This window comes from Melospiza melodia, chromosome 22, assembly GCF_035770615.1.
Source record: "Melospiza melodia melodia isolate bMelMel2 chromosome 22, bMelMel2.pri, whole genome shotgun sequence".
Lineage (NCBI taxonomy): Eukaryota > Metazoa > Chordata > Aves > Passeriformes > Passerellidae > Melospiza > Melospiza melodia.
Genome location: NC_086215.1, coordinates 13213584 through 13349590, shown reverse-complemented (window position 1 = coordinate 13349590; position 136007 = coordinate 13213584). Strand labels below are relative to the sequence as shown.

The 136007-nt window shown below is 49.1% G+C and overlaps 1 protein-coding gene and 2 long non-coding RNA genes across 3 annotated transcripts; 1 reads left to right on the top strand and 2 right to left on the bottom strand.

The window, feature by feature from the left end:
• Window positions 1-14424: 14424 nt before the first annotated feature.
• LMX1B (LIM homeobox transcription factor 1 beta) lies at window positions 14425-97162 on the bottom strand. The gene is made up of 8 exons (XM_063174608.1): window positions 96984-97162; window positions 96479-96665; window positions 21650-21882; window positions 18901-19079; window positions 18449-18526; window positions 17992-18058; window positions 17067-17228; window positions 14425-15377 (listed from the first exon to the last, which is right to left on the bottom strand). Exons 1-8 carry the CDS (start codon window positions 97120-97122, stop codon window positions 15220-15222), a joined length of 1203 nt encoding a protein of 400 aa, XP_063030678.1. The 5' UTR covers window positions 97123-97162; the 3' UTR covers window positions 14425-15219.
• Window positions 94219-95734, bottom strand: LOC134428166 (uncharacterized). The gene is made up of 2 exons (XR_010030332.1): window positions 94639-95734; window positions 94219-94548 (listed from the first exon to the last, which is right to left on the bottom strand). It is a non-coding gene; the product is annotated as an uncharacterized LOC134428166 (long non-coding RNA).
• A 1099-nt stretch (window positions 97163-98261) lies between the features above and the next one.
• LOC134428203 (uncharacterized) lies at window positions 98262-99202 on the top strand. Its single transcript, XR_010030339.1, has 2 exons — window positions 98262-98369; window positions 98930-99202. It is a non-coding gene; the product is annotated as an uncharacterized LOC134428203 (long non-coding RNA).
• The last annotated feature ends 36805 nt before the right edge of the window (window positions 99203-136007 follow it).

The window sequence follows — 136007 nt, the reverse complement described above, 5'->3', positions numbered from 1 at the left end:
AGTGCAAGCTGGGGGACCAAGGTCCGGTGCAAAATCAACGTGTTGTTAATGACAAAAAACTTAAACACTCCCACAGTAGGAATTATGACACCTGTGAACCCCTGTTCCAGATCAGACTGGGGATCTAGGAGTTGCCATGTCCTTCACTTGCCACCACAGGTGACAACATGAGTATTTTTAACAGAGACAAGAAGCATCAGTTGGTTTCTGACAGAGCATCACCAAGATGGGTTGTGAGCTGGGACTTGTTGAGCTCTGGCTGCTGGTTCCTTAGAGAAGGACAAGATCTCTGGTACAGGTTTTCTTCCTGAGAGTGTGTGTAGGGACAAAGTGCTGAGAGACCCTGGCCCTCAGGAACGTAGTCCTGCTCTCCATCAGCACCCATGGAACTGCCACAGGAGCACTGAAGGCATTTTGCATGACTCAAGGGCAGGATTTTCCCTTTGCTGGCCACAGTGTTTGTACAAGAAAGACCTGCATGACTGATTGGAAGAAAAGAATATTTGTACCTTATATATTGGAGAAATTGTTCAGGAACAACTAATCCTTGTGAAAGTCCTGCTCTGAAATGCTGCCAAGAGCGGTGGCTGTGTTGGTATTTGCCATGTCAAAGCCAGTCTGTGAGGAGCGCCTCCTCGCCATGCAGTGTGTGGCTCTGGCAAATAGAATGGGGCATTTTTCTCCCAGCAGGACACAGGTTCTGTCCTTAGTGCTGCCTGGGCTCCAGGAGTGCCAGCTTTTCCTCCCCGTGGGCATCTCCTGGTACTGGCTGGTGGCAGTGGCCAGGCCATTGTGCTACAGGTGGAGCACGTAGGGCACCTTGTCCAGGCCATTGTGCTACAGGTGGAGCACGTAGGGCACCTTGTCCAGGCCAAGCCATTGTGCTACAGGTGGAGCACGTGGGGCACCTTGTCCAGGCATGCCTCACCTGGAGAGCCTCTTCACACTTCATGGACACAAGTGTGAAAATTCTGAGCAGCTGTTTTATCTCGCTGGTTTTTGTTGACAGTAGCATGTATCCTCGACTCACAATGCTCTGCACTCTGTGCCATTCAAAATCAGGTTCTCCTCGGCCTGCTGCTGTCACACAGGATATATCTGTGAGATCTGCCCACCTCAGGGATGGTGCTCATCATTTAACATAATCTCGTGCTTTCCTTCATGCTTCATTTTTCATGCTCTTAGCAGCTATAACAAGTCTGAAAGGTAAATGGTGGGAAGCCTGAAGTATGCAAGGAATGACTATTTGATTCTCATGCAACACTGGGGAAAAAAAGCCACAAACACCTTTGAATTTTCACATATAAGATCTTGTTCATGCCACACCCATTCTGGGTTCAGAAACATAAAACATGCCAACCTATATTTATAGGAAAATCAGAACAGGTACCTGGAACATAATGAAGTTTTGCAAGAGCACTTTGGAGGAAAAAGAGGTCTTACTCAGATATTCTTAATTCTAATTCAGAAATATAAAATAATATTTGCATAGAAATGCCATGTCAAGTAAACTTTTTATTTGCTTTTCAGTTGTATTGAAACAGTAATGTTACCGTTGTATTTTCATTTATAAAAGCTTTAATCACTTATATATGTATTTGGTTCAAAACCAATAATTTCAGACTTTTTTTTTCCCAGTGGTCAGAAAGTTAGCTTTCCACTCCAGTCTGTTAGATTTTTCACTACAATAAAAAAGTCCTTTTTTCTCCAATTTTATCAATTTTGACAAAGCAAAATGATGAGGATTACTAAAATACTACCTTTGCTTTTACTAAACCTGCTTATTGCCTTATTCTGTAGAGGTTTGTTTTTCTTCTTGTGGTATAATTGTTACTTTTGGTACAGAAACAAAAATATTCCAGGCTTGCAGATACCACCTCCAGTTCTTCAAGACTGACTCTCCTCCGACAGCTGATTGAGGCATTGCTCCACTAGCAGTGTGAGCAGGAGCTGCACTGCCCTCCTTGCCCCGAGGCCTGGCTCCCTTGGGAGTGGGTGAGGAGAATAATGCTGGGACAGAGCAAGGACTAGCAAGGCTGGGTGGGTTTGTCACGGGGCAGGGCAGCTCTGAGCTGTGGAGCCCTGGCCACCTGGAGCGAGGTTGTGGTGTCTTGGCCCTTCAGGGTACTCCTTCTAACAGCTGAATGCTGCTACGTGTTTTCAGAAGATTAGAAAAGAAAGGTACAGTGTTCTTTACTAGAAGCTGAAAATTACTAAGTGCAGTAATAGATCTGGTGTGGAAGTTTGAATAACAGTTTGAACATGTGAATTAAGGTTCAGAAATTTACTGTGATGCCCTCAGGGGCATGTCTTTGCAGTACCTCTATGTAGAGATAAGCAAGGTACCATGAGAATCAATTCCTGCTTTTTGTAGCTACGGTAATTTGGGCTAATTAGGGCAGGCTGAGCACCACCCTGGTGCTGAACAGAGAGCTGTATATAAATTCAAAATAACTAAGCTGTCAGCTTCAGTGAGTTCCTCATCCAAAAGACCTCACTTGCAATCACCTGTGGAGAAAAGCTACTTGCATAGACAGGCCATCCTGAGAGCATCCCAAGCCACGAAAAAGCGTTTCAGTTCTGAAGAAGATGCAATGCTTAGAGCTCCCTGCCAAGGTTCCCTGGTGCTGTCTGCAGGGTGCCAGGCTGCCAAGCCTTTGGGAGACTCAGTGCCCGGGCACAGCTGTGTGCTTTGCCAGCTCCCGTGCCTGACCTGGCTCGAAGGGGCACAGAGAAACCGAGTGCACTTCCCATCTGCTCTGCCCAGCACCAGGGCGGTGCAGCCTGGCCACGCTCCCAGCAGTGCCCACAGGTGGGAGGCCGAGGTCTGCCAGTGGTGCCACCTTACTGCTCCAGCCCAAGCTCAGAGTGCCCACGGCTCCGAATCATCGCGGCACTTTGCTGTGCCAGGCATCAGCTCCTGAACGCCTGCCTCTGCCCCAGCTCCTGCTCGGCTGAAACGATGAAACCTGCACAATATCAGTCTGACACAGCTGCTTACTCCTGGGGAGGATTCCTTTGCTGCATTGACAAAGCTGCCAGGTATGTGGAAGGGGAAGGGCTAGGCTCACATGTTCCAAAAGCAGTTAAGAAACCTGAAAACACAGCACAATCTGATGTAAACAAACAAGTTCTGCATATTCTCCCTTCCCAAATATTCAGAAGTCTTAAAAGAATTGGGTGTGTAATTGAAAGTAGCCGAAGGCAGCTCTATCCTGTGCTACCAGCGCTTACGCAGCCGATCACCCCAAGTTTCACTTGGCAGCTTGACAGGGTTACGTGTTTTCACATGGATGAACACTTCTCTGACAAAGCACTGCAGCTTGAACAACACTGAAAACCACATTGTCTTGTTACATGGACTCTGATTTCAACAGGCTGGAAGAGAAGTTTTCCTTTCTTTGCTCCAGCCTTGCCACTGAGTCCCTTGCCTGAAGAAGCAGCCTTCCAGCACCAGGAATATATTTCCTTTGACCTCTCAAATCTCATTTGCATTTTCACTAAGAGATAGCATCCCTTGTGTTCTGCCCCGTGTCCTCACTAAGCTCCTCTAGAGACACAGTTCCTAATGTCAAGGGATCCTGCTGTCTGGAAAAGATCTGCACCTGCTGCATTTTGGATTTTGGAAGACCATTGATCACAAAATTTGACACTTGCAAGGGATGCAATTGTTCTGAGAAATGAGAAGCATTTAGCTGCAAACCCAAGCAGGCCAGAGGAAGGAGCTACAGGGAACAGCGCTGGCTCCAGAATGCCAGGTTGGCTTCCTTGCACGCCAGGACCTGCCCTTTTTTCTCTTATGGACCAGAGAGGAAAATCATTACAGGGAAAGAAAATTCAGTATGTAAACAAGTTGATGAACAAACCGTGAAGTGTGGGGCAAGATGAGCCTCTTACAGTTCTGCACTAAAAAACAACGAAGCTTGTCCTTTCTACCGTGGCAGCTCAATAGCACTCTAAAAAATATTGGATTTCCCATCTTCTGAGAAGTCCCACTTTTGATGACTTTGTTCTATGCTAAAATAACTTTTTTTTCCTATTGAAATATGACAAGATAAACAGAAGACTCCACAACATGGGCAGACACTACACGATACTAAAATCTGACATGTTTTTCTAGTATCACTGTTTTCATTCATGTATACGCTATTTCCTTCCTACATGCATAACTTAAAAATATGTGAAAGCCTTAGAGTGCTCCTGAGAGCTCCATCCTAGGGAAAAAGTTTGAGGTGCTGAGCTGAGCCAGCAAGAGCAATTCTCTTGACTAAATCAATAAGTAGCCATCGTAAAAAAAAAAAAAGAAAAAAGAAAAAAAAGGAGAGTAGCAGTCCCTTCACATAGATTTTTGTTGATTCTAGGGGATAAAAGTTGCTTTTTTCACTCACCACTCTTGTGAGGCACATAAAAGTGCATCTACAATACAAATCGCATTGTTTATCAAAAACACAACCAAGAGCATTTCTGGTTCCTTCTGCAGCAAGCTTTGATGCCAAAAAGCTTTTGACATCATCTCCATGCATTCCCAACATGGAGACAAATTTATTTATTCATTAATTTAATATATTCAATAAGCCAACCAGCACACAGACTTATTCTTTACAAGTAATTAGAATGTATTACAAGCATACAAATGTGCCTAAGATTGAGAACTTGGGTTATAATCTAATGAAAATATTGTCACTGAATTAATTTCCTATGTGGTGCCAGACTCACAGAATAAAACCTATATTGAAAGTCTTCAGAGACCTACTGTCAACAGCCCAGCACTACCTCTATTTTAAGCAGGAGAAGATTAGATTTCAAAAGCCTGTTCTTTTTCATGCATGTTCTAGTTGTCTTAGAGGAATCTTCTGTATTTGAAAGTCCTCATGAAAGTTTCAGAAATAAAGTGAAGAAACTGGCATTTTTTGCTACAACTGTAATTAAAATTAGTACTTAATTATTCATAACTTATGTATTAATTGAAAACTAATGATTTATCAGTTTTTTACGGCGCTGTTGGTTTATCCTTAGCCATTAGAACGGCGTTAGTGTCGCGGCGGAGCTGGGCTGTGCGCTTACCGGGCTGGGGCGGCCGCTCCGCTCCCCGCGGTGCGAGCGCGGTCCCGGGGCCGGGGCGGTCCCGGCAGAGTCAGAGCTCCGCGGGCAGACCCGCGCGGGCGCTCGGTCCTCGTCGGAACCGTCCGTTCCACGCTCGCCTGAGATCTGAATGCGCCAGAGCTTTGCAAACTGGCCGTTAGCGCGGCAGTGAGGAGAGCGATCGCGTTGAGAAGGGAGCGCGATCTCGGTAACGCTCCGAGCCCTGCGCGGCAAGCCGGGACAGACGCGGGCGCTGGGCTGGCGCTGCCGGAGCCGCTGCAAGGCAGGCAGGTGAACCAAACCGGGATATCGCTTCCAACTTTTGTGCTGATCAGCTGATACAGAAACCAGGCAGAAGCAGCCGCGTCTGGGTGCAGAGCTTCAGACACAGGCTGCAGCCCCGAGTGAAGCTGCACCCCTGGAGCATCCCAGGAGCTGCCGGCCTGATAGCAATCTGCCTTCCAACACACTTTTGTTTCTTTCTGCCTAGTGCACAGCCTGGGGGCTTCTCCCTCTTTATACAAGTGAAAAAAAAGAGTTTAAGTTAGCCAGGACCACGTAATTAATTGTTTTTAGTCAGATGTGTTTTGCCTGCCTCGGTATGCAGCAGGCTTCCACTGCTGTGTCCTGCACGAAAGATGGTTGCCGCTGGGAGTATAATTACATGTTTTCTCTTCTCAGTCCTAAAACAAAAGGTTTCCGCATAGTGCTGAAGTGTAAAGAAAGATCAAGGAATGCTGAGGGTTCCCGGAGAGCCCTTCAGTGCAAGGCTTATCAGAGGCTCCTTATCGCCACTAATCTGACAACACAGGTGTGAGGGGATGCCCCAGATGGGACGGATCTCTGGTAAAATGATCAGGAGTAACTCATTGTGTGCTGCTGGACACCGGTTTACTCGTTAGCCGTTGAACAAAGGAACAAGTTAAGCCTACCTGAGAGGCGCTGGTACCTTGGCTGTGTGCGGGTGTGCAGCTCCCAACCATTGCCCACCACCCCTGACTGCTCCCTGGGGACGGGGAGAGGAGCAGGAAATTACAGAAGGGGTGTTCAGAAGGAAAAGGCATTTCACATCCCATGTTCCTCATTTCAATTATACAGATGACTCACTGTGAAGCATCTTCCCAAAAAAAAAAAAAACCCCAACCCAAAACTCTGTGACACACATGGCTGCAGAAGTGGCAGAGCCAGAGCAGCAGCCTGTGCCCTCCCACTGCTCTGCGGAGAGATGGACAGGACTGGTCCCCACAGCTGGGTCAGAGCAGTTCATGGCTGAAAGGGTCGGTGTCTGGTCACAGCCAGGGTCACGAAGCACAGAGATGCTCTCCCCAGACTCAGCCCAGAATGTCGTGAGCAGGGGTGGCCATCGGTGCACGATCAGTTCTACTCCTCTGTGGACCACATCTCCCTCACCTTCATTTCCAACTCCCTGCTTGTGCTCCCTGGGCCCCATCAACTGAGGGGAGGAGGCAGTAAGCCAAAGCATTGTCTTGAACACTGAACTGAAGGAGCAAAAGAGCTACAAATAATTTGGAGAAGAACTGTGTTGAGCTCCAAATGAGGTTGATTGTTTATTCAGGAAGTAGTATTTCAGGTAGAAAGCCATAAGGAACCCTTCAGTGCTCCACTCTTTTCCACAGTAATTTGAATGGGAAAATGGCTCAACTCTGACAAAACCAGGTGAATTCTACCTAAGCTTGTTTAAAAGTTAAATATCACAGCATATGGAAAGATTTGTTTGGAAGGGGAGGAGCACACAAGCACATGACAATGACAAAAATTTCTGTCACAGATGGATGACATGAGAGATTTGAGCCAGGCTCCTGTGCTTTATGTATAGCTCCAGCCTGTCCCTCCTGTCAGCTGCCAAAGGTTTGCCACAAAACATTGCTCCTATCTGCCTGTCTTACAGACTCTTTTTTGCTTTGGACATCGTCTGACTCAGCCAGGGTCTGATCAAACCCTCATTACCTGCTGCTTCTAGGAACTGGATCTGCCCTCTGCCAGTCAATCAGTACCAGGGATGGCAAGACGATTTTGGGGTGAGCAGATGTTGTGTTAGACCCCTGCACGATTCCCTGTGGATGCACCATCCCAAAGGCACACAAAAATATCACTTCACTTCCACATTTTGGCTAAAGATGAGAGAATGTGATGCCCTCTTGCTTACTAAAGGTCAAGACAGTGTAAGTCCACATGGCAGAGCAAAGACTCTATCATCATTCACTGCAGTGAAACGTGCATTGCTCTTGTTCATATCATGCTTTATGTAATTCTCCACTTTTATTTTCTTTGTAGTTTGGGGCGCAGCTTTGGCCATGTCCGATACCGAGCCTGGCTCACCAGGTGATCCTGCAAAAGCCATGCTGAGCTTTCTGTGATAAAAGCATCCAGCCCTGGCCATGGCTGGTGGGAACCATCAGACCTGTGCAAGGAGCTGCAGGCCAAGGAGATGGATGTGCAGATCAGTTCTGAATTTAAGGTCTTCACACATACAACTGACGCCATGCCATCAGTTTATCCAAGCAATTCATATTTAGTTCCTGAAGTATGAGAAAAACCAGCTGAAGACTGCAAATGGCGGCTGTGGCTTTGGCAAATACTGCAGGCCAAATTCATTAGTAAGCTTTCAGAGAGAATTGTTTCATTTTCCCATCAAAAGTAAACAAAGAAATAGCATTTCTATCACCTAATTTCAGAATGTACCTGCTAGTTCTGGGGCTAATTATCATGTTCTTTCTGTGATGGAAAATAGCCCTACAGCATCTTAACAGCAAAATTTGGTTTTCAGGAAAGAACGGTTTTCTGAGGACATAAAAATGTGTTTCATTCTTACTGAATAATTGGTTTATATTTGAATATATATAAATGAGAAGCACGTATGCCATCTATTTCATAGCATTTGATGTACAATCATTTATACAGCGGGGCCATATTCATAATAGTTCTTTTATGTTATTAAAATTACTAATAAAACACTAGACATTCATTTGTTACACCACTTCCAAGTGCACGGGAGGATGAACAAATGTGTTTTCTTTATAAGAGGTAATAATAATTAAGAGTGACAGAACCTTATCCTCAGGATCTGCCTCCCAGCAGCATTTTGGCTGATAAAAAACCAGAAGTTAAGATAAGGCAGCAATTATTAAGACAAATCTTTTGAAGGGCTGTTTGAACTCTGGTGTCCAGCAGATAATCTGATTTTACAAGGTGCTGCGAGGCGGGGGAGGCTGCATGGGGAGCAGTACCCAGGTGCAGGCCTTCAGCCCCTTGCACCGGCATTTTTACCTCTAGCCATTTCCCTGGTTTCTTCTTCTTTTGTTTGCTACAGCTGTGGCACATAAATCAGTCTCCATTCTGTCTCACTGACACCAAAGAGAAACAGAACACAAACAATGCACAACACCAAGCCCCAAATGTATTAATCTTTTTTTTTCCTCCCTTTTTTTGTGATCCCTTTCACCTATTTTTGGGGGGAGATTCAAAAATGGCTACAGGCAACTCTAATTCTTCCTTCATGAATATTAGATACGCACAGAGCATGAATATTTGAGTAGCTAATTCTGGCTTAGGTGAATCCGATTGCTAATGGCAATTCATTTTTCCTCAGTGACATTCCACCAATAACCAGCGTGAGTGGGACAGGATGAGCTGGAAAGCAAGAGGGAATGAAACTGGGAGCAGAAATGCTTTATTGATCCAGTCCTCGGGTGGGACTCAGGGCTTGCCTCCTCCCTTACCCTGGGGAGAGCTCGAGCAGGGAGATCTGTGCTCAGCAGTTACATTGTGGTGCTTTAAGAACAGAACGGGGGGAAAACCCTTTAAACTGACTTTTATTATGTCGCTGAGATAGCACGTCCTGACGCGCTGCGCCCTGTGTGATGTCACCTGTGTGATGTCACCTGTGTGATGTGCAAGCTGCAGCGGGACAGAGCCGGTGCCAGCAGCCCAGCCCTGGATGCCCCGCTGGGCAGGGCCTGCTGGGGCTGGGCAATAGCCTGCTCCTCCAGGGGAACCCACCTTGCTGCACCAGGGCCACAGGGATGTGCTGAAGGGGCGTGGGAGGGTGGAAATGGGGCTGTCCCATTTAGTGATACTAGGTTATCTGTAAAACTGCATGCTTTGATTTTTTATTAAACAATAGAAATTGTGATTTGATGTCCAAGACATAGAAAAGAAATGGCATGTTTCTGGACCTAAGGAATAGCAGTGAGTAACCAGACATGACCAGATCAAACCTCAGCTGAGGTTCCATGTTTATGTTTACATGGTCCAAGAGACACCAGCAAGTATCTATAATTTTGAAAAATTTGTCATTACTAGATGGATTCTTTATAACCCACGGCTAATGCTTACACACTTTGTCTGCTTTAGCATGAGGCTGCCCTTGCATGTGCTGGGTCTCTGAAATCACACGGAGCTGCTCCTCTGCCGGGGCTGGGGCTGGGCTGGCTCCCATAGCCGGAGGAGCCAGGATGTGTGAAAGTCTGTCCCCATCCCTGCAGAACGGCTCTCAGCCTTCAGAGGCCAAAAACCAGGGCAAAAGGGGCTCTGCCATCACCCTTGTGTGCCCCTCCACCAGGCAGCCTGGGCTCCAGCTGCACCACACTAAAGCCAGCGAGGAGTACCCAGCTGTCCTGGGTTCCCCACAACACTGGGGCAGCCCCGGGACACAGGGAGCACACAGTCTGCAAAAGCAAAGAAAGAACTGCACGCTGAGAGAAAGTCCTGCTTAGTTTACAGGTTGCTTTTATTTACAAATATACTGAAGTGTAATCTCTCTCTTATTTTTCTTTTTCTGTTTTTGTTTATACTCTGTGTGTGTGTGTGTGTGTGTGTGTGTACGTGCACATGCACGTGGGAAGGAATGTGATGCATGAGAAACATGGATCTTGGCTGCCAGCAATGGTGGCAGGAAAAAAATTGAAGTGAAATGAAAATTAAAAACACTAATAAATAATTTAATAATGACAAATAATTAAATAAAGAAAAAATTCCAATCTACATACATTATGGTGGTTTGTTTCCGACACGGAGGGAAAGCAGCAGCGAATCTACAGTGAAAGGAGCTGGTTAAGTATGAGAGAGCACAGTCATATTTTTTACAAGTTAAACAAATTGTAACAGACAGCTACAAAATACTACATTTCGATAACATAAATACAGAATATATAAATATACAAGTAATACAGCCATACACAGCTAAAAAATAGGGTGTTCACCTAAAAACAGAGTTCCCAATGCAAAGTATCTGGCAGCCCCTTCACAGCTGCTGCTGAACAGAACCAGAGTGCACCAAGCCAAGGGGATCCAGGCTGCAGCCAGCAGGAGGGGAGCAGCCGTCAGCGCAGTCAGATCGGCCTCAGAGAGGCAAGACCGTGTTGAAGGCCCACCAAAGCCAAAAGACTTCAGGCAAGGAAATGCCCGAGCGTGTCCCTAAGCAAGGAGCAGCGGTGCCTGCAGCGCTGGCCCTGGGGCTGCCCTGTGCCCCCAGGCCGTGGCAGGGCTCTGGAGGGTCCTGCGTGCCGGGGAGCAGCGCTGGTCACGCACTGGTGGGGCTGTGTGAAGCACCATCCGAAGCACTTAGACTCTGTGCTCCACTCCCACAGCCGTGCTGGCTGCAGCTGCCTCTGTCCTTTCACTGCTGTGACCCAGCTCCAGCTTGTAAGAATCCTTCCCCTCCTCGTGATTCTGCTGCTCATTTCTAGTGACTTTCAGAGAGAACCAGAGTTCTTATGACATGGTTCATAGAGGTGCTCTTGTAAAGCCCAGCTTGCAACGTCCCAGCAGCATCCCAGAGCTGGGTTCACTGGAGTGCCTGGGGCAGTGGCTTGGGATATACCTCTGGCCCTTAAGGAAAACTGGAAGGGAGTCCTGAGCACAGTAGGAAGAGGGAAGTGGGTTCACATCATCTCTGGAAGGTTTGCTGGCAACAACCCTTCAAAGGACCTGGCAATGATCATCCAAGTTCTGCAGGGTGGATTTGAAAAATCCACCCAGCAGCTACTGTACGACTAACATGAGCCACATCTCAGGCGTGGTTAGCTGCGACTGAGCCAAGTGATTGGATGTTTTTGATGACAGAGTTTAAAGAAGAAAAGGAGATCAAAATACCCAGGATGATGTTTCAATATAAGTGAGTGTAACCACCACCATTTATTTACAGCAACACAATTATCTTCAGTGCTGTGAGTGTGAAATGTCTCCGGCAGCCCCAGGGCTGCTGCTCAGGGCAGTGATGAGCAGGGTCTGGAACAGCAGCACAGCCCGAGCCGTGCCCTTGGCAGCCAGCCCCCAAGGGAAGGGGCTGCTGCACCCAGCGCCCAGCTGGCACACACACCAGCAGCTCAGTCACTGCTCAGGGCGCTGGAACCCTCTGCCACCCTCACAGACCTGCAGCTGCACGAGAAGGACCTCTGAGCTCATAGCCAGCATATTCATTCTGATCTCACAATCATCTTTTTTACACATTATTAAGCACACTGAAACCTAATCAATCATCTTTTACTTAATGGCATCTTGTCACCACTTTAGCTGCACACTTATTCCTTGATTAGCCAAAACAATATGATGGAAATACAGTGAAGAGCTCACTTGATGCGTTTCTGTTAGAGAGGGGTTAATTTCCTAGGGAAAATGATCACTGTAAGGTGCATGTAATAAACTGCTGTCATGACCTCTGGCCTTTGAGCTCCCATATGTGCAATCATTGTTTGTGGTTTCCGTGGAAGTGCCAGATGCTAAGAATTTTTGGCAAGAGTTTATCAATTTGACTCAATGAAAGGTATTACTGTGATATGGCCCATTACACATTTTACTTTCACCTGATCAGGGACATTCCCTTGACAACAGAAGAGTAAAGCAGAAATCAAAGAGGTCAGAGGTTGCTGTATAATCTTTTACTGCAAGGTCCCAGGTTAAAACCACAATGATCACACTCCAGTAGGATAATTTATTCCACAAAAAGAAAGTGACATTTATTTTGCTTTAATGAACTTTGGCCTTTGCCAGCTATTGCAGGCCCACTGGAAATCCTTGCCTATGCATTCCTTCCCTGGACCAGCAGCGGCCACCATGGCATGGAAAATGTTACACGTGCCAAGGGCCTGGATGTGTGCGTGTGTGTGGCTCCAAGGGTGGCAGAACGTGGGGCAACAAACAGCTAAGGCATCATCATACGACACACCAAGGGAGAGGAGAGAGTATGTACAAGCACAAAAAAAAAGGTGGCAAACAGTCATTCAAAAAATCAGCAAAGAATTATATATACTTCAGCTATAAAATGGGATGTCTGATTTTTTTCCTTGGAGATGGATTATTTTTCAACATCCATCCCAGATGCAGAGGTAGAGTTGGGACAAGGCAGTTTCCAAACTGTAGGTCATGTTATAGTTCTCATTTAAGTCCCTGTAAACACCAAAAATGCCATTTTGATCCTGCCAGTAATGAGATGTGAAGCAAGGCTGTGCTTGTGTGAGGAGTCTACAAACTGGTGCATCTGAGAGGCTTTTCTATGACTGTAAAGTAGCACAGCAGAGGGGAGAAGAGGGAAACGATGACTCCATTGAGGTTGGTGGTGACAAATGACATGTTTACATGTGCCATATGAAACCTGCTTGCTTCTGCCCTGCAAGCAGTGAGGATCACCTGAGTTCTTTATAGATGTTTGCTATCATGCAGAGAGAAAGGAAATTTTTATTTTGATACACAAAGAAAGGGTAAAATACTTGAACAGGATGGGTAAGGAAAGAAAATCCTTTCCATTTCAAAATATATCCAGGGGCTCACAATGCTCAGTTGAAACCACATCCTTGCCAGAAAGCAGGGAACGGTCACTAGGCAAAGCATCTGGACACAACAAACCCACCTTCCTGGGGATGGCAGCAATCAGGGACAGGGACAGGGACAGGGACGGGGACAGGGACAGGGACGTCCCCTGGAACCCTTGCAGAGCCACCAGCCCCTTTCCCGACCGAGGCTGTGTGTGGGACACAGGGGCTCTGCACCTCAAGCAGTGGGAGGACGGTCCTTGGACTGAGCTCTGCCCCCTGCATGACATGCACACACTCAGGGGCACACACACAGACACACAGACACAGACACATGGACACAGACACAGACACACACAGACACACGAACACACAGACATACACATGTACACACACGGACACACGCACGCACACACAGACACGTGCACAGACACACACACACAGAGCCTCATCCACGGTGCTCTCATCCTCTCCAGAGTAAGAACCTGTGCACTTACACTGCAGATAAAACCTGGCTTTCTCAAGAAACGTCCAACGTGCTCAGTGCACCCTTCCATGCTGGGGGAATGGTATTTTTTCCCTTGGCCCATCCTGCTGCCCCTCCCAGGCGTGCCCCGGAGCACCAGGAGGGTCTGTCTCCATCAGCTGCTCCCAGTGGGGCTCCCACAGCACTCCCCGAGGCTGCCGGCCCCACAGCAGTGGGGCTGCTCCCTCCCTGCCTGCTGAGGCTGCCGGGGTCCTGCTCTGGCCCCCCTCCATGGGAGACCCACAGAAGATGCCAACCCCACAGGGACGCTGCGATGCTGGCCTGGTACCAGTCCTCAGCCTGGAGGAGTTAGATTAACGAAAGCTTTGGACTTGTTTTTCAGCTATTATGGTCAATATATTAAAGGTATTTATTTAAGAAAGTGCCTATCCTGCCAATCTTTCCCCATGAGCTCTATTTTGAACACACCCTATAATTACTGATATTACCCTGGCAAATATTCCCCATGAAGTTTTCTCTACTGAGAGCCATGACTGTACTTGTCTGCTTCTCCACATTATAATTATCACCAGGCAATATTTATAGCTATACTATTATTATTTATGATATTTTATGCCCTACAAAAATCTATATGACAAATGCTCAAACTTCAGCATCAGAGACAGACGTCAGCTGGCCCACCCCTTTGTCCTTGTGGAGCTCACACTGCTCACTCAGCTGGCACCACAGCCAGGGGTCCTGGCAGGCCCTGCCAAAATTTCAGCTCAACCTACCTGAACTTCCCATTGTCATTTCTTTCACAGTTTGCTGTTCCCGGCTGGTGCACATTTCAGGACTTCTGGTGTTTCAGGCTAGAACTGTGTATCCTTGATTCTTGCTGAGGCAAGGTAACTAAAGCAGTGCTTAATTATTCCAGATGAACAATAAAGAACAGCACATTTATGCCTCATGCAAAACAAATAAACAGAACAGAATGAAAAACACTTCTTTGCCAGTCATGGTCTAGTCTTGAAATTTGGCACTGCAATACTTACAAACAAATGTAAATATTTTAATCTCACACTTCAGAAAAAAATTAAATAGATCTGTCTTGTAAGCACCTTTAGTTTTAATTATTTAAGATCAATACTAACCTAAATGCCTCTGCCCCTAACATGCATCTCCTCTCCAGGGTCATAGACCTTTCTTACTCTGAAATCACTGGCTTTTTCCACAAATACTGCTAACCAGTTTCCTCAGTATCATACGCATAAGGGCTATAAACTAATGAGCAGATCTAGGTTATGTAGAAAAAGTGTAGAAAGGAAACAAATGTTGAACGTCACATTTACATTAACTTCTCACAGTTCAAATGGAAATTTATCCACAACATAGTATGAATCATGCAGTAAGAAAAGGAGGAATCTCCAGTTTCTTTGATTTATTTGTCATATGGTTGACTGATGTCAGTATCAGTGGCTAAAAAAAAAGTTTAGACATCCAAAAGAAAGGAGAAGAGAGAGGAGGAAAAGGTCTAGCTTTCCACAAAATCCATTTCTTTTAAGATGATGAGCTCAAACCAAACCAGATCAAAGGCTGAGGACGAGCAGGTTCTTCTGTTCCTTCCGTGCTTGTCTCGTGGTCTGGCGCCAGCTGGGAATCAAGGGTATGGGACGGGTGGATGTGTTTTGTCTCTCTATATATGTATGTATGTAGGTATTAAAATATATGTACATACATACACATATATGCAAACAGAGACAGTCTTCCTAAAAAAACGCTCTTTGCAGTCCAGAGGCAGCAGAGTCACTGTGAAGGAAGAGCTGGGCAACATATGGCTGTAGAGTCTGCACTGGAAAAGTCACTGGCTACACGCACGCCGGCTGTTAGTTCTCTTTACTTTCATGAGGCGAAATAGGAGCTCTGCATAGAGTACAGCCTGTCAATGGGGTTTCCTACTCTAGCCTGCATGGAGTTAACTTCGGAAGAGGCAAGAAAACAGTCGCTCAAGCTAGTTAAAGAGGTATCACTGTCGATATCATGAAAAATGGAGTCGTTCCCTGCAAATGAAACGCACACGTTAGGCGGGACGCTGCGCAGCCGGGAGGACACAGCACACAGGGATGCTGGCGTGCTGCAGCGAGCGGAACACTCCTGCTCCTGTGCTCGCATGCTAACACGCTCTGGCCACGAGGGTCTGACCCACAAGGAGGAGGGCTTGGAATCAACCCGCGGGGGTCAGCCGGCAGCAGGGCGCCCAAACCTGCCAGGGTTTAATTTCAATCTCAGTCAGCTGCACAAAACAGAGCCTTGGCTGACAGCAGGAGCAGACGGTGCTGGGGAGGAGCAGGTCCCCAGCTTCTCCACGGGCTCCAGCACTCATGGGAGCACCAGGACTGTCAAGAAAGGTGGAACCAGGGTGCCCATGACAGGGAGGCATGGTCTAAGAGCCATAATCATACTGGTCTTCATATACACACAAGGCAAAAGTTCTACCAGTGTGACAGGACCCAGGAAGAAACCTAGTTTCCCTGGCCTCAAGTGAGCTACAGCTGTAAAAATGCTCTCCTTCAGAAAATTCCACTCTTTTAGGGCTGGTCTGGAACAGCACCTTGTACTTCCCTTAGCAACTAAGTTTTGAGCTTACTTCAACACTGAAGGTACCAGAAAAAGCTCTAGCTCAAGTCCTAGGGGCTCTGCAAAAGTGTTAGTCTGGTTCTTTTTCCTCTCATTGGAAAGAGCTTTCTGCAATCCCCTGCACCCCTTTTGGAGCACAGAACCTACTTCCCAAGGAGTTTCACTCAGAAAGCCAAGCAAACCAACAAAATCACAAGCCATCTAATGCTCGAGGGCACTTCATATGTCCTCAGCTCCTCACAGGACCTCCCCAACTTCCTGGTGTGCACCATGGACTTGTCTCAGTGGCCAAAGTAATGACACAGACCCCAAGCAGATTCCTGTTGGCCTGTGCACGCTGTGCTGGGGGCAGTGATGCGCATTGAGCCTCTAAGTGAAGTGCTCCTGGTCAGCAGAAGGGAGTCTGAAACAGGCCCTTGTGGGCTACCGCAAGGCCGAGAATCACAGTCTGGAAAATCCTCTGGCATTCTCTTTAAATGCCACACTGCAATTGTCCAGAGCAAATAATTGAGCTTTTAGTGCTTGTAATGCGTTTGATGTGGGGTCAAGCAATCGTGAAAGCAAACCGTCATCTTGATTTGGGACAGAGAATAAAACTATGCAGGAGAAATGTCCTGTGGTAACCCATCTCTTAGTAGCTCAAGAACTGTTCTTTAACAAATCCACGCATCCAATCTGAGTGGTCTTACAGGGCTGCTTATTCATTTTGTAATGAATAGATTACTTCTCTTTATTGAAGGCACTTTTTCCTCAAAGCTTCTAAGAAAAAAGGAAAAATTTGTGAGGGAGCTAGAATTTGGTACTGTTTATTTTTCAGTGTCTTGGACAGTGGTTTGAAAAAGTGGAGCTTGGAGAGGTGATGTTACTTGCTTATTGTTTATCAAAATTATACTATGAAATAGTTCTGAAAGGCGTTCAGAGCTTGAGATGAGCTCTGTTCTACCCCTTTATGTGTACAAGAAAATACACACATAAAACTGACTGGTACAAATTCCCTGGTACAAATCCCAGAAAAAATATTCTAAAAGCCAGTAAAGCTGCTGCCCCTATGGAGTGTGATCCAGCACACGGACCCAGCTACTTGGGATGTGGCAGAATGAGGCATGCCTTACCATAGGGGTTCATGTGGTCGCCTGGCATTTGTGGAGGGGTAAGACCCTGCTGAAATGGGTCTGTGCCATAACTGCTTTGCTCCATTGCTACAATCTGCTGCTGTGGTGGTGCAAGTGGTGTGTAAGATGTCATCATCCCTTCCATTCGGTTGGACATTACTTCTGCAAAGCAAAGAGGAGGAACAGTTACTGCTGGGGAACAGGGCAGAATCAGTGGCAGCAATGAACCCTAGCAAATGCAGTCAGGGGTATCCTGTCAGTCAGAGAAACTTTCCAGATTTTGTCTGAGCGTAGAGCCCTGAGCAATGAGCTGAAAGACTTGTAATTTCTACATGATTTCTGGAGCTCCTAGGTCCTGGATCTTATCCTCCCAAAGCCCATATACTCCGTCTGACAGAGCTCAGTTATTATCTAACTCCTGCTGGTCCCAGTTTTTCTGCTCTGGGTAAAGTCGAGGATTGGAGGCTGCAGGGTCTTGGGAGCTGGAGATGCTCAAGGGTACCCCGAGAGCAGCAGAGCAAGTTCCAGTTCCTGGGTGCAGTGCCTGCCCCAGGATGGGCTCTCTGTGCCTTGGCTGGGGCAGTAACGCCGATGCCTGTGCAGGTTGCCAGCTGAGCACTGTGTCCCCTTCTGCAGAAGAAAACAAACTGAGGGATCTGTCTGGAGCAAGCCTCCTGGAGATTTCCCCCAGTGCAGACACCTGCATGTGGCACATTCCTACTAGAAACGAGGTTACAGCTTCTGCATGAGCACCTCTGGGGTCTGATCCCACCAGGAGAACTCGGAGTAACCTGTCATGGGCACTCGGGCACACCTTTGTGTCCTTCCCCTGCTGATGGCTGTACTAAACTGTCATGTGGCAATGGCACTGCCAGACAGCTGCAGATTCTTTCTCTCTCACTTTGCTTTCCCACAAATCCCCTACCTTGCCCTAGTCGCTGCGAGTTCTGCTGCTCCTGCTGCTGTTGGTGCCTTCGTGCTAGCTTTTTCATCTGAAAACAAGCAGAAGAACAGAACATTCTTGTAGCTCCAAATGCAACAATTTTGTTTCCTTACAAAACTCTCTGCAAACATCAGTTAACACAGACCATTTATGCTTATGCACACACTGTTGTGGGTTCGGTTTCAATTCTAAGCTTAAACACTTCAGTTTCCAGTTCAGATTTGCATGCAAAATTTACTCCCAACCCTGAATTGCTTTGAGCATATTAATTTAATGTCTGTGTTTGGAAGTTGCCTTTCCAGTGGATGTAGAGAGCAGAGCAGGCAGAACACGCAGAGCTCAGCTGTGGGATTTGTGCAGCGTGAGCAGCAGCCAGGGCAAGAGCCCATGCTGAGGCACAGCCTGCATTTGACTTTTGAGGATGGGACAAACAGCCTACCTTTGCTCTTTGGTTTTGAAACCAGACTTGGACGACTCGCACACTGAGCCCTGTTTCAGCTGCCAATGTTTCTCTGACCTGCAGGAGGAAATGTTTAATGATGCAATTTTTCATAAGTTAAAAAAAAAAGCAACCTAAAAACCACTAATCAGTTTTGTTAAGAGGAATGTTTGTACTTAGAACAAAAATTGCATGTATGGAATTACTTTTAAAAATTCATCATATTTTTGCATGGTGTTGTCAAGTTCTGCCCCAATGGCGCTACCGGCTCTGTAACTACGGAGCAAAGAGTGTGAGCTGAGGAAAATAAACCAAATTTACCCATAAAAGACTTGTGTGCAAAAAGAGTGCTCTGCTTTGCCCCGGAGAGCTGCTATGGCCCCGGGAAGGGGCAGGGCTGTCTGCAGCATGGCCTGGTGTCAGGGCTGGCCTGGCCCTGCTGGAGCTCCTACCTTTCTGCAGGGCTTAGAAGACACTTCAAAGGATGCTTTGAAGGCTCGTCTCTGCTGTGTGGTAAGTATTGTCCTTGGTCGTTTAGGTCTTCTTGGGTCCTTCCCATCATCACTTCCTTTTCCTTGGGTTACTTGGCCTTTGGTGGGCTTAACATCTCCATCTTCATCATCACTTTTGACTGGTGAAAAAAGGATATATAATTGCACTTGTTCCACCAAGAAAACAGGATGTTTGAGAACTGCTCTTCAGTCAACAGGTTCAACTATTGTCCCATGGTTATTTGAATGCCTAAAGCAGCTGTGGGCAGGAAGAGACTCTCTCAGATCTGTGTGCTCTGCCTAAATCAAATGCCACAAAAGCATAAAAATGTTTTCAATTTTTAATTGAGGTCCTGATCAGGGGATGGAGACTCGGAAAATGCTTCAGTATTTCCAGGAATTGGGCACAGAGACACTTTGTGCCTTTCCAGCACCTCTTGGTCCCATGTGCTCACCTGCCCCAATCTCAGCACCAGATAAACACCTTCACCTTCACAGCTGAACTTCAGCTTCTCCTGCAGCATTATCTGCCTGCACTGCTACAGCAGCAAAACAGCATAAAGCAAGTATCACACAAGTATCTCAAAGCCCATCTAACTCAATATAGCACAGATTCCAGTTACTGAACACTGTTTTGAATGTTTTGAAGCTCCAGCAATAATATTAAATATAATCTTTGCCATCTCATTTCTACTTTCCACAGAAAACATCAGTAATCTTCTTCTGTGCATTAAAATGTGTCTGTATGTACAAGCACAAACTTCTCTTTTTCAGTAAATGCATACAAGTATCTATGCGCTTGTGTAGACCAAAGAGATTATTTGTATTTTCTATAATTAAATTCTGAATACTCATACAATCTGGTGATATTACGTGTGTTAGTATATTGTCCTGGGAAATCTCAAGCACAGTGGCAAAGGCTGATGGGTAAATACACATTTTGTTGAGAAAATCAACCTTTCAAGTCAGCATATTTTATTTGACCAGACTACTGATTTTTCTTCCAGAAAACACTATCACATTATTATAGGGACTTCAACATGAAGAAACACATGGAATTTTTTATATACTGAAAGACTGCATTTGGGGAATCAACAAATTAGACTTTAATTCATTTTAGGGTCTGATTATTATGCACCTAGCAGTCTAATTACCTTTTACTTTAATAAGCATCTTTGGCCTAATGATTAAAGGGAAGTTCAGTCATTTTAATAACCATGACATTATTAACTTTCCAGCATGCCATTTCTAAGGAAAGGTTTTTGAGGATTAATACTGCTCATTGGAGAGTTACTCTTGTGTCCAGTGGATAAATATTTGATTGAAGCAGGACACATTCTGAGCCAGGGCTTTGCAGATTGTGTGCTCTCACGCAGACCCCTGGGAGATCAGTGTTTTCACTGTGTTAGACAATGGGAGACAAACAACTTGTTTAATTTGTCAGCTTGTTTTTCAGGTTTGGGTTGGACTAACAGAGAATAATGAGGAAAAAAAAGCATCTCCAGGACTAAGAAACTCCCCTTTGTGCCGAAGGGAAATGAAATTGAAACCAAGACTGGTTTGTGCTACCGTGGTGGCAGATCATGAGTCAGTCTGGTCTGGAAGAGGAGCCCACCCTGCTCCAGGCTGGTGCCAAATGCAGCTGCCAGCAGCCGCAGTGTGAGCAAGGACAGCAGTGGGGAAGGTGCTGTGCCAGCCCAGCGTGGGGACACCCTGGCAGGAGCTGGTCAGGGGCGAGGTGGGCACAGGCAGGGGCACAGGGGGTGAGGTGGGCACAGGCAGGGGCACAGAGGGTCACTGCAGCTGCTGGGGCAGGCTATGCTGATGGTCAGGGAGCTGTCAGCACGTGCCCCACATGCCTCAGGCCCTCTGACTTGCGATTTACTGAGCAGAGCACTCAAGGTCCTGCAAATGCAGCATGACAATAACTAAAGCACTGCTCCCAGAGTGGCCCTGGTCCCATGCAGACACCTTTGTCTTGGGGTGTTCCTGGTGTGGAAATACAAATTTTAGCAATGTGGAGAATATGACTTTCAAATTAGAGATCAAGGATAATTTCTGATACCAGTTAAAATAGAGTAACACATTTTCCCATAAACCAGAGGCAAATATATCATTCGTACATGTAATGGAATGGTAACTGTTGATTTTCTTGGAAAACAACAGTGTGATTATGATGGCACAAACCCACATCTCAGTTACTTTCAGGTTCTCTTCAGTAATTCTGTGTTGCACTTGCAATCTTTTTTAAAGGTACTATTTGTAATTGGCAGAGAGATTCCTCTTGAAAATCATATTACTGCTCTGCCCATTTTCCTAGTTTAGTGCCAAAATTGTATGTAAAGAAGATCCCGTGAAAATTTTGTTAAGTGGATGGAAGAATGCCTACAGAGAACAGTGTACTGATACCTTACTTGAGTGAGACCTTGGGTAGCTAGAGTCAGTCTGATTCATGCTTTATGATCTTACAGAAAAACACATTGATGAAAGCAGAAAGATTTTGTCTTTTAGTAAGCAGGAGGTTAAGGAAGAGAGTCAGGTTAGGGAAAGCAGACTGCCAGTAGGAATGTTTTCAGCTGTGCCTGCAAATTTGCATAGGTGGCACATGCATATAGATGAAGTGGATGTGAAAATGGATGCACTTTTCTATACAAAAGCTCTACAGACCCATGCAGCTTTTCCAGTCAGAGCAGGTGTGGGAAAAGCTCACCTGAGTCTGAGTCGTCTGGGCTGACCGAGCTCAACAAGTCTTTCTCTTTCTCATAGTCACTTTTGCAGAGCAGCTGCCCTTCCTTGAGGACAAACTCGTCCCCTTTCCTCAGCTGGCGCTCGCAGACGCAGCAGCAGAAGCAGCTCAGGTGGTACACGCACTCCAGCGCGCGCATCACGAACTCCGTCGGCGCGATCTTCTCCATGCAGCCGCTGCACTTGGCAGCAAACAGCCTGCAAGGAGAGCAGCACGGTCAGGGGCAGCCTCAGATCACACCATGCGTGGGTCTACACCCAGCAATGTCCGCACACATCAGCCTGGCTCACCCTTCTGCACACGGCAAGACTCACATCCTTAGGCTTGGAAATAGCATAGACACGCAATTTTTCCAAATCTCAATTCCTTTGGTCTTGAGATTCCCTACATCACCTTTCCTGGACAAAGCCCTCCAAGATCTGTCCTTATCTCAGTGGGTTTTTCCTTTTCAAAATGAGAAACAAAAGGGAGCTCCCAAAGTCAGATAATTGCTTAAACACAAATGTATTTCAATTCACCTTTTAGAGGAAGGACCAGCTCATGCTTTGTTTTATGCAGGGCCTCTTGTTTCAGCACTTAAGCCCTATTCTGAACAGACTTTCCATTTTTGGTATTCCCTGTCTCTGAGGAAGCTGATAAACACAGAAATGAGCATGAAAACTTTGTGCTTTTGCTGAGGCAAAGTCAGCACGTGTGCATACACACATGATTGTACACATGCAATCAATAAAGAGAGGAGTGAAATAACACAGCTTTCCTTTGGATGTTGAGTTATTCCAGAACAACCTGTCTCTGAAGGAAGTACTGTGCATTTTAAATGGTGTGAAACATCCTTTGGCAGAGATAGGCAGTGATACAATCTGTCAAATTACCAGTATAATCACAGACCCTAGAACACACACCGCATCCAGACTAGTTCTTATTAATGCTCTGTAAACCCTGTCTTTCATCCATCATTAATTTTCTAGGTTTAAGTTAGAATTATTTAGATTAATTTTATTTTGCTTTCCTAATGGCAACTGGGAATCTTTCAGAAAAGGGCTGCCTCAAATAAAGACGGATTGCTGTTACATCCCTGTGTCACATGGTGTGCTGGTGATTTGAAATTCAGTGTCTTTTATGGCAATACATCACAGTGCAAGGTGCATGAACATTTACATTTCAGCAAGGAAATGAACACCACTGCACCAGCGTGCTCACAGAAAAAAAAAAAAAATTAGATTCTGCCTTTTAGCGTGGGGTATGCTGACTTTTTCCTTTCATCAAAATTATAATTTTTCACAAAAAAAGGCAATTCTCTCTGATTTTAGAAGGCTAAGGCTGTGGTAGTTATTCATTCCTGCAGAGCCTCCATTTTGTCTGAGCTGGGAAGTGCAGGAAAATGGCAGTACAAGCCCTCGGCAAAGGGCTGGAGCCAGAGTGGGCAGGAGGGAAAAGCAAATGTCAGTATGGCTGCACACAGCATCCAGAAAATGGCCCAGAGACGGGAACTGGGGCGCTCCTGGCTGTACCTGGAGTGACCACACCGGGAGCCTGGCCAGCTCAGCGCACACCTTTGCACCACCACAGCCCCAAGGTAACAGCGGTGCACGGTGGGCTGAGCAGCTCTTCTTCAGGTGTGTAATGAATTAAACTGATCCAAAGGAAACCGATGCCACCCAGGACCCTGGGCACTGCCATCAACAGGATGGCTTATTCCATACCCTCCGTTTGCTTTGTCTCCAAGGTTTTCCTTACAACGCTTTAGCCAGCAAATTCCTAAGCAGAAAATATTTTTATCTCTGCACAATTTTATATCTGAAAGGATTAACACACAAAGAGGGGAGAAAAAAAAAAAAGAAAAAGGTGCACTACAATAGTTGTTTCTGTTCGACTGCTTAAACCCATTTGACTCATTTAACCAAGCCTGGCCTCTCTGTCCGGGGGGATGCCCTCAGGACGGGCACACCTGGGAGAGACCTCAGGAGCGGCAGAGCTGGTGCGAAGGCTCTGTCCCTGTATATGTACTTGCACTCTGCAGGTACCGTCCCCGTTCCCTCCGGCCGCGGGGAGGGACGGGCTGGCCCCGGGGTGCCGATGCCCGGCAGCACCGGGAGGGACGGGCTGGTGCCGCTCCCCGCAGCACCGGGAGCCCGGCCGGCCCGGGGAGCGCTCGCACACGGGCCCGGGGAGCCCGGCCGGCCCGGGGAATGCTCGCACACGGGCCCGGGGAGCCCGGCCGGCCCGGGGAGCGCTCGCACACGGGCCCGGGGAGCCCGGCCGGCCCGGGGAATGCTCGCACACGGGCCCGGGGAGCCCGGCCGGCCCGGGGAATGCTCGCACACGGGCCCGGGGAGCCCGGCCGGCCCGGGGAATGCTCGCACACGGGCCCGGGGAGCCCGGCCTGATGAACGCTCGCACACGGGCCCGGGGAGCCCGGCCGGCCCGGGGAGCGCTCGCACACGGGCCCGGGGAGCCCGGCCGGCCTGATGAACGCTCGCACACGGGCCCGGGGAGCCCGGTCGGCCTGGGGAGCCCGGCTGCCGTGGGCAGGTGTCCGCTCCCCTCTCCGGCCGGGCAGAACGCGGAGCCTCCCCCGGGGGCCCGGGCAGGGCTGGCCCCGCTCCGGGACGGGCTGCCGCTGCCTCCGGCTGTCCCCAAGCAAACCGCACAATGCGCCACCGTCCAGCCGCAGTGAAAACACAAATGCAACACAGCTTACAGACAATTTCAAGAAGAAAAGCTGAGGAAAGCATAAATCCTCTGCGCCTCCCCTCTAACGGGGACACAAAGATAACCTCCTCGTCCCGTGGAGCCCGTTGTTTCCCTGACCCGCACCTTTGCTGTCACACTGCCTTAGTGTTTGTGTTTTTTTCTTTTTCTTCAAAATAAATAATGTGAATAGAAAATACTTTGTGCTATTTACTGGCAACCGACTATTCCCGTAAAGATGGTGCTTTTGCAACAGCGCTTCCCAAGGCAGCCTTTTAGCTCTAACGAATTACACTGTCATCAATGTAGATTAACTCATTCAAATGAACATTAAATTGCCCTGACAATACTGCACGGACTTCATATCCTGAATTTAAATCTTGTCAAGAAAATTCCCCTCCCATGTACACCGAAACTCTGTATTATAACATGCATTCACACAAATACACTCACACACACAGAGAGCAGCATGTTGGGTTGAATTCTGAGATTATAAAATTTTCATTAAACCTATCTTATAGGGTGTTTATAGGTATTTTTTCAGCTTCCCAAGAGGAACACAAGGTTATGCACTCTTTTTGCACAAGGCAATCTCACAACAGGAAACTAATCTTGACAAATGACCAGACTTTGATAGCTGTGATCTAAACCACTGCTCGTTAGACTGTTCATTTTATAAACGAATGGTAATAAACCTGTTGGGAAGTGTAGGATAGCAGGAATACTTTACAGATCACCCCTTTACAGGTTTCAATCACAGCCATAAATTTGAAGGGGAGCACACAGATATTCTGTGCTGAGACAAAGACTCTGTGCCATACCAACCACATTTAAAGGATTTTTTTTTTTTTGCTTTCTATACCTTTTAGAAATAATTTGCGTAACTCTGGCTTTTTACTCCCATGGCTGATTATCTCCAGCTCTCTTAAGCTAATGTCAAACCTCAAAATCCTTGGATGTGTTAAAGTATGTGGAGAGTGGAAATCAAATGCCTTTATTAGAAGCCGCAGGAAATCTCCGACTCCTAAGCACAACGAAAACATTCCAGAGAAAATCGTTCAAAGAGGACAAAGAAGAAAAGCAGAACAAGAAAACCTTGTTTTGAATCAATGATTGCGGAGTTTTATAAATAAATTCTGTTGCCTGGACAATTTTGAAAGACAACTCAATAGGTTTAGGAGTTTTTAAGTGTGTTTGCCTGTATGCCTGGAACACTTGGGGGACTCAGCCAAGCTAAAGCTCAGAACAATGGCCTGTCTGTCCATCAGAGTATTTAAATGCTCTGAAGCAACTTTACAGTACTAGATAATCAAAAAGTCTTTGCCAGCCAAAACTGTGTGGACTTACATTAATTTTGCATATGTATCGGGGCAATGCAAATGCTAAGACATGTCCTGACTTTAACCAGTAGATGAAAATGTTCACCAGCGGAAGAGGCCATAAAGATTTTATTTGTTAGGATATCCCTGTGAAGGCAGGCCGAATCAGTAATCCTCAGAAACAACCACAGTTACATGATGCACTGTGCCTTCCTACATGGCACAGCCATTTGGAGTGCAATATTTATTATATTGCCCTGATTTATTATATCCCACGCGGTTATCTCACAGTAAGTTTGACCCTGCTTTGCTCCTGAGAATCTCGGCTCCGCTGTTTACCCTCCTGGTGCCCTGACAACCCACCCTTTACCTTTCTGTGCCTCAGCCAGGTCCTTCATTTCCTCCTGTCTGTGGGCAAATAGATTTTAATTGTTTTATTATAACTAATTTAATCTGTGCTGAGAGATGTCCGTGTGCAGTGTGAAATTTGCCGTTCACATTAAGCGTGGTTCAAGAGGTTTGTTATACAGGACAAAGGTAGAAAAATCGACTAATTCAGTCAGGTTGTTTATTTACTGGGCCTCTGCCATGAAGCAGTAAATAGGAAGTTATTAAGCTGTGTTTGATGTATGCAAGAGGACAGATGCTGCTTCCTACCTATCAGAGACCTTCAGTCATTTCCCTTTCCGTGTTATTCTGACATTATGTGTTGCAGCAACCACAGCAGATATCTGGCTTTTCTTTATTTAATAAATATGCAAAGGTAGGGGTCACGGCTTTTGTAAGTACTCTTGGTGCAGTCTCTGCGAGTGACATTTTTCCTCTGCTGGGACATCCCTGCTGGCCTGCTCTGGTGCTGGAAGTTTGCTCCACACTCCTGTGCTATGAAACAGGGTACAGCCAGAGTAAAATACAGCATGTTTTTCACACAAGGGTGTCTTATTAAGAGAAGAAATTAAATTACTAATGAAAGATAGCTGTTCCTTGCTCTTTGGGATAAATTTTGATATTCATTCTTTAGATGACATAGGATTGGAAAAACAGTATGCATGGGGTTTTTCTAGCACAGGACTTGAATATTTTTTGTAGTGTCTTACAGTTCACGGGTGCTTATAAAGTGGAAAAACTGTTGTTTGGTTGCACTCAGTTCAGAATACACAAAACATCCTGAGTGCAGTAAAGTAGAACAGGAATATTATAAATTTATTATTCTAAATCCCCCACCCCTGAAAAATGAAATAATCCATTTAACATATTTTCCCTGCAGATGAAATAATTACATAGTTTATTAAAGCCAATTTCATAGCTGAAACTTCAGTATAAGAAAGATAATTCCCTTTCATCAAGTAGTAATAAAATGTGCAAAATTTTTAAGTTTCTAGAAAAAAATCTGTAATATCTAGAGAGAAACTAAAACAAAGAAACCTTTTTATTCTTCAGTGAGAACTGAAGAAAATATTTATTAACCCTCTATCCACAGGTGCTGTAGTGTGAACACCAGCCACTGGCAAAAGCTTGTGTTAAATCTGCATTTCACAATGTGGATTTAGACTCACAAATTACATATTGCCTATCTTGGTATTGAATAACTTTTTCTTCATGTAAATATTTTACCTGCATTTCTGTGAGGAGTGCTGTACTCCCCTGCCAAGACAAGCTGACGGCTAAAACAACTGTAAGGGACCACATATTATGGTGTGCCAAAATCTTGCTGTGAAGATTTGGGACTTTGACCACGGACAAGGTGAGAGCCACCAGCACCCACGGCCACTGTGCCCACCAGCAGCTCTGGGGTGGAACTGGGGGGCTTAGACAAAAGCACAAAGACACACAGAATTTAAAGCTCACAGCCTAATGCAACTTGCTCACGTGGGACCAGAATGACCTAAATAGTTACGTCTCCCCTAACTATAAAGTACAGCATAAAATGCAAAGTGCAGAGCAGTTTCTAGCTTTGAGCAGAATGTGACACGATGAATTCTTCTCTTTGCTTAATTTTCATCCCCTAATTGACCACTTTGTTCAACTGTCTTCCATCACTGCCATGCTGTTCTATTTTATAGCATTTTTCCATACAACACTTTGATGGAAAAATTTATGAAGAATAGAATTATTGCTGTTAGAAGGGAATTAAAACAATTTTTCATTTACAAAGTCACTGATATTGCTCTACTGTGCTCCACCTTTGGGAATCCAATTGCTCTTCTCAGCTACTCCCATTCCTCTTTATAGCACAGCAATTGCACTGTACAGATTATGGCTGCAATTTTCTCCTAATCTTTTCTGTAGAACAGAAACTGTTGTAAAAGTTAAGGGCACCAATTGAGTTGATAAAGCTAGGGCTGCAATTAAGAAGACTTAATGAATTAACAAAATATGTGATTTTGTTAGAGTTATATTTCTAGGGAGTGCAAACATTTGTGAGATAACATTATTTTTGTCCGTAAGTTTCAAAGAGGCTAAATGGGCTTCTGCTGCTGTGCTTTTTGCATTCACCAAATCACGCTGATGGGCTGTAAAAACATCGTATTTCTCAGGGCATTTGTGCTTCTGCCACAGCTCTACCTAGCTGGGGGTGGTGGTCGCCAAAACAAAATGGGCGGTCCTTTTTTTCCCCTTTGGATTCTTATTCAGATATTTACACAAATTAAATTAAATCCACCTCGATGTCCCTTTGTGCCCTCGCCAGGATCCAGTGGGTGAAGTGGCCTCTGGAGGGGCCCTGAGGAACAGGCTGGGATGCTGCTCTAGTCTCTGCTCTGACAGACATCTCATCCTGCTTGTTCACTAAATGGCACACTGAATTTACATCACCAACAACACAGGGAAGATCTTCTAATGCAATTTTTATATGAGATTTCACCCTAAAGGCCCCATAAGCAGGGAAATTGTGCTGTTGTGATTCACTGGCCTGGTCTTCACTTTTACAGAAAAAAATAATCATGTCAAAGCAATTCAAATGTAATTTCTAAGTTATTTCTTGGCTGGCAAGAATGACTTAGAGAAAGAATTTACTCAAGGCTTTCCTCACAACTAAGAGCTTTGAAAGGAAGAAACGTTATTTGCCTGTATAAAACAAAATCACTTCCTGTGCCTGCTGCAGTGACGCTGGTGGAGAGCTTGTGCCCAAACTCATCAGCACAGCCAATTTAGCAACTGATTTGCAAGGGAAAGATACCTTAGTCCTGTGGTGTTAATGTCTTTACAGTGGGGGGTCTATTGCCAGCTTCTCCAAACTCATCAACACAATCTATTATTAATACCCAGAAAGGCTTTATAGTATCTTTATAGCACAAGGCAATGAAAGCTCTGTGGTGTAATCTGTTATCTATATTGCAAAAACATGTGAAATAAAACAAAACATAGACACTTCATAAACAAAATGTTTCATCTATTATATCTCTCTGCCTCCCCTGTATATAAAGCAGTGGGGTGCAGGAAAGGCATTCAGAGAGATTTGCTGTTAGACGTAGCACAGGCTCCTTTTAAAATTCTATTTGTATTGTGACAAATTTTACACTGAATGAAAATTTCTGCTTCTTTCACTGAGACAGAAATATTCGAACATTTGGAAAATGGCTGTGTTCTGTCAGTAGAGCAAAGGGGGTGAGGTGTAAAATACAGCTCCCACACTCGTACAGGAAAACTCTTTGAGAGAGGGATGGGCTGGCGGGGCCGCAGTGAGCATCCAGGTGCGGCAGGGCCAGGTGGAGGTGTGGGGGCATTGCCATGGCACCAGCTCAGGAATTGCTCTCCGGTAAGCAGCAGCAAAACCAAGTGCCCGCTGGAGGCAGTTATTTCTCTGGAAAGCACTCAAGAACAGAATTTGAGCAAAGTTGGATCTTTTCTTCTACTATTGATATGCATGACAAGGTTTCATATGAAAAGCCCAGAATTACCCCACATTTAGACCCTAGGAACAGACACAGTTAGAGAGATCGTTTAGCAGCAAATAAATAAACACAGTTTAAATCTCAAGAAGGTTTTGTTTCAAATAAACAGATTGTGGCAAAGGTGGAACTGAGAGGGAAGCATGAAGCAGTTTTGTGTACTTGGTGCCTGTATGTTTGCAATACAGTAAGAACAAAAAAAAGTCCTCAACATAGGGCTGTGTCTTATTTCCCAGATGCCTTTTTATGTTCTTTGCCGGTTGAAAATAAATTGTTCTTTTGTAGTGTTTGTCTTTTCAGTCCAACTGTCAGCTATTATTTTTCTATTTCCTCTTTTTGTCACTTTGCATTATTTTTGGTGCTGTAATTCCCATTTGTTCCCACTCCTATCTTCCTGTCTCCCATTGTTCCATTTTTTAATCCCCAGTTTTACTCTTCTCTGGCTCTTTTTTGGCCCATTCTCAGTAGGGTTTGAGAGAATACCCAGGCGTGACTCCCTGCTATAGCAACCACACCTCCCCAGGAAAGCCACAACAATCTCTTCGGGAGGAGGAAAGTCTTTCACAAGCTGGCAGCAAAAGTAAATCCTTCTTCAAGGAACAAGAAGGATTAGCAGGGAGCAGTGGGCTGCAGACTTAACCCTACCCTTCATTTCTTTAAAGCACCAGTCACTCAGAACCCTGCTGTGATGTACAATTAAACAGAACCCAAAAAAATCCTGAATGACACAAGAGCAGGATTGTGTAAAGGTTTAATTCCACTTTAATACCTTTCCAAGTTCAGAACTCAAAGATAGCAATTTAACCCAAGAATCCCCATCCGAGCATGAAAAGTTGTTGCTTGTCTTACAAAAGTTCCAGCTATATTCTCCTTTAAATCGTGCTCTTTTAGGCTGACCCTTAATGGATGAAATTTTTCCCCCCCAATCATCTCACATGAATCTTTTTATAGTCCTCCTTTCACAAATTTTGCTCTTCTGATAAAAACAAGGGACTCTTACCAGAAGCTCTAAAAAGGACCACTGAAAAAGGAAAAGGAACACTATAAAACCCCAACACAAACCCCCAAAACTCAGGTAACTAAAGGTGTCTGCTGCCATGCTAAGAATGGTAATTTATTCTTGTAACATGAAGTGACTCTTATTAAGCTTATGTCAATTACTTACTATTAATATTAGCATGGAAAATAAATACTCCTCTTAATACAGTGTTTTTTGAAGACTTGAAACATCTCAATCATCTTTTTTAAATTAAAGAACAGACAAGCTTTGTTGTTCTAGTATGGATGACTACCAAAGTTGCTCTATAAACTGAATTTTTAAGATTAGACACAGAACTATGAAGACCTCCTGGCTTCTGTAAGGCCAAATATGGTTGACAGACTAAGTCAGACTGAGTCCTAAGACTCAGCTGTCAGCATCTGTGTTTGTATTTAGGCTTTAGTAAACTAGATGCTCTAAAGCCATACAAAGAGATTTATCAGTAAGCAGGGCCCTACAGCACGCCCAGGTCCTCCTCCTGCCTTGAACGTCCGCACAGGTTTTAAGTTATTCCAGCAGTCAAACATTTATAACACAGGACACTTCCACATGTGTGAAAATGAAATCCCATTAGACACCAACAACATTATTAGGCATGCAAAGAGGATTATTCCTTTAAGCTCACAAGACTGAAAGGTTTGTCTAAACATTTTATTAACTTTTTCAGATTTTTTTTAATTAAATGAAAAGTTGTAAGTAGGTCAAAGCTGAAATACTTAAATACTACTTAACTTTTGGTTAAGTATATGTATATATGCTATACACACACACACACAGAAAAAATAAAGATGCCTGCTAGAGAAAAAGTGTACAAAATCCTCTCATATCTTATCAGCACATTCCTTTCTTTCAGCAAGAAAATTTGTATGGCTTGGAATTGTTCTAGAAAAGCACCAAAATGTTACATGGCGTCGCTTGGGGTTCCATATGCATTTTCAAAGATGAGATACCTTGTTGAATAACTGGTTGAAAAGAAATCCTGCTCTGATTGCACTGTCCTTTTTACAGATCTGACAAAGCCCTTTTTCTCAAAACATGGTATTTGCCGAAATGCATTGAACTTTGCTCATCAAGAGCTCTGATGTTCTTAAGATCATCTGTTAAAGAAGAACAAGGGAGTAGAAGCCGTGTCAGCTTTTTCTTCAAGTGAGTGAGATGCAAAACTCCTTGGGGAGCATCAGGAGCAGGACTGGGTCCCATTCACGGGGAAGATGACTTTAGAACCGACCGGCTCCATGGGCAGTTTGGTGCCACGTTTCGGCATGTGCGGGTTGTTGACAGTGTCTCGGTTTGTCGCTGGGAGGAAGGCGGTTCTCTCTCTGGTCTCACACTCGTCCCCAGGCCAGAGCAGAGGGCAGCGCTCGCCCGTCCGTGCTGGGCACAGCCCGGGGTGGCGCTCACCGCCAGGGCTGACCCGCGCCTTGCTCTTGTCACTTCACTGACAATAGGCGTTAAAATATTTAAGATTTGCTTCTAGCACTGCATGGAGCAGGCAGGAAATGTAGAAGCTTGGGTGTACAAGTTAATGAAATATGGTTGGGTGAGCATAAGCTCTTAATTTAGACAATAACAGTTACCGCCACAGCGTCTTTGTGTCCGCTTTATGAAAGTCATAAACTCTGCAAAGAAAAGCAGGAGCTATTTCACCCTGATGGTCTTTGACTCCCTCTCACTACCTGCTGGCGCAGTTAGAAAGTATCAACTGTCTTTGAACAGATTAGGACCAAGTTAAAGTGTGACAACATCTTAAGCTTTCTCCGCATGTTGCCAATGATTTCCAACTAAAGATGTTACCCTCATCACTTCTGCCACAATGATAAGAATCTATAGCCGGCTCGCTTGAGGAGATAAAGGCAGTTTAGCAGGAAGTATAAAGTACTCCAACTTGCTACGCTAAGTGGCTGGCTGTCCCAAGCTAGCTGAATTTTTCCTCTACAAAGCGCAAAATCCTTATCATTAGGGACTTAAGCTGCTTTTTATTTTGAGACAAAAAGAATACTGTTTATTGGCATCCAACTCAAACCAGCTGTAAACAGTTGCTTTGATGAAGAAGCAGCTACAACTTCGGCGTGCCCGAAGGCACAAACCCACCGAATGCCAATCATTAAAGGAAGAATGTAAGGTGTATATAGGGTCACAAGAAGGCCAAGGGACGTTTGCAACCTCAGGGATCTCGAATAGCTCGCTTTGCCTTTAGAACCAGTGGAGGAATTGAAGCTGTTCTGCCGTGTGACCTCTATCTATCTCCAGAGGCAGCTCTGGGCTCTCGGAGCAGCAGCAGACCCGCAATGCGAGGCTTTTGTCCCCAGCACGGCCGGGGGAGCCACACCGTGAGCTTTGGTTTGGCAGAGCTGAGCGGCTCCAGGATGCTGCACCTCATGGCACCCATGCAGGAGCCCCGCAGAAGGCTCTGGCACCTGGACTCCTGCCAGGGTCCATAGAATCACTGATGTGCAGGTAATTTTAATTCTTCTTGTGACTTCTTTCATCTAGAAACACTTTACTGGTTGCAACATCTATTTAAATTAATATGGCCCACCAACAATTTTGGTCACAGCCAAACCAATGTGGACCCTTACAAAGTTAAGTGCCAGCTGCTCCAGGCAGCCCAGGGGATGGGCTGGCATCTGCTGCTGGCCCTCCTGCCATTCTTCTTCCTCCTCGCCGCTCTGCCTAGTAGACACTGAAGCCTCTCAGTTGTTCCAGGCTCCCTCCCACTCCCCATCCCTAGCGCAGCATCAAATCTTCCCCAGAAAGAGCAGCAGCACAAAGGGTTTCAGCATGGAAGGGCGGTGCTGGCTGGTGGGACATGGGGTTCCTGGTCCTCAGCAAGATCAGAGTGGCTTTTCAGTGGGAATTCAAATGCCGAGGGAACTCAGCTACCAGGCTGCGCATGGGAACCAGCTCTCACTTGTGCCACGTGAGCTGGGATGTTTTATAGGAGCATGTTGCTTCTGTACAAGGCTCTGGTGCCACCAGAGATGGGGCTCCTCCAGGCATGGGCTCAGCAGCTCCTCCTCCCCCCGATGCGGAGACGATTCACACCAGCATTACCAGTTCCTCTGGCAGAAACAGGGTGCATCTCCCGACCCACATCCTCACCCACACCACAAACAGATACCTTGGGATCCTGACGACTTGGATGCCAGGCTCCTGACGGCTTGGCAGCCTCTCCCTGGCCAAATCTGTACCCAGCACCGTGCACTCCTGCTGCCCCCTGGCACAGCCAGGCTGTCCCTGCTGCCCCCTGGCACAGCCAGGCTGTCCCTGTGCTCCCCTGGCACCTCCTCACCCACCACATCTGGGTGACATCTCCAGCCCTGCTGGTCCCTGCCTGGCATCAGCTCCCAACATCCATGCAATGCAGCAGCTCCTCCGGAGAGCTCCAACATAACTGGAACTGCAGGTATTATTTTGGGCTCACATGACAGGAAAAAGGCAGTAGAAGGCTTGCAGTGCTGTTAGATTATTCTTTTCATATTACATATGTAATGTTGTATAACTCTTTCTAATTTATTCTGCTAAGAAATTTTCCTATATAAAACCTCAGATTTTTTTTTTTTTTAAAGAGACAGTTGTTCATCTTTATTGTCACATTGATATCTTTATAAACTTACTCTAGTGATCTACAGGAAAAGCAAACCAGACAGTTCTGTATTTATGGGCATATTTTAAAAGCCTCTTATACTTAACAACTGCATTTAGCTGTGTTAACTGTGAGTTGCAGTAATAAAGGCTCTGCACACTTCGATGCTAAATTAAAAAAAGTTCTGCTGTTCAATAATACATAGATGCTGTTTTTTTCATTACTCTTTAATATCATTTCCATTTAGTTTATAAATAATTGTAGCTAGCTAATGAAACGAAATAAAACCTGCCTCCAACCCATTCCCTAGAGCAAACTAAACTCCTCTTTTTAAAGCTTCTTAATCACCGCCCAGTTCTTACAAAATTAGCATAGTAATGGGCTTTAAATTGAGCCTCTTTGTTTTTTAATTAAGCTCCCAGCAGGTAAAAATAAAACAGATTATTGAAGAATATGCCAACCCTAATAGCCTGCAACTCTTTTGACAATTAAAAAGATCCCATGTTAACCCTTTTGAGGAACCCTGCATGCTAATTAGTCACTCTGAGGCCCAAATCCATCAACATTCCATCCAGACACCTTGTAAAGTTGGGATGGCTGGTCCGTGTCCATCCCTGCCCCATTCCCACAGAGGTGAGGAGCCCTCGGTGGTGCCAGAGCCCACGGGCAGCCATGTGCCAGGGCAGGCTGGCATCTGAGCTGCCACCCCTCGATGCTGGAGCCCTTTGAGATGCCACATCCCATGGGCAGCCGTGTGCCAGGGCAGGCTGGCATCTGAGCTGCCACCCCTCGCTGCTGGGCAGTGCCACTGAGCCCCCAGCCCCGGGCAGGGCTCCCAGCTGCCCACAGCTCACCCTGTGCCCACCCTGTCAGCCCCAGCAGGGTTGGCAATGCCCCCTTGGAGCCTCTGCCCCATTTTGTGCAGCACAAGGCATGGGGTGCCAGCAGAGCAGCCCCCAGCCCAGCCTGGGGCTGGTTTGGAGTGTGCTCAGCAGCACCAGGGCCCCAAACATGCCAGACACACAACGACAGAGTTTTGCTTAGCAACGTGGAGCTGCCTCAGAGGCAAAGGTAAATCCTGAGCCGAACAAGGGGGTTAAGAAAGTGCAGTGTTGGAGCCATGGACAGCAGAGAGTCTCTGGGAAAATTTACTAGACCATGCTGGCAGCCTAGAAATAGGAATAGCACTGCTCTTCCCTGGCAGTTCTGTGTCAAATATTTGGAAAGCTCTGTCAGAGTCCCATGTTTTATCTTCAATGTCTGCTCTGAGCATCAGTGCAAAGCGCTGGCTGCCCTCCACTTGCATCCAGCCAGGATGATGAATCACCACGGTTGGAAGTGTTGTGTCCATCCAGAAATGAAATCATCAGCATGAAAAGCCCATTCATTTCCACAGACACTGATCACTCTGCATCCTTCAGAGACTTCCAGCAAATGGGGCTGAATGCCCTTGTGTACCCAGTAAGGCCCTGCCTCGTCCCAGCAGCTGCAGGAACTACTGTCAGCTCCTGCTTTATATTGTACCTTACAGTGCAAGGGTCACCGTGATGGAGTTAGGGGCCCACAGAGAATCAGATTTAAGGGCAGACTCCAGCCATGAATATATGCTGCCTTCCTTCACTGAAGCATTTGGGAGCCTCTACATTGTGTTTTCAAATATAAATGACATTTCATGTGTCTCTCAACTGATATCAGAAAAATCAGAGAAAGAAGGATGCACCTCGCTTACAATGAATACAAATTCATTAGGCAAAGACTTTCATTTACCCTCTGCACAGGGACAGGACTGACTTACTTTAGAGGGCACCTCTGGACCATGTCCTGATACAAATAAAAATTGCCAGCAGAGTCATTCAACGCAATGTAGATCCATCACAAAGAATTCCCTTTCCCTGAGCTGTGCTGGAGATCACAGACGATGCACATCAGAACTGCAGAGGCCACTGTGAGATGGTGGTGATAACCTGAATTTCCAGGTGGGATCCTCAGTCCCCGCCACTCACAGCTCCCTCTGGGCCTGGCAGACAGACAGCTGATATGTACAAAAATGCTAATTCCTCCCGAGACCATTTCAATTACCGGAACCTCTCCCGGAATATATTTAGTTCAAAGCAAAAAGCTACAACGTTCGGAATAACCTTGCTATATTCCCATCACAACTTGCTGAGAGCAGCTGGAGAGGCAGTATTGGGTACAAGCTTCTCCATTCCTGAGGTTTGTCAGCTGTTGGTGGGGCTGCAAAGTCACTGCAGAAGAGCAACAACTTGTGAGGGATGCATTTCCTGAATTCTGGAAAACTGACTTTAGAGAATGCAGTATCCCCTGCACCAAACAATTGCACTCCCACCATTTCGTGCTGAAAGCTTCCCAGCCAACTGAGGACAAAAATTCCTTATGCATACAAGATTTATAAGACAGATTTCAAGTTGAAAAGTGTGTTTTTACATTGCACATTACACACCTTGTACCATGTCACATGAAACAATATTCTATGAAACTCTGCTGCCAAAACCACTTTGGAAACATGCATTCATTCCAATGCACCTTGAGAATACAGAATGGTGCATTTAAAAATCCTTAAATCCCTCTGCCATTTTTTAGGATTTTTACCAAGCCCAAAGACATCCCTTACTGCATGAGGAACTCCTCTCCCGCAGCATCAGTCAAAATGGAAGAAACTTTTTTCCATGTCTGATCCTGACTGGTTTTCAGCTGTGACTGTAGATGGAGCTAAAATGAGCCCACCACATTCTGCTCTGTGTGCACAGGCTGTTATCTCCACCAGCTCTGACCTTTTGCAAATGTGATCCAAAGTGACCTTTTAGTATTATTGCAGCACTAAACGCAGTTTTTCAAGTAATCCTCACTGGAGCATGTTCTACATCAGTAGCTGTTGTGCATTGGAGAATCCAGCCTTTCTGCTGTCTCGGGTTTATTGTCATGGCCATGTCTATGGGGCTGCACAATTTTATATGAACCTTATATGAACCTGGCATTCCTACTGCAAAGCCATTGGCCAGCAACACCTTTAAATAGGCAGTGCAGCTGTCCAAACAGTGCCTGGTGTACCTGGACAGCATAGAGGTGCTTGTTTACTCTCCTCCAGAATACACAGAAGTAATTATTCTGGATTTCATCACTGTCCATTGTTTTATGCTTTATATTCAACCTCTCAGGAAATCAGAGGAAGATATTATTTCCTAACAAAAATATCTGTCATCTGATTCCAGCTGGCAGCCTCAGCCTCCCTCTGCACCCCAAATGTGGGCTTTGGTTTAATGTCTCCTTGTCAGGCGTGTGTTTTATACTGGCACCGGGCGATACGATTTCTTTTGCATAAAGGAAGCGCCAGTGACAAAACTGCTCTCACCCACCCTTGTGGGTGAGGACAATCACACTTCCAGGAGCCTGGGGGGCTTTGAGAAGCAGTTTCCAGTTATGTGCCTGCTGCAGCCATTAGCACTATTCAGATGAGAGCAATTCTGCACCATTAGCAGCTCCACTTCATGTTTTCTTACCAAAACTTAAATGCAACTTGACAGCAGCAAGGAAAGTTACAGGTCAGGAGTCAATTCTTTTGGTCAGGAAGGCACCATCTCACAGCTGTATGCTATGAAAACCTGTGTTTGCTAATGTTAATGTGATTAAATTTACCATTGACTAAATTTATAAGCCTAATTGAAATCTGATGCTTTCACGTGAGTAAATCAATACAAACAAAATCATTTGGCACAAAAATGCTAAGAACAAATGCAATCAGGTCCTCTTGCACACTCTTTAAGACACACATCTAAGCGTGATGACCGGTGGGTTGAACCACTGGAGTTGCAATCTCATTTGGAAAATATATACTAATTTTTATTTCCAAATTCTGTCAGAACTCTGAGAAAGACTCTGCAGGTTTGGTAGTTAATAGCAATGCAGAAATCAGCATTTTCCAAACACAAGGCTCTAGATAGATGCTGTGATATCAAGACTGTGTGAAATAGCCAGCAGTAAGAAACTCGCAGGCTGGCCAAGGAGAGTTGGGGTTTGTGTGTGCAGGAGGAGCTGCCCCGTGGCCGTGCCCCATCCCAGGGCTCGGGGGCACCCGCGGCCCCCGGCTCTGCCCGGCTCGGTGCGAGCTGCCTTGGGCATCACAGAGCGCAGGAACGCCCGAGGCTGCGCACCAAGCCCAGAGCTGCGTTTGCTCCGGTGCTTTCTCCTGCTCTGACACCACACAATGCACTGGCCACCACTCTCAGGGAGTTCCATGATCCCCTGGATAAAGGAGAACTCTGGCTCTGGTCATTTCAAATGAACCCAGCTCTGAGAAAACCAACTACCCCTCAATCTGACACCACACAATGCACTGGCCACGACTCTCAGGGAGTTCCATGATCCCCTGGATAAAGGAGAACTCTGGCTCTGGTCATTTCAAATGAACCCAGCTCTGAGAAAACCAACTACCCCTCAATCTGACACCACACAATGCACTGGCCACCACTCTCAGGGAGTTCCATGATCCCCTGGATAAGGGGGAGCTCTGGCTCAGGTCATTTCAAATGAACCCAGCTCTGAGAAAACCAACTACCCCTCAAGCTGTCATTTCTCATAGTGTGACCACTTGTGCCAGCCCATGGAGCACACACGCCACATCCTCCATCTTCCGCCTGACCCTGGAATCCCAGCAGTTTTTGTGATTCCCATTAAAAAGATCAAACTCTGCACAGTTCTGTGCATAAGGCAGAATTCTATCTGGTAATAACTCTGCAAACAATTCTGTAACTCTGAAAAATATAATTAAATTAAAAGCAGGAAAATATTTGAAGACACTGTCTTCAAATTTTTTCTCCTATTTTTAAGCAGTATTTTCCAACTTAATTTTTGCCTATCTTAAATTGCCTGAAAGTGAGAGAAGCTACCATGAATATTTTATTAGGCTTGGTATTACGCAAATTAGAGAATTTTGGACTTAACCGTAAATTACCTCTCAGCCCCTAGAGGACTGTTTCCATGATTTCCCACCTATTAAACACTGACCCTCTGCATTCTTCTGCTCTGGAGAAGCTCAGTGCAATTCCTGATTTGACCCTCCCTGTATGGATAGAGAGAGTGAGGTATGCTGGGGCTTTAGGAGCCCGCCTGGAGAGCAGAGCTCCTGTGGCTGCTAATAGAAGTGCAATTGTTTTTAAAAACCTTCCAAAGTAAGTGACAAACAGCAAAGAGGTAGAAACACTCTTTGTACAAATCCCTCACTCTGAAGCAGTGCTTTTAATTGGGTTCATAGCACTGCAGTGGTTACTTCAGCAATTCTCACCACTCATCTCACAAATAGCAGCGAAACCCATAATCAATTGAAACTGAAATGCTGAATTCCAAGTTTTCTGACTTGCCTGTTCCTCCCTGCAATGTAGGAACGTGAATGCAGCAGCACCTATGTGCAAGCACAGCCCCACAGTAATCATCAGCCTCCTGATGCAAAAAGGGGAAGGAAACAGAGAGGAATTTCTTAGGAAAATGATCATTACATATAATACACAGTTTATCTGCGACTACCAAACACTGCAGGCTGGATGAATCTCCAAGCTCTTCTTTTTGTAACCCCCCCAGAACCAGAAGTATGATATGCTTAATTTAAACCATATTTCTGCAACCTCTAAGTGCTTTAACAGAGCTGGAAAGTTCATCTTCCTGTAGAAAACAATTTTATGTTGTTTTTCCATCAAAAATTCACAAGCACTAATAAGTAAACTGAAAAACTAGGTTACAAATACATTTGTACCAATGCATATATTCTTCCTTTCACCCACATTTTCCTGAGCTCATAGCAGACTTTCTAACAGCACATTGCAGCATAGCAAGATGCATTTGCTACAGGTATGTAACTTAAAACTGTTTGTAAGAAACATCCTAAACATGTCCCTTGCTGTAAATGTGACATCTTTACAGCATATGCTTAGTAAATGAAAGCCCTGGGAAAAGGAGGAAAGTCAGGATACCTCCCATATAACTGATTGTAAATTCTTGGGCACCAGGTTTATATTCTTAATAACCTACTAGTTAGACTTAGTGTGTCTGTTCCATCTAAGTCAATTTAAATGAGGTGTACCAGATACAGTACATAAAGTGTTTCATACTTGTGGAGATATGTTTAAGTATTGTTTCTTTAGCAAAATCTAATAGCTAGCTCCAGTTAATCACTGTCAGATGTTCTACATGCTGCAAGTGGTAACTTCCTTGACACAAACTGCTTTTAATCAGGAATCTCCAGCATATCTTGCACACATCTCAGACTGACTTTTGCGATACATTAAAAAGTCTTTAGAGCGTTTAGTTTTTGTTCGTGTTACCCTCGTCCACTCTTTGCTTTACTGTGTAGGAAAAGCCCTACATGTAACTTCTTCTTTCCCTGGAAAAGGAGAATTCCGCAGGGTTCCATAAAAACGGGGCCACAAAGGCAGCCCCCGTGCCTCCCCCTCGCAGGGTTGTACAACCAGCTCAGAGAAAGCAGTGCCAAGCCCAGCCATGTTCCTGCTCCCACCCCTTCCCAAGCCTTGTTTGTAAACAGGGCCTGGCCGAGAGCACGCGGGTGCAGCGCCGATAACAGCAGCCCCCAAACTCTGTTCTTTAACTTCTCTGACTCTGAAAAGGCAATCAAAGCCACCCCATAATGTGTGATTAAATATACGCAGGGGATAATCTCTCCTCCGAAAAGCTGGAGAAAAGGTGGTGTTGAGACTGGTTTGAAGTGGTCTCCTTAATAGAAAAGGACGGTCCCTTTCTGTGTACATCATGATTTGCTTTGGGATTTCTGTTGTGCCCCGTAAGCCTACAGGATATTACAGCAGCTTTTGTGTCGCTGGTGACCCAGCTGTTCATTATTGAAAAATTCCACTGCTTGATGCTAAGGGCAGGAAGGCTGACCCCTCATCTTATGGACGTTACTATCTTTCAAAAGATACAGGATTAAAGGGCCGAGCAAAATCTGGAGGAAAGCTATGTCTGGTTTTCTGTGTTTTCATTGTCTTTTGCTATATTGGCCCGGAGAGGGATGTTTGTACAGGATTTAATTAGTTGGAATCAGGCTGAGATTATTGTTGAGACTATTTACTCAGCAAATCTCCAGTCTGAGCTGGAGCTTGAAATGAGTCTGAATAAGAAAATCGAGGAGTGCTCAGCCTTACTGCTCATATTCTGTAAGGAGCAGCAAGACAGACGTGAAGGGTCTGCTTATGTGAGGTGCTGAATGCCCTTCATTCCCACTGGGATCAATAAACTGTGGGGGGAGCTATCATTATATCACATGATTGAGCCCTAATCAGCTATAAATAGCAAGTGAGAAGATCACAGAAGCCACCAGGGTTGAAGAACTTTTCCTACATTCTCTTGGGGAGCTACAGCACCAGTGCATGATGCAGCACAGGAAGCAAAAGAAGGCATGTTGCTATCACTACTGCAGTTGTGGGGTTTCATAATTTCATACAGATCAAATTTTGTAATTAATTTTAGAAATAGATTTCTTTTTTTTAACATACTTTTTTTAAAAATTAAATCATCAAGGTTTGGACATAAGACTTGACCCATCAGCTTCAGTGGAAAAGAAGACATCACATCTGATAGATACAAGTAAGGTAGCTAGAAGAGCCGTAAATAAGGGACAAAGCAAGGAATGCTGTTCTGTGGCAGGATGTGACATCTCTAGGAACACAACACATTCACTGCCTCGCCTTGATCAGGGGAAAAAAAAATCTGGCAGGAGCTTCCCTGGGATTCCTATCCCGAGCTCCTCAGCAATTCCAAGCCCTTTACTCTCTGCATTTCAGGGCGTAGGTGTTAATTCTTGGGGAAGATCTGTACAGGTGAGTAAGCTGCTGTTCATGCTTTGCACAATCAGCGCTGGTGCTTCAGGCCCCTGTGCAACAGCAGCAATACTGACCAGGCTGCTGCCGGAGCTCCAGAGGGAGCAGAGCTGGCTTGTCCATCTACTCCTCCAGCAGTGCCCTTCTGTGCAGTGCTCAGGTGGGAGCCACGGTGACACAAAGCCTCCTGTCTCCATTCCCTTTGGAAGAACTCTACCAAAATCGAGAATAGCTGCATGCAGACACAAGCAGTCACTGTGCAGTGATTAGAGGAGGCACTAAGGTTGCTGAGAGAAGAAAAATGTGTGGGGTCAGCTCCCCTTAGGCACAATACTCATCAAAAAACTGCCCCCTCTGGTTTGTTATGCTCGGAAATTTCATGAAGAAATTTTCCCCCAGAGCTGGTCACCAGGAGCTGGTCCTAAACACTAAAGCAGCCCAACAGCACTGCTGCAGCAGCGTGCCAAGCTGGCTGGGAGGGCGCAGGCAGCAGAGGGCTCGGGCTGGGGAGGTTTCAGGTGGGCTGGTGGCTGGGCTGCTCTGGTTGCTGTGGCTCGGGGCTGGTGCTGCAGGCAGGGCTGGGGCTCTGCAGGCAGGGCTGGGGCTCTGCAGCCTGCTGGCTGCAGATGTTGCCGTTCACAAAGCTGCCCTCTGCAGAGGAGAGAAGCCCTTCCTGCAGCCTGAAGGTCCCTTGTTGCCTGGCTGCACGATTTCAGCCCAAATAATCTTGCTTTAAACTTTCTAAATTGAAGAGTAAGTGATACAGAGAGAGCAAACATAGAACCACGGTGGATTCTCACCACATCAGACACCACTGATCGCCTGCTCCAAGGGACAAAAGCAGGTTCTTACCCGGCCCCAGAGCAGGAGACATACTGAACACCTCCTCAGCCCCAGAAAATTAAGATCAAGCAAGGAAGTAGAATTCAGTGCTGCTCTTAGGTCCCAGCTGTGACTTTTTACCAGGTTTGAGCAAATTCTTGGCACTGGCTCAAAAGGCTTTTTGTGAGCAAGCATGTTGTCAGCATTTTTCCTTTAAAGACATAACCTAAGGTAAAAGAATAAAGCTAGACTGAGATTTATGCTGCAGCTTTCTTCCCCCCTGCCCCCCACTTTGGTAAATTACTGATGTTGCTGCATCAGTCAGCTCTGGAGCTGTGGGTATATGACTTCAAAGGCAGAGGTTTTCCCTTCCAGGAAAGAGGATGGGATGAACCTTTCCAGCGCCAGGGCTGTGGATCCTGCAGCTGACCAAGGCAGACAGGCATCCTATCCATAGCTGCTGTGCAGCAGTGGGAACCTCCCAGACCCTTGCCAACTGCTCTTAACATGCCTGATGGATCACAGGGCCTAAGGAAATCATTGCCATGTTTATATTACATGGTTATATTATCTGCTTGCAGAAACCACAGCCCCTTTGTGCACTCAGACTCTTCCCCCTAAAGAAAGGAAGAAAATTTGAATAGAATAGAGCCTGAATAGCAGGGAGATGCAGCAGACAATGAACACGAAACCCTCTTTCAAATATTTTGCTGTACAAAACAGCAAGTTTGCATTCCTCCTTGAAATACACTGTGAGCTTTCATAAAGAAGGATTTTTCTGAAAGTTCAGATTTTATAAAATTCAGAGTAAGGAAGAAGAGCTCCCAACCAGCGCTTGGGGAAACTGATGCAGCTCTGCAGATGTGGGCATCAGGCTGCAGGAAAGAGATGGCAGGGCTGAGCTTTGCAAGTGTTAAACAGGGATCCCATCTTGTACAAGTGGGAAAACTTCATCTTCTCCAAGAGGCAAATTATATCCACCCACAGAATTATTGAGAAATTAACTAGGAAAGTCTCTTTGGTTTTTTAAGTAGTGGAAAAAAAGATCATTTTAAACAAGCAGAGGCCCTGCAAGGACCGACTCTTTTAAAGCAGCCATGCCCCAGAGGCTTGCCTAGGTGTGAGCTGCAGGGAAACTCAAACCCTTTTGTTTTAAACCTCCGAAGCACAGAGGGGGCAGGAACTCATGGCCTCTGAGCTTGTCTGCAGTCTGTGGCATGCACTGCTAGCACAGGCCCTGGCTGGACACAGCACCACTGGAAAATTACCCAGAGGAGGTGTGGGGATGGAATACCTGGGGCACCTGGGGGTTTAATGTGCTTTGCAACACACAGGTGGGTCATGGACTCACAGCAGTACCTCAAGGGCAAACCATTTGAATCCTTTACTGGTGATGCAAACAGAGATACCATCAAGCACTCTTGGAGCAGCACAGCTCCAGCACAGCAGCTCTATCTGCAGGCACAGGCTAAGGGGCATCAGACCTTCAGAGTCCCTTGGACAGCCAAAGCGCCCGCAGCACCAGCAGCACAGGACACCTGGCAGCTTTGGGACCCCCTTCCCTGGACAGCCGGGCTCTCTGTGCAGTTCCAGGGCCGAGGGCCGGGGCTGGGGGGCATGGAGGAGCCACAGTGTGGGCAGCTGAAGGACAGGGGGTCCCAGCCTGGCAGCAGCCCCTGGTTCAGCAGTGGCTGACCCCGGGGACAGTGCCTGGCACAGGAACAGCTCTGGCTGACCCAGGGGCAGTGCCTGGCACAGGAACAGCTCTGGCTGACCCAGGGGCAGTGCCTGGCACAGGAACAGCTCTGGCTGACCCAGGGGCAGTGCCTGGCACAGGAACAGCTCTGGTTCACCCCGGGGGCAGTGCCTGGCACAGGAACAGCTCTGGCTGACCCAGAGGCAGTGCCTGGCACAGGAACACTGCTGGCTGACCCCGGGGCAGTGCCTGGCACTGTGGCTGACCCCAGGGGCAGTGCCTGGCACAGGAACAGCTCTGGCTCACCCAGGGGCAGTGCCACGCTCTGTCCCTTGCAGGCTGGTGCCCTGCACAGCCAGACAGAACACACAGAGCACCACCAAGCAGATCAGAGAAAGCCCTTCCCCCTCTCCCCCCTGTGCCCTTCTCTTCACAAAGGGCGAGTGCATGGTTAAAAAGCCCTGATCTGATAGCTCTGTCCAGGCTGCATCTTGAGAGAATGGGCATCCAAGCTGCTGACAGCCCTATCAACTCATCCTCCCATGGACAGCAATCAGGGCCAGCACTTTTGGTGATTTATAAAGAAAACTGTTTTCACAGACACAACGTGAAAGACACAAGCTCTAGATTACCACCAAGATTAGCATGCAAAAATGTATTTGAATTTCTGATCAGCAGGAGGCTTCAAAGGGCCCAGGCTCAGATTAGCAGGTGTTACGTGAAAAAGGAGAGAGAGCTTTTGTGCTACAAAGTTGCGCCAGCAAAACAAATATGTCTTTCACTTTGAAGAGCTGGGGAGGAATTTGTGGCCATTGCCATGGAAACTCAACAGGCCTTACACTGCAAAGCCAGATTTTGGAGACAGAACTGCTCTTATGTCTGTATGCTGCTGAATACAACACGTCTTTATCAGAAGGCTGCTGAGGAAAATGAAATGACAATGTGACACCATTATAACACCTTTGTTTGCTTCAGCTGAATTTCCATTGTTTGGAAAAGGGAAGAGCACAGCAGGCACTTACTTTCAACAGTGGATCCCTTGAAACTACATTATTTAAAGAAAAAAAATAGAATTCAGAGGACCTTGATTATCACTAACATCTAAGTAAATTTTCTGGGCCAATATAGTCCCACCTAAAACCAGTGTAGGGAAATCTTTGGCTGTAGGTTTTAAAATTCTTTTTCCACTTCTTTTTTCATTCATCCTGTCTCTGTATCCTAACTGAATGGCCTTCCCCTGAGGCACAAGACCCTGACTAGGTACCAGTGACTTTCCACCAAGCCAAAACAGGCTGAGGATGCTGCTGCTGCTGTCAGCAGCCCCAGCGCCCTCACTGGAGCTGTGACAAGGCCAGCTCCTCCCCAGCCCTGCAAACGGGGCTGTGCTCCACAGCTGGCTCTGGGCTCCACAGCTGGCTCTGGGCTGCACAGCTGGCTCTGTGCACAGGTGAGCTCACAGGGCCCTGGGGGCCACAGGCAGCTGAAATGTCCCCAAAAGGACATTTGGGGAGACAGGTCCTCCTCAGGGAGGGTAAGGAGTGTAACAAAGAAACTGGGAGTACTTGAAACCCAGTATACTTGCTAGAACATGCATTCATCTGTCTTAGATCTCATTTTTAGCTTCCACAACTCCTTGCATAAGAATACCAACTTCCTCTCCAGCCTGCCCCACCTTCTCAGGCTTCATTCACATTTGCAAGAATGCATTTTGCCCCGAGAAATCTGGCAGAAAATGGAACTCCTGTCCTTCTCTCCTTGCTGGCTACTTATGAAAAGACTCACAGTATTAAAAGCTAAAGAACTGGTTCCACAGAATTCCACAGAGATAAACATGAAATTTGGTGCAGATACTGCCTGAGTTTCAGAGCCATTTGCATTCAGCTAAGAGGGAGCAAAGGCTTCTGCTTCTCATCACTAACCGGTCGCATCCCTGGATACACAAAGTAAAAGGCAAATAACACTTGCATGCAAAAAAAGAAGAATGCTTTAAAATATTCATGCTTGGAGCATACTTCATATAGGCCAAGCACTTCCAAACTAATTAGGTACATCCAGGTATTTTTTTAAAGCTGGTTAATCAATATTTAGATCTTCCTCCATACCATGGCTTTAGGAAAAAAATATTCCTTCAAGTGAAGCATACAAGAAATATGCAAACACATATTTTATCTAAATAAAATTAAAAAATGCAGTCCTTACATTTATAGCCTATTTACATTTCTAGTTAAAAATATTTAAATTAATATTTAAGTCCAAGATATATATGACACAATGAATATAATAAAACCAAACCAAATTAAAATAATTTCAATGTATGAGTTGGAAATGCTCAAAGATTATTCTGAATGAAGGAAGAAAGAAATTTTATGATACAGATCTAGAAGTTGAGGGAATAACTTCCAGTCAAATGCCAAGGTTTTACACTGTCAGTTATGTAAAACAGCATAAGACAAGGCAGCTGAATTTGTAACTCACAAAACCCTGACAAGTGTGGTCAACCTCCTGAAAGCAGTAATTTATTATCAGAAATGTCACGCCTACACAATAGCCTTATTGTTGATTCATTAGGTAATTTCCCTTGAAGACCAGCTGTTTCTAGTGTGGTGGGATGAATAATGAGAAAGATATTTAATGTTCAGGGTACAAATGACAGACATAAGGAGGTTCTAACACCACCAGCGTCTCAGTGCCTAGGGCACCAGCTCTGTTCCAGGGGGTAAAGGTCCTACACCTCCCACTCGCACAGAAAACCTCCCAGGTGTCAGATATGCTCAGAGGCAGGTTGCTGTGCAATACCTTCAATAGAATCAGGAGACCCATGTGATACGGCCAAGCAGGCCTCGGGCTCATTGTCACCTTCTATTTCCATTGACATGCCCCAGGGGTAGATGCTTTCCCCTCCCAGCAGAGTCAATTTATTCCCAGGTGCATCGCCAATGTCTGCCACCAGTGCAGCTTGCAAAAGACAGTCCCCGCGGCTGTGCTCCAGGCAAGCTTTCATCCTGTTTTCCAGAAGTGCCTCTTTTTTAACCTTAAGCCAATACTATCTCGATAATAATTATTAAACTATAATTTACTACAGCTAGTAGTACTATCTTCTAGTTGTTTGGTTTATTTTTTTTAATTTTACACAAATACATTATTTGTCCCTCAAATGATCCCTCTGAGGGCTACTTCTCCATCATGTTAAGTAACACTGCAATTAAAGTGAGTTAAATTCACCAATAAGCAGACAAGCACCATGTGCTGTATGGCTGGTGTTCATTATGCTCAGTACATTAATGCCAACAGTTTGTCACTGCTTCTCCTGTTACAGCCACCTCAACTGCAAGAACCAGAAACAAAAAAGGAAATTTTGTCCAAAGGCTGTGACTGATCAGCTCTCTAATGTGCTCCTGGGGTACAAAGATCAGGTGGAACCATTTCTTTGCCTTGCAGGATGCATTTGTTTGTAACTCCGGCTGCCTGTGGAGAGGAGGGCAGCGCTCGGAGCCGCGGCGCTGTGCCTGTGCTGGATGGAGCCTGGGCACTGACACGCTGGCAGCCCAGCCAGCAGCACAACACAGTGCTGATGCACGGCCCAAAACTGCCGCTGACAGCTCCATAAAAATGAGGAAAATCGCCGCTCCCCACCTGGTCTACTGATAGCTTAAGGTTTGACGTGACGGAAGGACAATCCAAGTTCTAAGGGCCTGTCACTTGCAAGTGTCCCTATTCCTCCTACATTTTGCTTAAGTTGCAATTATATCAACACTTTCAATTAGATGTGGCTTTAGGAAAATGAACAGAAATCCCAAACAGCAAACACACCTTCAGTATTTCTTCTGAGGGCAGCTGCACCGACATGGCACTTCAAACATGATTGTTTTTTCAGTGACAGCGCTATATAAGGTAAATAATTTAGTAAATATCTTCCTCTCAGATCTTACTTGGCTGCAGCTGAGATCAAAATCAAGTTATTGTCCTTCTCTACCTGTGGGGGGAGTGTAATAAAAACCTGGATTTACAGTTAATCAGATCTGCTGACTTTGTGACTTCTGTCTGCATTTTAGTGCTGCACCACTTCTGAGTAGCTGCATATCCTCTGACACCAGAGGAGGTGTTCTCTGTCATCTCAACCACACTGTAGTAATTCTGTTGCTTTTAAAAGTGTTCCCCTAAATCATATTCAATATTCTTATTATCAGAAGAAAAGATCTCTGAAGACCTTTTTCCCCTCACATATGGGAACGCTCACCCTGGGTACAAGCTCTCCACTCTGAAGCTCCATGTCTTACCCCTCTTATCCCTCAGAAAGGTGACAATGATTTGGGTGTTGGGGCCTCCGTTGGCAAGCTTTAAACCTTCCTCCATGTTTGAAATCTAATTTTCAGAGGGGTTCCTGTGATCCACCCCGGGGAGGATGGGAGTGTGGTGCTCCAGAAGCACCGTGCGGTCAGTGCTGTGCTCACTGGCCATTCTCATATCAACATAATCTTATTGCAATTAGCATTTAATCATGTACTTCTCTCCATCAAACATTTGTGATCGCCACAAACCCAACCCGAGGAACCTGTCTGCCCTCCTGAGAAGCCTCCCACGGCAGAAGCATCCCTTCTGCCCACGGATGGTGGGGCACACTGCGTTGGCATCTGCACACAGCAGGAACCAGCGGGAGCTGAAGAACCTCTCCCTTGGCTCAGCAGTCCTACAGAGACACGAGCCACGACATCAACTGCTGAGACCTCACCGTGTTTGAAGGAGGGGACAAGACCCCTTTTACTATTTTTTGGCCTATTAGACTTCCAAGCCCAAACATGGAGATGTGCTCAGTGCAATTTCTCCATAAGGAAATTTATAAATTGCATCCCATGACAGAGTTCTGCCAGCAGAAGAGGTTTCACAATTAGCAAAACCTTGTTCTCTGCTCTGTTTTAGAATCTGATTATTGTTCTACATTTATCTTAAGCAAAGTGGCTGACAAATAACTGCAAAATAATGTGATAAAAACCATTTATAATGCCAGGTTATTCCAGGTCTTTCTCCCTAACTATTTATGACAAGGTAATAATGCTGGTTATGCATTTGTCTGACTTTAAATTGGTTACTAACAGCCATGATGGATGAGGGGAAGGATCGCCTTATTCGGAAAAGCAGCTCCTGATTTCTGATCTCATTCTTGCAGGTAATGAATTATATCTAATTAGTAGGTTCAAAATCTAATCAAGAGGTTGTGATGTTGACCCAGAGCAGCAAAAGAGGGTGAGGAGGCCTCCTTTTATGTTTTTGCTTATCTTAAGTAAAGAATAGTTCATAAATACAGTCTTCTGGAGAGCACTGACTACCCTGGCTAAAGATGGAATCAATTCTAAAAGTCACTGTTTCAGTTAACAGTGTAATGAAACTCATCTCCACAGATGTATTCTTTCTATTGGGAATGTAAACTCCTTATTCCCCATTATGGTCTATTTATTCTATTATTTAGGAAAAGTATGAGAAATTGTTGTTGTAAGCAAATCAAGCTCCAAGTGAAAGAGATTATTTTTCATACTCTGAAATATTCTGTGAGTTAAGAAAAATTTGCATCAGAATTCTTGAGAAACAAACAATAATTAAAAAAAAAATAAAGGAGCTGGAGTGGAAACAATTGTGCAAGGAATGGAGAGATTAAAAAATGTTTTTCAGTTTTACATCATAATAGCTGCAAAGTAAACAGAGCTCCACTTCAAATTGCATTTTGTTCCTATAAGCACAATCTTCCCCACCAGAGACGGCAAAGTGAATATGGGAGAACAAAGCCTACCCTGCAATTCAGTCAACGAGTCATGTTTGTTACTCTTGGCTTTCACACCTGACCTAAGCCCACTATTTAACACTTCAACCAGTTCGAAGGTACATGCGCAATGTTAATACCTATGCAGCAATTAATCACCTGCCCAGCCCTGCTTCTGCCAGTGATGAGCCTGCAGGAGGATCCATGGCCACAGCATTGAGCCCAAAGTGCAGAAGGACTTTCACAGCTTCTCTTATTTTCCTTTTATGATTATTTTTATATTCTCTCTTAAAATCTTTTAAGAAGTCTCAGTTATGAAAATAAAATGAGCATTTAAAAGACAAATATCTTCTGAATTAGTAGTCCAGATGTATGCCGTATGGTTTACGTTCATAAAAAAAGGCAATATATTAGACAAGTTCTCAAGATGTTGTAGCTAAAGCTAAAATAAATCTCTGTTTTAACTGAAGTCCTAAGCAGGCCTACAATTTTCCTAAATATTGATCCACTCTTTCTACCTTCAACTTACACGAGTCCTCAGTCTAGCAATAAACCTTGGTCTAAAAAGGACCAAATCCTAACCCCTTATTTATAATTAGTGGGTTTATCCCTGGCCACAGCAAGCTCCAGCTGAATGGAACCCCAAGAGCTCCAAGCCCAGCAGCCGGGCAAGGCCACCTTTGGCCATAAAGCGCCGGGGAAAGCTGGCAAGGCCAGGGTGGAAACGGTGTCTGGAAAGGGCAGCAGCAGCAGGAAATGCCCCGGGTGCCCAGCTGAGCCTGCTCTGCCATGGGGCCACAGCCTGCCTGGTGTGGGGCAGGTGAGCCCCGGGTGGAAAGCGGTGTCTGGAAAGGGCAGCAGCAGCAGCAGCAGGGAATGCCCCGGGTGCCCAGCTGAGCCTGCTCTGCCGTGGGGCCACAGCCTGCCTGGTGTGGGGCAGGTGAGCCCCGGTGGAAAGCGGTGTCTGGAAAGGGCAAGAGCAGCAGCAGGGAATGCCCCGGGTGCCCAGCTGAGCCCGCCCTGCCATAGGGTCACAGCCTGCCTGGTGTGGGGCAGGTGAGCCCAGGGTGGAAAGCGGTGTCTGGAAAGGGCAGCAGCAGCAGGGAATGCCCCGGGTGCCCAGCTGAGCCCGGCCCTGCCGTGGGGCAGGTGAGCCCGGAGCCAGCCCGGGCACTGGGCACGGCAGCCCAGCTCAGCCTGGGCAGGGACAGCTCCTCCCGCGGGGCAGGGCGAGCTTCGGGTCCTTCCCAGGAACACGCAGAACTCGATGGGACCTATTGCAAGTGAAATCATCAGAAGTCTCCTACCAGAGTTGCTATATAACTCTGATTTCTTGTTCTGATCATAATTTGAGAATCTCTTCAGTGCTCGTGGTGTTCAGATCACTGCCCTTTCAAGGATGCGGTGCCAAGCCACAGACCAGCTTTGTGCAGTCAAACAACACAATGAGACACTTAAAACCCCCTAATGATTGCAAAGGAAGAGCTGAACAAGAGCCATCCAGGGCTTGCATTTAACACTGCTAAGACAATGCTACATCTTGATTAGCACGTCACCAAGAGGAGCAGGATTTTATGATTTTGTTGTTTTATACTGTAGCACACATGCTCCCAGGTATTGCCTGCCCAGCTCACCTTGTTCAGGACACTGAAAACAGGTATTATTTGGGAAGAGAAGCACTTGCTTGCCAAGCAGACTAGTAAAATTATGGATTTATAGAGCTCTGTCTTTCATGTAATGAGGTTAAGTGACCAATTCCAACTACGCCTGTTTCTCAGGCAATACCAGTTTTAAAAGCTCATTTTTAAAGCCAGACAACTCTACTTTGTGTATTTACTTATTTATTTATGCATTTCCGAAGATCACCACAATATTTACTCTGTTATTAAACTCTGTGTCAGGCACTAATGGCCTGTAATTATCTTTGAAATTGGATTTGATGTTGCAAAGTTACATGGTACAGACAAGTGTCCTACTGATGTCAGAGTTTCATCATGAGAAACTGTTCTGATGCTGCAATTTACTTAGAAAACACACCTGCTGTGCAGAGCACATGAAAACAGATCAACAATGAGTCGGACTTAAAAACTAAACCAGAGCCCAAATATCCAAAATATGTATCTCAATCCACTTCCAAAATGGCCAGAAAAAACTAGTTACCCATGCCCATATTCTGCTACTTGTACTTCCCTGCACAAGCCTACATGAACATATTACTACTTTTTCTTATTTAACAAAATGGTTCACAACATAATTCCACAAAATTAGCATAAAAACAAATGTTTGTGAGTGGTATTTTCTTTGTTCCCTTGAGCCTGGCCGAACTAGCATATTATATGTCATCCTTCCTTGTGAACAAATGGCTGAGAGCTATCGCCTCCAATTCCCCATTAAAGCCCTCGCCCTCACTCATTCTGTCTGCAGAGAGACCAGAGCCCCCCCAGCAGCAGAACCCGCTGCCATTAATTCAGTTACCCAGGGAATTTCACACCTTTGCCAGGCCCTTTACGGTTCTCATTTTAGTGCAACCTAATCTCCAATGGATGCGGGAAGCTGTGAAGAAGGGCAGCTCAAGCTGAAGGCAGCAATTAAATGATAATTAGGGCTTTACTTCATCTTGTGATTGATAGAGGTTCACTGGACCCAAACTGCATCTTGTCATGTGCTAATAGGCCTGGCAAGATACTCCACTGCATCTGAAGGATTTTGCCTTATCTCAAGAGAGATAATCTACTCAACAAGTAATCTCCCGCCTGTGGTAAAGTGCCACTGTATATTTACCAGGCCAGTATTCTTCATGGTTCAGCTCTGAACAAGCCCAGGACTTCCTCAGGAGCAAGGAAGCCAAGGCTTTCCTTTGCTGTTTTCAGGCTTCTGGGCACCCAGTTCTTGGGTCTCCCAGAGCAGCTGCTTCGTCTCCCTTGGGCTCACCCCTCACCAGCCCAGACCCTCACAGGAGCCACCACCTTGGAGTCCCAGCCATGGGGACCCTCTGAAGCGTGTTTAGCGCGTTTCTGCTCCTGGGGACGCGAGCTGTCCCGCAGGCCTGAGCTGGGCCCTGCGTCCAGGGCTGCAGCTCCCACACTCCTCTGTGTCTTTTGGGCCTTTGTCAGCCCAATTACTTATTATAAACAATACAGTTTATCTTTATCAGAATCATTATCTAAATTGGCTACATGACACATGCTGTTCTCCTAACTGCACTCCCGGGAAAACGTGCTATAAAATCTGTGATTTTGTACTTTGTAATTATCCCTCCATGGGCTATAAAGCATTACTCTGGTGTTTAAAATAGGTATAGCTAGCATTTTCCACTCCTCAGAGTGGAACATTTATTCTACCTCAGAAAATAAAATGCAGCACAATATTGGTGCAATCAAGCAGAGGATTACTGCAGCCATGGCCCGGCTGCTGAGCTGACTCCACACACAAAGGAGTTTCTCATGACGTGCTCCATTTTTATTATGGAGTTTCTTTTTCTCTGAGCAAGACAAAGATGACCCAAGATAGTGTGAAGTGAAACGTGGCCTTAGCTGGCATTTTAGTCTGGAAATGATGAGGTGTCAACAATAACGGTTAACAGGATCATACTCCCAGTGCCATTAATTTTCTCTTTTCCATATCCTCCACATTTCCTGTTGTAAAAATGCTGGCCAACTCTCCCCCATTGCTGACTTTTGTTTTCCTTACTGTTTTGAGAAATTCCTCCTTCCTCAGGATTTCTAAATCTATTTCACACAGTGCCAAGCCAGCAGCTCTCCCCATGATTAAAACAAAACACTTTAGTTCTAAAGAGCAAAGACCTCACCTCCCATCTTGCACAACATGAGGTGTCCCTGGCCTCCCTTTTTAGCTGATTCTGCTTGCTTGATGCACTTTCAGAAGTTCAGTAACTAGCAGTGGAGGGGTCATGTTTGCCCTCAAGTTGCTGCTTTTCATGCTTGACATGTTTTTCTACTGTCCAGTCCCTTAGCTGCAACAGGGTCAAGAGGATGGAGGGAAGGGTGGGGGTTACAGAAAGGGTATTGAATTACACAAACCCCAAAAGGTTTCGGTTACAGAACGTATATTGTCCATGTCTGTTGGGCTTGTGAAGAAGTATCAAGTTCACCACATTCTCATTTAGGGACTTTGATCCTTTCAGTTAAAAAGAAGCTGCTGAGAATTACTCTGCAGAGCAAAGAAATGAATCAGTTGTACTCTCTCACCCAGCACTGAGGAATGCCAATATTTCTGTTAGCCAGTCCAATCCTAGGGAGATTTACCCAGCTGCAGAGAGGCTGGAAGGGGCTTAAGTCTATCAACACAAGCACAGGCTCCCCCTCCTTTCAGAAGGGCTCAAGCACCTCTTATGCTGCCTGACTTTCAGTGATGTGCAGCCCTTTACATGTCTCTGGGTTTGGGTATTTTTATGCTCCTTCTGCAGCTAAGGCAGCCATGGGAACAGCAGCCACGACTCGTGTCTCCTGCCCCCATCTCTCCTTCTCTAGGTTATCCATGATTGCAAAGGTATTCCTGCCCAGGTAATTTATTGGTCAGATAAAAATATATCTGGAATCACAACTCAGGTTTTTCTGCTGCTCTAAGAAAGGCTGACATATCTCAAAGTCCTTTCATTCTCCCAGAATGTATGAAATTCTATAATTACCTTTTCCCATAGGAGTCCCTGGGGTTTTTTTTTGCCTGGAATATATTTTTACGTATACTGACAATGTTTAGGGTTTTTTTCCCTTGCATTTACATTGGTAATCTTTGTTAATCTAATTTTTATGCCTGGCAAGCTGTGATGTCCATGCTGGCCCTGCTAAATCAGGGAGACCTTATTTATATATGGGGTTTTTGTCTGCATGTACTAAAATAAGGGAGGCTCAGAGCCACCAGGTGTTTCAGGGTCCGTGCCTGAGCGTTGTCCTGAGGGCAGAACCTAGTGATAGCCTAGCCAGGGACTGAGAAACTGCCATAACACAGAGCAGGGGAGTGTTAGAAACTGGCTTTCCCTTTGCAGTGAAACAGTCTGCTTCCTCTGGGCTCCCCCTGCCCAGGACACAGCTCTGAGCTTAGCTGGGGAGCTGCACGTCCCAGTGCAGCGCTTGGACTGAGTTTTAGAGATAATTTCAGTATTCCGGGATGCCAGGGAGCAGCCACATGGAGATCAACTCTTCTGTGTGAAGTGATGCTCCTGTGAATGGGGTCAGAAAGGACCCAGAATGGCATCATGAGGCGTTAGCTGATTTTTCAAGGGGCTCTGTTTTGTTGCATTAGCAATTTTCTACAGCATTAAGCAGTTTCATGGTACATTGTACTGCACTGCCTGAGATGGGACGCAGACTATTGTCAGCCCAGAGAGGTGACAGATTTTAGACATCAAACATCAGTCATGCTGGACTGGAGACCAGCACAGAGCAGCAGCCATCTGCCATGAGCTTTCCAGTTCACCAGACCTGGTCTCCCTTCTCAGACCTGCAGTCACATCAGAGCCCTGCTCCAGCCTTTTGGCAAGCTGCTGCCTTAGTGCCTGGGAAAGTCCACATCTTCATCAATCACTACCTGGGCCTGTCTAACCTGTTCTCTCATCCTGCTCCTTTCTTTCATCCTTTCCCTTCTTTCTTCCTTCCTACCTTTTCTCTTGAAACATTCTTTATCTCCTTTTTCTTAGGGAAATTATCCAGAGATACTAACAACAAGTAGAATAGCTCAGACAATTGTATGGTCAAGAGCTTCCCTTTTATATGACAAATATATGGATTTCAATCACTATTTCCAGTTAAATTTAAATTTCCACTTGTCTCTCGAGTCCTGTCACTGGTCACGAGAGCAAAGTCATTTGTCCCTGCCCCTGTGCTTCCCCTCCTGAGGATGCTAAAGCCCACAGCGAGGTCTGATGTCACTCTCCTCAGCTCCAAAGTGCACTGGTCTGTTACTCATAAGAGTTCCCCTCCTGATTTGCTGGGGTGTGTCTGCAGGCCCTCTCTGCCCTCAAGGGAGTTGGCTGTTTCTCCCAGTTTGGTGTCATTGGCAAACTTAGTATTGAGTCCTGTGTCCAGGTCATTAATGGAGATGTTGAAGAGGCAAGGATGGACCCCAGAGCCTCTCCAGTCACCATGGCAGCCAGATGTCACCCCAGCCACTGGAACTCTACGCACTTCATCCGTGAGCCAGTTGCTCACCCATCACTGGCTATCTCACTCATCAGTGGTTATCCACTGTGAGATGGACTGTTTGTCCAGAAGGATTACATGAGAGTACCAAAAGCTTTGCTAAAGTCCCAACAGATTACATCTACTGGCTTCCCTTGGTCATCGAGGTGGGCTACCCTGTCATAGAAGGAAACCAAGTTTGACAGGCAGGACCTTCCCCATATGAAGCTGAGCTAGCTGTGACTGATGACTGCCTTGTACTCCATGTGTTCAATACTTTCCATAATAATCTTTGCTATGGTTTTACCATATACCAAAATGCTATATTTCTTGCTGCCTTCTAGAAAACAACTTGACTAAATAGAACTTGCCAAACCCGAACTTCCCTCACAGAGCAATAGAAGGTTGCCTTTTTTGTTAATCTACAAAAATTTTCAAAATTGTCAAAGGACATAACAGGCAGCCCTCCCTTTTCCACCAGATTAAATCTGAGTAAAAGAACACATTAAAAATCATAGAAAAATATACGTGTGAAGGAAGAGCCGTTCACTGGAAAGGGACACAGATAAAACATCCCTGGAAATGTCATCATGCCCTGTTTGTAGATACAGCTGTACCCATATCTCTAAATTACAAGTGATAATGAGGTGTAAAGATTTTATCAGATACCTGGCCGGCTCAAAAGACCTTTAAGTGTTGGCTGGTGTAGTCTCATATTAGGTGGTAGGAATTCTGTTTTCTTTTCTAAGTGGAACATCAGATTACACAGGTCTTATTTCACTGCTGATTGCAGTCATCCACTTAACATCTTGACAGATATTCAAGAATGGAGCAAAGCTGGTGGTGCTGCTGAGTGAGGTGCACATCCATCCATCATCTGCTAGCAGATCACTTGAAGGGCCAGGCCTCATGTCATTAGCCTGCAGCACACCACAATTTGGTGGCTTTTTTTTTTTAACTCCTGCTAACTAGGTTTCTCAACAAATTTGGGAGGGCCTGTTAGCTGTCATTCCTACAAACAAAAACATCATCTGGAACATCCTAGGCCTGAGCTTGAGTAACACAGTGGGGGTTTGATATATTTTCTGGAGATTACACAGCCGTGTGATGTTTTAGCCCGTTGCCGCTGCTCAGTCTGTGTATCACCGAGTGTTCTCCCAACACTTTGTTCCCCTTTTACAGCCGCACCACTCCTGCCCTGTCCTCTCCTGCACTCCCAGCCCACTCCGCACCTCCCGAGGCAGAAGACGGGCTCCCAGCGGAGCCCATGGCTGTCACTGAGGGCACAGCAGAGAAGGGGAGGGCAGGACAGTGCTCCCAGCAGCCACAGTGCCCAGCACCCTGCTCAGGTCATGGCCCTGCTCCCATCCGTGCTCCAGCAAAGAGCCACTGCCTGTGATCCGATCCCCCCGATCCTCGAGTGGCCTTCCTGCAAAGCAGCTCTCCAGAAGGGTCTGGCCAAGGATATCTCTGACTCCAGGTGACATCCGTGCCACCTCTCCGGCACCAGCAAACCAAGTGCCAGCAGTGCTGTGACCCAGCACTGCCTCAAACAAGTACAGGACAAAACAGGGACCTGAGAAGGACTTCTGCCCCATTGAAAGAAACACGGCAATTGACTGTTTCTCCTCTAGAGGATCACCTGTGCTCTTGTCACTCAGTAAGTTCCGAGAAAAATCAAGGTTTTTTCGAGGAAAATCTATTTAGGGGAAAGATTTGAGATGAGTTACAGGTGTAATCAAGGTTTGCCAGCACTGCCGAGTGCAGCACAAGGGGCAGGAGCACCCCTGTCACCACTGTGAGAGGCACTGGACACCTCTGCATCAGTGGAATGTCACCCAGACAGCAGACAGGTCGCGCAGCCCAACACTGAAGCGTTTTGTGAAACACAAAGCTGAATGTCCTATATTCATTTCTTACTGCTTTTGGCACCTCATTCTCTCTCCTTTGTGACTCCTATTTTTCTGTCATCTTTTCTACTTGATTACATTGAAAGCAGAACTCTTTTCAACTTCTTTAATGTTCTTAAATCATAAACCACAAAGCATGTTCTAGTTCTGTCAGTCTGTAAGATGTATTACACAAACTGGACTTGCGTTCACCTCTGTTGAAAGACAGAAACAAATTCTTCAGCACTCAAGGAAAAGATTAAGTTCTTGTCAACATGCCACTGTGTAGTTTGACTTCGCTGGACATCAGAGGAGAGCGACGTTCCTCTCTAACACTGTTTTCTGTGTCTCAACAAGGAATGAACTTATATGCTACCTGCCCAGATGAAACTGTTATCGCCCTCTCTGCTTTCATCTAACAGCACAAAAATGGGTTTGCTTCTATTTGGGAAACACTCAGTGAAATTATTAAAAGCCATGGATGAAACCATATAAAATAGATTTGTATTTTCTTGTCCCAGAATACTTGACATAACAAAGGGCATGTACTCCTTAATGTAAATAGATCACACTTGCACAACACTATTCTAAATAAATCTGGGGCTAATGTAGTTTATGAGATACACTGAGGAGGTTAAATTGTTTCTGAGTAGGTGGTTAATTAAAGGATTTATTTTGCAGTTGCAGAGGACCCATAACTCATGAGTTACTGCACAATAAAAGTGGTGTAGATGTGTAAAATAACACCACGATTAACTCCCCCAAGCCACTCAGCCCCACACAGTTTTGTGTGCCCCTTCATTCTGCCCATGGCCCCAACCCAAAACTCAACCACACTGTGGCTTGGCATTGGGATTGTTGGTGGTGGTGGGCTTGGGTTTTGTTTTGGTTTTTTAGTGAAATAGATGCATCTGCTCAAGTGGTTGACTCAGGACTTCTGTGAGCTACAAAAGAGGAAAAAATATACATGGAGGATTAATTATCAGTCACCAGTGGTCTGGAACAGAAGAGAGAAACAGCCAGGAAAGACTTTGTAATATAATAACTCTCATTCTGTTTCTCTCTCAAAAGGTTCCTGAGCAGTTGTGAGCTGTATGGTGAAGCTTCCATCATACAACACACTGCACTTGTGTTTTGTTTGGTAAGGTCAAGCATCTGTTTCACCATTTCCTCAAAGTAATCTTAATATTTAATAGAAAGTGACAAAGAGGAAGCGTGAAAAAATACAACATGGTTTTCCTTTTAGTTAAAACTCTGTTCGTTTTGGTCCATATTAAAAAAATTACTTTCCTATATATTTAGCCCTCTAAAATCCATGCCATTCGGCTACCAGCATTAATGATGTTAGGATGAATTATACAGAGAAATCAAATTTTCCATAGCATTTGAACGCCATTAAAATGCCAAACAATAAACTACCAGACTGCAAATTAGATCACTGGAAATATCAAACACATTGCGGTATAAAATCCATAATTGCATTTAGCGCTTTGGCTCCCAGGGGACAGGCTGCTAAAGATCATCACCGTGCCACATATGAGAAGCTATTGACAGAACGATAAAAATCGACAGGCTAACCAAATAAACACTGCAGGCTTCATTAAATATTCAGCAAGTGAAATTTGACTATCATGCGCCTTTTCCCCAGTAGATGTGTCGCGCTGCAGCGCTCGGGGCCCGCCGTGGCAGCGGCGTGGGCGGCTGTGCCCCGCAGGGCTCGCGGCCGCGCAGGGCACGGGCAGCACCAGCAGCTCCTGGCGCCATCAATAAACACACTGCAGCCCAGACAGGGCGATTATTCTCCTGAATACGTTATTAGTCTTGGCCCCGGGAATACCTCCAAAGACTTTAATTAGACGAAGCATAATATCTGCACAAGTTTAACACTCCTGCTAGGAGAACAGGGGCATTTGGTCCCTAATGAAGCTGAGCACTAAATGGCCTCCTCTCAGCCCTTCTGCAGGTGGGTGACACCCTGAGGCAGGAGCACGCCCAGCAGCTCAGGCTGGCCAGGCCTCCAGTGGGCACCTGTGTCTGAGGAGCACACAGTGTGCCACCCCGCCAGCCTGACCCCGAGGCCAGGAGGCACCCATGGGCACAGCTCTGGCGTGTCATCTCTGCCTGGCTCTGGCCTCAAGGAAGGTAATCTGCTTTGTGCAGCTCTGTCTTTTACACCGTTAGAGACACACAAAAGAAATGAATGTCCCTGGCAGAAGACAAGATGGTACTAATTTTATATTTTACTAAGCACTTATTTTCTGTTGCTTTCTTTGATCATTCGCTGGCAGGAAGAGCACTTTTGTGGCTTAAACACCCGTTCTTTCTGGTGACAGTGAAAGAAATAGAGCTACAGGAGAGTTGGTACAGGCAGGGGGCACAGAGCCATGCCATGGTGCTTGTGGAAGAAAAAGGAACCCAAGTAATCCCAGTGTGGCCCAAGGAGTTCTAGAGCCCAACAGTCCTTGCTGCTTGTGGACCCAGCCTGGTCAAAATGCTGAGATACGGCAACAGAGCTTGGTACTACATTTTTAAAATATTTAAAATATACTGTTGTATTTCTTGAAATTACATTGAACATTTAAAATCCTGGAATTAGTTCCCACAACCCTGTCAAGACACATTTTTGCCTGCTTGCATGCTCATGCATGCAGAGTGGCACACTTACTGCTGCAAGAGAAAAGAAAACAACAAAAAGGCTGCACGTTTCCTCACTCTGTTCCTACAGGCCTTGAGTCTGAAATTAGAACAAATAAAATGTATAATGCATGCTCTGGAAGCACCCAATAGGGTTATAAGCAGCCATTCCCTCTTCATGGAGAAAAAGTTTATGTAAATGACTGATGACAGTGTTATTGTGTGAGGAATATCAATGGAGTAATTACAGTTACATAGCTTGCTGCTGCACTGCTGCTCTAAGCCTGTGTTAATTTTTCACACCACTCCCCTGGGAAGGATCGCAGTGTGCTCCTAAGAGCAGAGCTAATAATCGGAGCTCTGAGCCACTGCCGCTGAAACTAGCCCCAAGGTCTTTCTGAGCAGACTGCTAAACACTGCCTGTCTCCCCAGAGAGAAGAGAACAGAGATAAAATGATTAAAAACTGCCAAATTGGACTGGCAATCACTTGGCTATACTGTCAGCCCAAGACAAGACAAATCTCAGTTATTTTTCCTTTTGTGAGCTGGAGAACAAGGCCAGCACAAAGCAGCACCACTGCTAGCAGAGCAGCAGGCTGACCATGTTCCAGATCCTCACCACTTCTGTGTCAACATCTACAGACTCAAATGATACATTAGTGATTTTATTTAACTCCAGCACAAATCCAGAATCTGAGAAAACCAAGTTCTATTTAGGCCTACTGGGACACTTACTAGAAGTCAATTCCACTTGTTTGATCCCAAGAACTGAGCACATCACACACGCAATAACTATATCTTCCTCCACATGAGCGGTTCTTTGAGGTTGGATACTGCTGATACCATTTGTCCTGAAGTTTTGGACAAATGACATACTCCTTCCACCTCTACAGGCTGAGAAGTAGCACAAGGATTAAGTGACATATGTTAAATGTGTAAATTAAAGTAAACACACTTTCAAAGACTCAGGTGAGGTATCTGCACCTCAGCTGTGTGAACACTGTGAGACAGTCTTAAGCCACAGCTGATGATCAGTAACACAAGGCATCTCTTCCTACAGGCTTGGAAGAAATACTCCGTACAAAAAAAGAAAAGTAGCCACAATTAGCTGATCAACTAGAAACCAGCAGCCCACATAAAGCCAGCTTGCAGTCCTGACAAAAACCACCTCACATACACCTTTCTTGGTGAGGGACAGGCAAGAACAACAGCGAGGATGGCTGTGGAGAACCCCATTGACCTTATGTATGGCTGGTCCATAAGCCCCGTGCAAGCTCAATTTCCTGCGCAAAACCTGTCAAAATCGGTCAACATCGCTTCATCCCCGTAGAGGGGCGAAAGCACGGTGGCTAGGGATCTCTTCTATGGCCCATCACAATATTTTAGCTTGACTTCACTGCATGAAATCATAAGTGCAGGTGTCAGCATTTGTGTAACCACCTAGCCAGATCCTTTTCCAGAGCCCAATTGTCAAGTGTTATTAATGACAAGGATATTAATGACAAAAGTTACACCAGTCCAAACCTGGGGCTCCCCAGTCCCCTCCTATCTATCCACAGAGAGAGGAATGACACAGAGGCTTTTCTCCTATACCCCACAAATTCTCAAACATTTGTTTGTGATCAAACCATTTGTTTGTTATTAAAAATACTTTAGCTAATACCCTTTTGAAGCAAGAGGAAGAAATCTGGCAAGATTGAACACTAGCAGCTGGCTGGGATAAACGGGCTACAGGAGGCAACTTGCTCTGATAAATCCTGCAATTTTTCCAGTTTTCACTGAAACATCAATTGCCACGCCTGCTCCCCAAATATCTCGTTTACCGGACAAGGACTGGAGTTTCCCAGAGATTAAGATGACCTCTGATCTCTGTTTCTGACAGGTCTGTGGCAAAGCCCCCGGGGCAGGGCTGCCAGGGCACCCAGCCCTGCTGTCCTGAGGGTGCCAGCCCTGCACTCGGGGCTCTGCCAGCCTCGAGACCTGCCCGCAGCTGTGCCCAAAACAAGGGCACTGCAAACCAGGGTCTGGTCCTCCACGCCCCAGCAGAGATTTGGAAATAGGACAACACTGCAGGTGAAGGAGGGAGGGAAGCAAAGCACCCCCAGCCCGGGAATTATTTTATTCCATTTCCATTTCACAACAGTCCTGTTAAAATGTTGTTGCTTTCATCTCTCCAGCATGTCTGGGGTGGGTAGAAGGGGATTAATGACAAGCCGAGGGGTTCACAAGGGGAATGAAGGCCTGCAGCAAGCTCTCCTTTCTCCATCGCAGCGAGGAGCGGGCAGGAGCCGTGCCCCAGGGCTGCCCACCCGGGGACACTCGGGGATGCGGGCAGAGCCGTGCCCCAGGGCTGCCCACCTGGGGGCACTCGGGGATGCGGGCAGAGCCGTGCCCCAGGGCTGCCCCACCTGGGGGCACTCGGGGATGGGGGCAGAGCCGTGCCCCAGGGCTGCCCACCTGGGGGCACTCGGGGATGGGGGCAGAGCCGTGCCCCAGGGCTGCCCACCTGGGGGCACTCGGGGATGGGGGTAGAGCCGTGCCCCAGGGCTGCCCACCCGGGGACACTCGGGGATGGGGGCAGAGCCGTGCCCCAGGGCTGCCCACCTGGGGGCACTCGGGGATGGGGGCAGAGCCGTGCCCCACCTGGGGGCACTCGGGGATGGGGGCAGAGCCGTGCCCCACCTGGGGGCACTCGGGGATGGAGGCAGAGCCGTGCCCCAGGGCTGCCCCACCCGGGGACACTCGGGGATGGGGGTAGAGCCGTGCCCCAGGGCTGCCCACCTGGGGGCACTCGGGGATGGGGGCAGAGCCGTGCCCCAGGGCTGCCCACCTGGGGGCACTCGGGGATGGGGGCAGAGCCGTGCCCCAGGGCTGCCCCACCTGGGGGCACTCGGGGATGGGGGCAGAGCCGTGCCCCACCTGGGGACACTCGGGGATGGGGGCAGAGCCGTGCCCCAGGGCTGCCCACCCGGGGACACTCGGGGATGCGGGCAGAGCCGTGCCCCAGCACTGCCCACCCGGGGACACTCGGGGATGGGGGCAGAGCCGTGCCCCAGCACTGCCCACCTGGGGACACTCGGGGATGGGAGTACAGCCGTGCCCCAGGGCTGCCCACCCGGGGACACTCGGGGATGGGGGCAGAGCCGTGCCCCAGGGCTGCCCCACCTGGGGACACTCAGGGATGCTCGGGCCGGGACCCCTCCCCAGCAGGGGCTGCTGATCTGGGCAGGGCAGGGCAGGGCAGCATGCCCAGGGCTGGACTCGGCGCTGCTCAATCAAATCTGCCTCTGAGGAACGGTGTCCTCCGTTATTAAACAGGTCAGAAACAATCAGCTAAAAATGAGCTATCAGTGAAATAAACAAAAACCTGTCTCAGTGTCTCATCTGACATGCCTTGTAGGTCTACCACAGCTCACTTTGGCTGTGTTGAAAGAGCCCCATCCCTCTGTACAGCTTTGGTTTTCATCAGATTAAGGTAAACTGAATCCCTTTCACCTATTCCAAAACTGATCTTGCGCAGAGACCAGACACCATGACACCGAGCTCTGCAAAATCACATTTATTACCTCCCAGTTATCTATCAGTTAAAGCAAACAGTTCCTCTGTAAAAGAAGCTGTTGGGGAAAGTCTCTAAAGTACAGTCAGGAATGATACAGCCACATGTACAACCCCTTTACCCTCAGATGGACACACTGCTATTAAATTAAAGAGAAACTATTCCACTAAGAGAATCTAAAAAGGCATGTACTTGCAGCCTGGAAAAGTTTAAGCTGCTGGAGCTGTCTGCAGGGCATTTGTGGAGTGGAAATGCTTTAGGCTGCTGCAGCTCAAGGATAGCAAGGCCAGCCTTTGTGGATGTGACACAGCCCAGATGGACATCGCTCACCTCCTAGTCTCAGTGTAACACAACCTTGCAGCCAGCTGACTGACATTTCCACTGGAAACAGTGGAAACAGTGTTTGTTTCCTCATTCCCCCCACAAAAAAACCCCACTATAATCTTAACTTTGGTACACAAAAATACACCTTTTTCACACACTAAATACCTAGCCAATGCACAGCAGAGGCATTTCATTTAGTTATTGTGAGCAGAGTCATATTGTAAATAGGAAAACAACTTTCTACTTCAGCTCTAGATCCAGATGCTTTCTCTGCTCTGCAACACTCCAGACACTTATGATTAAAAAGAACATACCAGGTATTACAACTATTAAACTGTTAGATACAATTTACAATGGCAATAACCCTCTTGTCGTTGGTCGTTCCTAAAGTTAACCAGAAGTTTGTCAGATATTTAACAGCTCATGGAGCAAACAGAGTTTGGGACTTGTTTCACAGAAGTTTGGTCAGTTATTTCTTAAAATCATTAGTTTTTGGTTTAACTCAGTTTGTTCAAGAAGGCAGCAGTCTGGCCCGAGTGAGGTGTTTCCCTGGCCTCCAGCTGCACCAGGAGATGCAGGGCTCAGCTTTGGCACAGAGCAAGGTGGGCAAGGGTGGTAGGACTGGCCAAAAGACAGCAGGAGAGCAACCATCCAGTGGTGCCGTCATTTTATAAGAAATTTAATAACTTTTCAAGAGAAGTACAAACCAGGAAAGCTGACAGTGCTCATTCACTGAAAGTAATGAAGTTTGACATATTTTTCTCAAGGGTCACAGATTATAGGCTCCCCTACTCACCAAGCAAGATGTTGTCAGGGTGGGTGTCTATCTTTCCCAGAAAATACGAACAATTTAAACATGTGAGAGCATGTTGAATTCATCATAAAGTTACTGTCATTTGTGTCCCTGCTAGGATGAGCACTGCAAATGCAAACCAGCCTGGCCTCAGGACACTCACCAGCATGATGTAGCCCTGGGAAGGATCAGCAAAAGCTGAAGATGAGAAAATGATCAGATTAACATTTTCTCACTACATGCCCCCAAGCTGAGTGTGTTGCCAGCCACCTCTGGCTAAATTCACCCAGAATTCACCCCCAAGCTTCCCTGGATTTTTAGCAAAGGATCCCTGGGCTTAGTAATTCCAGCAGATGATAAGAGCAGTTTACAAAACGTCTTAGCCTTTCTATTTCTGGAGAGCTGGTAATTTGGGGCTTGACACCACGTGCCAGTCCTGCCCGAGCAGGAGCCCTGCGTGGTGCAATCGCTTCCTGCCGTGAGGGCACGGAGTCTGGATCAGGGCTCACAGCTGACACAGGCTGGAGCAGACACCTCTCGGTGCCATCAGCTACCATTCCTCACCAGCCAACTCTCTTTCAGTGCCACGAGTGGTGTCAGTGTCTGAGCTGGATATTTTGGAATGATCTGGGAGGTGCAGATTTTATTATGCTAATGAAATAAGAACACAATAGTCCTCTGAAGCATGCAAGCCAGAGGCCAGGGGCAGTGCTAAAAACTGCTCCCACAGGAAAAACAGATACAAGGCTGGCTTTGAGAGTGGGCGTCTTCTACACTAACCACTGCATTGTCAGAAACCACAGCTGTCCACCACATGAGCGAGCTGAGGCAGGCCTGGCGGGGCGTGCTGACAGGTCAGTGCCTGCAGCGGGTGCTCCCTGCAGCACAGGGCAGCCTGCGCTCCGAGCTGAGCCTGGCGGCCCTGGGGGCACCGAGCTGCGCCACAGCTGCCCTGCCTGCCTTCCTGAAGGCAAGGGGCACGATGGCTCCCTGGCCACTCCAAACACGGCATTTACACACACAGCCTTCTGTTGGGCACCTTACACGTGGCAGTTTTTACTGGTGTATCTTGCAGCACAGCATCTATCTGAGTCTGCAGAGCAAACCTCCAGCTGAGCACCTGCACAGTGCCCTGGCTGGCCCCGCTTTTGAGGTGCTGTGCACGATCCCTCTCCTGACCCGTTGTTTGCCCTGTCATGCTCTTACAGCACATGCAGAACAGCTTGGGTCTTCCAGGAGAAAAAACACACAACAGGCCATTATTAAAATTAGTTTAGTAAACAATAATCAGAGGAATAGTTAATAAGCACAGCTTTGCTGTGTTAAGTAGGAAATTAGATCCACTGCCCCATTACTATTTTGAGTGAGAAAGCAATGATGCCTTTAATTATGCATAGTCTGCTTTATTTGAACTGTGTTGGCTGTTGTGAAGGAAATAATCAATGTAAACGCCTCCTGAGGTCGCTCCTGAGGCAGCCGTGAAATGAACTAAGTGAGCAGAGCAGTGCGTATAATCATATCAAGCAAATCCCCAGGTACCAGCCTGAGAAACACACACATATGATTTATACACTCTCCACAACTCAACACTGACACCCCGAGCCATTTCAACAGCAGAGCCTGCACATTGCTCTGAATTTTTACCTACACATGACAAGTCAAATTTTTGAAGCTGGAATTAATCCTGTGCATTTTAAAATTAACACAGCCTACACTGAACTCTGTGGGAATCCTGCTTGATTCGAGATTGTGGAACTCAACTCCTGTTCAAAACCAGTTGGTGTTCTAGGGACCTTAAGCAAAACTCCCCAAATAATTTCTGCACACTAAAGAGGTGTGCAGAAATCTTCAGAAGAAGTTCAACTTGAAATAAAGTTTAGAACCAAACTCTACCGTAGTGAGAGGGGAAGGATTCAGGCAGGATAAATTATCTTTTAATTTCTGCATTTATTTAATAGAGAACTTTTATTTGAATTTGTTTGCAAAGCTAATCAAATTTTTGTTTGTTACTTTCCCCACTTTTGAGTTCAAGCAAACATTTTAATTACAAGTATCCATCTTTAGAGTTAATTGGCAGAACCTGTGCTATACCATGACAGAGAGAACACAACAGCCAAATGAGACTGGCTGTGTAGGCTCCTTCACCAACCACCTTTTGGTGACTGAGGTGCCATGGTAGGGTCACAGCTCCCCCCACCCGCCCCACGTTTCCCTTCTGTGGAAGCTGCACCGAGAAACTTACTTTAAAACAAATAGAAAATGGAAAAAAGGGAAATTGTGTTGTGCTTCAGAGGATCACAGCTTGTAGGGACACCTGTAAGAGTGGCCGGAGCGTGCTGCAGTGCTGCAGGAGGCCAGCCTGCCCAGAGAGCAGCACAGAGGGGTGGGCACTGCTCCCCTGCTCTCACAGCAGCCACGCTCCACAGAGCTGCCCAGAGCCCCCTGCCCCCAGGTGCCTCCCTTGGGACGCCTGCACCCTCTCACACCCTCGCTCTCTGCTCGGCTCTCACTCCGGGGCTGCCCCACGCAGAATGGAGCTCTCAGCTGCCTCATGCAAGGCCTCCTGCTCCAAACTGCCCACAGGGAAGTTTTTGTCCTGCAGTTTAACTGCCAGGGAGTTTGTTCAGCACAGTTCCCTGCCATCCTGTGTCTGCCAGGGCAGGAACCTTGTCACAGCAGCACAGAGGGTCCCCAGCACATGCTGGAGTGGCTGTGCCCGGACATCTGCTCTGCACTCCACACACAGCATCTCTGCAGGTCACTCACTGGTGCTAAAGGGAGTTTGATCTTTCACTGAGACATGCGCCGGCGTGAACTTCACCTGAAGGAGTTAAATCAGCTTTTGCTATGGAAGCTCACATGATAAAAATAGAGCCTCCAGCTCCACAGGATCTGCACTGTGTGTGATTTAAGGGCCCTTACTGAACTACCCTGTGCAGTTTGTTTTGCTGCACAAAAATCATGTTTGTCAAAAATTCCTTTATTTCCCCAAGATTCATTTGAATAGGTGATGCTGTATTGGCCACAGAGGGAAAATAGAGCCTCTTTTTCCCAAATGTAAAACAAAAGCTTATGCTTCTTAACATTTTGTCTAGACATAAAAGTTTTAAGGAGTAAGAGCATATGGTGGTTCATAATTTTTATACAACCCATCCCTAAGCATGCTACCATAAATCTTTTAACAGTAAGTAAGTCTGAATAGAGGTATCCAAGATCACAAAGTAGTGTGTGTTTAGTAGTTTTGTGGCTTCAGACTTTTCAAGCCTGCAATCAAAACAGCTATGTCCAAAACATGTTAAAAATTTCCAACAGGAGACTAGGGGCTATTGTTTGCATTCTTTGATGGATTTGGCTATTCAAGGTTCTTAAAATTGAAATGCTGTAACGGTGATTCTAAAAAAATATATTCACCCTCATGTTTTCTGAAAGTTGGGTAGACACAGATTTGGGTACCAGGACCCGTTTTAAAGATTATTTGAAATATTGGTGATTGATTTTAGTTTAAAGGGTTTTTTTCAGAGGGCTGTTCTGGTCATCTGAAAAGGCACATCCAATCACTACAGGCAGGAAAAAAGGAACTGGCATGAGCTCTGAGTGAGGGTCACAGCAATGACAGAGGGACTGTCACCTTACTACCTACAAGCAGCACTGCACATTGAGGATATGATCTTTTTGAATAAAAGGCAGAGCATTTCCCATCCCAGCCTCTTGCTCCCCCCCCCCCATAACATGTACAAGACATGAAAGTCCTCGCTCAGCAGTTTCTGAGCCCTGAGTGCCATGGGGGGGATGCTCTGGTCCCTTGGTGCCCATGCTGTGCCAGCAGCACTGGGCTCTGCCCGTGGGGCAGCCACAGAGCCAGAGCTGCTTCAGGAGCTTTGGATGGGTTCCTGTCCCACGCACAGAGCTGGAGCACCCTGGAACCACTGTCCCCTCTCTTGAAATTGTACAGGCAGACGGGAGCAAGGTGCACAGGGTGGGGAGTGCTGGGGAGGCCAGCCTGCCTGCAGGAGCACTGTCACTGTCACAGGGATGCCAGTCTGTGGGCAGGAGCACTGGCACTGTCACGGGTAGGCCAGTGTGCCTGCAAGAGCACTGTCACAGGGAGGCCAGCCTGCCCGCAGGAGCACTGTCACTGTCACAGGCCAGCCCGCCCGCAGGAGCACTGTCACTGTCACGGGTAGGCCAGCCTGCCACTGTCACAGGGCTGCCACCCCTCACCTGTGGGGCTGCACTGCTCAGGGGCACGGGGCAGTCCCACAGACTTCCCCTTCAGGCAGGACTTGAGGCTCACACAGCCATGAGCACATGTGCACACAAATACATCTGCACACACTCACATTTTCCAGCCCCCTAAAGAAAATAAATCGCATGAGCGTTGTGCATATTTTAAACTGATACCCTGGGGGATTTTCAGACCAAAAATGCCTTAACCAGAAAACTTCATGTTTTCCTTGCTCTCAAAAACTCAGAAGAATTCATATACAAACGATGACAAATACTTCATTCAAACAGACAGTTACTCCCAGAGCAGAGGGAATAGGGCCAGCTCAAGTAGTTTGGATGGCTGCATGCAGCTAGGCCCTTTGCTTCAAGACCACAGGAATTGTTTATCACTGAGACTCTCCCAAGCTAATTGAAACCAGCCCTGACTTTTGAACCTGCCAGCACTAAAGAAACTTTAAGTGTTTTCTCCTACTGAGATTTGGCCTATGGGGACTGCTCATTGCTCACTCCTCAGTCATTTTCAGTTCTCTTTATTTCCACCTTGAATGAATCCTTGAACTAAAAGATGCTTAAGCAATTCTCTGGTAAAATACTTCATTTATATGAAAATGAAATTTTGAGACCAGATTGCTTATTTTGCATCTTTAAGGACATTGAATGCAAGTTTGAATTAATCATAAAGGACTCCTATTATAAAACAGTTTCAATAGTTTGGGGTTTTTTGTGGTTTACAATTTACAAATGTAACTTACACAAATGGCATTTGCAGCGTACAGCATGCTCTCACTTAGGATTTTCACAAGCTCTTGGTAGCAAAAATTTAAGTAAGGAGTTGGTAATACAGTCCAGTTAACCTGAAGCTGGTTTAACATTTTCTAAAAACAAGCTGAAAAACATTTCCGTCCAAGGGCAGACAAGCCTGGTATGTGCTGTACTGGGCAGGCATGCCGGCCTGCCCTATGCAAATGGGAAATTAATTTCATCCAGTACGTATCTTCATCAGGATGCTGTTATAACAGGAACACCAGTGTCTAATGCTGCCCTCCAAAAAACCACTTTGGAAACCATGATGTTCTACTGCTGACACACAATCTACAGCCTTATCATTGACAGAGAAACAGATACAGGTCACAGCACCAGATTCTGGCAGCCTGACATCCCAAGCTTGCTTCCAGCCTTCCTAATTCCCCCAGGACACTGTTTGGTGCATCACAGATTAAGTCAGGACAAGCAGGCAGGCAGCAGCACATTTATCTTCTCTGCAAACATCAGTTCCAAGTGAGATTCCACAGATAAAACAAGTTCATTCAAATTCATTCATCTGAGAATAGAAACCTAAGCCAAAACTAACACGCATTTTATGCTTATTTACAGACCACCAGAGACTAAAGGATTCACCAAGAAATTCACAGGTACCTTGTCTGCAGCAGCAACAAAATGCCACAACTCATTCTCCTGGGAGGTTTCACCACACACCAGCCTGAAGTTCAGCCTTTTCCCACAGCTCTTCTCCTCCTGTGGTCCTGCTCCTGGTGCTGAGCTGACCTTGGTCCACGCAGCAACAAGGAGGGCTGTCCGTGCCTGGTGCTGTCTGGACAGATGATCCACCTTGGTACCACAGCAGTCAAACAGCTGCAAGCCCACAGGCCCTAAGAAACACTTGCAACGGGATCACATCAGTCACTTCTCTGCACTCTCAGCCTTCAGCACTTTTATCTGCCCAGAAACTCAGGGTGCCCCGAAGAGCAGCACCACCCTTGTGCCTGCAGCCAGTCCAGACCTGCAGCCCAGCCCAGCCCCCAGGAAACAGTCAGGGCGGAGTTGCCATTTTCAAACTTCTGGGGAAATTGGCAGCAGGTGAAGCCAGCAATAAGGGGCTACTGCCCTCAACTGTGTCTCTTGAAAGGAGAGGCACAGAGGTCCAGGGAAGAGTAATAAAATGGTTAAGTGTTTGTCACCAGGATGGTTCTAAGATGCACTCATGATGCTCTGCTGGATCCCTTGTTTAAAGTCCCTGCAAAGATCACCTCCATCCCTGACACTTTCTGTACGTGATGCATTCATTGCCTTGGTATATGGAATACAGCTGATGGCTTAGAAAAAAGAGGTGAATAAAGTTTAAGCTTTTGTGTAGGTTGTGTCCAGAGGAAGTCTGTGCCCACATGTTGCCAACTGATAAACAATCAGCAGCCAGGTCATGTCATAAGTGAATAAGGTAGTGATGATGTCAGTGAACAAGAGAGAATAAAGCATTTTCTCAGTGAACACATCATGAGCACATCTGTAGAGAAAAGGACAAAACTCCTTTTTTTGTTTTCTACCTTTTTCCAACCTTGCCTCTTGAATGTGCAGCTGACAGTCGGAGGACCTCACCAAAAGAGGACACAGAGCAACAGAGGACATGCCTGTCCTCATGGGAAGGACAGAGTAAACAGCATATGGCAGACAGTAGTCATAGTGCTGACACACCGTGAGATAATGTTTGGGTCTGGAGACTCTAAACACTGAGACATTTACCTGCTAACATCAGGGAGGTGAGAGGACTATGTGCCTTTGAGCTCTGTATGCCCTGAGAATCAGGCACTGCAGCAGGCACTGCTGGAGCAGCAGCTGGGGACACAAAAGCATCCACAGGTGTAACGGGGCTCCAGTGAAAATGGGTGCATGGGCTGGAGCCTGTGGGTGCACAGATATGGCTGAACCAGTGCAGGCCCTGTGCTCACAGCCAGCGTCCTGTCCACTCTGCTCATGGACAGCAGACACAGGTTCAGACAAGGAGCCTCCTGGCCGTCCCCCTGCTCACCTCATGAGCACCTCTCCAACAGGCTGCCAGCAGCGCTGGTGCACATCAGCAGGAGTTACAGCTTCCAGGAGCTCTCCAGACCACAGAACCAGTATTTTCCACACATGCCAGTACTTTCCAACTGTGGGTACTCCTTCTTGACAGGATTTGGGAATGCTTGGGGGCTTTGGATTCACTCCTGGAGCTGGAACAGCCGTGTCAGCACGGCACTGTGCCCAGGCTGAGAAATGTGGGGGTGTAAGAGTCAAGTTTATCTGGAAGTGGGACAGGGGGTACAACAGCTTGGGAAATGCTGACAGAGGCTGTTTGACACTCAACCTGTCCTGAAGAAGCTTCAGGAATCCGGCTCAGTATCATGCAAGCATCAGCCTGGCAGGCTCGCACGTGCACACCAGTTATTTCCCCCAGGACCGAAGCAGCAGCAGCCTCCCATCAGCTTGTGTGTGGGAGCAGTCCTGGTGCCAGCGCTATCCAAGTGGAGAGTCACCCCCAGCTGGCACCAGACCAGCCTGTTCAAGCGCCTCCTCACCCCACGCACCCTCAGCCTCTAGGAAGCGAAGAACTCTACACTGCAATCCTGCTCTGGCTCCACTGCGGGCACCTGTGCCAGCGCAGGGCTGCGTGTGCCACATCTCACAACGGGCAGCACACAGCCCTTCCCCTGCCAAGGGGATGGCACCTCCATACCACGTGTGAACAGTGCCACACAGACCTGAGAACAGTGCCAAGAGGCTGTTCATTCCTCCTTCGTGGGACACACATTAGTGTATGTTATCTTACAACACTGCAAACAGCAATTAGGGCTCAATCGCCTGGTCCTATGGAGTGGCCTTTGCCTGCAACCGGCAAAAATTGCATTTGTGGGCCGCAAGTTTGTGGATTAGGGATGTGGGAGACATTAGCTCTCCCCTGCCCCTGAGAGGTGCACACCTTCACCAGCCTGGAGAGCATTCTCACCTGTGAGCTAGGGGGTGACAGGTCCCATCTGCACCCTGCGCCACACAGATGAGTGACCGGGCGAGCACGCGGGGGCCCGGGGGATCGGGGTGCCCCGCAGCGAGGACGCTCATCTGCCCACTCGAGGCGGCCGCCGCCGTGCCCAGGCTGCTGCCAGGGGAGCGGGGCGCCAGCGAGCGCTCCGGGGGCTGCAGGGGGCAGGGGAGGGGGTGCAGTCCCGGCTCCGCCTCCGGCAGCGCTCTAAGAGAAGGTTTTGGCTGCCGCTGCATTCTGTGCGAAACCTGATCTTGTCAGCGTGCGCGGTGAGCTCCTGCATGCCTACCGCGGCGTCGAGCCCCGCGGGCCCGGGCGCAGCAGCAGCGGCAGCTCCGCTTGGCGAGCGCTCAGCTGGGAGCGGGCCAGCTCCGGCACCGCGGCCGAGAGCACCCGCCGAGCGCCGGCCTGGCCCCCGGAGCCCTGCCCCGGAGCGCTGCCCCGGAGCGCTGCCCCGGAGCCCTGCCCCGGAGCTCTGTCCCGGAGCGCTGCCCCGGCGTCCTGCCCCGGAGCTCTGTCCTGAGCTCTGTCCTGAGCCCTGTCCTGAGCCCTGTCCCGGAGCCCTGCCCCGGAGTCCTGTCCCGGAGCGCTGCCCCGGAGCTCTGCCCCGGCGTCCTGACCCGGAGCTCTGTCCTGAGCTCTGCCCCGGAGTCCTGCCCCAGAGCCCTGTCCCTGAGCCCTGACCCTGAGCTCTGTGCCCAAGCCCTGTCCTCAAGCCCTGTCCCAGAGCTCTGTCCTGAGCCCTGGCCCTGAGCTCTGTCCTGAGCTCTGCCCCCGAGCCCTGTCCCAGAGCCCTGTCCCTGAGCTCTGCCTCTGGAACCAACTTGACATCTTTGGATCGGTGCTGAATTGGGCTGAACTGCTCACCGCCACCAAAACCTGTTTCTATTAATTTAAAACTATAACACATCTTAATTATAGCTATTAAAAGCTACTCTATATTTATACTTAATAACAGCACCTTTACTGGGGGCTTGAGAGTTCATGCTCATCTGACAGCCCTGCTCTGGGAGATCTGAGCTAGATGGAGTTGCAAAAACTTTGCACTAGTTTTGCTCTGCATCAGTCAAAGTATTGTAGATTTACACTATTGCCAGACAAAAATTTATATGTGAAAATGGGAAAATACAAATCCAACCTCTAAAAATCCCACCATAACAAAATCTGAATTCAAATTCCTGGCACAAAATATTTTCTTTTAGAAATCCTTTCATTTTTAAGCAAGAATCCATTCCAGCCCACGTGACTCTCGCTGGCAGCCAGCTTAGCACTGCTCCCTACTGTCAGTCCCAAACCCAACAGGAATTTACAGCCTTTCTTCCACTCAATATTGTCACTGAGCAAATTGCAGAAAATGAACTGTGTCCCTCACCACAATTACTCTGTCTCTCTTTCGCACATTTTCCATGTTCTAACCCCAGTATTTGTACTCTGGTCATTATCCACCATAAACCACTGCACCCTGCATCCGTGTGTTGCTTTAGACAACCTCTATTCCCAGCTATTCCAACTATTAATCTCACAATGCACATTGTGAGATTAATTTTGAAGAATAAACAATAATTTATTTGTTTTGCTTTTCACAAATACGTGTACCAGTAAAGCTTAATGGCCAGTCCACTTCAGAAGCAGGATGCAGAAGCATATTGAAAACAACTGCTTTAAAATAAAAAGCCAAGGGAAACGTTTTGCCCGTTCCCCATTCACAGGATGCCCTAACATTCCTCAGCAAGGGAGTCGGGATCATGCCCCTGCCTTTGGCCACTTGCTTCCTTACGATGCAAGTCTGTGACCTGTCTGGAGGAGCAGAGATGGTAAGAAAAAGAGAGAAAACTGTACCCAAGGTGACAACAGAACAGCCAGATCCTCACGTCTGCCTACTGAGCCTCACTGACACAGAGGATGCACACGAATTCACTCCAAGGGGAGATTCAATTAGTTCCCAGCTCTTGGTGCAGCAACTGGCTGAATGTGGCTTTATCCTGCACCTACCTAAGTTCTGTGGATCAGCTAACAGGACAGTGTACCCTTTGGGCAGGAAGCGTGGCATCAACATTTCCTTTTTTATTTTCCCCCTCTGCAGCACTGCAGTTTGGGTGTTTCAGCTGCATTCCAGTTCCTGTTCTGTACCCAGTCATCTTGTCAGGAATTCCTGCAGAGCTAAAACACAGGATAGCTAAAACACTGATCCTGAGCTGTGACTGACCCCAACTTGATGGTCCCATTTTTTTTCACAGAGGATTAGTTCATAAAAGATTCCACAGCTCCACCTAAAGCTCCTTCCTCTCTGAATTTCCTCATGATGCAACCCATTGAAGTTTCAGGATGGCCTTTATTGCAGCATATGCTGAGGCTTCAAATGTAAAGCAACATTTTGAAAAGGCAGCATCTGTCTGCAGGCAGGAAACCCCTTTTGTTGCCATATTGAACTCTTACACATAGAGGGGGACGCAGTGCAAGCAGTAAACTCTTGATCTTCTCTCGAAAGTCTCTACTTTCACTTATCAGCCTGACATCTCACAGTGGGGCCACCTGAGCAGACGATGGGGCTGGCTCCAGGGCTCGCAGACTGGAACCAGACCTCCGAGGGATGGAGGTGGCCAGCTCCCTGGGACCCTCCAGCACAGTTCAAAGTGACACGTTTCAAACAGCCCTCTGCTCATACCCCATGGCCTTCAAAGCACAAACAGCTTTATTGCCTGGAGCAGGGTGAGGATCCGCTCGGGGATGTGCGGCCGTGGCTGAGCCAGGGCGAGAGCGCTCGGCAGGGACCTCTGCATCCTGTGGCTGTTTGTAAACGAGTTTAAAGCGACTCCTCTCTTTGATTTCTGACATCCCATTTCTGCCAGATCTTTGCAGTTCTCTGTCAGAACTCACGCACAAAGAATTTTGAGCAGAAATACAGTAAACTCCCATTAAAAAAAAAAAAAAAAAAAAAAAAGTTGAATAAATAGATAAATAAATAAAAGCTTCCCAGCAATTGGACTCTGAAGTTCAGGATGAAACTTCTCTGAAGTAGAAAATGAGTTAACACATAATTAGGGGTTTTCCCAAAGAGACTGAATAATTTATGGAAAGTTACTGACATGTTCCTGACATGTTTGGTCCGGTTACACCTTTGCAAAATATTAAGCTGTGACATCACAGCACCAAAAGATGGTGTTTTCAAAAAAATCAGCTATTGTCAAGCAAACAGAGCAGAAGCTACAGAAACTGCTAAACTTAGGCCATTTTCCTAAATTGCTATTTTATAAGAGGAAAAGGAAAACATTCCTAGCTGTGTGCAATGTGTGCAGAAGTCACAGGATCCCACTTGTAACAACTTTCCTTCCTTGTCACAGCTCAAATTAATGGCACTTGGGAGGCAATGAGCAGAACTGGAGTGCTTTGCCCAGCTCCTCCGGCAATTCTTACACAAACTGTTCCTAGAGCAGAGACCTACTCACCACTGGCCAAAGAGTCACTCTGTAACCGAACAGACAGATTTTCCAATACTGATAAATGGATTAGTGGACCTCATATTTTGCAGAGACCTGCAGGAAAACAACTGTCCTCAAACAATGTGAGGGTGCAGCTCTGTGTGAAGACACAGACACTGTTTATCTAATGGCTGGAAAGTTTACAAGAAAACAGCAAACTTCGTGCTGTGGTTGTTGAACTGAAGTAGTACTTTACTAGAACCAGGTTTTTTCGGTAATTTTGCGGTTGTAACAACTATTTTCTTTACATACTGCTATAGAAAAGGGACTCTTTTTAACTTAATTGAAGACACTATCAAGAATAAATATACTGGGGCTTTTAATAAAAACAGTATGAGGGGAACATTCAAAGCTAAATAATCAGAAGCAATTTGTGTTCATGAGCAGAATGATGTGTCATTTTTTTTCCTTGCAATGCTCTGTACTGGATCAGTTTTGAGACTGTGGCAAACTTTAAACCTATCTTAAAATAATGAACAGCAGTGAGGGTTGAAGATAGTTTGAAAAATACACTGGAAAGAGAAAACATATGCCACAGAGTGTGGTGCAAAAGTCATATTTCATGCATGACTTTAGAGAATGTTAATAAGGATTAGAACCATACTTCAGCAGAATAACAATCAGTCAGAGAAGTGTAATTAATTTTTCTTTAGATCTCTGTTAGACAAAAATACAGGAGAGATAGTAAAGTTGCCGATAGTTTGATCCAGTGAAGAAATACAGCCCTTAAATACTTGTTGCAATTGTACACTGTAGCTGCACTGCAGTACATGTCTCATTTGCTTTATAGTTGTTGATTTTATAATATTATGAATCCAAAAATATTTTAAAATTCAATTTTTTTTTTGCTTTGGCCAATAAATATGATTAAGATAATACATCCAAAAACATATGTACGCTGTGTATGTGAGACATATGGAAAGCAGATGTGTTCTTCATTTACATATGACCTAAAAAAATCAGCTGATTACCAGAGATGGTACTTTGTGGAGTTGTTTTGGAGGCAGAAGCATTGTTGCTAGCTCAGCACCATTTTAAAGTAGGCAGCTTGCTTCTCTTTTGCCTGAAACCCCAAAGTCAATGCAGCAGATTGCATCCCTGGAACAGTGATCATTTGGCTTCACACAGAACAGCCCAGAAATGGAAAACCAAGGTCATTTGTTTCTAAACACGATTGTTATTGAAAGCCTCTTTTTAATATCTTAAGTGCATGTTCCAGCACATGCTTACAGAACTCCAGTTCTGCCTGTGACAACGCTCCTTCAACCATAATGACAATAAGGGCCATGCTCGGATTCCATCGTAAGCCCAACGCAGAATGCCAAAGTCAAAAGGCAAAACTGAGTCTGTCCCACTGGTGGGGAACCACACTGAGGTGGCAGCCACCTCTCCAAAATCACAAAGTAAATTTTATCACAATCACAGATCATGGACGTGACTTTTTAATCAAACCCCCTGGGATAGAAGTTCTCTGGGGGTCAAGTTCTGGTTTCATTTTTTTAACTCTAGCCAATAAGAAAGCCATAACTTACCATCAGATACAAAAGGCCCAAAAAACTTGGCTCTCGATAGCAAACACAACCAAGAAGCATGTTCCCATTCCAGTTAGCATCAGAAGGCAGAGCTGGGCTGCAAAGGGGAGCACCAGAAATAAGCAGTTCCTAAAATTTTTAAAGCAAAACATTATCTATTCTTTTCCTCAGCAGAGGTGGTGCAAACGGCAGGGGGGACTGCTGGAGCAATGAGACAGCTTTTCCAGAGCTCAGGCTAATTGAACGCACCACTGATAAATAAACACACATTTTTTCAGGCGGGCATTTGTCACAGTTAGGAAATTCTCACTCTGCTGCCAGGCTCCAGCTTGGCAGTGTCCAGGGGAATTGTTCCAGCCAGAGTGGCCTCGGCAGCAGTGCCAGGATGCAAAGCTGCTGCTGCTGCTGCTGCCCTGCCCTGCCTGCTCGGGGCCCCAGCAGCTCTGCTGACTTCACCACCCCTGCTCCATCCCCTCCTGCGCTGGGCGCAGGGCACACCCTCCTCCCAGCCAGGAAAATGTCAGGGAGACCTTGAGGAGCCTCTACACTCCCCCAAGCCAACAGGCAGCTGTCTATTTTTTGAGAAACAACCAACCAACCAACCCAATAAACAAATGAACACCCAGTATTTTAAATTCTGTGTCCTGTTTTCTCACTGCAGAGGTATTTCGAGATTTGCTGCTGCAGCAGTGGCTGCAGCACACCCAGTGAGGTGAGCCCAGCCCCATTGCTCAGTACCCTGGCAGCAGCACAGGATGGGGCTTTCCTCCGTGGCACCAGCAAAAGGTGCCCACTGTCACTTCCAGCTGTGACAGCGTGAGGTGCTTGCACCCACGCCTACCTTGGTGCTCAGGGTGGTCTCTCAGGCATCTCACTGTGATTCCTGCCTGGGAATAAAGCCATCCCCCAGCCCTGTGAGGGCTCTGGTACCTAAGCCCTGCACTGGGCTGGCAGGGCTGGCAGCACACACAGCCCAGCCCCACCACCACTGCTCTGGGTGCCCCTGCCCCTGCACCACTCATGGGGCAGAGCAGTAACTCACTTCCCAGAGGGAAATTAAAATCCCACCCTGCTCATCAGACTTACCTAATGCAATAAGCACCAAGATTCTTCCATTATAGACCCCTAAAAATGCAATCCTGTGAGATGTGATAACATTACACCAAGGAAAAAGGGCAGAGAAGACCCCAGCCCAGAGGCTGTTAGGGGCATTTTCTCATCTTCCTAAGAGACCTCATGATCTGAAACATCTGCATTGTCTTACACTGGTCATCAAGACCCACTGTCCCTCTGAACTCCAAATGTTTCCCTTCTCTGCTGCTTGATGCCTCCCTGGGTCACAGGACCTGGCTCACAAATCATTTCAGCCTTCAGAGGGGGCTGAGAGTAAGGCAGGGAGTCTCTGAAATTCAATCCCCAAAGGGGTTTTTTTGTTGGCTTTTTTTTTTTTTTTTTTTTTTTTTGTCCAAACAAATGTTATTTTTCTTTAAATGAGAATGCTGTAGCATCAAGTGCTGTTAATGCAGGAACACCAGTGCAAACTCACTGTGGGTGAATGTTTTTTCCCTATTTACTGATCCTCTTGCTCAGAGAAGGACAGGACACATCAAGGAGAGCAAGAGGAGCTGTTCTGTGTAGGGTCAGGGCACACAGTGAGGCTTGGTTTCCTCTGGAAGATGCAGAGCATGTTTATTTCCTCTACCTTTCTGCAACAGATGTGTTCAGTGTTAGGGCAGGACGCCCCAAACTGGCACCACAGCTGGCAGAGCCCCGAGGAGAGTGGTGAACAGCCCTCATGGTCAAACCTGGGATACTAACAGGATCTCAGATGCTTTCTGAAGTCCCCTTTTCTGACATACACACATCTTCATACCACATCACTTCTGCTTGCATGTAACACTTCATATCTGTTAAACACTCTGGGATTTCAGTAAGGCTTTTCCCAATGTTTTGATTCCCTTTGGGATTTTACTGAACCTTCTCCCCAAGCTCACCCTGCCATCACACAGTCTGCTCAATTCACCTATCAGTTAATTGACCTGAGAAGTTTACAGACGCTGATGGACTGTAGCAGCCTCACAGTTTCCGGGGTACATAAGGCTCTGTTCAGCAGAGCAGCTCCAGCCCTGTCCATGCTGCGGGGCCACAGCAAACTGACACCAGCTTGCACTCCCGAGATCCCAGCAGAGCTGGCTGTTCAAAGCAAACATGCTCTGCTGCAGGAAAGCCGCAGCCTTGCAGGTTCCTTTGCTTTTTAAAAATGAGATTCTGTGTGTGCTCCCTTTCACACTTCACACTGGCAGCTGCTGGTGCTTACAGTGGAAAGACAAACAGAGGCAAAGCAGCAGCGAATGGCTCCGCACACCCCAGACATGGGAACGTTCCCATCTCGGCTCCTGGGGCAGCCTGGCCCTAAGGAGACACGGGAAGAAATTGTGTGTCGCAGCGATAAGCGTGCCTGGGACAGGCCCCAGCCTGCAGGAGCCCCAGACAGGCCGTTCTGCAAAGGACTTTGATATCTGCCGGAGCAAAGTGCCACAAGAGAGGAAGCATCTGCCCGGGATGGGATGTGAGCACCCACCGGGGAGCGCGAGGTCGCCAGGAGCCGGGGCGGGGGACAGGGAGGAGAAAGGGGAATTCCTGGAGGATGATTTCTTAAAACATTTAATTAGCACTGACTTTTTACATCTAAAATTACTTTTAAAATGTGCATAGAGATGAAAAATACAGAGGAGCTGGGCACGCCTTCTCAAATGAGGACTGGTGAGTATTGCTGACAGAACCAGCTTGTAGCAGATGAGTTGGAGGAAGTTTGATGCAGTTTCTCTGCCAGTGGTGCCAGGCTGGATGAAAAGAAAAATATCTTAAAACTTTCCCATTCCATTGCTTTTGATTACAACTTGAAAAAATACTTCATGCAAGGAAAGAAGTAATTAATTGGACTATGCCCCAGAATGAAGCATTCTTTCAAAATTTCCCAGACTTCTCTTTCAAGAATTACAGCAACCAGTATAAACTTCACAAATCCACTGAGGAGGCAACTCTTCAAATACCTGTGGTTTCCCACATTTTCCAAGGAAAACAAAAAGATTTATAGTTTCTCATGTTAAATCTGAGGGGCTAAACTTTGAAAGATGCACTTGCCCACCTGCTGCACATGTATTAGTTCTAGCTGAAAAGAAGTCAATAAAAATGGAGAAAGAAGAATTTGCAGAGCTGGTTAAGGTAATAAGATTTGTTTCAGAGCATCTGATCTTTAGACTAACAGACTTCCAAACAGTTGGACAAGTAAATAAAGCACCACAGGGAACCGCTATTTGCAATAGGTTACCGCAGGGATACGCACAAAGGAATTCCTGCAGCTAAGAAAGAGCTGGAGCTATGAAACTTATAATACCAGTACTGGGATCGATTGCTGACTTCCACAACATTGATCCTGTGCATCTGAAAAGACAGGGGGTTTAGTTCCACTTACTCTTTTGCCTGGGTGCAAAGTTTGAAGAAGCTCAGGGAGATATTTCACTACACGGTCTTACAACACAAAAGGAAGTACTTCCTTTAAAGGTCATACGTTCTTCAGAGAAATAAAAGCAGAATATAAACAGAATCAGCCAGCCTGCAAACGGTGCTGCCATGTCTCTGGGACGCTGGTGCCCTGCAGACACACACGGTTTGCCCGGGCAGCAGCGCGGGCAGGGCGCAGGGTGCAGGGCAGGAGCGCGGCACACCGCCAACAAAGCGGCCCATGTCCCATGTCCACCCCGCACCAAGGGGGTGGAGGTGACACTGTTGTAAGATGCCATCTGATCAGAACTTCTTTTCTGTGCCTGACATGAATAAGGGGATTAGGACGGAGAGTTTCCGTGAGCTCACTCTATCGGACAAAAGGCCCCGAGGTTTAGTGTCACACTGCCTGATAAAAGTACAGGAGGCTGTCAATCACAGGCTCCTAGGTACTTGTGTCGGTGACATAATCTTATTAGAAGATAAACCAGCAAAATCCTTTTCATGATGAAACGTTACATTTAATTGCTCCTTGGCTTTTCTGCTTTTTCTCTTATTCATTTGTCCATTTAACTTTTTTAATGTTTGCTATTTCAAGAATATAACAACACGCAGATGCCAGCCATCCCCACCAGAGCTACGCTTCGAATACATGAACAGCCAAGGGGGCTGAGGGATGGTGGTGTCTGGGCAGGAACAGCACAGGTTGTGATCGTTTAAACAGAAGGTCAAAAGAGTTACTGAATTAATTAGCACAAGTGCTCATGCACAGGGATAAAGTTAAATGTTTTGTCACTTGGTTTAATACCAAAGAAAGCTGACAAAAAGAATAAAACACGGTAAAGCTCAGTCTCTGTACAGCAAAGGGACTTTTAACATCCCCTTACAAGAGCAAATCCATATTACCCTCAGTAATGTGATGGTTTTGCTTTCAGATTACTTCTTTTCAGTTTCACAAACAGGCAGCTGATGCTGAGGGCATGAATCACCTGAGAATGAATCAGGAGAACCTCCAGGGAGCCAGGAGGGCCAGGTCAGGGAGCGTTGGTGCCTGCACCCCTGAGCGCCCTCGCAGCCTCCGGGCCCCCCGTGCTGTGCTGAGGGCCAGGGGCAGCTCGGGGCCAGCCTGCAGCACCCAGGCCAGGGTGGGCAGAGGAGCCCTGGCACCACAGCACCCCCAGCCTGAGGGGGGCTTGGCAGGGCACCCACAAGGTCTGCACAGGCCTCGCTTCTCGGAGAGAGGAGGACAACAGGACAGGACGGGACAGGACAGACCCTGAGGGCTGGTGCAGAGGAGCGGCTGCACTGCTGCTGTCCCGGGCCACAGCAGCTGGGTCACTTGCATGGCTGTGCAGCCACTGTGTGAGCCTACACACGTGTGTCTGCCCTGAACAACAGGCAGGAGCCAATGGGTGTGAAATTCCACCTGAACGTGAGAAGAGCTCCCTTACTGCACGGGTGAGCACGCACTGGAGCAGATTGTGCAGGCAGAGCGCGGGGTGTCCCTCCCTGAGATATTCCAGAGCTCCCTGGATGCAATCCTGAACCCTGAGCTCTGGGATGGCCCTGCTGCAGCGGGGAGGATGGACCAGGTGAGCCCCCATGGTCCCCTCCTGCCTTACCCATCCTGTGAACAGCCAAACCCTCGCCAGGACAGTTGCTGTGCCCCAGACTGCCCCAGAAAATGCCCTGGAAGTCAGCGATCACCTACCAGGCACCCAGTTCTTCAACCAGCTGTGTGTGTAACTTTTCCTTGTAAATTGCACTCGAGGAGATTGAGCAAAATTAGCCAACTACAAAATGTAGGAGCACAGCCCAAGCCAGAAGCTTTGATTCTCAAAATATAGATTTTTAAAGCATCATATAATTGTTACAATTAATACACAATAAACATATTGTCAGCAAACAACTAGTGCCATTTAGTACTATGGAGTTCCACTAAAATAAGCTTTATACAAAGCACCTGAGTGTCCATGTTATCCAAAAGATTTAGCTCCACAAATGTGAAATGTTAAAAGAAAAAAATGAATTCCATTCATTTTATACATACTGTTCTTTATTTTTTCCAAGCGCCTGTTGAACTGAAAACAAACTAGCACTGGGATCTGAACTGCTTTGAGAAATTAAATGTGTAACTCTCTGCCACAACTCAGATGATTATAAAGGAAATAAGTCCTCCAGAGCTCTAGAAAATCACATTTTCATTTAAGGACTAACAAAAAAAATCTGACAAATGCCTTAATACTTTGTTTGTTTAGTGAAAGTTCACATGAAAAATTGTATGAGAAGGATCAGAGTGGCTGATGGCAGAACAGAAACAGCTTAAAAATGTGACTTAACATTGGTTAAATCAGTGGTAGTTGATGATTTAGTGAAGAGACAATTGTTGCCTTGCTGTGGTACTGGTCACATGTCACTGGCATTCCACAAACACTCTGCCAGCAGAAATCCAACTCCAGCTTTTGGCAGGGCAATTTCAAAACAGTGCAACATATTATAAATTAATTATCTTGCTTACTGTTTTCTCCCAAAACAACAGTTTCTATATTACGGATATTTACAAAACCCTTTGTTAAATTTTTGAACATTTAATCACATTTCATACCTGTCAGTTGTATGTTCGACTCCAGAGACTCCCATTAGTACACCCAAAAGCCTATCAACAACATCTGCATGCAGGTTATTTGCTCGGCACCCAAACTCCTCTGATGTTTTTTCTGAAATCAACAGGAGATGCAGAACGAGTTCAGCCCCTCTCAGCCCCAGTGCTGGTGACCCCCATTTCACGGCTGCAGGGTGACCCATGGAATCAAACTCCTACAAATGAGCGGTTCAAAGGGTTTGAAGCGGCAGCGAGGGAAGAACCATGGGTGAGCTCAGTGCAGAAATTTATTTTTACTGATTGAACTTAAGCAAATCCAAGGAACAATTAGGAAGTGCTGTCAACTAAAGCCTGAAATCTAAGCAAGTCGCCATTCAAAGCACAGTAGGCCCTTATAAACAGTTAATCCACGCAGCTGCAGTAGTTAAAGCAAACACACTGCCCTTCACTGCGCCATCAATTACACCTTCCCAGAAAAAATTACACAAACTTTGTAGGATTTTTCAGAGAGAAGATGGATTCTTTTGGAGACTTGAGGTCAAGGCTGGACTGTTTAAAGTATATTATTAACAAATAAACATTTATTGCAAAAAAACCCTATAGGCCTTTGGGGAGGAAAACAGTGTTATTTTTGGCATCAAATGACACAAGCCATTTATGACATGAATGGCTATCACCAACAGACTGATGAAATGGCAAATGTCTCCCACTTAACTTCCCTTGGCTTCCTGAATAAACTTTTTCAAACACTTTTTTCCTTCTGAAATGGCAATAAACTCCATGTAATTTTGGTTTTCTCTCTGTTATAGCTATTTCAGGATCTGTAGGTGGAAAGGGTTGAAGGTACTTCCAGATTGAAGCTGAGGACTCCCCAAAGAGTGGTAAGGTGATGAAAATCACATTGTTGAGATCCGGGGCTGTGGATTGCCCTTGTTTGTGTGTATTTCTGCCTGAGTGACAATGTCCAATTAGCTTTTGGATGGTTGGGCGAAAAACCTGAGGTTTAATTGTGGCATCCAACAAATTGAACATTACAAAATTGAATGCATCCGCTACACACTCAGACATAACCCTGCCAAAGCATGAGCTGATTTTTTCAAGAAAAAAGCCACAAATGGGACAGCCTTCAATTACTCAGTGTTCAAGGGACATGAATGAAGCCAAGATGGTGCCCTTGCCTTGGGCCTGTTTTCCAGCCTTTCTGCAGGACACGTTGGCCAAGTGAGCCCCACTGCTGCTGGCACTGCATGCAGGCACCCGGGCCAGCCTGGCGTGCAGTGGGACCACAGAGCACCCACACTGGCTTTGCCAGAGGATGCTGCCAGCCCTGCATCGGCCAGCCCGCCTGTCCCCTCTGTGGGGAGCGGCAGCAGCATGGGGAGGACGCTGCACGGGGCAAGACTGCGCTCCCTGTAATTGCTCTGCAATCCCTGGGGATTCTCCCACATAAAATTAATGCAGGCGCCATCACGACTAATGTATTCTACACCCAGAGAGCCATGCTGGGAACCAGCCCCAGCACGGGCTGTGAGCTCCAGGGAGCTGGGGGAGTTGGAACCCCAGAGAGCCGCTCCCTGCAGCCAGGACACCCCAGAGAGCCTCAGCCACCCCACACAGGCCATGTGTGCCCCTGCAGCCCCGGCGCGAGGCATGAACGAAAGCTGCTGCTGAAACACAAACTCTGCCGCCTCCGTGGAACTTTTTTCCACAGCAGCTCCGGCCAGGAGCAGCCAGGGCTCAGCGGGAATCCCTGGTAGTAGGATCCGCCTGCTCCTCCATTACCAAAGGAGCTGTCAGTGCTATTAACACTTTCTGCTCCCATCAGCTAAATCACTTGTTTTCTTGCAGCTCCAAGCAGTGAGCCTGGTAGGTTCAAATGAAAAATGCCATGCAGAGATAGCATTGCTGCAAGATTACACTGCCATTTCTTCCCTCAAATTGTTTTACTCTGTTTGTATTTTTGCACTGTTTGCACACTTAACAATAACCAGCCTCACTGCTGGCGCGAATGTTCATGCAGGATCCCACCACACTTTCCATATCGACTCCAGCGTGAGTGGGACCTGACTCCACAGGGTCCAATCCATAGGGAAAACTTTTCTTACTGCCAGATGAAGCCCATGCCAAAATCCAACTGCGAAGATATCTCATGATATTAAACTGCAACTTCTGCTTAGGGTGGGTGAGAAGCTTAGGCCTGTGAAAAGCCCCAGAAACTGCGGTGAGCAGCTCCACTGAGCCCTCACCAGCCACTTGCTGTCAGGTAAACTGACCTTGCATGACACTGCAAGCTGCTGCACGCCGGGGCAATCGGCTGCACTGGCACTGCTGGGAGCAGGGATTTGCTGGCCCAAGCTCCTGCCCGGGGCCTGTCCAGTGGCAGCGCCAGCCCCCCGTGCAGGGAACGGCCCTGGCTGCTGGGGAATGCACTGCCAGCCCCAGAGCACTCGGGGAGATGGCAGGACTGACTCAAGCCTGCAGGTACACACGAACGTGCACAGAACAGTGGGGTGGAGGGGGGAGGAGGATCAGCTCTTCCTCTTCTGGAAGGTCAGAAATGCTGGAAGAGCAGCATACCCACCTGCCCAGGTAACCTGCATGACCCACCCCACGGAGGCAGGGAGCACCAGTGCCAGCTCCCCCGTGCCAGCTGCCATCCAGCCACCACAGCCCGTGGCACTGGACCCTTGTGAGCTGCCAGCCACACCACCACAGCTCCATATCTGAACACCTCATCCTGCCAGGACCTCACAGGTCAGACACCATGTTCTGGGGGCTCGGTGTTCGAGGAGAACTTGGCCTTTCTCAGTGAGGATCTTTGGCAGGTATGGTGCCACCCCCAAGGGCCCCGTCCCACAGAGCTGCCCGACCTCGGCTGCAGCTGCAGGAGCAGAGCCAGCACCCTGTGAGCTCCTCTGCTGGGGACTGCAGAGCTGTGCCCATCAAAGGTCCCATGCACAGGGTGCACCAAGCTGTGCCCATCAAATGTCCCCATGCACAGGCTGCACCACACGTGCTCCCTCACTGACACACAAGGAATGCACCAGAGCCAGCCTCTAAGAGCAGGGGTGCCTCTCTCTATCTGAGTAATCCCAGGCTGTAACTAAAAATGCTTTAAAACTATATTCGTAGTTTCTTCTGCAAATTCCAGCTTGCCTGCTCCCTATCATAATACTAACATGATGAAAGTAACAACTGCAAAAAAAAATACTGATGTAGACAATTATTCTTTGTTTGGTTTTGTTTTGTTTTTGTCATCAGTGAATGATGATTCAGGTTACACCAAGGAACGAGCATGTGAAAGTAAACTTCCTGACAGCTACCAGGAGGATTTGGTCCTCAGCATGTGCACATAAATCCCATCAGCTCTTACTGGGAGAGTGCACGTGCACTCTTGTACATTATAAATAAAACACTGATTGCAGTAAAATCAAGAGCCAAATTCCCTCCTTTGATGAGCGAGGATGGCTCTCACTGAAGCCAATAGGAATTGCATGTTCACAAGTTCATGTCAATGTTTGCAGGGAAAATTTTGTGCATATTAAAGAAAATATTATGTTTTGGAAGCAAAGAAATGACCTCCATAACAAGTGTTCTATTTGCCTGTTACAGAAGAATCAGAGCACAAACACCTAACAAGTTCTAAAGAAATCTGCTATATCTTATTTATGCTGATATCAAGGGTATTTATTCAATTTGTGCTGCAGCAGTTCCGCTGTGTCTGTGAGGAAGATTGCTGCAAAATTTCAAACCCGGGAAAATAATGAACTGAAATTAGTCATATTAACAATCCCTTTCCTGTAATACAATCTCAGAAAAGTCTACTTGTTGGCTGCCCACAGGCAAATAGTTTTTGAAAGGCAAAACTCCCTCCCATTCAGTGGGAGCGAGGTGCTGAGCAGGTGGGCCAGGCTGGGCTGGTGGCGCACTCAGACCCCGTGTGCCCGCTGACCCCAGCACTGCACCCTCCGGAGACTGCAGGCACTTGCTGCTCACTGGAAATATTTCATTTTAAGGGTTTTCCTTCAAAGTGATCTGCACCAGAAGTGCCCAACATACGGCACACGGTGTTTGTGTTTCTGAGGCACGTTCAGCGCACGAACAAGGCCGTGGCAGCACACACTTATCCGGGGTAGTGCTGGTCGGGTGAGAGGAGACAACAGTCACCAGCGATTTGTTTGTGAGCAAGCAGAGCCTATTTTGCAAAATGGCTGTTTGGGAGCAGCCTGCCGGGCCCAGGGGCAGCAGCCTCTCCTCCCAGCCCGCTGCCGGGGCTCAGCAGCCACGGCCAGAGATGCTGCAGGTACGCCGAGCAGCAAGGCTCCGGCAGGGCACCATTGCTTCTAAGAAGTACAAGTCTAGCTAAAGCAAGTCCAGCAATGCAAACTAAACGTAAGTTGATATGTAAAAATATTTTTTTTTTAAAAAAAAGGAAAAAAGTTGAGTATCTGTCTCAATTTTGTATTGAATTTAAAGAGGCTTTTAAAACAAGTGAATAATTTGCCTGAACAAGACACTGAAGATTCAGATCTATATTAGCATGCATGTTAGAAACACTAACACTGCATTTCAAACAAAAATTCAGGCTCATTTTACCTTATGAGTATTTTCATATTTTTTCTCTTTTATACATTCTCCCCTCAGACTCAGAAGTCTAGCTTGACTTTCACCATTTATTTTAAGTTAGATGTGAAGCTGTTAATGTATTTTTTTTACTTAGCTACTAATGGAGAGGAGTGATGTCTCTTTCCCAAATGTAAACAGTGCTGTTAATGCTCCACTGCTGCAAAATGAGGTTATCTCCGTTTTACATTTTATAAAATACCATAACTCAGAAAACACCTCTGCTTTCTAAATAAATTCTAAAACTATTTTATCAAAAAGATCAGTTTTCATTCATAGCTTTGGCTATACCAAACCACAACTACACAGTCCGCAAGGTGGATATTCAGTAAAAACTTCCTGCCCACTTCATTTAGTTATTTCAATTCACCTGGAGAAAGGAAAATTTTGTTCCTAACTGTATCCATTTATCTTGAGACTCTTCTAGTTCCCTTGTTTGGCTGCTGCAGACTCAGCTGTTGGGGCTCACAACACATGGTTACTTATAACTAATCTTGTCCTTTGTTTTAAAACAAATGTGGAAATTTTATGTTCTGCAATGAACAAGAAACTGTCATTTCTTTATGAGTCAATCTATGCCCTGTGAGTAATGTAATCATCCCAAATCATGCCAAAAGCCCTTCCTACCACACCAAACCATCCCAGAGCAATACCTGGTTTGTTTACCTTTACTGCAGATTGCTGATCAAGTCACTTAACCGTTTTATTTATTTATTTATTTGCTTGTTCATTACCTCACTTGAGCATTAACACGACTTATCATGTGCGGAAAAAACCTGTAGGCAAAGAGAAGAATTTTCCTGTTTTTGTGAACCTGTCCCTCGCCTTGCACACTTTCTGCAGAGGACACAGCAACGGCCTTTTCCCAGCTTGCTGGGGTTTGAAATCCACAGCCTTTCTCTGACTCTGCATTTTATGCAGCCTGGTCCAGGCTGGCCCAAGCCGTGTAAAATCCATTTCTAACTCTGCCCTGGAGCGTGGCTGCTGCGGTTACCCTCGGCACGGCCCGAGCCCCGCGGAGCGCGGGAGCTCCGCGCACACCGAGGACGCGGCTCTGCTCCCGGCCGGGCGGCGACGGCGGGCCCGGAACGGCCCCGAGCGCCCCCGGCGCCGAGCAGCCGCCCCTGGGAGCCCGGCCCCGAGCGCCTCCGGCCCCGAGCAGCCCCACGGGCCCCGAGCCCCACGGGCCCCGAGCGCCCCCGGCCCCGAGCGCCCCCGGCCCCGAGCCCCACGGGCCCCGAGCAGCCGCCCCTGGGAGCCCGGCCCCGAGCGCCTCCGGCCCCGAGCAGCCCCACGGGCCCCGAGCAGCCGCCCCTGGGAGCCCGGCCCCGCTCCCTTCCCGCCGGGAGGGCCCCGCTCGTCCCCGAGCGCCGCAGCCTCGCCAGCTCCCAAAGCTCCAAACCTCCCAAAGCTGCAAACCTCCCAAAGCTCCAAACCTCCCAAAGCTGCCCCCGGCCTCCACACCCAGCGCAGGGGGCTCAGCTCTCCTCCAACCAACCCCTTTATCTGCTGCACTCGCCATTCCAGAAGAAAGAGATATTGAATAAAATTGAATCAGCTCCTGTTGCAAGCAAGAAAAAGCAGATTTAGCCTAAATCCAAATTTTATCTGGAATTAAAAAAAAAAAAAAAATAAAAATCACAGCTGTATTAGGAAAAGCATACTCCATTTTCTCTCGAATATTTCTGCCCAGATATCTGACCAAATGAAGCAGCCGCTGGCTAAATCTGCCCCCCCTCCGCCCCCCCTTTCAGGTACACCGGAGCAGTGAGCACTTTAGGAGATACCAGGCTTTACAGCCTGCTCCAAAACGGAGGCAAGTGACAGGGGTGTGTATTTACCGCTGAAACACACTAATAGCCTAATTAGTTTAAAAAGAGACATTATAAACCAGCTGTTTCATCATGATATATTATTGATAGTTGGAAAGGGGATGTATGCCTTTGAATTACCTCAAAAATTTAGACCCAAAAATAACAGACTCAGTTTCTAAACAGAATGCAAAGTATTCCTGTTTGTTATAATAAGTGAATTTTTTTTCAATGTATTTCACATCTATGATTTTTTTTTCTCATGCTAGAAGTAAAGCATTATAAATCATACTCCTGTTAATTTAATTGCATATGGCCCATACTGCACAGACATCTTCCCTATCGTTTTCTGTCACGGATCAGTGCAAATCGCGTCCTTGTATTGCAGTTATTTTGTCCAGTGTTACGGCGCTTGCAGCAGCACACCAAAATGTCTCCCCAAATCCTGAACACATTCCCTCCCAGATCCCGGGCAGCGCTCGCAGCCCGGCCCGGCCCGGTGCGGGCTCAGCGCTGCCGGGCCGTGCCGGGCCGGGCCGGTGCCACCCGCGGGGTCTCAGCGCTGCCGGGCCGGGCCGGGCCGGGCCGTGCCGTGCCGTGCCGGTGCCAGCCGGGGGCCGGGCCCGGGGGACCCGCGGGGTCTCAGCGCTGCCGGGCCGGGCCGGGCCGGGCCGGTGCCAGCCGCGGGGTCTCAGCGCTGCCGGGCCGGGCCGGTGCCAGCCGGGGGCCGAGGCCGGGGGACCCGCGGGGGCCCGGCCCCAGCACGGCCACCGCGCTGACGTCAGCTGTGCAATAACAGCCCCGCTTCCTTCGTGCTCCCGCCCGGGGGCTGCTCCGAGATCCGCAAAACTCCGATCCTGCTGAGGACTCTTTATGGGGCCGATGAGAGCGGTGGTGCAGGGCGGTGGGGTTTTCAGAGAAAATGCCAGAGTATTCCAGTGACTTGGAAAAGCATTTTTAGTGGATGACATAACTTTAATCATTACTCCATGTCCTGGGCATGTGCTCAGGCTACTCCTGTCTCTAAGTTTCACCTGGTTTCCGTGCTGTTTCCTAGTGACCCGCACGAGAGGACCAGCACCCGGCCAGCACGGGGCGAAGGCAGCCGGAGGGATCCCGATCCGCACGGTTCTGCCGAGCTCACAGCGCTGCACGGCTGCACCCACGAGCCGAACAGATCCCCCGTTAAAAATAAAACAGCAACACTGGAAACGCATCAAATCCTGCCGTTCGCGGATTGCTATTGTCCGCTGAGCACGCAGCAGAATCCGGGAGCTTTGGTCGCTCCCGCACCGGGCTCCCACCACATTCCACAGCCCGCGCTCTGCGAGAAATAACAGGCACAAAACCGACAGACACCCACTGACGGGAAGCTTTTGTTATATTTTGAATCTAAAACGCAGCTGAAGTGAGAAACATCGGCCTCAGCGTTCCGCTCGCCTGAAAGCATTCCCAAAATCTGGAGGGGCCAAGGCTCCCCCAGCTCCGGGGCTTCAGGGGCTCCGTGCTGACTGCACGGCAACACCGAGCCCAGCACCGACAAGAAAGGACCCAGAGATGAAGAGCAGAAATACATGGCGGGTCTTTTTAACAGCATCCAAAAGTGATGCTAAAACGATACCTGACACATGGAAAAGAACAAAAGCCTCAATATTTCTCTTTCTCACCCTAAGCAAAACTTAGAATGCATTAATGAAAAATATTGACATAGCGACTGTGGGTGTTTGCTATCTGGTCCCCTGAATAAAAAGCTCTTTCAGAGCCTTTATTTCCAAAACTTAAACAGGAATAGAGATCTTTCTATAAATTATATGCACTGCTTAGATATGAAATACATATCCTGGAACAGTTATTTTTCATAACATATATTTTTTTACTATCAGCAAGAACTAGGGCAAATCACTATATAACACTGGGCAGTGAGAGAAAAACAAACCAGAAAGCCACAATCACAAAAAAAAAAAAAAAAATTAAATCACAAATGGAAAATAAATGTATCGTTTATAAATGCTAACATTTTGTACTAGAAAGCACTGTTATGACTGATACCATAAGTAAATTCATTTAAGCAAAGAACCAAAATGCAACTACCACAAGCCTTCTATTTTTGAAAAACAAAAACAAAAACAAAAACAAAAAGCAAAAAAAAAAACAAAAAACACCCAAAACCATTAATTCTGAAGGTTTCAATTTCTCAGAAAGCAAACTTCTTTAAAAAAAAAAAACAAAAAAAAAAAAAAAAACAAAAAAAAAAAAACCGCCAAAACAAAAACCCACAGTGTAAGGTTCCAAAAGTGGAGCAATTTGGCAAAGTTCTAATTAAAATCAAAGACATTCTGCTTGACTGGGGCTTGTGAAAGCCAGCCTTCCCTGGTGACACGTCTCTGGGGGTTTTTTTCTTAAAAACCTTGCCATCAAATGCACCTGACCCTCAAAATCCTAAACTTTAGCAAAATAAGTACTTTGCATTAACTCAAAACATCAGTACGTACTCATGCAAGTTGAATTCCTTCTTTAAAAAGAGACCAAAATACATGCCCAGCTTATCCCACTGACATACTGATGATATTTTTGTGATAAATTACATTTATCAGGCACCTCTGACTACCTCAAACTGGGCTTGGGCTACTAATCCACCTCCCCCAGGATTTGCTGTAACATTCCAAGCATAAGGGTAGCTTCCCATAGCCAACATTTTTCTTAACAAAATAAAAAGAAAAAAGAAAAAGAAAAACTGTTTTCACCCTTCCCCCTAATGTGAAATGCCCTCATCCAAGGATGGGCAGCAATCATTCCTGACCCAGGGAAAGGTGTAAGGTCTGATATCTGACCCATCAGAAGCTTGCTTTCATTAGAAAGATGAGACACCATTTTCCCAAAGATATATACACAGCACTTGATTATAGTCCTGGGAGTTCTGGAGAAATCTGACCTTTTAAATCACATTACTACGTACAGAAAAATCTATTTAAGGCAAATTTCAGGAACTGAGATATTTAAGTAAACTTTATTCTCTCTTTTTAATTTTTTTTTCCCAGATATTTGTAAATAGGACTCAGGATAACAAAAAGCATCTGATGTTACCGATCCCTGTCTTGCTCCGCACGGGCTCCATTCCATCTCACTAGCCCAAGGCATTCTCTCTGAGCACATTCCCATCCCGGTGTTCCACCATCGGCCGTGTCCTCTCTCAGCTCGCTCACGGCTTCCCTGCCCGGCCTGAGGGATGGAACTGACCCTCTGCGCTGCACAGCCCAGGGCCGCTCGCACGGACAGACAGCTATTTTTATCCTTTGCTACCATAAACGAATATTTCTCCGGCTCTGAAAGGGCACACAATCCGTGTCAGCACAGTTTCACATGTTCGCTCTTTTGGGCTAATAAAATCTCAGAGAAAACAAATTTTGATTTACCGTGTCTCCCCTCCCCTTCCCGCGAGCCGCTGCTGCTGTCAGTCCTCGGGGGCACACGCAGCAGGGCACCATGTCATGTCACACTAGGTGCTGGGATTCAACAAAGGCCAACATGTTGATATCTTTTTATTGCTCGGCAGCCTGGTTACCCCATTTTCCCCCTCTACAATTGGACAGTTTTGGTAATACGGGAAGTTCTGAAGCAGCAACAATTCTGTTTTCAGTCAGAAAAGTGTTTTTGTTTTACAAAGCAATAGTCTCTGATCTTGCTTTTTAGGTCACTAAGTACAATTCTTTATTTTACAGAAACTAAAGTTGGGAACTTTAGAGAGTACATTTATTTGCAATTAATGTAAATATTTACATTGCCAAATAATGCTTTTTTAGGTAGCCTAAAGACTATTCGACATTCTTTACTAATTAAAAAAAGTATCTAAGGTGTTACTACCTATAGAAAAAGAAGTTTCACCGATCTCCAACTACAGCTACCACAGGGTGGTTTATTTTGCGTAGAAATGCAAGGCAAAGCCTGTGGACGGGGTCCCTAAACCGGGCACGAGAAAACCCTGAAGGTGCCGCAGCCGCAGCCCCACAAGGGCGGGATGGATGGCGGCAGCCCGCGGGCAAGCCTGGAGTTATTCCCATGCACGGTGCCCGGGCTCTGGAGGACTCTCTGGGAGCTAGCGAGGGCTGCAGCATGAAATAACATGTTTTGTTGTAATTCCTAAACAGGGGGACATTTATCTGGGCCATTTATACAAGAGTTATAACCCTCACAATATTTATACTCAGCATGTCATGTTAGCATTTACTACCCGTTTCCATGGAGATGGATTTTCATGCTGTAGCTATGAAATGCACATTGTTGCCACTAAGCCACTTCAGGCCTTTCTGGATGCCTGCTGAATGCCTGACAAAAGTTGATGCAAACCAATAGTTGTTGTTCTTTGTTTGTTGCCAGACTTCTAGCAGAGCCATATTATGTCCTAGTGATTGAAATGCCCATGTTCGCCCCCCTCCCGGCACAAAAAGGATCCTCAATTTAGGTGACAAGCATGAAGTGGGCTTCTGCAGGGGAGGGCGGCCCGGCGCGGGGCCGGGCTCCGTCCCTGCGCGGGGCCGCGCCGCGGCGGGGGCCGCTCCCGACCGCGCCTGACATTTGGGGATAAAGCCGCAATAAGAGAGAGCGCGGGCAGCGCCGGGGCCGGGGCCGGGGCCAGCCCCAGCGCCGGGCTCCTCCCGCCGCCGCGCCGCTCCCCGGGCCGGGCCCCGCCGCGCCCGACGGCCGTTCCACCCGGCCGGCCCGCGGCAGCGCAGCGACGGCCCCGCCGAGCCCCGGCCCCGCCGAGCCCCCGGGCCCGCCGCCGGGCAGCGGCACCGGCCTTTCTGCGGGCCTCGGCCTCTCGGAGCGGCCCCGGGGCGGCGGGCGGGACGGGACTCGCGGCGGGCGGGAGAGAGCCGCGGGACGGCTCCGAGCGCGGCGCTGCCCGCGCAGCCCAAACCGGGCCGGGCCGCCCCATCGCCGTCCCGTCCGACGGCACCGCACGGTACCGGACCGCGGCGGGCCCGGGGCGGGAGGCGGCCCTGCCCGGGTCGGACGCCACGGCTCGGTGTCTTCGGTCCCATTCGTGCCCGCCGCGCAGCGCACGCCGGGGTCCCCGCTGGCCGCGGCCGCATCCGTAGCCGTGAGCCCGGTGCCGGGCTGCCCGCTCGGCCGGGCACGGGGCGCGGCCCGATCACGGGGGAACACGCCCCGAGCCCGCCGCGCGCCCCGGGCCGGGCCGGGCTGGGCCGGGCCGGGCCGCCCCGGCGGGACCCCCGCCGCCCCCCGCGCCCTTACTGTTGGTAGTCCTGCTTGCAGTAGAGCTTGCGGTCCCGGAAGTAGCAGCTGGTGGTGAGCGCCTGCTGGCACGCGGCGCACTGTAGGCACTCCTCATGCCAGGAGGACTCGTTCACCCGCATCAGGAACCGGTCCGAGATGGGCCGCTGGCAGCCCTCGCAGACGGCCTGGTGCTGGCACTCCGACCCTGCAACGGCAGACGGCGGCGTCAGGCGCCGGCCCTGGCCCCACCTGGCCCCGCTCCCAGCCCCGACACAACCCGGCCCCGCTCCGCAGTCCCCGTCCCGGGCAGCGCAGTCCGCCCGGCCCAGCCGGTCGGTAACACCGAGCTCGACGGCTGCATGCCCCGCACATGCCGGCGAGACAGTCCCGCGCCCCGCACGGCTCAGGGGCTGGCCGGCCACAGTCGGCATCAGGCCGGCCGGGCCCCTCGGAGCGCAGCCCCGGGCACCGAGCGGTGCGCGGGACCGCTCTCGGCGTAGTCAAGAAGCGACCGGTAACTCACCCAGCAGCACTCCCAGCGTGGCCGGCCCCGAGCGCAGGGGGTGGTCTTCCATTTTAATGCCGTCCAGCATCTTGGCGCAGTCCGGTGGGCCCCGCGGGAAGCACCTCTCCAAGGACTCGGGACCCGTCGCGATGTCCATGAGCGGCGGCGAGAGGCGCTGCCGGGCGGCGGGGCCAGCTCAGCCCCGCGTCGGGCCGGGCGCGGGGACACTCTGCGGCCGGGAGGAAGGAGTCGCTTTTATTTTTATCTGGAAGACATGAGGAGCGTTTCCTGCCCGGGCTTCCAGAGACGGGGGGCAGAGGCAGGAGCCGGCGCCGCCGCCCATGGGGCCGCCCCGCTACACGGGCGCGCACATGCCGCGCACACGGCGCCGGGCAGCCGCGGTGTCACCTGCTCGCCGGCAGCGCCGGACCCACGCCCTGCTTGGCGCGGAGGGCCCTCCCGGGGCGGGCCGTGCCGGGCGGAGCGCGGGCGCGGCGGGCCGGGCGGGGCACGGGGCTCCCGGCGCTCCCAGCCCCTGAGCCGTGCGGCGGCCCGAGGAGCCGCGCCGTTTAGAGCAGGGGCCGCGGCGGAGGAACACACCCCCCGGCGCCTCACCCCTCCTCAAACTTGCTGACATTTGAACTCCATTGGTGCGCGGCGTATCGCTGCGCCGCGGTGATCCGTCTCCTCGACGTCAAATAGTGCCCTGGCCCCGCCGGGCCCCCGCGGCCCCTGAAGCGCGGCGGCGCCCGGGGCGGCCGGCTCCGTGCGCCCCGGGGCGGCCGAGCGGCGCGGGCAGCGCGGGCCCGGGTCGCGCCCCCGCGGGGCGGGCCGCGGAGGGGGAGAGCGATCTCGGCTGCCGAGGGTGGCGGACGAGCGGGACCCCGGCCGCTCCGCTCCCCGCCCCGCGCCGCTCCTGGCCCGACGGCGGCTCTCGGCTCCTGCCCTGTCCGGGGTAGGTAGCAGCGCGCGTCCAGCGCCGGGCCGCGGGCAGGGGGCGGCAGGACCGTCCCTCGGGGCCCCGGCACCGGCGGGGACGCGGCTCCGTCCCGCGGACGGCAGCGGCGCGACCGGCCCCGGCGGGCACGCGGCTCCGGGGATCGCGCCGCGCACGCCCTTCCTCGAAGGGCGGCTCCGAACCGTGCCGCCGGGGCTGCCAGCGGGAACGGAGCGGCGGCCCGGGGGCTGCGGGTGCTCCTGCGGCGGCGGAGCCCGTGCCCGCTCCCGCGGCAGCGCTGCCCGCTCGGCTCGGCCGCCAGCGCTTCTGAACCGCGGGGCTCGGTGCGGCGCGCCCGTGTGCGGGACAGCCCGCGCTCCCCGCGCCGGGACTCCCTCTGAGGAGAAAACCGACGGGAAAGGGATCCTGCATGGAGCGCCGCACCCCGCGCTGACGGCTTCCCTTTCGTGGGTTTTTTTTTTTTTTTCTTTTTTGTTCGTTCGTTTTTGTTTGTATCTTTGTTGGCTTTTTTCCCCCCGATACCGTTAAAAATCTAAATATGAGGAAATGAAAATCCAGAAAGGATTCTATGTGGAGATTCTTAATGTGACCTGTGATATGCCATGACCCTGTCAAAAGAAGGAGTATATTTTGTAATGCTTCTAAAATATTGATACTTGATAAGCAGGACGAGTGTTTACTTAAATTACTTAATGCTTTTATTTTGTGGTTCTTAAGATAAAACTTCTTTTAAAGCCGTTTTCGCAGGGAAAAAATCTTTGATAGAAATTCGTCACTGTGTTTTAGTAAATTATTTTCGAGAAGGTTTTCAGTAATAGAGCCTATTTGTTTTTGTTCTAGACGGTAGAAATCGGAAAATCTTTGTTGTTATTGCTGAAAAAATAATATATTATTATTTAATTCTGAGATCAAGATAAAGGCTGCTAAGATTTCACAGTTCAATCAGTGACGCAAAAGCTGATCGTTCACATTAATTTTTTATGTCCGCTTCCTATTTTTGCGTAAGGTTTCGGAGTTCTCCATCACACGGGTCTTCCATCAAATTATCTTCTACAACTGCGTGGAAAATTAAAGTCCCTGTTTCGCAGAAATTTTCATAAATTCTGACTATATAAGAACAAGGAAAAAAAACCTCCTCAAAACCCAACGAAAAGGCATCGCTGAGCAGCGGGACCGGGAAGCAGAGCGAAAGCCCCCAGCCCTGCACCCGCAGCAGTAATTCCAGCTTTGTTCGTGGGCTTTTACTCGCAAATATCACATTAAAGGTTTGTTGCTTCTCTCCGTGTGTGTATACGAGCACTGCGCCGGGTAATTGTTATCCCCGCTCCTGCCCCGAGAACAATTCGATGAGGTGTTATATAGGTTTATATAATGCTTTTAACGAAAAACGAAATGCAATTAAAACACCCACGCGCAAAACCATCACAGAAATAAACCCTAACCAGACTAAGTAGCCCCACCTCCCCGCGGCTTCCTTCGAATTGTCCTTTTATTTGCAAGGCAAATCTCTTTGTTTTGAGTTAAATTTGAGAGTCGAACAAGTAACGCAGTCGGTCCCAATCCTTCCCAAACGAGGCAGGAGGAAGGAACCATCGGGATAACTAACAACGGCCGAGCCCTGTGCACCGACTGCCCCAGCGGCCGCGCCGCCCCGTCGCGGCTGCCGGCCCGTCGGTGCCGCCCGGTGCACGCGCTCGCGGTACCGGCGCTGCGGGACCCGGGGCGGGAGCGGGAACGCGGGAGGGCCACGGGCGTCTCCGCACCCGGCAAGGGGGCGCCGGGCTTTCTCCGCAGAAGCGTGCGGTGCCGGCGGATGCGTGGGCGTCTGTGCAGTCTGTCTGCGCGCATTCCCGGCTGCCGGGACGCGCGTTCTCCCCAGTAGCGACGGGCACCGCCCGCTCCCCTGCTGAGGCGGGCACGACCAGTGGGGTGCCGGGCGCTCCGCAGGCTGCGGTTCGGTGCGGGCCGTGCGGTCCGGTGGCGCGGCCGGGGCAGCCCCGGGCGGTGCCGGGGCCGGTCCGGGCTGAGCGGGGCTGGGCCGGGCCCGGTGCCGCCGCGGCGGGGCTCGGGCGATGCTGCCCCCTGGCGGCGCGCGGCGGCACGGCAGGGGCTCGTCGGGCGCGGGGTCAGCCGGGGCGAGCGGGGCTGACCGGAGCGGGAGCGGGGCTGACCGGAGCGGGAGCTGCGCAGCGCCGGGACGGCGGTGCTTTCCCCACCTGGACGGGCCGGACAGGCCTCCAGCCTAGCGGTGCGCGGCCGCCGGCCCCAGCCCTGCGGCCCCGCGGCAGCGGGGCGGGGGGAAGGCCCCGGGCAGCCGCGTGCCGACGGCTCACCGCGTCCTGTTCTTCTCCACCCACAGCCGGACTCCGCAACTCGCTCCCCTGCGGAGCCCCGGCCTTCCCCGCTCGTCAGCGGCCGACGCCGGCGCACAGAAAAACGCCCGTGGCTTTCGGGGAGCCGGGGCACCGGGCTGCCGGCCCGGAGGACAGCTGCCTAGCTTCGGCACCGGCACGGAGACCGGCCCCCGGGCGGCCTCATGGCCGGTTGTCCGCGAAGCCTCCCACAACAGGGCGCTCCCCAAGCTGGCTCTGCAAGTCCGCAGCTCCGACCATGCCCCGGTGGCGGCGCCCGCCGCCCGGTGCTTCCACGTCGCCGGGCTCTCCCCCGGGCGGCGACGAGCGGGCAGTCCCAGGACAGGGCCGATTGGGCTCGGTAGCCCTAGCGGAACGGCCCCGGCCCGGGACGAGCCGCCGCCGCCGGCGCACGACGGTGACTGATCCAGCCCGCGCTCCCCCCTCGGAAGGATGGATGTGAACGAGCTACTAAGTGTAGTTACTAATAACAATAACAATAAATTATCGGACTGTTGCTCAGTAATGCAAACAAATGTTCCGTGAACCGCGCGGAGTCTCCCCGTGCCTCGCAGCAGCCCCACCGGGACCGGCCCGTCTGACGAGCGGCTGCTCCACGGCCCGGAGAGACGACCCTGTTCGCCCGCGGCCTCACGGAGCAGGTGACAGGGCCAGCGATCAGGGACGGGGCCAGCCAGGGTGGCCGATAGGGAAGGTGGTGCGGGCAGTATCAGGCAGAATGCGGTCGGAGGCCGCGCCGCGTGAAAAGCGGCGAGCGCGGAGCCGGTATTTTAATTAAGCAGGACCTCTTTGATATAGGCCGCTTGATGCTATCTATCTCTGCTCTCTGTTCCCGTCACGACAGCATTTGGGTAGGAAAATTGCTGAGCGAGGCGGGTCAGGCAGGGCGTCGGTGCCGCGCCGAGGAGCCGGAAAGCCCCAGGGAGCGGCGGGCGCTGCGCAGCGCTGAGCCCCAACCCCGCCGCGGTGCGGTGCCGCCGAGCGCCTTTTCGGGGGGCCTGGAGGAACGGGAGCCAATTTACCATGATTAAAGGCACAGGCGAGGAGGCGCCACGCATTTGCATGCGCCTTCATCTTCCCTAAGTGGATTTTTGAGGGCAGCGCGGCAGACAAGCTCGGGCTCCGCATTCCCTCCGCCCGTGCAGCGCCCGTCCTGACGGCCTCGTGGCGTGGAGGGCTCGAGCCCCCCGCCCGCCTCAAGGAGCCGCAGGACCGGGCTCGGCTCCAAGGCCCGGCGCGGGGCAGCTCCGCCACTCGGCTCCGCGCTGCGTCCGCGACCAACCCGGCGCCGGGCACGGCCCGCAAGGGCTGCGCCCGAGGCGGAGGCTGCTCCTCATCCTCATCGGGCTCCCGGCTCTCGCTGCCCGCTCGCATAGCTCTAGCGCGGGCCGTGTTACTGGCTCAGCCCTGTCCCTCACCCGCCCTGAGCCGCAGCGACTCAACGGGCCGGGCCGGGCCGGGGGCGGCCCCGGGACAGCAGCGGCGGCCGCCGGGCTCGGCTCCGGCTGGCACCGAACGCAAGGGCTCTCTCCGGCGGCTCGCCGGGGGCAGGGACCCGATGGGGCGGGCGCGACGAGGCCGGCTGGCAGCAGCGTGTCGCGCACATGTGCCCCCGCGGCGACCGATGCCAGGTGCGAGGCTGGGGGCAGAGTTTACCGCCGGTCTCTGACGGCTCTGCGGGTTTCCCAGCCCAGGGGGTGTGGGAGGGGTCCTTTCCCGGTTCAGGGCAAATACCTTCGTTTCACTGGGAAATTCAACCTCTCCTTGGAGCTGGATCCATTATACGGGTTTAATATCCGCTCTTTTACAGCTCAGCGTTGTAAAAGGCAGCAGCCAGGTCTGTGAACTCTGACATGTGCACCCGGGGGGGCTGGGGGGGAACGACAGGACCTGACGGCGCGGGGAACGCCTGCGAGCGCAGCCTTTCATCTGCCGAGCCTCTGCACCGGCCCCCACCCGCGCTGCCCGCCGGGGCCTCGGGGTCCCTGCGCGGCCGCGGGGCTCGGCAGCCTCCGAGGCGCGTCCGGGGCTCTGGCGGGGCCCCGCCGCTGCCGGGGAGCGGGCAGAGGCCGTGCCCGCACAGACACTCGGCAGGTGCCCCAGAGAGCGGGCCAGGGCCGAGACAACCAGCGAGCCGGTCCGGGCGCTCCGGTCCCGGGGCTGTCCCCGTCGGCGGGACGCGCTCCCGCAGGGACACGCTCGGCAGAGCCGCGTCTCCCGAGCTGGCGTGAGCGGGGCAGTGGGACGGGAAAGGACCAGAACGCCCCAATCTTCTGCTTTTTCTCCCGAGATTTGCCAGGTGCGTGGAGAAGCCCGGGCGGGGGCACCGGGCCAGGGCTGTCCGCGGGGCACGGCGAGCGCTCGGCGCCGGCCGGGCGGCGTCGGGAACGGGGCGGGAGCCCGCTCCGCCGGTTCGGCAGCTGCACGGGCTGTCCGGCAGGATCCCGGCACGGCGGGACCCGCCGCCCCCCGCGCTCCATCTGCGGCTGCCGGGGCAGGAGGGCTGCCCGGGCCGGGGGGCGCTGGGAGCCGTCGGGCCGGGGCGGCGGGGCCGCTCGGGCTCTCGTCAGAGGCTCGGCTCCTCAGAGCAGGAGGGAGCTGGCCGCTCCTCTGCTTTTCCGAGGCGCTGCGGGATCGTTTCTGTAGGTTTAATCGAGGAACCTAAATACAGCTCGATTTTCAGGGGGAAAGAAAAATAACAACAAGGAGAAATCGTTTCCTTTTTGTTCTGGGAGGCCTCTCCGTTATAACTAATGTTTCCCTGCGCCGTGCCGAGGGGAGCGCGGGCCGCGACCGCCCCGAGCCGCTCTCCTTCTCCCACCGGGGCCGCCCCGAGCTCCGCGTAGGGCCAATGAAGCGCCTGGGCCAGGCAGGAGCGCGCAGACACCGCGCCCTCTGCGCGCCCACGCAGAGCCGCTGCCCCGGCTCTTCTTGAAAAGAGACATGAAAAAACGCGTTGGGGAGGAAGAGGAGAAAAGAGAGGAGTGGACTCTGCCTGCAGACGACGTCGCTTTTACGTAAAGAAATGAGCAGCAGGAGCTGCAGTCAGGGGTGACGGCGCTGCAGCGGCTGCTGAGGCTCTCCGGAGCTGCCTTTGTCAATAGAAAACGATCACTTACAACGGGAAAAATCAAAAGCCGCGAGAGTAAGCAGCGCTGTTCCGAGCGGAGCGCTCCGCTCTGGTTTATATTAGCGATTATTGTGCTGTCATTAAGGAATGCAGGGGTGGAAGGATTTGCTTCGGGACTCGAAACACACACGGCTCAAGAGAGAAGCAAACCGCTGCAGCCTGCGTGCCGCACAGAAAGCGGGGATAACGCTGAGCAAACCCCGAGAGAGGCTAAGGGGCAGTCGGGGAGGCCGTCCCTGCTGCCCCCCAGGTCGAGCCCAGCCCCGGGGCCGCTCCTGCCCCGCTCCCCTCAGACCCTCCTGCTCTCCAGCACTTCGCGCCGGGCAGCTCGTCGCGCCGAGCGCTGCGTGGTGCAATTCCCAGCGTGGGATTTCTCACCTGCTGCCAGCTGATCGCTCGGAAGACGCACGTGAGGCTGCAGGCTCTTCTGGCAGCGCTTCCTTGTCCTCTCTCTCCTTTTCTTGCATATCCGAGTTACCTGACGCGCTAGGCGCTGGCACGGTTGAGCCTGGAGCGGCTCCTGGAGCGCTCCGGGACGCAGGGCTGCCCTCGCCCCTGCCGCGGCCGCTGCCCGCGCTCCTGTCCGCGGCCATGGTGGAACACGGCTAATTTTCCCTCCCATTATAAATAAGCCCAGCTTATTGCTTACTATTTCTATTTATCTCTAGTAAATTTATGTAAACTCAGCTGCGGCACCGAATTGCTGAGGATTCCCTTTCCCAAGGTCTTTTCCTTTACGATCGCCTCTGATCCTACGGCTAAAAAGTTATCATGGACAATAAGCACTTTCACCCGCAGCCTCAGGTAGCCAAGAACACGGGTCCACATGACACCCTTCCACAACACAGACACGCTCATCTCAAAACGAGGGACCCGCATATTTTTCGTCGGAGTCGCGGTGATCGATTCTTCCTTAATCGAGACCTTTTGGTGTCTCGGGGCTCCACATGTGAAAACGGGGATAAAGAGTCAGGAGCAGGGTCCCCGTTCCTAGACCAGTTTTGGCTTTGCCCTTTCCGTAGGGATTCCCTGGGTATTCCTGAAGTTCAGTAATGGACGCGGAAAGATGTTCCCCAGGAACAGACATTTTATGGGACACACGCGTGCCCGAACAGTCACATTTACTGCAGATTGGAGCATCCTTCCAACCTGGGCGAAAGGGACTGCACAGGGGGAACCGAAAGACCGTATTGAGAACTTCAAAGTGTGATTTTCGATGTGGTCCCCGTGGATATGAACACATTCGCGTTTTCAGTCGCGGTCACCTGAAAGCTCTGTCGGGAACAGCCTATCACCCTCGCGGGAATGATCTTATGCTCTGGACGAAGCGAGTTCCGTTGCAAAAAGTGATTTGTTCAATCACTTGCCCACATAGAACGAGTTCCGTGCGTGCTCAACTCCTCATCTTTGCTTAAACCCGATTTAGAAAACAAAAAACCCCCAACCCCTCAGTCCCAAGCAGTCCATCATATAAACTGATGGATAAATGCATTTACACTCCTGATTCTGGCCGCGGCAGAGGGGCACCACAGCCGCGCACAGCCCGCGGCGGCACCGGCCCCGCTCCGCAGCTCGGACCGCTCGGGCCGCGGGGCTCTGCGGGACAATGGGCAGCGGCACGGGCGGGGGAGAGCCGGCCTGCGCCTCTGCCGGCTCCGGAGCCCGGCCAGCCGTGCGGGACCTGCGCCCCTGCCCGGCCACAGGGCCCGCATCTGCTGGGACACAGCGAGCCCAGAGGCTCCGGTGTCAGCAGCACATGAGCTCCCGGCTCCTGCTCTTCATAAGCGCCCAGAACAAACGCATCGCCCGTAAACGCCGGGCACACGGAGCCCGTGGATGCTTTAGCACACGAGGGATGCGAGATCGCTCCGGGGCCAAGGCGAGCCGCTCGAGCCCCGCTGTCCCCGCCGTGGAAGCCGAGCGGGCTCCGGGCCGGGCCCCCCTCTCTCCCGCGGGTCTCTCCCCGCAGAGCGCGCCCCGGGCAGGGCTCGTCCTGCCGCCCCCCAGCCCCAGCGCGCAGCCTGCAGCGCCTTCACAACCCCGCTTCTGACGCTTTTTACGATGGAGAATCCTTTCCCTGCCTTTGTGTGGGAAGCAGGAGTTGCAGTCAAAAATGTTAAGAAAAATTGTGGTTAATTAGTAAAATAATACATTTAAACAAGACATTAATTAATGAGATATACTGTTATTAATAAGATATTAAGACGCTACTGTTAAATGGGAAAAAAACAGGTGTGAAGTTTGCAAGATTTTGAATTTTCAGTTCTCAATTCTACAAAGAAAATAGAGAAACGTCGCAGGTTTTCATTTTGTTGGGGAGTCCTAACGCATCTCTTCTGCCAAACCAAGAGGTATAGAGGGCAAAACAGGGCACGGATGAAGAGGAATTTTCAGGGTAACATTTTGTTTCCCTTTCGACAGACAGAACAGTTGCTATTTGTGGTCAAACAGAGTTTTCAGCATTGTGAGATATAGAGCTGAAAATATCGTATTCTAAGCAAGAATGTGTGCTTCTAAAATATAATTATGTAGGAAAAAACAGAATTTTAATTTCAATTACAATTGTTCTATGAGAGACAGATGTGAGCTGCTAAAATGTTTAAAATGTAGCTCAACAATGAAAAAAGAGATATTAAAGAAATATGTGCCACTGATGGGATTTGATTGGCAGGTTGTATTAATTACAAGACTTTCACCTCTGAGACCGCTGTTCCAATCCAGACAAGGTCCAGGGAAAACAATTTAAAGTTTGTTTATATATTCTAAAATTATATAAAATCAAGTAGGCATCTTAAAAAAATAAAAAGGAAAATAAAAAAGAAAATTTTAAAAAGAAAACAAAAGGATGAATTTCACTACAGTGAAATACATAAAAAGAAGCATCTGCTAGCAGATACATTTTGGTCACCATCCTACAACTCCGGAATATTTACAGTTGCTACTACATGCAAATTGTATCTGTTGGATCCATAATTTGGAATGAAGTGAAAGATGTTACCCAAATTTCTCTCACAGGGCACACCGAGACCTGCACTTCTCCAGCAGGTGGAGGTAGGAATGCTGCTCATTGTTAGTGAATTAATAGAAATAAAATAATCAGCGAGGGGAAGGCAGTTCCGGTAGCGCTAAGCCAAGGTGCTCAAAATTCATCACTTAGCTTTAGAGAGCTTACAAGAGCAGTTTAAAAGCACAGGATCTTAAACCAGCCTTTATTTTCATTCCTAGTGGCTAAAACACAGGGTCCTTTCTGGTCACATTTGTAAGTTTTCTTTGCATGCAGAGAAAGCATTTTCTTAACCTTACAGCGCTGCTCGGGATGTGCCTGCGTGCAGGAGAAGCCAAACTTCTCTCTGCCGAGCATCCCCAGCGGATTCTGCCCAGAGGGAGCGGAGACATCCCTGCCCACGGAGCCAGAACCAACAGTGACACCTGCATGTCCAGGGCAGCTCCTGGCTGCAGCAGGGCCCCCATCCATCCCATCCCATCCCATCCCATCCCATCCCATCCCATCCCATCCCATCCCATCCCATCCCATCCCACCCCATCCCATTATCCCATCCCATTATCCCATCCCGTCCCATCCCGAGCCAGGGGGGCACCAGGGCTCTCTCCCTTCGGTGCCGGGAGGGGCTCACGGGCTCTGCCAGGCTCCGAGGGCACCACGGACCGCGGAGTGCAGAGCTGAGCGCTCAGCCCAGGGAACGGCATTCCAGCCCTTTCCATAAGAAAAGGGTGGGAACAAAGAGAGGATAAGCCATTTATTTAGAGCCTGAAGATTGAGTCAGAGAAGCTCTTTGGCCTGAAGCTTGCCCCAGGCGTTAGGGCACCCTCCCGCACGGCAGAAGCAGCGGCAGTTCCAGCCAGAAGGGCCGGCACAGGACGGCAGAGCAGGGCAGCCCCAGCCTGCAGCCACCCCTCTCTGGGGCCTCAGCCTCTCCGGCTGGGGCTGCACCCCGTCACCAGCACCGTCACTGCACCCTGCCACCAATATCGTGACAGTCACAGCACCCTGTCACCAGCACCGTGACAGCCACAGCACCCTGTCACCAATATCGTGACAGCCACAGCACCCTGTCACCAGCACCGTGACAGCCACAGCACCCTGTCACCAATATCGTGACAGTCACAGCACCCTGCCACCAATATCGTGACAGCCACAGCACCCTGCCACCAGCACCGTGACAGTCACAGCACCCTGTCACAAATATCGTGACAGTCACAGCACCCTGTCACCAATATTGTGACAGCCACAGCACCCTGTCACCAGCACTGTGACAGTCACAGCACCCTGCCACAATATCGTGACAGTCACAGCATCCTGCCACCAGCACCGTGACAGCCACAGCACCCTGTCACCAATATCGTGACGGTCACAGCACCCTGCCACCAGCACCGTGACGGTCACAGCACCCTGCCACCAATATCATGACAGCCACAGCACCCTGTCACCAATATCGTGACAGCCACAGCACCCTGCCACCAGCACCGTGACAGTCACAGCACCCTGCCACCAGCACCGTGACAGCCACAGCACCCTGCCACAATATCGTGACAGTCACAGCATCCTGCCACCAGCACTGTGACAGCCACAGCACCCTGCCACCAATATCGTGACAGCCACAGCACCCTGTCACCAGCACCGTGACAGTCATAGCACCCTGCCACCAATATCGTGACAGTCACAGCACCCTGCCACCAGCACCGTCACAGCACCCTGTCACCAGCACCGTGACAGCCACAGCACCCGGTCACCAATATTGTGACATCACAGCACCCTGCCACCAATATCGTGACAGCCACAGCAGCTGCCTGCGGAGGGATCCCGAGCGACATCTCGAGGGACCTGCATCCTGTGCCTGATTTAGGTAAATGAAGGCAACCGGTTTGCAAAGAGCAAAGGTGTGTTTGCAGCAGAAACACCAACTACTGAAGCACCGTCTCGATGTAATAAACAGCCTCCATGTCAAAATGGGAGTGGGAATAAATAAATCTGCACTAGGGCAATATTTTGAACCGTAACCCCCATTTCAGTCTGTTCTACATGTTCTATGGCTAGGCATTTTATGTGATTTGGATACAACTCCACTGGTACATTAAAGTTTATTGGCCTTGAAAACAATGGCTGCATCACTACTGATAGAAGACTTGGTGTTACACTGTCAGTGCATATTTTATTTGATCTCAGTCTTAAATAAAACTCAGACCTTTGTACTCCATACTGAGTTGGACTTTAGCCTTTTCCTGTAATTATCTCGTGTCTTGTTAACATTTTATGAGCACATCTGCTTAAATAAACTTACTTGATGCGCATTTGTTTTGGCTGTAGCCTTCTTCATAGGATGGACATGTTTTTCTCTTTGTCTTGTAAAAGAAATCAAAATAAATCTGAACAATGGGACTGTAAGGGGAATAAATTTAAATATAGGGTTTGTTTCATTTAACAACTGTACAATACAGTTGAAATCAAATATATCTGACAACATTATTCATGAGGATTTAATATTTATGTGCTAAGCGTAGAACATTCAGGTAATTACAACTCTAAAGCATTTTTTTTGTTTGCCAGTTGCATTGACTGATTGACACTGGAGCAGCACGGGCACAATGTGTTTGTAGAAATGGACTGTAGAAAAGGCCAGAGTTTTAAATCTTTTTAAATCTATGATTGTTATTCACCTTCTGAGTATTTCCAGAGGAATATAGTATTTCCATATATTTTCCCTGCTTGCATATATGTTACTCATTAGTTTCTGTCTCTGCGTGGTCACAGCACAGGGAGAAGTGGCACGGAAGGAGGAGGCCTGGCCAGCCCTGCCCGGGCACCTGCCCGGGGTCTGTGAAGGCAGAGCCCACTCCAGGCCTCCTGCAGCCCCTTCTCCTCCCCTTGCAGCCAAGGGACCCCACAAACACCCCCAACCAAACGGTGCTTCAAGCATTTATTAAACTGTACACATTGAGTGCTCTCTGTGCCTCTTTAAAACATCTGATTCATCTCCTTTGGGTCCGTTGGCACCTTTGGACCTGTACTAAGAGTGTTGTGTGAGAACGCAGAGCTGCCTGCAGAGCGATGCTGGCCCTGCCGTGCCCAGGGCAGCCCCTTCCCGGGGAAGGGACACAGACAGGTAAGGGCAGAGGAAGAAGGGAACAATGTTAAGTGATTTGTCTTTCTCAGTTCTTCCCATACAATGTATTCCTGACGAGGAATTAAACCTCAGATGCTGAAAATAAAACAAATGCAGAAACAGAAAGAACTGGACTGGATTACATCTTGTCTTTCTCCATCACCTTTCTCCATGTGATGTTTAATGGAACTCGGAGCACACAGAGATGTATTCATTGACCACTAGAATGCAGCAACTTCCAAGTAAACAGCATCTTCATGCAGCAACATTCAGCATGAGTTAAGCCCAATTAAAAACATTAAACAAGGGAATGGTTTATGAAAGTTGCAGGGAGGGTTCAATATGGTCTCATTCATATTTTCCTGTTTCAGCCCCAGTTACTGCCCCTTACACAACCTGCTTGAACTGCTCGAGGCATGCAGGGGCCAACTGCCCCTGCCCTGCTCTGCGCAGCCATCCGCTGCTCCAGGGCCAAGCCACGTTCCACCTGGCACAGGGGCACAGGGACACGGGGTAAATGCTCTGCTGGGCTCTGCTGGGCTCTCACCTGGGCATTCACCCACCCCAGAGCAGCCAGGGCGAGATGGGGCAGCTCTGGGCGGGGCAGCTCTGGGCGGGGCCAGCCCCGGGTGGGGCAGCTCTGGGCGGGGCAGCTCTGGGTGGGGCAGCCCTGGGTGGGGCCAGCCCTGGGTGGGGCAGCTCTGGGCGGGGCCAGCCCTGGGTGGGGCAGCTCTGGGCGGGGTCAGCCCCGGGTGGGGCAGCTCTGGGCGGGGTCATCCCTGGGCGGGGCAGCTCTGGGCGGGGCCAGCCCCGGGTGGGGCAGCTCCGCCCCCCAGGCAGGCACAGCCCAAGCAGCGCAATTGTGAGCAGCCATCGGGTCAGTTTGTAACTCTCCTGCCCCAAAACCAGAGGCCGTTGTGAGCACTTGAGATTTTTTCCATTTCCCCTGGTTAGCAAAGTGTTTTCCCCCAAAACACAGATATTAACTATACCTTACACCAAGCCAGCACATATTCTAGAGTGTGCCTTGGGCAAAATGTTATTGTTCCTCATCCATTGCAGCAAGGTTTGCTGAGCACACAGCGCCTCCACAGCTCGGGGGAGTGCGCGGCCCACGGTTAGAGGAGGCAGCCTCCCGTGCACCAGCCACACTGCTCAGACCAGAGGGCCTCGGAGCAAGCGTGTGCCAGCCCAGCACAGCGCACAGAGCACGAATGCCGCCTTCCCTGCCACTGCCGGCAGCCAGGCAGCGTCTCTGGCCTGGGCAGTGGTGATGGCTGCGCCCTCCTCAGCCTGGTGCCCCACAGCAGCACCCCCAGCGCAGCCCTGGGCACGCTGGGGATGACTCTGCCCCGCTGAGGCCCTTGGCAGGACTCACAGGAGAGGAAGGAATATTTCAGTGCCCAAAGCCCGATTGCCACCTCCCCAGATTACTCTCCTCATCTCTCAACTTCCCAAAAAAATAATACAACTATCCTCTCTCCCTTCCACTATATACTTCATCCCTCAAGATAAACTGCCTCCAACTTGTTACTTTTCCAAAAGTCACTGTTTTCCCCTGGGTATTGTGCTGGCAGAGCTACACATAATTATTCCCTGTATTACCTTCAAAGCATCGGGAACTAAACGAAATTTTTTTCTTAATCGAGTTAAGTCAAGCGCTAAAGCTTCACCGTGGGAGAAATGCCGCAATCCTCAAACCTTTCCTTTCTCGCTTGGCTCCATCTACCGCTGCCGCCGCAGATTGCACACGGCCGAGGCCACCAAGAACCGTTTAAAGGCTAATTCTTCAAGAGATTAGGAAAAAGGCTGCTATGAAGGAAAAGACAAGTGCTTGTGTGTGTTTACCCTGCGGGGTTTTTACATCAGAAGTGCGAAGCAGGATAATCCAGTGGAAAGTGAGCTGCTTCTCGCTGAAAAGCATTTTGGAGCCAGTTTAATAACCCACTATGAGACCACACATCAGAATTGTGTTTATTTAGGGAGCTAATTGAAACGGAGCCGGCATCGGAGCCGGCATCGGAAGGGAGCGCAGCGCAGCTCGGAGCGGGGCGGGCACCGGGGCGGGCACCGGGGCGGGCACCGGGGCGGGCAGTGCCCGCGGGCGCGGTGGTGCCACAGGGGCGGGTTCGCCAGGGCAAGCATCGTTTGCTCGAGCCTCCGGTGATTTCCCCGGCCAGCGATGCGGGGCTGCTCCCGCCAGCGCTGGCACTGCCTGCCCCCTGCATCCTCTGCTGTGCCAAGGGCTGGCCACAGAGCCGGGCTGTGCCCCCTCCGGGCACCGCCGGGCAGAGGGAGGGTGCCATTTCGCATCTGGCTCGGCTGAGCAAATCATTGGCACTGTTTGGTTGGTATTTTTTGGTCTGTGCTGGAGGACACTGTAACATTGCTTCTACCAAAGGAAAAAAAAAAAGTGATGCCAGATTGCAAAAGCCTGTCGTCACATAGACTTCAACAAGCATTTTTGGGCAAAGTGCTGAAATTCTTACTCAGCAAAAAGCTCCAAACCAGGCTCTTAAAATCCACTCAGGTGGCTTAAAACCATTAATGTCAATAAATAAAGTTTGAGTTCCTCGTGCCTTCAGAGCAGCACGAGGGGCACTGTCAGCTCTGCAGTGAGAGCAAGGACTGGGCTCTCGGTGCAGGGAATCCCACTGAGGCTCCTGGACGGCAGCTCTAAAGGCTCTCTTGAATGCCACGATGCCTGTGATGAAACCCCAGCACTGTATACAGGCAGGTCACTGCCACATCTAAGAAAATACTGAGTACGAGTGCCATGAGACAAACAGCTGCATTTTGCCTTTTATTTTCACTTTGGAACAGCATTTTGAGGCTCATATTTTGGAGAATTTTGTTAAAACCTTTGAGATGAAGCAGCCAGTGTCAACCAGTTCACTACGGGGCAGATACTCCAGGGTAAGGCTTGCTCTACTCACGTTAAGCTGATAGTGCGAGAAGAGAAGTCTTTTCCCTTTTGGTTTAAATGAATCCTTGCCACTTAAGTTCATGTTTATTTTTATAATATGGGCTCTCTGTCATTTATTGCTCCCAAAGCGACTCCAAATACCATGCTGGTTATGAGGGAACCTGGGAATATACTTCTGAATTGCTTGTGATTTATCCTGGTTCTGATGCACGTAATAACACAGCTCTTCTGAAGCCTCTTCAAGGCTATTAATTATTAATTTCTGTACTTTGTGTTGCACCACGTGATATTATTGTGGCCGTGGGTAGGAATTACTGGGTCTGTGTTCCCCAGTAACCGCATTATCATTGGGAATTTCATATTTCAGGCTAACTGCTGAATGGCTTTGGAAGAGCTTTAACCTGTCCCCAGCAAGGGGACACACGCCATGTAAAGCAAGATCCGTGGCAGGATCAGGACGCTGGGGAATGCGGAGCCCGGGGGAAGGTGAGGCCAGCGGCAGCTGTGAGGACACAGGGCAGGGCAGAGGGGAGATTTGCTCTGCAAACGTGCAGCGCCTTCCACCCTGCCCGGGCCTCAGACCTCGCTGTGCCTCCGACTAAAGGAAACACAGGAAGAGAATGAGCCCACACAGGAGCAGCTTTTCATTCCTCAGTGCCAGGTGCCAACTGCTTTAACCTCATGTAACTCCTTGGAGAAGGCAACGGATCCAAACAGGCAATAGCCCGAGGGTGGCCGTGTGCCCACCTGTGCCCACCTATGCCCACCCGTGCCCACCTGCACCTACCTGCACCCACCTGTGCCCACCTGCACCCACCTGTGCCCACCTGCACCCACCTGCACCCACCCGTGCCCACCGGTGCCCACCGGTGCCGGTGTGAGCCCGCACAGCCCTGCACACGCGGTGCCACCAGGCAGCCCCAGCAGCACAGAGCCCTGGCTGTGCAGCCTGCGTACCCCGCGAGCTGCAATGGGTCTGTGCCTCTGTCCCGCTCGGTGCTTGCGCAGCCGGGTTCCCTGGGCAGAGTCAGGGATTCTCCCTCCCTGCGTGTGCATCCTGCCAGGGGCTGTGTGGGGCCAGGCCCTGCACCGAGGTGCTGCAGAGGTGGGTGCTGCAGAGGTGGGTGCATGCACAGGACCCTCAGCAGCGACCAAGGAGAGCCTTCCCTCCCCCTTCCTCCTCAGTTAGTAAATCTGTTTAAACTAGGGGAGAGGGGTGAGGAAGTGAGACCTTTTGGAGAAGTCACATAGAGTTTGTTTTCCTTGGGGGTTTATATCAACACTGGTCTTGACATTTTGCCTCTTATTATGTGTGGCTCTTTAAAAGGTGAAATAATATTTTCTTTTGCTTGAGAAAAGGACAAAGTTCAGACAAGGCGCTCAACCCCAAATCATTTTCTTCTTTCCCAACAGTTTACACATTGTCTATGCTATGCTTCTGCATAAAGCAAACAAGAGAGTGGCAGGGAGGCCCAGCTGCCCCAGGCCCACGCTGCCCACCTGTGCCTGGCACCCTGCACTGCTGCACGGGCAGGGGGAACACCACCAGCCTGCCCCACAATGCAGCTCCTGACTGACTGACCCCAGCAGGGCTCAGAGTACTGCCCTCTGCAGTATTTTTGTGTATATTTAATGAAAGGTGATAGAATTTGGGATTGTTGCATTCAGTAGAAAGTAAATATAATGCTAATTTCTGTAGACACAGATCATGGGGTTATAAGCACAGTAAATCACTCATTTGCAGAATTATTTTACCCCAATATTTAATTGCAACCTAATAAATCCACATCATGTAAAATCAAGTGAAAACAGACCTAAATAATAATCTGCAAACTTCTGATAGTAAAATGGGACTTTTCTGTAACACAGGCATTTCTATTTTAGGCAGGCTTTTTTTCAGTGTTCTCTTTAGAAATCCATTTTACAGACAGTCAGTCTTCAAGCAATATTAGCCCATAAAACACATATCCACAAGAAGTTAGCAAGCGTGTTGTATAGTCACAAAGCTGTTGGTGATAAGGAGGGAGCACTGAGGCACGCTGAGCTCCGAGGCGGGACGGGGAGGTCGCCCACGGTGCTGGAACCTGCTCACAGCACCAGCACTACCTCAAACCAGCTGTTCAAATGCTGTAGGACATGCCACAGACCTCTGACCCACAGGTGAAGAGGGAATGAACGCAAATCACAATTTCCCAATTATTTGGAGGTGAAATGTGACACTGCAGTTAGTGCTCACCAATCAGGCTAACAAGTTAGCTGAAACTTTATCTTTCTGTACTTAAATTACTGGGAAATCATCTCGCAGCCCTGATGGAAGAGATACCAGCGCTGCCCTGCTTACCCGAGGGCTGAGGGTCACTGCTGTGCAGGAGGAGCAGGAACTGCAGCCCTGGCTGCCTCGGGCAGGGTCCCGGGCACAGCTGGGGCTCCCTGCAGCGCTGCTGGGGCTGGCACAGAGGGTGGGTGGCACCTGAGCACTGCCCGTGTGTCCCTGCAGCGCTGCTGGGGCTGGCACAGAGGGTGGGTGGCACCTGAGCACTGCCCGTGTGTCCCTGCAGTCCCGCTGGGGCTGGCACAGAGCCTGTCTGCCCTGGCACAGAGGGTGGGTGGCACCTGAGCACTGCCTGTGTGTCCCTGCAGCCCTGCCCACCCTGGCACAGAGCCCTGTCTGCCCTGGCACAGCCCAGCCTGGGCACAGCTGGCACCCATGGCTGCCCCAGCAGCTGCCCAGGAGCTCGGGGGCCCTGCTGGAGCAGTGATGGTGCTCTGGTGGAAGGCTGGTGCTTCTCTGAGTTTAACAGCTTATGATAAATATGGTGCATGCTGTCAGGGTAAGATTTATCCTTTCCTTTCATTCTACCAGCTGTCAAACATGTTTGATTTTTCTCAAGCTTTGAGTGTTGCAGGAATTTAGCCAATAAATACAACTGATGATGATTTTCATTCTAGTTTCAAGCATCTGCCATTCATAATGAAGCCTGACTGAAAATGTAAGAAGAGTATTTTTAGTTTTAAAATGTCAGAGCCTTGCTGCAAAAGATGGTGTAAGGCGTGAGTAATGAACTTATTTAAAAAATCAAGGTGCATCAAACTCCATGAAGCCAAGTGGGACTCCTCCCCAGAGCTCTGCCTGGGCTGTACCCGGTGTGCAGAGCACGGTGCCTCAGCTGTGCTGCCCGTGGGACAGCCAAGCCTTTGGCTCTCTCTGAGCTTTCACTGTGTCTCACTGGCAGTGAGCGACTCCCTGCCCTGAGAACGACTCCAGCACACGGTCAGAACTCACACTTCCTTCAGAAAGCAGTGGGGAAGGTGCAGGAGCAGCTCTCCAGGTGGTGGCAGGAGCAGACAGGACTGCTGAAATTCAGTTTTCTCTCTGTCCATGAGGCTCAGTGGGCAGTGGCTGCTGTGCTGCTCAGCTGGGACTGTGGGCATGCGGCTTGTGCGTGGCACAGCACCTGCAGCTCCACAGGCACACAGAGCCAGTGTGCCCAGGGAACCTCCCTGAGCCCCGCTGGCATCGCCCCAAGCAGGGCTGGGTGCTTGGACGTGTCCTCAGCTCCACGAGCACAGGGGCTGTTGAAAAGGGCTTTTCCCAGAAACTGAGGCAGGCAGGAAGCTCTGCCAGGGAGCAGGGACTGATTCTATCTCCATCTGCAGGAAGCTGTGCCAGGGAGCAGGGACTGACTCTAACTCTCCATCTGTGCCACTGGGCAATCCTGGGGTGGGCATCCCCTCAGGGGACACAGGAGCCATCCCCTCCTGGGACAGGACAGAGGAGGTGACAGAGCTGCAGGCCTGAAGCTGCTGCTGGCTGCTCTTGTGCCTGTCTTAACTCCTGAGTGTTCAGTGTATGGAGATGCAGACAAGGAGGATCAGTGGCTTTAGGAATTCACTTGCTTTTACCCACATTAACCACCTCTAATCTCTTGGAGAGAATTGACATTGACAGGACCGAATTGTCTGATAATAAATTTATCAAGATATTAATGATCATCAGCTTCTCTGTGTACTACTTGGCAAAATCACTACAGGTCTTCCTATTAGTTGGAACTGCTATCCATTTAGGGCTTGCTTTGAAATTTTATCTTTCCATCTTGTTTTCTGTTTCCTCCTTTTTTTTTTTCTCCCTTTTTTTCAGAGACCTCATCTGTTTGCCAGCATTCTCTGATCAACATCTCTCATGTGTTTCCCATTAGGGCTATGATGTGTCTAGCCATTTTACTTCTCCTGCCCTTTTAAGTGGTGTCAGCCTTTATGCTTTGCTACTAGTTGCCTTTTATCTCCGCAGTCTCCAATTCTCAGCGCACATCATTACCTAACTCTTGAACTATCTTTTCCTTGCTTGCTATGACAAACCTCGGGGGCCTGTGGCAGGCCCTTGCAGGATGTGGATAACGATGCCTGGCTGCCCGTCAGGAGAGGGGCTTTCCATGGAAAAACAAAGGTCCTGGCTCTGTGGCCTCCTGGACAGGGCTGCAGTTGTGCCTCCCACACACCTGCGCTGTCACTGCCATTCCCAAGGGAATTGCAAATGGTCCCCCTATTCAAGGGACCCAGGAAACCTCCTCTGCAAGCACCTGGCACCCCACAGGTGCCGTCTCTGCTCCCTGCTGCCCACCTCGCCAGGCTCAGGCTTCAGGAGCCACAAACACTAAAGTGGGAACTGCAGCGAAGGCACAGAGCTGCTCTTTTTCTGGCTGGGAGAAAATCTAGTCATTACTCCTCGACAAAAGCCAAAGCTTTCTATTTTTGTAAGAACAAGAGTAAGTGAAGCAGAAGGCAGCAGACAGGTTCTTTGCATGGCTGTTTTTAGTGGGCAAGTGCTCTTGAGTGTGCCATGCCTCTGGCATTCCTCACAAAATACCACGGGAAGGGCTGCACAGTGACACCAACAACACGAGAAATCACAAGACAGTCCTCATTTTTCGAGTGCAAAGTGAGTGATAAGTGTTTAAGAATTCAGGCCCGTATGCTGAAGCAGAAAGGTGTTCCAGCTCAGTTTTCCAGGGGGTATGAAAAGGATTTCCTGCAGTGTGGTTCGTTCAACTCACTTTTCATAAGCTAGTTTTCAACAACATCATCCAAAAGCCATTAGTTTCATTGTATGTATCATGCAGGGTTATTTAGTAGGTCAGGAGGAAAATTTAAATGGACAGGTGCTTTAAATTACAAGATGGTGGAGGTGGTTAATAAAAAAATACTAGAAAACATTGGTAACCTTATTTCGGGCTTGAAGTGGGTTCTGTAAGTGATGGGAAAATGGCTTGTAGAAACACTGAGACCTGTCAGAAGTGGTAGTTTCAAAATGCATTCAGGAAATCAAGCTGCTCCCCAGAGATCAGCGCACGCTTCCCAGACATTATGCACCTTTAAAACTATTTATTTCCTCTTGGATATTTGCACTGTGGGTGCAATTAATTACATCGTGCAAATGTCCTGTATGTGTGACAGAGAGAAACCTCAGGACACTTGTATTTCTTGTCACAGCCTCAGAGGTGTGAGAGCCCCAAGGGCTGCCCCAGGTACCTGGGGAGAGGCTGAGCTGCTCTGTGCCTCGGGCTGCAGGGAGAGCAGGAGGGAGCAGAGAGACTGTCTGGAGCTTGGGGGGCTTGGCCAGAGCCTGCAGCCCAGCTGTGCCCTGCTTGGAGTGCCCACCCGGTACCAGGCCGTGTTACAGCCGCCCTGTGCAGAGCCAGCAAAGGCGTCTGGCAGCTGAGCATCAGAGCCCTGTGCTGGGCATCAGAGCTGTGTGCTGGCCATCGGAGCCTGTACTGGCCATCAGAGCCCTGTGCTGGCCATCAGAGCCCTGTGCTGGCCATCAATACTGTGTGCTGGCCACCAGAGCCCTGTGGTGGCTATGAGAGCTGTGTGCTGGCCATTAGAGCCTGTGCTGGCCATCAGCACTGTGTGCTGGCCATGAGTACCATGTGTTGGCCATCAGAGCTCTGTGCTGGCCATCAATAACATGTGCTGGCCATCCATACCCTGTGCTGGCCATCCGAGTCCTGTGCTGGCCATCAGAGTCCTGTGCTGGGCATCCATACCCTGTGCTGGCCATCAGCACCACCCAGACCTGGCAAAGAGCCCCAGCAGTGGCTGAAGGAGCTGCTGCCACCCTCCAGCTCCGTGGGCAGGCACAGCAAGGGGATCCAGCACCCAGAGTGCAGACACAACACTCAGAGCACAGCCCTGGGGTCATTCAGCACCCTGGGACCCCCGGGGCCACAGCCTGTATTGCTGCCCTCGCCCAGAGCTGTCCTCCACCTGTGCACAGGCTGAGCAGGGCGGGCACAGGACAGGAGGAGATGGTCACACCCAGTCCCACCACACACAGCAAGGGCTGGGATCGCCCACAGGTGCTGCTGGTGCCAGCAAGACAGCTCAGAAGGAAAGGAACAGCACAAGGGAGAAAAAACACAAGGAAGATTTAACAGGGAGATGAGGAGGATTTAATTATTTTATACATTAGAGGCTATTTATTGAGATGTCTGCTGAAAGATGAGTGCTGTAATGGATTCATGTATGCAGCATGTGAGAAGAGTGAGTCTGGTTTGTATAAACATTCCCCAACATCACCACATCTTATCTGATTTCTTTGACTTGGAGATCAGGCAGGAAATCTAATGGGAGTCAACTGCTTTCCAAGATGCTTGATACTTCTTAATTATTCCAGGTTGTAACCATGTCAGCAGCCAGAGCAGAGAAGCTTTGCTATCTATTAGTCCCTGGCCAAGATCAGACTCTTCCTCTGTTCCTGAAGCTCAGGGAGAAAGCAGGAAGGCAATTAAGCAGCAGGAAAAAGCTGCACGGTGCAGTGGGCAGCAACAGGGAACAGGCAAAGCACTGGGGGCATGGCTGGAGCCAGAACTGCAAAGGCTCCAGCTCCTCTCCTCCTTCCCACCCTGCCCACACAGCAGTGCCCGTGCTGGGGCAGGAGCCTACTGCACACACACCAGGATGGTCCCCTCCTGAAGAGAAGCTTGTTCTGTTTGCCTAAAGTCTGCTTTACCATAGCACAGAGAGGGGAGCATTTGGAACTGGTTTGATTGTGCTGCTCCAGCACAACTGAATCGGGCCACCTGAGACTGACAGGATCCAAACCTGACACTAGGGAAAGACAAAATGCACAGGGTCACCCAGAAGGGAACGACAGGAAACAGAAGGAGCAAACCCTCCAAGTTTTTCTGCCTCGGACACCCTGCTGATGCAGCCTCGGATGATGCTGTGCAGCCAACATTTGGGCAAGAGGATGGGGTGAGTGTGGGAGCCCCACGACAGGTTGCCTGCTCTGTGCTTCATTAGCCAACTCATCTTCTGAGACTGCTTTGGGCAACATGACTCGCAGCCAGTGGAAATTCCAAGATGTTTCATTTTCCTCAGCATCTTTCCCCATGTGCATAGTTGGCATGCCAGGGGATGAGCTGCTCTACCCAGATGCTTTCCTGATGGTTTGGCTCCCAGACAGGAAGAGATTGAACAGCGTGTACCAATGCGCAGTGAAATCCCAGGAATGGGCTGCTGCAGGGGCAGGTGATGCTCTGGACTTTGGTCTGCAAAACATGCACGTATATCTGTTTGCTCTGGTGCATCTGGTGTGCTTTCCTGTCCAGCAAGGAAGGAGGGAAGGGTCTGTGGGATACCTCTGCTCCCTGCAGGGCAGTAACATGCTGTGATGCAGCAGCACCTAAGGTGAAAACTGATTTTACACACTATCAAAATAGTGTCTAAAATACACGTTTTGTACCCAGGGAGGAATTTAGTCAATTATGGTGGGCCACATCCCTCTGTTGCCTGGTAATTGGAGTCCTGGGGGCACTGGGAATCTGTTTGAAACCTGAACATACAGCCAGGTTGTGAGAAGTGCTGTGATAGGATGAGTGGGAGATAATTGCCATTGAGGGTTGTATGATTTGTGTGGCAAAACACACTTTAGAAACCAAACTGTGCCTATTTTATCGACAACAGAAACCTATTGAAAAAGCAGGGATATTAAATAGTTGAGACTGGCAGAGTTTGGGCTGGAATCTGGATTTTGGGTCAGAGGTTTTTAAGACTGGAGGCACAGACGCAATTGCAGACGTAGCCCAGCACTGTTAACAAGCCCTGGGTGCCGTGGGCAGGGCAGCGTGTGCCCGCAGCCCTTGGGCTGTGTGACACCGAGAGGGGGTGACACCACCCGGGCACGGAGTGTGGGCACAGCAGCCCAGAGCTCCCTTGAGGCCGAGTGAAACCAGGGCAGGCTCCACGAGGGCACGGCCTGGGCACACCCTGAGGTGCTCCCGGCGAGCCTGAGCCAGCCTGGGATCACACGTGTGCTCTGGATGGTCCTGGCATTCCTTTAGCATGCTTACAGTGCTTGTACTGCTAAACCACAGCTTCCTTCTCCGAGGAAAATAAGAGTATCGGATATTTCTCTGACTGAACACAAGCACGAAAAAGTTCTCCCTCTCCACTCTAGTAAAGTAGCCTTAAATAGGAGGAAAGACATGAAATAGTAGCTGCTATTTCCCTGATTGGTAAAAGCAAACAATCAACAGAAAATTATTTTTTCACCACACAGTTTTCCTCATGAAAAGAGGAAAGACATTAGAGAGTCCTTCCATTTTCTCTTCTCTTTCTCCCCAGAGCCCCTTGACCTGGGAAAGGTTTTTCTGCACAAGGTGCGGGGCAGGTGAAAAATGAGAAGGAAGGTCAGCAGCCACACAAGGGGAACAGGCACCTGCTGAGCTGACAGGACTTTGTTACCCATAAAGCAGATTTTGTACAAGACACCACCGTGTCTCTCTTATTCCATGAGTTAAAATCATGCCTGTGAAATGTTATATTAAATGGATTGGGAGGAATTCACTTCAGTAAAACTCGATGAGAGCAAATCTTGCAGAGTTAGGTGTTTGGGTGTGAATTTCCTGTTCTCTTGGTGCCTCTCTTGTTTGCACCCAGAGCTGAGGCTGTGCTGGGCTGACCCAGGAATTGTCACCTGCCTGGTGTGACAGGGTGAGAGCCAGCAGAGAGCATCACACATCCTCGGGGACAAACGGCCCAATCACCAAATCTGCTTCTCAACCCACCTTGCTCAAGAGAGCCCCAGACAGAGAACCTGAGGGCACTCAGGCTTGGGTTTGTGTTTCAATAAAGAAAACTCCAAAATTACAAGGAAGGATCAGGTGAAATCAATGAATTTTGCCTGGTTCTCATCCAAAACCTCCCAGCCACTTGAGTCATACCAAACCTCACACAGGTTCACCAAGAGCTCACCTGGTTTCCAGTTTCATTGGCAATGTTCTGCATAGCTTTGCAGCAATCCCAATTAAATCCAGGGGGAATCCCTTGTGAAGCCCAAGGTATAATACTTCTGCATTCTGCCTTTTTTTATGCCTGTATCCAAACAACTGCCAAATCGAGGCATCTATGAGTATTGGAAACACTTCAATTATTTCAGGGTACACACACGGTGGAGAGTCAATTAAAATCACTGACATGCTTTTTTTTTGGAGCTGTGTTTCCATTTGGAAACAATTCAGCCCAAATTCTAGCAAAGCCCTTCAGAGCATATTGAACTGATTTAAGGAGGTTGCATCCAAAAAAATTGAAATTTAAACAAAGAAAAAAAGAGGTTAAAAGGTTCATTAAGGGTTGTTTATAAATCACGCCCTCAAATGTTAAGCAAACATGGTGCCTTCCCTGTTGGCAGGAGGGGAGGGAAGGGCCAGCAGGGGCGTGTGGCTGTGGGCAGGGAGCAGGTGAGGTGTCCCAGGTGAGGTGTCCCAGGTGAGGTGTCCCTGGTGCTGGGGCAAGAGCCCAGGGCAGAGCTGCTGTGGGCAGGGACAGTGAGGGGCTGGGAGCTCAGCACTGGGCAGCACGTGGCAGTGCCAGGCACTCACTGCCCATCAGAGGGGACAGTGCCATGGTGTGTCCCCACGTGTGACCTCAACCTGCTGGGCCCCATTTGCAGGAGATACTTTACAAACAAAACGCTGCTGGTCCTCTTTAACATTTAATTTCCAGGCTAGCTCTGAGCCAGTTCCATGGGGACCCAGCCTGGACCCAAGGGACAGCACCAGCACACCTGAGCAGCGCTCTGCTCCTTGCGTGCACCAACGAAAAATTAGAGGGATCTGCTTCCATCTGTCTGAAAGCAACAATTTCCTATGAAACATCTTTAGCCCTGAGGGTGCTGTGTGTGTCTATGCCCCTCCCCATCAATATTCTTTTGCCTGCACAAATGGAAAAAATTGGGGCAGCCCCTAGGCAAGTAATACTTCTCCAAAGGTTTCTCTCAAAATAAAACAAAAACCAAAACTATAAAAAAGTCCCTAGTGGCTGCTGCAGACTATGCAAAATCCATAGACTTCCCAGAATCACTTCAAATTCAGAATTCCCTGGGGAAATGGGCCTTGTTTTATAACAAGCACAGGAGCCAGTGACCCAAAGGGGTGGAGGCACAAAAGGGAGCTGGGGCAACTCACCCAGGCTGGGATGGGGCAGGAGAGCTGTAACAGACCTGCCCTAGAGCCTGTGCCCACATCCACACTGCTCTCCTTGGCACAGACACCATCCCTGCAGCTGGCAGGGCTGTGCCAGCCTGGGCACAGAGGCCCCTCTGAAGGATGCTCCTCATTTTGTGGTGAATTTCCAGGGACAAGGCCACAGTGCTGGAGCACGAGATGCCGGAGCCAAGCCCCAGAGCCCTGTGCTCTGGCCTGGCAACAGCCATGACCACGGAGCCCGTGGTGTGCCAGTGCTGGGCACGCTTGTGCCCAGGGCTGTGTGTGAGCAGCCTGTCCTGCTCCGAGCCATCGCAGAGCTCCGGCCCTCTCTTTAATCTGCTCCCTCACTCCCCTCTGTTATTTACAGCTGCTTAAAGCACCTACTGAGCCCTGCCTGTAAAAGCCTGGGTGCTTTTTGATCGTGCCATGAATCTTTTCCTCGCAGACCCCTCCTGGACCCACCCATCTTTCCTGAGGAGCCGCGCACACTCCTGCTCCTTTCAGAGGAGGAATGGGGATTACGGAGCTATAAAAGCGGAAGGAGGCTGCTGGCAGAGCATTCCTTGAGATTTGCCAGCCTAGGCGCACAGATGTTTCTCAGATGGGTGAATTTGGAGATGAAGATCTACGTGGCATCTGTCAAAGGGCTGTTGTTTCTGATCTGTGACAAACACTGTGCAGGATCCTGCCTGTTCTGCCAGGCGAAGGCTGCACACAGCAGATCTACCCATCACTGATGCTAATCCCCAGTAATTTATGAACTTTCTTGTGCACACTCGTTTGTACCTCATAATTCTCTTGTCCATAATGAAAAATTGTCTCTGGTTGCAGTTGTCCTTCCAGAGCCAAGGAGAGCTGGAACTGCACCCAAATGCTCTTTGGATGAAGGACCTCTCTTTACCTGCATTTGCTTAGGAGCTCTCAGACACACCAACAAACCCTGTGCACAGAGGCGTTCCTGGAGCTGCAAGAGCTTTCTTTCACATTATTTTCTTTCAGGAGCTGAGGGGAGCAGCAGCGAGCAGCTGCTCTATGTGACACCAGCATGAGGCAGGATGCTGGCAGCATGCCCTGGCGCAGCTGCTGCAGAGGAGGGAGGTTTTAGTCTCCACCAATCCCAAAATGCATTCCCCATGAGGCCTTTTACCTCAGCTCACACTGGGGCTCACACCCAGCCCTGCTCGGGGCTGCCTGGGCACTCTGGGTCTTCGTGCCATCACTGCCAAGAGATCACAGAATTGTTCAGGTTGGAAAAGCCCTCTAAAACCATGGGGACCAATCGTTCCCCCTGCACCGCCAAGGCCACCACTGACCCTGTCCCCAAGTGCCAATTTAGGTGACTCTTAAATTCATCCAGGGATGGGGATTCCACCACTGCCCTGGGCACCTTGTGCCTGAAGATCCACCCTTTCTGGGAGGACATTTTTCCTATTATCTGATCCAAGTTTAGGGTCAGCAAGCCCAGCTGCCAGCCTGGTGTGATGTGCAGGGGCTCTCACCTGTGCCCAGGTGCCTGGGGGATGGCTGTGCCCATCACTGGCCCCATGTGCAGGGCTCTCACCTGTGCCCAGGTGCCTGGGGGATGGCTGTGCCCATCACTGGCCCCATGTGCAGGGGCTCTCACCTGTGCCCAGGTGCCTGGGGGATGGCTGTGCCCATCACTGGCCCCACACTCAGCCCAGCACAGCTGCTGTGCACTCAGGAGCCTCCTGCTCCGAGCAGGGCCAGCCTGGGGACACACCACATGAAAAGGGTCCACAAACACCAGAACGCTTTCTCATTGTGAATGCCAAACCATAATTCTTCACTTTGGAGTTTCTAATAAAAATCCAACTGCAAAGTGCTTGCAATTGGTGTAAAAATCTGTAAATCACAAAAGAAAGAGAAAAGAACTAGGCTAGGTTTCTGAGGAGTCATGAGTAATGGATTGTCAACCTCAGTTCAGACCAGTGCTAAAAATCTTTTTAACTAATGCATTAACTCTTTCACTGCTCCTGCAGATAAAAGCATTGGGGTCACAAGATGTTACAATTTCAACATCCTGTTCCAATTCATCCAGAAATATTGTAGGTGCTTGTAGGACCCCTTCTGCAAAGCAAGATTTTACATTCAGAGTTGCTGAGAACATTAATTAACTGTTAGAGTATTGCAGAAGACACAGGGAACTCACGTGCCTATGTAAAAAAGTCTGCCAAAAGACATCAAATGAAGACGACACGATAAAGGAAAAGGAACTACTGGTAAATTCTCATCACAAGACTCACAGCCTGCAAAACGCAGTTCTCGCACAGAGGCTAAAAAAATAAACATCTTGGCCATGATCCAATGCTTCTTGCTCAAACAGTGCTGTCACAGGACTCCTCGAACTCCTGCAGTACTCTCCAAGTTGTCTTTCTATGTGCTACTGAGACAAACACCCACAAGGGAGAGAATTCCAGTGCCCAAGTCCTGCCCACCACCCCACAGCCTGCTGGACCAAGCCCCAAACGGGGCTGGGCCACAGCCAGAGCAGAGCTCGCCCCGAGAGCTCTTCTGAACGCCCCAAGAGCGCTCCTCTGCCCCGCTGCTCACCCGGATTCACATCGTGGGGCTTTGATGGGGGTTGGAGTTGCGCGTCTGTCCCTAGCGCCAATTATTTCATAGTTTGTAGTTGTGAAGAGCACTGGTGCTGCCCTTGTCCATGCAGGTGCAGAGAGGCAGCTGGCCAGGCTGCCACCAAGGGCCAGACCAGGGCGGCACGGCAACGGCGCAGCTCCCACCCATACCCTCGAGCATCCCAGCCCTGGCACAGCCCTGGCACAGCCCTGGCGCAGCGCACAGGGGGCCTGAAGGGAACAGAATCACCCTGTGCCTGCCACCGCATGGACAGGGAGCCCAGCAAGGGCCGGGCCGGGCCAGTACCGGTACCGGTGACTCTGCCATCGCAGCATGGGCCGGTACCGGTACCGGTGACTCTGCCATCGCAGCATGGGCCGGTACCGGTACCGGTGACTCTCCTATTGCAGCGCGGGCTGGTACCGGTACCGGTGACTCTGCCATCGCAGCACGGGCCGGGCCGGTACCGGTACCGGTGACTCTCCCATCGCAGCACGGGCTGGGCCGGTGCCGGTACCGGTGACTCTCCCATCGCAGCGCGGGCTGGGCCGGTACCGGTACCGGTGACTCTCCCATTGCAGCGCGGGCTGGGCCGGTACCGGTACCGGTGACTCTGCCATCGCAGCACGGGCTGGGCCGGTGCCGGTACCGGTGACTCTGCCATCGCCGCGCGGGCTGGGCCGGTACCGGTACCGGTGACTCTCCCATCGCAGCGCGGGCTGGGCCGGTACCGGTACCGGTGACTCTCCCATTGCAGCGCGGGCTGGGCCGGTGCCGGTACCGGTGACTCTCCCATCGCAGCGCGGCCGCGCCCCGGGCTCCGCACAGAGCCCCTGCCCGCCCCCTAGCGGCCGCGCCGGGACACGGCAGGGAAGGGACGGAGCAGGGAGCGGCGCGGCACGGCGCGGCGCGGCACGGCGCGGCACGGCACGGCCCGGCAGAGAGATCAATGGGCAACGGAGATTGTGACGACGACAACGATGATGATGATGATTAGATGCACGGGTACCGCTTTAAAGATCAGTATGAGGAAACACCTTGACGCAGCAGTCTGCGAGTGCGGAGCCTGCAGCGAGAATTCCTACAGCTTGTGTGGAAGTGACAATGTTATACCTGCAGCATCGCTGCCATCCTACTGAAGCCGTGCTGCTTATCTCTAGGTGCAGATACAGAAGTGTTCTGAGCTGTTATTTCCTACAAATCCATCTGTGAGGAAGCACCAACGGACACTCATTCCTGTGCTCGCTGGAGTTAGTGGCACTGTGACCCTGAGGTCTGGCCAGGATCACCATGGGCTGCCCAGCACCAGCTGGTCCAGCATCTCATGATGGCCAAGGCCACCCCCACGGTTTGTACAAGTTTATCAGAGGTGATATTTCACACTGGAAGCCAACAGCTAACACAGGACTCCCAGAAACATCAGACATGCATACCCAAACTGATTCAGTATTCCAAAATAAACTCTGCAAGTGTCAGGAGCAGGAGCTGCCAGTGCAGAGTCTGACCCGCCCTGGATTTTCCTTCCCAGTGATGCATTGGCCATTCTGATTTGTTGTGATGTTCATTAGTACCTGGGGAATTCATTACTAAACACACACAGGTCACCTCCACTGCAGCTACTGGAGGAAACAGGCACTTCTGTACACAGTCACACATTTTACAGCTGTAATGACATCAGTAAGAGGCATATTTGGGTCAGGCTTAAAACCGAAAAGTCCAGGCAAGCTCAGATGCTGCAGTTGTGAGGAACTTCCACAAATACCTTTGGCAGAGCTGGATATTAAAAGCTGTGAGCTTGTTTGGTCAGAGTCAAGTCATAAAGCACAGTGTTCAATCACATTGGAATGTGAGGGCTGCAGCAATGCCTCTGTGCTGCCGTGCCCTTCCAGCAGCTGCTGCACACAAACCTGCGGCAAAACTCTGCAGAAAATGTAAATTCTGGTCAGAGAAAACACAAAACAATATTGCAAAGGGCGGCAATGACTAAAAACTAATCATCGTGACACTTCAGCCTGCATGACTGAAGAACAAGGGACCTGTTGCTGAGAGGCAAAGGGCAGCTGGGCTAAATTAGCCAAGCAAGTTTGAGTCTGGACAGTGTCATTAGGAGAAAAGCAGAACTATGCCATAAACTCTAATGAATGCATTAATGGATGGCTTGTGCCTCTCAAAAGGGGAAAAAACGGTTTAAATAAAGTTATTAACACAGCCCACCTGTGTTTGGCTCTTGGACTATGTTGCTTAAATAGGCCATTAACTCTTGGAGTAACTAATCTTGAAAGTGAATATGGCCTTTCTGAAGTAGACATTTAACTACATTCATATAATTCAATTAGATGGAGCATTCTCAGTCCAAAGCAGTGCTCCTGCTTTCATCTCTAATAATGGTAAAGAGCAAACTTCATTAATATGGTGCTAAAAAAAAAGAATGGCAACCAAAAATAAATTCCTGGGACTAAACCCTAAAATATTTCAGTAATATGAGTTAGCATTGTTATAACACAGAATTTTAATATTGCATTTAATTCTAAAATCAGTATTACAAGAATGATCTGAGTTTTAGGACCCTGCCTTTAAACCTAAAGAGGAAAATAATTGCTTAAAAAAAAAAGTTATTAATCTAAAATTTCTTTTTAGAGCACCAGAACTCACATCAGTTCATAGACAATGCCTTCTGCTTGGGTTTTGGGAGAGGATGAGGAAGAAAAAACCCAAATTGCAGCCTGTATAAGTTCATCCAGTTAATAAATAGTTAAAACAAATTCATTAGGAAACAGGAATTTTATAGATTTAGTTAAAGGTTTCTTCCTATTTATGTCACTGAGAAATGATAAAATTCCTTTTATCACTCTACAACTTGTTAATGTTTTACCCCAGGACCACTTCATCTGTAATAAACATCTTAACAAAATATGCATCCCTAGGGAGGAACCGTTAATTTCCTTAAGGCCTCACACATGTAATAGGGTTTTATTGCATGCAGGTGCTTTGTGAAATTGCATCGACTTGTAATAAACGTCCAGTAAAGAGCAGGTAGCACCTCAAAGGGGGAAGTGTTTGTGCACCTGTCCGAGGAGAGGCTGAGCACACCCAGCGCTGAGCACACCCGTCCGCGCCGGCACCGCAGCGCAGCCAGGGAAACCAGAATCTGTCCTCGTGTCCTGTGGCTCCCACCAGCAATGGGAGGTGAATTTCAGATATGTGCTCAAACAGACTCATGGCTGCTCTGGCTAAAGCTGCAGCGCAAATTGCAATGACTGAACAGCAGGAGAAGGGACAGGGAACGGAGCATGGCACCTCCTTTTCCTCAGTAGGGAGATATCTGGGTAAGACCTTTCATGGAATTAATCTATGCTATTAATGTATGTTATTAATCTGTTTGGAATTAAGTAAAAAAAAGTTTAATTTAATTCTTGCCAATAATAACATACCTTAGGTTTTTCAATGAGGATAGCTTTGAAAATTATTTTTTAAAGCCATCTGAACAGAGCTGTATCTGTGGTTTCCCAAGGATGCTGATGGCAGAGGACTGTTCTGCTCATCACAGTAATTACCACGAGTGAAACCTCCACATCCCGCAGCAGCATGATGTGTGCTGTTTGTTGCTCAAGCAGCTGCTTTTGCCAGTTCCCTGTGTCCACTCAGGAGCTGCGAGTTCATGTTCTGTGTCGCTATTCATGGTGGTACAACAGAGCTTTTCTTTGAGGAATTTCTGAGTTTAGTTTCAAAATCCAGAACTTACACAAGTTCTTCAGTAAAATCTCTTTGTATTTCCTTCCTCTCCCACATCCTCTTTTTTTTTTCCCCTTTCTAAATGTGGTTTTTCAGTAAAGGCATACCAGGGCAAAACTGCAGCCAGAAGCCAAATAAACAGCTCTGGATACCTCAAGCAGCTCAGAACAGAAATCTCCAGGATGAGATTGGATCAAATTTGTCTGAAACCCCTCAGTGTCTCTTCTGCAGGCATCAGGAGCAGCTGCCAAGGGCAGCACCTCAACGAGCCCCTGGTTGAAACACCGACTAAACTGTTCCAAAAGCTCCTGCGACATTTTAAAGTTCAAGTTAAGTTAAAATTTTTATCCAAGTGCATAGGAGACCTCTTGATCTTTAACAAGCCTATCACTAAAACACTGAAGATGCCTTTTCATTTCAAATTTGGGCATTTTAAAAAAACCCTGTAATTTTATGCACAACTAAGAACTTAAATGTCGTGCCCAGCCCAGACTGAAGGATATGCACCCAGTGCAGAGCATCACCTGAAATATTTATTAATGGCTGTTGGAATCTGAGATGTATTTTAGCACATGTTTAGTTAAAAAAACCCTCACCTTTTCCCCAACACTTTTCTGTGCTGGGTACATAATGTAAAAAACTCAGCTGTGATGTTATTGAAGTCAAGAATTATAACAATCTAAATACTGAAATGAACACTGACTTCTGGAGTGCTAGGGAGGTGACTAATGTACTTATTTATTACTGAGGAAAAAAACTATTCCTATCAAAGTGTGTGAAAGACAGAAATTTAGAATCCTATGTGGATAAATAATAAATACCAGGGGGAAAAATTAACAAAACACCAATTTAAGAGTAAAGATTGAAATGGTGAATTCTAAAGAAAAACTCTCTGAATTTTAAAAGTAGATGGAAAAAACCACAATAAGTAACCTCACACCTGAGTTAAGATGGCAAAGAAATAAATAGCCACGCAAGGTCAGGAAAGCATTTAAGGACACCAGTCACCATGAGGCTCCGGGCTGAGGGACGGCGCAGCATCCGCGCATCGCGGGCGATCTCCCGGGCCGGGGGCGGCTGGGGGTGCCGGGGCTCCATGGGGAGCTGCGCAGGGCCCTGGGGGTGCTGAGCCTTTCCTGGGGGTGCCGGGGCTCCTTGGGGGCACCGGGGCTCCTTGGGGAGCTGCGCAGAGCCCCGGGAAGCGCAGGGGCTCCATGGGGAGCTGTGCAGAGCCCCGGGAAGGGCAGGGGCTCCATGGGGAGCTGTGCAGAGCCCCGGGAAGCGCAGGGGCGCAGCTCCATCCCCAGCCTGTCCTGTGCCCTCGGTGCATCTCCCCCGGGCCGAGACGGGGACGGGGGGCTCGGCAGGGGCGGCTGGGGGGCTGCAGCCGGGAGGGCTCATCCCCGGCCATGGGGGCCTCATCCCCATCCGGGTTCAGGAGCGGGGCCGGGGCTGCGCGGCTCTGCTGCAGACCCCGCTCGGACCCCGTTCCGGACCCCGTTCCGGACCCCGCTGTCCCAGCCCGTGCAGACCGAGAGCACAAAGGCCCCAGGGCCGCAGCCACGGTCGGAGCGTGCTCGCTCTGGGCACGAGCGCCGATTGCCTGGCACGGACCGGGGCCCTGTCCCGCTCGGGCACGGGTGGAGCGCACGGCACACAGAGCCCGCTGCCCTCCTCTTCCTCACGGGCTGCGGGGCCCTGCTCAGGCCAGGGTGCGCAACCACAACCGGGCAGGGGGATTCCATACGGGAAAACAGCTTGTCTTGTCAGCATGTGAGCAATTTTCCCCAAAGAGCCGCGGGGCGTTTGTGGGTGCCGCTGGGTGCCAGGCAGGGCTCAGTGCGGGCAGGCACAGCCTTCACCCGGTACCACAGCACTCACTGTGCCCCTGCGAGCACCGAGGGCTCAGTGCGGGCAGGCACAGCCTTTACCTGGTACCACAGCACTCCCTGTGCCCCTGTGAGCACTGATAGCTCAGTGCGGGCACAGCCTTCACCCGGTACCACCGCACTCCCTGTGCCCCTGCGAGCACCGAGAGGTCAGGGCAGGCACAGCCTTCACCTGGTACCACAGCACTCACTGTGCCCCTGTGAGCACCGAGCCACAGCCTCGCCATTGCAAACACCCCTTCAGAACAGCCTGATGCTCTGTATGTTGATTTCTCAAAGGAAAGAAACAAACACAAACCAACACAAACACTCGGCCCCTCCGTGCTGAGGGAAATACAGACAGGAGTCAGAGAGGCAAATGTAATTAGGAAACATATGAGAAGATTCAAAAAAGTTCAAAAGAATATGAGAAATGAAATGCATAAAAAGTAAATAAAACACATTGTTTAAAAATGTTTCATATTAGACTTCCCCTATAAACATTTTACTTTTTATTTTATAGATTTCATGCTATTCTAATCAACTTTATTTTTGTAACTTCGCAACTGAAACTGCAAAACTTACAGCCTGTTTTCACATTTCTGGGGTGTCCTGTCAGTCTTTTATATCTCTCTAGATGGGGGAAAAATAAAGCCAATGAAGTGTGCCAAGAAATTCTAATTTCAAAACTTTTATAGAAAATTCTGCTGAAGAAACTCAGGCACCACATCACGGAAAGACCATAAAGGTTTGGTGAAAACAGTTCCAACTCCCAGACAAATCAAAGGCTAAATAGTTTACTGTTGCTTACCAAGAGTTTGTAAACTTGTAAAGGGTATTAATGAAGGTGTAAACCCTTACTGCGGAAAACCAAATCTTTGCTGTAGAGGACTGGGGTATTAAAATCAAGCAAACACAACACCTCATCTATCCTAAACCACACCAGAACCTCAGAACTGAAGCAGTCATGTAATCTAAAAAACAATTTTGAGATGCAAGGCTTTGCTGGCCCCAGTCATCTGGAGGAAGGTCCCATCTCATCTTTACAATCAAAGAGTTAACTCTCATGTCCCAGCACACAAATAAGTAAATGTGGGATAATTAGGAAACAAATTCTGCAAACATCTTGAAAGGGGCTGGAGACCTTTGATCTTTATAGAAAAGAAAACATTACAATACAGTCCAGCTTTTGGGGTCTGCACACATTTTATACCAAGGCAGAGGATGGTATCTTTCTTAAAAATCAAGTAACACCTAATTCCATCATACCCTAATTATCTTAACTGATTTCATATGTCTAAAGGTATTTCACCAAAAGATTAGAGTAGAAAGAGGGACTGACAAAATAATTAAATATGCAATTTGCCAAGCTTGGACAATATGGCTTTGAAATCACCTTTTCAGGAAGTTTTACAGCTTGTTCATTGACATATATATTGCAGCCTTCAGATTCTTATTTAAGCTCTTTTGATTACTTTAATGGATTAATACCCGAGTACCATCCATGTAAAGTGTAATACTCAAGCCTGTTTCTAATTTGTCCAGAGCTGCACTACTTTCCTTTTGGTGCTATGCTATGAAAAAATACTCTGTCTTGATTTTTCCTTTAAATAATATCTTTTTATTTTTTCCCCAAAACAGGTCTGTAAACACAGAAATAAGCCTGTGTCTAGTATCCTCTTGGTTACATGAGGCGCTTTCATGTTTTCTAAAGTTTTGGTGACTCAACAAACAAACCTGCACTTCACCAGCATCACCTTAGGCTGGGCTTTACCAGAAGAGCGCACAATGACTGCTTTAACCCTTTCTGACTTTTTTTGGTGAAAACGCTTGTACTGAATTGATGGCTGGATGCCTGCATTCACCCTGGCCCAGGGCGCTGTTGTGGGGGCACACAAGCAGGGCAGGCAGGCTGGGGGCTCCCAGCAGAGGTGCCTGGCCCCAGCCCCAGCCCCAGCTCCCTCCTCGTGCCCCTGGAGCTGCAGAGGCACCGGGACAACTGTAAGGACAGGCCTGGGGACAGCCCCGAGGATGGGCCTGGGGACAGCCCTGAGGATGGACAGGCCTGGGGACAGGCACGGCCTCTCCACGCTCCCAGGGCTGCTGTCCAGCCAGATGTGCAAGGGTATTTCCCTACTTGCACCAACAACAATGTTCCTACTCGTCTCTCCTGCTCTTGCCTCTTCACTGATGCAGAGTTTGCAGGAAAGCTTTCCACCTAAAATCCATGACCTGCTCGTAGAACCCATGAGAAGAAGCACCAGAAGTGAAAGCAGTGAAACAGGGCTGCTGGCTTTCCCAGACCCGAGCTCAGGCCAGGGGCGAGCGATTTCTCCCATGGGTGAGCCGATGAAATGCAGGGGGAACCTTTTACAAAATAAAGGTAAAATACACAGCCGAAGGGATAACTTTGGCCACAGACACCAGAGTGTTGCTGCTCAATCACAACTCGGGCCCAGGCCCACAGACGATGGCACAGCAGAGAAAGGGCAGCCAGCTCCTCGCCCACGCGGCAGCAGAGCCCAGTTCGCTCAATGTACCCACTGAGAGTCTTGCTCTGCCCTGTGCAGAGACAGCCAGCCACCCAAAACTCCTCAGAACACGAACTTTCTCTTCCCAACAGTTTTAACAGCCCCTCCTGGGCTGCTGAGCCCTGCCACAGCCAGTGCTGGTACAGCTCAAACTGCACCGGCCCTGCTTCTGCTCCCACAGCCTGGGGCACCCCTCCAGCTCAGGTCAGGTTTTGTGAAAACAACAGCAAAAACAAGCTTTGAATGTTTAAATAGAAAAGAAACTCAAGTTTAGAACTGCACAAGACTCTGAATACTAGAGAGGGGAAGGTCTCATCCATCCTTTAGAAACACATTCCTTAACAAAGAACAGTTTTTCTCAAAATTTAACAAAACAAACTAACCCAAACCAGCATGGCCTTTGCCTCTGCCTGAAGAATTCCAGCCTAATTATAAACTTCCTCTGAAAAATGAAAAAAATATAGCTGATACTCACAGTTTGGGAGAAGAGGCAGGCAGCAGCTCAAAGTCAGACGTGCTGATGGACCCCAAATCTGAGGGAAATTATGAAAAACCGCTACTGCACAGGTGGCTCCTTTCTCATCAGCTGGGACCTGATCAAGCAGCCTAACGAGCTACACCTGGTCACGCTGGCTCCAGTGCAACTCCCAGACACGCTGGGTGCCAGTGCCCTTCATCCTCCTCCACAGCAGACCAGTTCTGACTGCTGTCTGAGCCAGTGGGAGTTGTTTCCCAGTGACTCTTTTCAAGTTTATTATTTCTCTGCTCCACGTTACCATTTGAAGTGAGCAGAAATGACCCAGGATTGTGAAAGGGCCCTTGCAAACCAAACTGGTGCAGGTCACAAAGGCTGTGGGTGCCCTGGCTCCCTGAGCAGGGTGTGCAGAAGTGCTGGTGGCCCCTGGGCTTGGCTGCCCTGGGATGCTGCTCTCCCTGCGGGTGCCAGAGCATCAGTGGGTGCTGACCCGATGTCTCCCCTTCCAGGGCTCAGCCCTGCCCTCACTGGCCACAGCAGCACCAGAACAGTCCCGCTCTGGTGCTGAGATGTCGTTCAGGGCCTTTTTGTTTATTAGTGCTCGGAAAGTTTTGCCAAGTGACACACGTTAGGGTTACAAATATCGGTAATGTTGGAAATGTTCCCTGGAAGCCACAGTTCAGCAGACTCCTTCAAAAATAACTAATTGAACCACAACAGAGACACCAAACTGACCCAATCCTCCCAGTCCGTAAAACTATGCACACGCACCATATTTCAGGGTCAATTTATCACAACATGCCCCTTCCTCACTGGTGCATAGCAAAAGGAGAGCATGGACATATTTATAGCAGGCACTGCTTATCAGATGGTATAAATATGTCCATGCTGGAATAAATCATGGCATGGGTGTGAGCTCAGTGATCCATGGTGAGGAGGAAGTGCTGCTGAGCACCTGGGAATCCCCTGGGCATGGGGCAGGCTGCCCACAACCACACAAGGCCTTTCCCAGAGGGACAGCAGGACACAGGACATGGCCCCACCTTTGTGTTCTCCTTCCCACTTGCACCAGGAGCAGATGGAGAGAATTACAGGGGCCTTCTCTGTATTCTCCTTCTCTGATCATCCCCTGGCAGCTGTTTACCTGCTGCCAATTTGGATATAACGAAGCTCCCCAAGACAAGGGTCCTTCAGCTTCTTCTTGGACCTATCTCAGGTGAGTAATAGTGGTGGCAAGGCACCATTAAGGCAAGTCATGCTCCTCTGCTCCTGTAGAAATAATAGATGCTTTCTTTCAAACTTTTAGCTGTTACCAATTTACTCTAATATCGATATCACTGGTGTCCAAATTCTAAACATCCCTGCAGGTGGAAAACTCCAAGTAGACTTCCAGACAGCATGGGATTAAGGGAAGAGCCAACAGAGTGGGTGCCCCATGAGCCACTGCTACTCGGACAGAATCAGAGGGTCTGCAGTACAGGGACAGGCTGAGAGCGAGGGAGGACAGAGACCTGCAGGGAGGTGTCCAATTCAGGATATTTCTGGCTCACTTGTACAGCTGGTGTCTCCTGCAGCCTTGGGAAACTGGGATTTAAGATTTGCAGAACGACAAATACAAATATATTGATAGGAAAATCGGTTTAACTTTCAAACAGTAAAACCCAATAATTCACAGATCATCAGGAGTCTTGGAGCAGAGCTGTGGGTAATGATGCACAGATGTTCACAGAAGAATTGCAGAAGGTGCCCGGAAAAGGCCAGCTAAGGAGACTAAGGGAGCAAAATGCCAGCAAACCCCACCAAGACAGAGCGGCTGTGTTCTTGTGGGATCATTTAAGATAACGCC

What these genes read in the sequence shown, in the direction of transcription:
- LMX1B (XM_063174608.1), bottom strand. Translation starts at nt 97,122, where the DNA reads ATGGACATCGCGACGGGTCCCGAGTCCTTGGAGAGGTGCTTCCCGCGG. An exon ending in CACGCTGGGAGTGCTGCTGG is followed by an intron (nt 96,666 to 96,983) that starts GTGAGTTACCGG and finishes CTGCCGTTGCAG; the next exon opens with GGTCGGAGTGCCAGCACCAG. An exon ending in CTCGCAGCGACTAGGGCAAG is followed by an intron (nt 17,229 to 17,991) that starts GTAGGGGATTTG and finishes TTTGCTTTGCAG; the next exon opens with AAGTAATGTCCAACCGAATG.